At 48.6% G+C, this 101,507-nt stretch overlaps 1 protein-coding gene across 1 annotated transcript; it reads left to right on the top strand.

The window, feature by feature from the left end:
- Window positions 1-4,269: 4,269 nt before the first annotated feature.
- On the top strand, window positions 4,270-62,925 carry LOC144486889 (zinc finger SWIM domain-containing protein 5-like; the record flags this gene model as incomplete). Its single annotated transcript, XM_078204921.1, has 15 exons — window positions 4,270-4,626; window positions 12,867-13,015; window positions 14,469-14,619; window positions 24,073-24,261; window positions 29,591-29,749; window positions 32,270-32,338; window positions 32,877-33,023; window positions 34,778-34,915; window positions 37,967-38,227; window positions 42,010-42,145; window positions 45,123-45,280; window positions 47,172-47,234; window positions 55,287-55,450; window positions 57,688-57,769; window positions 59,170-62,925. Coding segments are annotated over 15 exons (3,086 nt in total), but the record flags the coding sequence as incomplete, so codon positions are not given.
- Window positions 62,926-101,507: the final 38,582 nt, after the last annotated feature.

Raw genomic sequence — 101,507 nt, 5'->3', positions numbered from 1 at the left:
GCCTACATTCGAATCGTAACAGCAGAAGTGCTTTGACTGCGTGCAAAGCACTTTAAGGCTGTCTTGTGATCAGGAATGATGCTATTTAAATGGCAGTTCCTCTGCTACGGGGGCTGCTCACAAATATTGACACTACACTGCTCGCCTTCTGAAAGATGGGGAAAGCCACCGCAGAGAGGCGCTCTCCTTGATGCATAATGTTCTTAAAGTAGACTGTGGCCAAATAGAAATCCGAACTTGTAACTCCAGGTTGGAAAGCCTTGAATGAGAAGGTTGAATTGTCAGCAGAGGGCAAATAGATTTTAGTAGGTTGCAAAGAAAACTTTGAAAAAAATTGCTATGGGTATTGTCGGGATTGAAGTTCCGCACTGCAATTGCCAGGTAGTTCTGTAAAATATTGAGGGGGGGGTGGAGAGCATAGGGATGTTTAGTTTAGTTTATTTATTACTGTCACAAGTTGGCTTACACTAACACTTGCAATGAAGTTACTGTGAAAATCACCCTCGTCGCCTCACTCCGGTGCCTGTTTGGGGAGCTTCATAGAATCCTACAGTGCAGAAGGAGGCCATTTGGCCCATCGAGTCTGCACCGACCACAACACCACCCAGACCCTATCCCCATAATCCCATGCATTTATCCTAGCTAGTTCCCCTGACACTGAGGGACAATTTTAGCATGGCCAATCCACTAACCCGCACATCTTTGAATTTGGGGGAGGAAACCGGAGCACCCGGTGGAAACCCACGCAGACGCTGGGAGAATGTGCAAACTCCCCACACAGTGACCCAAGCTGGGAATTGAACCTGGGTACATGGCGCTGTGAGGCAGCAGCACTAACCACTGTGCCACCTGCGATGTGGGTGTGAGATGACCAACTGCTGGAGTGAGCGCTGAAAGCAATTATAGCACTGCAGTTTAAGTAGCTGTGAATGCAGCATTTCCTCTTAATGGTATAAAATTAGCTGACTGCATCGGAGTAAAGCATGCACAGCAAAGCCTCCATTTATATGAAATTCTTTTGAGCAAAGTGTGGCTGATGGGAGCACAACAATTGTTGGAAAGGTGTTAACCATTGATGCATTGCATTAATTTAAATTTCCATAGTAATTAAGGCTCGTTATTGCAGACTACTGCGCAAAGTAACAGGAGTTTTGACCTCTTTCAGAATTTGATTGGAACAGCTGAGGCAGAGGAACATGTTTTTAAAAACTAATTTTTCCTCTGTAGAGGTGAATCAGGTGTCTACTTTGCTCATACCTAGGAATTAAGTGTTGTGTTATAGCGTAAAGCTTGTGTCACTTGTGCATAGGTTGCACATGTTTATCCGTAATCCAGTCCGCTGGCAACTGCCGAGGGGTTCGAACACTGCTTTTTTTTCTTTTGCCTCTTGGACAGAGTTGAGAGTTGATACAGCTGATAGATTGCTCCCCGGGGAGAGTGAAACCCCTCCCCGCCCTTCCCTTCCACTGCAGTCAGTGCAACTCAATAGACGTACAGCAAACTAAGGACCAGTGTCATCTGTCTGCCATCGATTCATTTATTAAAACTAATTAAGGAAAGATGAGCTTCCAGCAGAGCCTGGGGACGGGCCGGTTCCTCCTGGGGAATTAGGATGATGGAGGTGTGATGTGGTACCATGCACACCACAGCTGAGAGCATCAATTACCTTCTCAACAAGGGAGGCATTTGTGAAAATGGCTCTTTCCTCTCTCTCCCCCCCCCCCCCTCCCCCCCCTTCAATCCCCTTCTTCCTCGCTTCTCCTGGAGCAAGTTATTGGTGTGAAGTCATCTTGAGGGGGGTAGCAGGTCCACCTCGCCGCCATCGTTAATTCTTAAGGTCATTAGCAAAGTCTGCAGCCCGAGCTGGATTTGGCACTGCTTTCTCATGCCACCCACTCCCGCCATGACTGCAGAGAGTTGAACGCACCCGGTGATGTGTCCCCAACATTTCACTCCATTTGTAAGTCTTATAAATAGCTGCAAACCAGAGGATTTGTCTTTTGCATAGACTCCTTTTTATTTTGTTTAGACTGCTTTGCCTTCTAAAATAAGGTTATGATAAGGTTCTTGATAGATTTTATGAACCTTGGCATCAATCCAGAGGCTTTTCACTCGCCTGCATATGCCCAACTTGCGGAGGGGAATGAGTTGAGTGTTTGTGGTTGTGCTTTTTTCGACTGTGTATCTGAGAGTTGGTTCAGATTAAGTTGCAGCAAAGCCCCCTTTTTGCCATTTATATTTTAACTCCAGGCTGTGTTTCGTTTACACCGTCTGTTGTTTTTCTTTTTAACCCCAGCCTTTCCCCAGTGCCTGGTTCATTTGCAGCTTCCCGATGGTTGGTTTTAGCTCCAGAGTGCAGCAAAAGCCTGGCCGGGCCGCACGTCCCCTTGACTGGCTGGTGGGTTTTGCTGCTACTGAAGTATCGTAGTTATGACGTTTCTGCTTCATTCATGTAGTTGCCTGCCTTGTGCAAAACCGTTTGAACTGCTGGATTCACAACAGCTGTGTCAAAATCAGCCTGTCCACGTTCTCTTTTTAGTCTTCTATCTGGTGGGTAGGGCGTGGATTACTCAAGCATTTTATTTGGACCAGGATTACCCATAGAGTCCCTCCAGTTCAGAAAGAGGCCATCCAGCCCATCCAATCTTGACTCTCTGACAGAGCATCTTACCCCCGTCCCACTGATTTCCTGCTGCCCTGCTCTGTCCTATCCCTTTAATCCCACACATTTCACATGGCCAATCCACCTACCCTGCACATCTTTGGAGACTAAAAGGCAATTGAGCAGGCCCAATCCACCTCACTGACACCTTTGGAGACTAAAGGGCAATTTAGCACGGCCAATCCACCTAACCCGCACATCTTTGGACACGAAGGGGCATTTTAGCATAGCCAATCCACCTTTTCAGTACATCTTTGGACTGTGGGAGGAAACCAGAGCACCCGGAGGAAACCCACGCAGACACGGAGAGAACGTGCAAATTCCCCACACACAGCCACCCGAGACCGGAATTGAACCCGGGTGCCTGGAGCTGTGAGGCAGCAGTGCTAACCACTACCATTAGCGTAATCAGATTGGAGTATATTTGATTTTTGTTTTGATTTGATCAAAAATCTGATCATCTGGATTAGGGTCTCAACAGGTTTACCTGGCCCCAACCTCCCTTTTTTTCACGATGACATTATGATCCTTCCAGGTTTGTATTTGGCTGTTCTTTTGAACACTCTGTGACTTTATTTCCTCTGATTCCAGGAGATTGCATTTCAATCCCTGTCTCCTAACCTTGGGCGGTAGTTTGTAAACACTTTTTTATTTGTCCCAGCCTGTTGTAGGAATAAGAGTACTTGGTTTAGGAACACATACGGCGGGGACCATGCTCGGAGATGCTGGCCTCCCAAACTCAGAATCAAAATAGAATCATTATAAAAGTGTCAGGACTGTCCCCAAATTGTGGGCACTTTCTGTGCTCCGGAACTTACTCCAAATTCTTTTCTCTCCATGCCAGGAAAGAAGGGAGACTTTGTCTCATTGGGCTGGCCTCGAGCCAAGCCTAAACCTCATTGCATCTCTTGGTGCTTGGCAGGCTAGTTTACCACGGTGGGGGGGGGGGGGGGGGGGGTGGGGCCGGGGATGTGTCAGAATCTTGCCAAGCCCCTGTCCTTGTATCCTGTTTTTATGCGCACTTGTTCAGTGGGAGTTGTTGGTTTTCCTTGGTGTTTTCTCTCTCTCTCTCTCTCTCTTCCTCCTTCCCCAAAGCTGCCACAAAATGGGTGCTGCAACCAACTGCGGGGGTCCCAAATACTGCTGGAGCTGAGCGGGGTTTGAACCTGGAACCTGTAGCTCTGTATGGCTTGTTGCTGTTGACGGCTACTTTTAATTCGAGATAGTGTCGAGAATAGAATCCCCACAGTGCAGGAGGAGGCCATTCGGCCCATCGAGCCTGCTGCAATGACAATCCCACCCAGGCCCTATCCCCGGAACCTCACGTATTTACCCTGCCGATCCCCCTGCCACTAAGGGGCAATTTAGCCAATCCACCTAACCTGCATATCTCAAGTGTGGGAGGAAACCGGAGCACCCGGAGGAAACCCACACAGACACGGGGAGAACGTGCAGACTCTGCACAGACGGTCACCCGAGGCCAGAATTGAACCCGGCTCCCTGGCGCTGAGGCAGCAGTGCTAACCACTCGAAAAATGCTTAAAGAATCTTGAGCTTTCCAGTGGGAAAAGATTGATATTAATCTTTTCTTTTCCTTCTTTACACAGGATTTCATTTGAGTGGAACTGTGACTGAGTTGGCCAGCCAAGGTGAACCCGAGAAAACGTACAAAGTCGCCATCAGCTTTGACCGCTGCAAGATTACCTCTGTAACGTGCGGCTGCGGTAACAAGGACATCTTCTACTGTGGCCACGTGGTGGCTCTCTCTCTCTACCGGATCCGCAGGGCTCAGCAGGTGGAGTTGCGCCTCCCCATCTCTGAGACGCTGTCGCAGATGAACCGGGATCAGCTGCAGAAGTTTGTCCAGTACCTCATCACGGCCCACCACACAGAGGTGCTTCCGACTGCTCAGAAACTGGCCGACGAAATCCTGTCCTCGTGCTCGGAAATTAATCAAGTGCACGGTAAGAAGCAGGGCTGCGTACCCTCGTGGGTTTGTGCAGTCTCCCGCTGCACTCTGATTACTGCTGTTCCGCTGAAACCGCGTCGAGGCTTGCATTGTACGCTCGATCTTTGTAGCAATGCGAGCAGCTCCGAGCTGAGTTAAATTTCTTTTCTTTTTCCGCACACTTGCAGCATTCCATTTCAAAGTCTAATTGGATCGCCTTTCATTCAGCAGTTTCCTGTTCTTGATCACAGTTGTAGGCCAGAATATGTGTTTTGTTAACCCCCAATCCAAGTACTCATCAAGATGGAGATTTTGGTTCTGGCAGTGGGACCTAAATCATTTCATGAGGTTGCGTTAAGGTATGTAGGCCACTTGGCCCACCCAGTCCATTGCCAAGTAGAAATGAACCATTCCCTTCACTGAGTGTTCTCTCACACCTACTAACTATTTCTTCAGGGAGAAAGTTTACTTTCCAAGACTGTGACTTGGAGCTGAATAGGCCTGGAATTGTAGCGTTCGTGCATACAATTAACAGGAAGCTATTGGCTTGCTGAGGAAGGAACAGAAAGGTATGTTGATTGCGGGGGGTGGGGGGCTGAGCGATGCAGAAAGGTGGGTGGACATTTGTGTAAACCATAAATACCAGAATGGGCTGAATGGCCTGTTTCTGGACTGTCCCTTACACTAAGTTGATCTTTCTCTGCACCCTAGCTATGACTGTAACACTACATTCTGCGCTCTCTCCTTTCCTTCTCTTTGAACGGTATGCTTTGTCTGTATCGTGAGCAAGAAACAATACTTTTCACTGTATACTAATACATGTGATGCTAATAAGTCAAATGAAAGTGATATCTTGTCTTAATACACCTTTTAACACAATCTAAACTTTTGAAGAATGTTCTGAGTCATTATTGTGGGAATTATTAGGACAGTGGTCAGAGGCAAATTATAAGGAGCCTCACAAAGGAGATGGGGGAGGATTAGGGAGGGAGGAGGGGGGAGGTGCGCTGGGGGGGGGGGGGGGGGGGGTGGAAGGGGTGAAGCCATGAGGAACTTGGGAACCAGGATGAGAATATTAAAATTAGAGTTTTTGCTGGACCAGGAACCAGTTTGTCAGTAGGCACAGGTTGGTTGGTGACTGGCACTCAGTATGGTGAGCTAGGATATGGACAGCATATTTTGGAAGTAGGGCCAACGGGAGATCATTGGAACAATCCATCTTGGGAGTTAAAGGCACAGATGTTTGAAAACAGCCGTTGAGCTGAGCCAGGGACTAAGTTGATGTTGCTGAGGTCATCGGATGAACGTCTTGCGCTCAAATGCAACATTTAAGGTTGAGTTGTGTCATTCAACTCTATGGTTGACAGGGAGAGGGGTGGGTTTGGCAGTGAGGATTAGAATTTGTGATGGGCGGCACAGTGGTTAGCACTACTGCCTCACAGCGCCAGGGACCCGGGTTCGATTCCTGGCTTGGGTCACTCTGTGCGGAATTTGCACCTATGTCTGTGTGAGTTTCCTCTGGGTGCTCCAGTATCCTCCCACAGTGTGAAAGACGTGCTGGTTAGATGCATTGGCTGTACTGAATTCTCCCTCAGTGTACCCGAACAGGCGTCAGAGTGTGGCAACTAGGGGATTTTCACAGTAACTTCATTGCAGTATTAATGTAAGCCTACTTGTGACACTAATAAATAAACTTTAAACAATAGCTTTGGTCCTAGTGTTTGATAGAGTACCATGTATGTGTTTTTTTTATTCATTTGTGGGACATGGGCGTCACTGGCTGGCCAGCATTTATTGCCCATCCCTACTTGCCCTTTAAATGGAGTGTCTTGCTCGGCCATTTCAGAGGACTGTTGAGAGTCCGCCACATTGCTCTGACTCTGGAGTCGTATGTTGGCCAGGCCAGGTAAGGACGGCAGATTTCCCCTCCCTGAATAGTGAACCAGTTGACTTTCTCTGACGATCGTGAATGTTTTCACGGTCATCAGTAGATTCTTAATTCCAGATTATTTTTCATTGAATTCAATTTCCACCATCTGCCGCGGCGGGGTTCGAACCTGGGTCCCCAGAACAAGAGCTGAATTTCTGGATTAATAGTCTAGCGATAATAGCACTAGGCCATCGCCTAGTGAAATTGGATTTGTTACATTTCCAAAAGCATTAGAAAAGTCAGCAAGAACCTCAGATGAATGTCGTCGTTGTGTAGGTAAGTGTGCCTGCTGCTTTTGAGCAGTCGCATTTGGCAGAGATGAATAACCACTTGTTTGGTTTGTGGTATTGGTTAAGGGAGGTATGTTGATCAGGAGACTGGGAAAACCTCCTGCTCCTTTGAGTTTCCTCATGGGAATTTTAGCACCCACAAAGTATGCAGCTCTGTGCAGGAGGATTGCACCTTGAACCCAGCACTTCCTTTTAGGCAGACAGTGGCACAGTGGTTAGCACTACTGCCTCACAGCACCAGGGACCCGGGTTCGATTCCTGGCTTGGGTCATTGTCTGTGTGGAGTTTGCATGTTCTCTCCGTATCTGCATGGGTTTCCTCCCACAGTCTGAAAGACATGCTGGTTAGGTGCCTTGACCCGAACAGGCACTGGACTGTGGCAACTAGGGGAATTTTACAGTAACTTCATTGCAGTGTTAATGTAAGCCTTATTTGTGACTAATAAAGTTTAACTTCTACATTAATTTTTATTATGGTGATTAATGTAACATTAGTTAGTTAATTGTAAGTTTGTCCACTACACTAATGTTCACTAATGTCCTTTAGGGAAGGAAATCTGCTGTCCTTACCCAGTCTGGCCTACATGTGACTCCAGAGCCACAGCAATGTGGTTGACTCTCAACTGCCTTCCAAGGGCAACTATGGATTGGCAATAAATGCTGGCCCAGCCAGTGACGCCCATATCTCACGAATGAATAAAAAAACCCACTATTTTAGGGGATTTTGACAACTTCATTGCAGTGTTATTGTAAGCCTACTTGTGACCATAATAAGGGAGGGCAATGGCCTAGTGGTATTATCGCTAGACTATAAATCCAGAAACTCAGCTAATGTTCTGGGGACCTGGGTTCGAATCCCGCCACGGCAGATGGTGGAATTTGAATTCAATAAAAAATATCTGGAATTAAGAATCTACTGATGACCATGAAACCATCGTCAGAAAAACCCATCTGGTTCAGTAATGGAGGAAATCTGCTGTACTTACCCGGTCTGGCCTACGTGTGACTTCAGAGCCACAGCAATGTGGTTGACTCTCAATAGCCCTCCAAGGAAAACTTGGGATGGGCAATAAATGCTGGCCCAGCCAGCGACGCCCATGTCCCAGGAATGAATAACTAAAAAAAATAAACTTAATCCTTGGAGCAGAAGTTTAATCGTAGCAAACCACTTCCCCATACATTTCCTGCTTGGAAAGTGGTCCAGTCATCCGTCATCTGATGCTTATTGCATGCGGCAGTGAATTTGCACCAAGAGGAAAGGCATTTAAAAATCCTTGTCAAATTTGTAATACCTTGCGTTTGTTGCATGGTAAATTGAAATCATATGGGGCAGTCTCCTGGCAAAGTTGTTTGATCTCTAATGATCAGAGCATACTGCTCAGAATGGCAAAGTCGCCCTTGGGGCAGGTTCTGGGCGATAACGTGCCTGGCTGATAAATTCCATGCCACAGCCAGCTGAAAGGATGGGCATTGTCGAGCCTGTTCAGTAGACCCCTCTAGCACAGTCTAGCAAGGCCTTTGCAATTCAGTGTATCCTTCTGCCAAGGTGAAGGGGCGGGGGCTGTACTTGCGGCATCTTATTTTTTCCCAAATGGGACTGGCTGGTGATTTCATTCCCTGTAATTGCACAGGACAATAATTGCCATTTCAAGATGTGCCTCACAAACCATAAAAAGACCTTTCATATTTTTGTTGTCTGTACCCATTCTGCTATTGGCTCTGATGGGTGTTGGAAGTGCTAAAATGTTGCTCTGAATTAAATCGACAAAGCAGATGGTGAGTACGGGGTAGTTTTGTCTTGTTTTTGTGCAGGGGAATATGAGGTCGGATGATTCCATAAAATGTTTTGGCAATGTTTCTCCTTCTCACATTGTTTTCTTTTTGCCATCTGTTTTGAAGCTGATTCAAACAGAACCCTAGCAGGCAGCTTAGTTGTTAAAGTAATGTGATGTCTGACATGTATTCCACCCAAGCTGAGGAATGTGTTCGCACTCGGTTGTAAATAACAGCACACGCGCGTCACTGATATCCCCCTTCACTGACTGACTTCCTCACATGTGAGTCTGTGCAGTGAGTGGGCGGCACGGTGGTTAGCACTGCTGTCTCACGGCGCCAGGGACCCGGGTTCGATTCCCAGCTTCGGTCACTGTCTGTGCGGAGTTTGCACCTTCTCTCTCTCTCGTGGGTTTCCTCCCGGGTGCTCCGGTTTCCTCCCACAGTCCGAAGATGTGCCAATTTAGGCACATTGACCCGAACAGGTGCGAGGCGCGTTTCGCAGTGACTTCATTGTAGTGTTAATGTAAGCTTTTCTTGTGACACTAATAAATAAACTTTCAAGAGTGTCAGTAGACTTTGTTTGCCCAGAGGTGGCCATTATTAAAACCTGATTCATGTGTGGCGTTCACTTAAGCACACTCTCAGAGCAATAATAAGTGGATGGTAATGGGACATCTGAGAAGGTGATAGTGAGCCACCTGGAATTGCCGCCGTCCTTGCAAATGTCTGTTGCTGCTTGATTGGGTGTTTCAAAAATTTGACCCAGCGGCAGCGAAGAAACAGTGATTCATATTTCCAAGTCCGGGGTGCTCGTGTGTTTTGAGTAACCTCCACATGGTGGTGGTCCCGTGTGCCTGCTGCCCCCCTCCCTCTACTCTGTACTAGAGGGATTTACTGAACAGACTTGACAATGACTATTCCTTCAGCTGGTTGAGAGGCAGAGAATTTATGAGCAAAGTCTTGTTACTGCCCCAAGGACCATGTCGCCATTCTGAAGTAGTGGCGGTGGTTGCCGGTTTGCTGTCAGAGGAGCCCTTGCTGAGTGGCTGTGATGCGTCTTGTAGACGGTGGGAGTCTTGTGTTTTAAGGTGGTGGATGGGCTGCTTTTGTCCTGGATGGTATCAAGCTTTGACTGTTGATGAATCTGCAGTCATCCGAGCGAGTGGAGAGAATTCCGTCACACTCCTGACTTGGGGAGTCAGGTGGTGAGTTACTTCAGGTCCAAGGAACTCTGCAATGAGTATTTGTCTGGCTGATCCAGTGAATTATCTGGTCAGTGGTGAGCGTGAGGATGATGGTGATGGAGTGGTGATGATCCCCATCTTGGATCTATTGCACTTCCCTCAACCCCTGCCTGATTTCAGTGCATCATTCCAATTATCCTAGTTTATTGAAGGAGAGGTGGTGCATATATGTAGCTGTTTAGGCTCTGTTAGTTTTTAACTTAGTGCAGGAAAAGGGATTCAAGTTTGCTTTTTTTTAAAAGCATGGGTGCATTCTTTGGATATGAACTGAAGCCAGCCTTTATTCTAATTTTAAAGAAGCTGCGAAAGATGTTTCGACTCATTGCTAAGACTCCGAGAACCCCACACGACGCTGCAGACATGAGGCAGATTGCTAATCATTGTTAAAACTTTCTGAATATTTAATAAACAAATCAGCTTTTCCACTGTGTAACCTTCTAAGCAAATTCTTAGGGTTAGCAAGGTTAGGTATTTTGTTGTATGAATAGGCTTACATTAACACTGCAATGAAGTTACGATGAAACTCCCCTAGTCGCCACACTCCAGCACCTGTTCGGGTACACCGAGGGAGAATTTAGCACGGCCAACGTACCTAACCAGCACGTCTTTCGGACTGTGGAAGGAAACCGGAGCACCCGGAGGAAACCCACTCGGACACAGGGAGAACGTGCAGACTCCGCGCAGACAGTGACCCGGGACCCCAGCGCTGAGGCAGCAGTGCTAACCACCGTGCCGCCCATGTGAACAACGATGGAGCAGCCAGACAGGGATTTTCCGGCTGCACTTGCCCTGAAACCAAAAAACCCCACCTGAGATCAATGGACTGTTGCATGGTCCACTCCGATTCTTGTGGCGGACGGGAAAGTGACTCCCTCCCGGGGGCAGAAATCACCCGCCTGATCCGCCAGCCACAGGCTCCACTCTCAATGGCCTTAATTCATTCGTGTCCCAGGTGTGCTCCCTTTCATGGCCCTGGCTCTGGCTTTGGATATGAAGCCCACATTTAGCCACTTTATAACAGAGTTGGCGCTGAAAGAGGCTATTCACTTGAGGGTCGGAGACTCCAATAAAACAATGCTATATTGCATTGCTGTAATTGCTCAAAGCAGGTCTCTGATCTTTTTATAAGCGGTGTGTCTGGCAGTGCAGCCATCACGTTCAGCTCAGCTTTTGTACTGCAGCACCTCCTGAATTTGTACTGGTGGAAGGTGTTCAACTCTTCCTATTCCAGTTCCCTGAATTTGCCTAGTTCCTGCCTTTTTGTTCCAAGTCCGGCCTCGGGTCACTGTTTGTGTGGAGTTTGCACGTGTTCTCCGTGTCTGTGTGGAGATTCCTCCAGGTGCTCCGGTTTCCTCCCACACTTCAAAGATGGGGTTAGGTGAGTTCATAGATCATAGAACAGTACAGGCTCTTCGGCCCACGATGTTGTGCCGAACCTTTTCCGAAACCAAGATCAAGCTATCCCACTCCCTATCATTCTAGTGTGCTCCATGTGCCTATCCAATAACCGCTTGAAAGTTCCTAAAGTGTCCGACTCCACTATCACAGCAGGCAGTCCATTCCACACCCCAACCACTCTCTGAGTAAAGAACCTACCTCAGACATCCCTCCTATATCTTCCACCACGAACCTTATAGTTATGCCCCCTAGTAACAGCTACATCCACCCGAGGAAATAGTCTCTGAACATCCACTCTATCTATCCCCCTCCTCATCTTATAAACCTCTATTAAGTCGCCTCTCATCCTCCTCCACTGTAAAGAGAAATGCCCCAGCTCCCTCAACCTTTCCTCACAAGACCTACCCTCCAAACCAGGCAGCATCCTGGTAAATCTCCTCTGCACTCTTTCCAGTGCTTCCACATCCTCCTTGTAGTGAGGTGACCAGAACTGCACACAATATTCCAAATGTGGTCTCGCCCAGGTCCTGTACAGTTGCAGCATAACCCCACGGCTCTTAAACTCCAACCCCCTGTTAATAAAAGCTAACACACTATAGGCTGCCTTCACGGCTCTAGCCACTTGAGTGGCAACCTGCAGAGATCTGTGGATATGAACCCCAAGATCTCTGTTCCTCCACATTCCTCAGAACCCTACCTTTGACCCTGTAATCTGCATTCAAATTTGTCTGACCAAAATGAATCACCTCGCACTTATCAGGGTTAAACTCCATCTGCCATTTTTCAGCCCAGCTTTGCATCCTATCTATGTCTCTTTGCAGCCTACAACAGCCCTCCACCTCATCCACTACTCCACCAATCTTGGTGTCATCTGAAAATTTACTGACCCACCCTTCAGCCCCCTCCTCCAAGTCATTTATAAAAATCACAAATAGCAGAGGACCCAGCACTGATCCTTGTGGTACACCGCTGGTAACTGGTCTCCAGTCTGAAAATTTTCCATCCACTACCATCCTCTGTCTTCTATGAGATAGCCAGTTGGCCATGCTAAATTGTCCCTTTGTGTCCATAAATGTGCAGGTTAGGTGGATTGGCCGTGGTAAAATTTTATTAATCAGTCCCAAATAAGGCTTGCATTAACACTGCAATGAGGCTGCTGTGAAAATCCCCTAGTCGCCACACTCCACCGCCTGTTCGGGTCAATGCACCCAATCAGCATGTCTTTCGATTGTGGGAGGAAATCAGAGCAGCCGGAGGAAACCCCCACACACACGGGGAGAACGTGCAAACTCCACAGTGACCCAAGCTGGGTCCCTGGTGCTGTGAGGCAGCAGTGTCGCCCACATGTGTGGGGCTTTGGGGAGAGGGCCTGACCGATGCTCCTGTCAGTTGGTGCAAACTCAGTGGGCCAAATGGCCGCCTCCTGCATTGTGGTAATTGTATGAATAACACCATTTTGGTTTAAAGGCTTGAAGTCAGCAATTTGTGTAGTGCAGCTTTCAAAGTCTCATCTGCCTTCTGTTCTCGCGCACCGTGAGGTTCCACCCTGCGCCAGTGTTTAATTGTTCCTGCAGAGGCCGGGTTGCACTTGCTAAAATTCTTTCCACGTTGCATTGCAGGTGCCCCTGACCCCACAGCAGGTGCAAGCATCGATGACGAGAACTGCTGGCATCTGGATGAAGAGCAGGTACAGGAACAGGTGAAAGTGCTACTGTCGATCAGTGGATACTATGGAGCTAGCAAGCAACTGCACTCCATGTTTGCTAAGGTAAGCACCCACAGTTAGCTTCACAGATCCTATAATTGCAGAGAGTTGGGATCTGTTGCCGCTGGGACACACAATGTCCCTTACTGCCCGCCTTCCCTCAAGTGTTTCTGAAAACTATTATCATGGTACGCGTCTATCTCCTTGCTGGATTAACTCTGCTGAAAACGTCCAGGGTGGGACTTTCCGGCCGCGTCGGGCTTTTCATTTGACCTGAAAGGACAACTTCCTGTTTAGTGGTATTATCCACAAAGAGGGCACACCTTGCTACGCCGCCACTGCACTGAGGTATCTTGTCTAGATTCATGCTCTGGTTTCCCTCGCGTCCCAGGCCCCAAGGCAAAAATCCCACCCGAGGCCACCGGACCTTTGCATGGACCGCGTTCCGCCCACTGCAATTCCTGCAGCGGGCGGGACGGTAAAATTGCACCCCTAATGCTTGTCGTGTGATAATCACCCCTCGTCATTGCTAATCTGTCCCCTCACTTGGGCAGATTTTCTCCTGACTGTTTTTCAATGGTTAGGGTGGAGGGGACATTGAAATGGGTAGCAATGGGCATATCTTGTGTATGTATACAACGTTCTCCGGGATATAAATGACCACAAGTAGATTCATAGATGCAGAAGGAGTCTGCACTGACCACAATCCTACCCAGGCCCTGTAACCCCATGCATTTACCCTAGCTAGCCCCCTTGACACTAAGGGGCAATTTGGCATGGCCAACCCACCTAACCTGTAACATCTTTGGGACTCTGGGAGGAAACCAGAGCACCTGGAGGAAACCCACGCAGACACGGGGGAGAACGTGCAGACTCCACACAGACATTGACCCAAGCCGGGAATCAAACCTGGGTCCCTGGCACTGAGAGGCAGCAGTGCTAACCACTGTGCTGCCCACTGTGCCACCCTCAAAGCAAGGTTTGTGCTTGCTGATCCCACTTCAAGGCTCACGTTTTGATTGCATGCATTTGTTGTTTTTCAATAAAAGAACACCACATTCTCTAGAGGGTGACTCGTGCTCTGGTACCGTTCCACATGCAGACTATCCCTCCAGCAGCTTCAGCGTGACAGTTTTATATCACTGACAATAGACAGTGAATGGTCCCATCCTCGCTGATTATCCACATGTGCACGCGCTCCATTAGGAATTGCCGGGAGCAGGACTCGCCGAAACTCCTCCTAGCCCTCGTTGCTGAGGCTAATTGCAATGGCCTCCACGCGGTTGATGAGATCCGCTAATCGGAGATGCAGCCCGGGACCCTTCCCCCAGCTCCACCCTGCCCCACTTAAGGTGCTGCACGCATGTTTAATTCCATCCTGGTGGCGATCTATTATCTTCAGTACCAAACAGTTAATTGCTTCTGCTGCTTATTGTGGTGGAAGCTTTTTTTTTTTAAGTGGCGCACACGCTATTAAACTTACATAGTATCTGCAATTTCTTTCCTGGCATGACAGGTGCGGGAGATGCTCAGGATGCGGGACTCCAACGGGGCTCGTATGTTGACCCTAATGACTGAGCAGTTTATGGAAGACCCACGGCTCTCACTATGGAGACAACAGGGGACCGGGATGACTGATAAATGCCGGGAGCTGTGGGATGAGTTAGGTAACGGCTGCCTAGTTATGCCTCGCATTAAACCTTTTTGGTTATTAAACCCGAGTTGGTCTCTCTCTCTCTCTCCTGGCTTCATTTATCTTCTGCCCTGCTTCAATTTTGTTTTGCAGCTGCATTTTCTTTTGTACGGGGCGGGGAAATATCTGTGGCTGAGTGAAATCTACTGGACTGACAGGAGCAGGACTGGGATTATTTTGAGTTCATTATGTTCATATAGCTTTTAACTTTGGGCATTCATGAAGCAAAGTTTTTCTTTTCATAAATTTGCTGCTCTTCCAATATTTTTTTGGCTTGCTCTGTGCAGCATTTTGGCAGGGACATGCACTATAAACCCACAAATGAAAACACCAAATGCTGGGAATCCACAAGGCAGTCCAGCAGTGGCTGAGAGAAACTAAGTCAATGGGGGAAATCTTAATGTGCAGCAAGCACATGAAGCGGTTGGGGGGGGGGTTTAAATAGGAAAAGATTGAGTGTGTCAGGATGTTGGCTACAGTGCTGCCGACTTCCACCGAGGCTGGACAATAGTCGGGCAGCCAGCTTGCTGCTCGGGGGTGGTGGGTTGGCAGTTTCAATGTTAATGAGGCTGGGAGCCTTGGATTTGGCCTGCCTTGCAGGTCTCTGCTGCAGCCAGCTGGGTTTCCTCCGCCCCTGGGCTAGGACAACTTTTGGGGGAGTGGGAGATGAATGCTTGTGTGCTACACCTTGTGGGGTCAGGTGCAGCAGTGATACTTGTTCCTGTGCCCTGAGCACCCCCCAGTTCAGACTGCACCTGTCACAAGGGATCAGGCCCGCCTGCTGGAAGGTACGCTCCACCCGACTGGAAGCCAAATCTGTCAGCCAGGGTGATGTCCAGTTAAGGAATCTCGTTCAGGGCCAAAGGATGCACACAGCGTGGCTTCCTGTTGTATATTTGCAAGTGGAGGAGAAAAGTCAGGAAATATAAATCAGTGGATTTTTGTTTTTATTTGCAGGCTGATATTAAATTTATTACATATTAATATAAATTATATTTAGGGTGGCACAGTGGTTAGCACTGCTGCCTCACAGCGCCAGGGACCCAGGTTCAATTCCAACCCAGGGTGACTGTCTGTGTGGAGTTTGCACATTCTCCCCATGTCTGTGTGGGTTTCCCCTGGGTGCTCCGGTTTCCTCCCACAGTCCAAAGATGTGCAGGTTCGGTTTGGCCATGCTAAATTGACTCTAGGTTCGGGGGGATTAGCGGGGCAAATAAAAGAGGGGTTACATGGATAGGGTGCAATCAGTGCAGACTCAATGGGCCGGATGGCCCCCTCCTGTACTGTAGGTATTCTATGGTGACCTTCCATTGCCCAAAGTGTTTCCTGGCCAGCGAACGACTACTGAGGTATACTCACTGTAGTTTCGAGCACCAAGAGAACATCCCCTTTCTCTGAAAGTGCCGCAGGCTTTCCATTTGACCTGAAAAAACGGCCTCATGTTCGTGGTATTATCCACAAAGAGGGCACATCTTGCAATGCCACCACTGCACTGAAGTGTCTTGCCTAGATTTATACTCTGGTCTCGCAGTGGGCTTTCGCCCTCAACTATCTCTCTCTCATATATACTGTATCTCCTACATCTGTTTGGGATGATCCCAGGCATCTTGTATTACATATCCATCCACCCACCTTCCTGAGAGTGGAGTCAGACACTTTAGGAACATTTAAGCGGTTATTGGACAGGCACATGGAGCACACCAGGATGATAGGGAGTGGGATAGCTTGATCTTGGTTTCGGATAAAGCTCGGCACAACATCGTGGGCCGAAGGGCCTGTTCTGTGCTGTACTGTTCTATGTTCTATAGTTAAAGGCAAGGTCTGGTTTATTAATGCTGTGCCACTGAACGTACACTAATGGGAATGCAAAACAGTTTTCTTTTTTGTAAAGAAAGGGCATCCCTCGTTCATGCAGCTCTATATTTATCATAAGAAATAGGAGCAGGAGTAGACCATTCACCCCTTAGAACCTGCTCCACCATTCGAGAAAAATCATGACTGATCTTCACTCCACTTCCTGCCTGTCCTTCATATCCCTTACTCCTTTGTTGGTTTTTTAAAAATCTGCTCAATACTCCCCAGTTGCCTGTGGGAAGCTTGACACCATCCAGGACAGAGCAGCCCCGCTTGATTGGCATCACATCCACAAACATCCACTCCCTTCACCACCGACGCTCAGTAGCAGCAGTGTGTACTATCTACAAGATGCACTGCAGCAAGTCACCAAAGATCCTTAGGCAGCACCTTCCAAACCCACGACCACTTCCATCTAGAAGGGCAGCAGAAACCTGGGAACACCACCACCTGCAAGTTCCCCTCCAAACCACTCACCTTCCTGACTTGGAAATACATCAGCTGTTCCTCCACAGTCAAAATCCTGGAATTCCCTTCCTAACGACATTGTGGGTCGACCCACAGCAGCGATTCAAGAAGGCGGTTCACTTACCACTTTCTCAAGGGCAACTAGGGATGGGCAATAAATGCTGGCCTAGCCAGCGACGCCCATGTCCTACGAATGAATAAAAAAAACAGTCTTGAATGTATTCAATGGTCCAGGTTCCACTGCTGCTTGTGGAAGAGCATTCCAAAAGCTAATGACACTTTGAGAGAAGAAATTCCTCATCCTTAAATGGGAGAGCCTTTATTTTTAAATTGTGCCTCCAAGAAATAATAATCATCTCCCCTGTCAAGCCCCCTCCGAATTTTTGGTTTCAATAAGATCACACTCATTCTTCGAAACTCCAGTAGGTATGGACCCAATCTTTTCTCAAGGCAGCCTCTTCATCCAGGGAATCAGCCTGGTGAGCGTTCTCTGAACTGCTTCCAATGCAGAAGTACCCTTCCTTTAAAAATAGTTTATTCACTAGTGTCACAAGCCGGCTTACATTAACACTGCGATGCAGCTACTGTGAAAATCCCCCTAGTCGCCACATTCCGGCGCCTGTTCGGGTACACGGAGGGAGAATTTAGCACGGCCAATGCACCTATTTCACAGTAACTTCATTGCAGTGTTAATGTAAGCCTTACTTGTGACTAATAAATTAGCTTTAACCAGCACATCTTTTGGACTGTGGGAGGAAACACACGGGGAGAACGTGCAGACTCTGCACAGACAGTGACCCAAGCCGGGAATCGAACTGGCATCCCTGGCGCAGCAGTGCTTGCCACTGTGTCAGCACCAAACGACAGCGCCCAACGTGGGGCTCGAACCCATGCCCCTGAGATGGAGTCTTGTGCTCTACCGACAGACCTTTAGGAACCAGGAGTTATTGATGGGCATGATTGGGTTAAGTAGTGTTACTCTTTTTCATGTGTTGAGGGCAATTGCTGGAAGTTTGGAATAAAATTTGGTACCCAGAGTAGAACCATGAGCTGTTGAGGTGGAGTCTCTCTTTAAGGTGATTGATTGCATAAGGTAGAGGAATGTTAAGATGTGTATGGACTGTGAACCATAGTTGAAGCTAAACACACTGGTACAGACTTGATAAGCCAAATGGCCCAATTGCTATAAGATTCTTGGCCCAGTATTAGCATGGAGCATTAGGTTTGTTTAAGTTTATTAATGTAGGCTTGCATTAACACTGCAATGAAGTTGCTGTGAAAATCCCACAGTCCTCACACTCGGGCGCCTGTTCGGTTACACCTGAGGGAGAATTTAGCATGGCCAATCCGCCTAACCAGCATGTCTTTCGGACTGTGGAAGGAAACCAACGCAGACACTGGGAGAACGTGCAGACTCTGCACAGAGTCACCCAAGCCAGGAATCAAACCCTGGGTCCCTGGCACTGTGAGGCAGCAGTGCTAACCACTGTGCCAAGCTCCTGCACTGCACCTACAACGTGGCTTAATTTCAACCTTGGAAACCTTACAAAGTCGAGAAATAAAGTTGCTCAATTCTTTGGGGCAGCCAATGGGGTCGACCTCTTGGGTGAGAATGCTGGCAAAGTTGTAAATAAGTATACAGATGACCATCTTTGGGTGAATAATGTTCTTGTTGCCAGCCTTGCATTCAAACTGTGAAAGCTAATCTTTGTAGTTAGCTGGTTTCCAGCCTGCAAAGACCGACTGTATACAGAGAAACATAGAAACTAGGAGTAGGCCCTTTGAACCTGCTCCACCATTCATTTTGATCATGTTTAATCATCAAATTCAACATCCTGACTTCCCCCACCAACCCCAATATCCCTTTAGCCCCAAGAGTTGTATCTAATTCCTTCTTGAAATCACAGCGCTTTGGCCTCTTAAAGCTAGCTCCTCGCTTCAATGCCTGTTTTGTAAATCCAAACCCTCTAAAATTTAGTTTGCCAAGAAACCTTTTATAAAAGTCCAATCACCGTGGAGTTTACACATTAAAAAACAGGCACCTGACAGAAGGAACTGATTTACAGTTTAACTCTGTATATGTAATCAAAGCTGCAAAGGGATCGCAACAGTCGCACGCACATGGGACACCTGTGAAATGGACTAGTCCCTTTCTAGTTTTGATCGGAACTGTGTTCCGTTCACTGATGTTTAGAGTTTCATACTGAGACCATCGCAACAGTCATTAAAGTGGGAAATCAGGAGGAAACGTGGTTCTGTTGAAGTTCTTTCTTTTGAAGTAGTAGTGATTTAACCTGTGCAATGCCTGTTGGTACATTGGAGGCTTTAACACTGGAATCATACAGATTTACGATGAACACGATTGTTCCAGTTGCCCCAAAGATCTAAAGCAGTGAGGCCCTGGCTGTCGAGCCAAATGAAACCCCTCGGATATTTGGATGAATCCCTAGAAACGAGAGCCTGGTACTCCAACTGTCCTCAATCCGCCGAAGTTTGAGGTTGGAAAGCCCAGGTTCCTACTGCTGATGACTGACTGACTCTGCTGATTCCCTGTTGGAGGTGCACTTCAACAGAAGCCAGTTGAAAAATTGATCCAGCTCAACCTCCAAACCCTATTGTAAGCACTGAGGGTTTTGGTGGGGGGGGGGGGGGGGGGGGGATGGAGTTAAGTCCAAAGATGTGCGGGTTAGGTGGATTGGCCATGTTAAGTTGCCCCTTAGTGTCCAAAGATATGTGTACATTAGGGGAATTAGCAGGGTAAATACGTGGGTTTGGGTGGGGTGCTCTCGGAGTTGGTCCAGACTTGATGGGCCGAATGGCTTCCTTCTGTACTGTAGGGATTCCATGAATAGGTGTTTCCAAAGCCATTTGTCAATATTTTTTATTTCAATTTGTAAATAGTTGCGCTGTAAACCAACGAAAAACATTCCATCAAACTTTAGTTCAACATTCTATTTCTCTCCTTTTTCTATTGAAGCCAAGTTTGTCCTGTTTGACCCATGATGTTTTTGAGTGCCTCTTGGTACGCTGGTATTGAGGGAGGTTGTGGGTGGGAGTAAGCATCAGGCACGAGGAGATGCATCCCTACCATTCTGACCTGCATTTACAACTTTACTCCCCTCCCACGCCCGGTATGAAAAATGCCTGGCTCCTGCTTGCCAGCTCTTCCCCGACAGCAGAGGAGATTGGGAAACGGGGCTCGGTTTTCCTGCCTGGCTATGGCTTAATTACTTTTAATTCCCCCCTCATGCTTGCTATCCAAAGTGTTGTTTTCAAACTGCAGCCAGTTTGAATTCCTTTTAACCTGGGGCGCTGCTTTACATGCCAGTGATTTTTCTCCTATCCACAGTCTGTCTCTAGCTGATGTTTCAGAATAAAGTAATCTTTTCCATGATGGTCGCTGCTGCTGACAAAGAACAAGGAAAATTACAGCACAGGAACAGGCCCTTCAGCCCTCCAAGCCTGCACCGACCATGCTGCCTGACTGAACTAAAACCCCCTACCCAACCATATCCCTCTATTCCCATCCTATTCATGTATTTGTCAAGACACCCTTAAAACTCACTATCATATCTGCTTCCACTACCTCCCCCGGCAGCGAGTTCCAGGCACCCACCACCCTCTGTGTAAAAAAAAAACTTGCCTCGTACATCTCCTTTAAACCTTGCCCCTCGCACCATAAACCTATGCCCCCTAGTAATTGACTCTTCCACCCTGGGAAAGTGCTTCTGACTATCCAAAAGCAAATCCGTTTTTTAAAAATAAAATGACTCCTTCGTGCTGACTCTCCTATAACTTAATCTGCTTTCTGTGTGCCTCACTCAGTGCCATGCCACGTGCTTCCCGCATACAGGCATGTTACAACCAACAATAAAATGCCGAGTTGTATGAAAAAGATCACTCCAGTGTCGCCACTGTTATAATGTAGAAAAATCACCAGCCAATTTCTGCTCAACCAGTGAAAAAAGAAAATGCTGGAAAATCTCAACAGGTCTGACAGCATCTGCGGAGAGAAAACAGAGCAAATGTTTCTTGTTTCGGACAGCATGGTGGCACAGTGGTTAGCACTGCTGTCTCTCCGCGCCAGGGACCTGGGTTCAATTCCGGCCTCGGGTCACTGTCTGTGCGGAGTCTGCACTTTATCCCCGTGTCTGCGTGGGTTTCCATCGGGTGCCCTGGTTTCCTCCCACAGTCCAAAGGTGTGCGGGTTAGGCGGATTGGCCGTGCTAAGTTGCCCCTTAGGGTCAGGGACACTAGCTAAGGTAAATGCCTGGGGCAATGGGGATAGGGCCTGGGTGGGATTGTGGTCGGTGCAGACTCGATGGGCCGAATGGCAGCCTCCTGCACAGTAGGATTTTATGATTGTATGATTTCCTCCCACAGTCCAAAGATGTGCGGGTTAGGTGGATTGGCCGTGCTAAATTGACCCGAGTGTCAGGGGGATTAGCAGGGTAAATGTGTGGGGTCACGGGAATAGGGCCTGGGTGGGATTGTGGTTGGTACAGACTTGATGGACCGAATGGCCTCCTCCTGTACTGTAGGGATTCTATGATTCTAGTATTTGGAAGATTCTTTGTCAGGGATGACTCATCGTCAGAGTTGAAGACACTTGGAAATAGGATGAGATTTGTACTGTTGCGGGGGCAGGGCAGGGGGCCAACGGTTGGTGGAGACGGAGAGGGGGCGGGGGTGGAGATGGACAAAAAGACAAAGGGAATATAAATAGTGATCTAGCTGAGAGTGGCACATTGAGATTCAGCATCTCCAGTGTTATTACCTTCTGCTCAGCCAGCTCTGACAAACAGCAATGAGATTGTCAATTTATTTTGTGGTTGATTTGAGGGATAGATTTTGGCCAGGCAACTGGGCAGAATCCTTGTTTGAAATATCAGTACAATTGGATCTTTTACATCCACCCGAGAGCAAGGATGGGCCTTGTTTTTGGCTTAAAGCTTCTTAAAGACGGCACCTCCAGCAGTGCAGCACTCCTTCAGTTCTGAACTGGAGAGTCAACCTAGGTTGTGTTGAGGTTGGACTACAGAATAGTTTCACGCCGCTTCAGTTTACACACAAGACATCTGTAAAAGAATGAAGCTGAGGCAGCTGTTCAGTGGGCTTCATAGAATCTCTGCAGTGCAGAAGGAGGCCATTCGGCCCATTGAGTCTGCACCGACTCTCCAGAGTATCTTACGCAGACCCTCTTTCCGCCGCCCTATCCCCGCAACCCCACATTTGCCATGGCTAATCATCTAACTACAGATCTTTTTATTTAAAGTTTTTATTTATTAGGTGTCGCAAGTAGGCTTGCATTAACACTGCAATGAAGTTACTGTTACTGAAAATCCCCTAGTCGCCACACTCCAGCCCCTGTTCGGGTACGGTGAAGGAGAATTTGGCACCTAACCAGTACGTTTTTCGGATTGTAGGAGTAAACCGGAGCACCCGGAGGAAACCCATGCAGACACTGGGAGAACGAGCGGACTCTGCATAGACAGTCACCCGAGGCCAGAATTGAACCTGGGTCCCTGGCACCATGAGGCAGCAGTGCTAACCACTCTTATCACTGAGCTTAGTGTAACTACATCTGAAACTTAATTTGAGTCGATTTCTCAAGATTGTACATTTTATGAAGCCACTGTACAATTAAGAGTACGTTCACATATTTTATGATGGTTGTTAATTATGGGCGGCGCAGTGGCAGAGTGGTTAGCACTGCTGCCTCACCACGCCAGGGACCCGGCTTCGATTCCCGCCTGGGTCACTGCCTGTGCGGAGTTTACACATTCTCTGCGTGGGTTTCCTCCGGGTGCTCTGGGTTTCCTCCCACAGTCCGAAAGACTTGCTGGTTAGGGTGCATTGGCTGTGCTAAATTCTCCCTCAGTGTACCCGAACAGGCGCCGGAGTGTGGGCGACTAGGGGAATTTCACAGTAACTTCATTGCAGTGTTAACGTAGGCCTACTTGTGACACTAATAAATAAAAATAAATAAGTTGAGAATTACATTCCCAAGTCTAGCTGTATGAAATCCCAGCCTGCTTGCAGGAGGAAAATATTCTCGTATCCATCTTGCGTTGGAATCGGTACAGGGACTGAGGTTGTTTTGTTTGGCTTTGGGGCTCAGTTGAGGTTGAGTGATAATTGTTGGAACTCAACCCCCCTTTACCACTGAATGGGTTGCTGTGCTGAAGGCTTGTGCGGGAATCCAAGAAATAGCCTGATTAATTCCCCTCCTGAAAGGGGGAATCTGGGCAGGAGCACAGACTGAAACAGTAAACATTTGAAATGAAAGCAGAAAATGCTGGAACCGCGAAGCAGGTCAGTCGGCGTCTTTGGCGGAGAGAGAGAGAGAGAGAGAGAGAGAGAGCAAGAAACCAAGTTCGTGTTTCACATTGGTAACCTGGCGTCAAAAATTGGAAGGCGAAATCTAACTTTGACTCGTACCGACGGTCTGAATCGAGACAGATGCAAATTTAGCTTAAAATTAAACACACTCTCTGGGCTCTGGCTGCTTTCGTAGTCAGTTCTCAAACCCGACTTTGGTCTCTAAAGGAAGCGCTGGTGACTCAGTTCACCGTGGCACAACTGATATATCTGGCTGAAGCAATCCTCGAATTGCCCCGGCTGCGTGTCATTGAAGAATCCTGCTAAATGAGTGTCACTGACGAGTGAGGCTGGGGAGAAAACTCTTGACGAAATGCACGAGTCATGCAGCAAGTATTAGCCGTGTTCGCAAAGGCGTTTGCACTGACGGAATGGCAGATTGAGCTGGGTTTTTTTTTTTAACATTACCCTTTCAAAATGCGCATCATGCGAAAGTGTATTTGTGGTTCACGTTGCCAGCCCAGTTGTTGCTTTGAATTTTTTTTTTGATGTCATAAACAGCTGAGGAAACCAGCTGGCTAAGTTTTCATAAGGAAGCCACAGACTCCCCTGAGGCCCTGCACTGTGTTCCCACCCTATTGTTTATACAGCAGCAGCAGCAGCAAAGTGGCTCAGGTTAATTTTAGTCACGTTTTTTTTTTCTTCCCCCAAATTTTAATCACCGGTTTCTCCCTCTCTTCCCCCCCCCCCCCGCCCCCCCCCCCCCCCCCCCCTCCCACCTCAGGTGCTCTCTGGGTGTGTGTGGTGTTGAACCCTCATTGCAAGCAGGAGGAGAAAGCTGGCTGGCTCGAGCTACTCCGCAAGTGGAACAACATGGATGTCTGCCCACAAGAAGATGGTAACTATGGCAATCATGTCAACGAAACCCCGAGTATCACTGCTGGCTTGCAACACAACTCAAATCGAAACCCAGGTATTTAATATGTTGTTTGGTTGGAACTTTCCAAAAGCAACACAAGCGCTGTAACAAATATTTGTCAGAGTTTCCTATCCACCTTGTATACGTCTTGTAGCAATGTTAGGTGGAAAGAAAACTCTGCCTGTCCCCCCTTACAGGGTGTTGTGAAGAGTTGTGATGTGTACCTGTCTCCCAAGTCATCTCATTACGTCCGTGTTACAGTTTTGCATGCCAAGTTTCTCTGTCTGCCTTCACCCCAATGATCATTCTTGGTGTTACAGGACCTATTATAGTATCATAGCCTCCTACAGTGCAGGAGGCCATTCAGCCCATCGAGTCTGCACCGACCGCAAACCCACCCAGGCCCCATCTCCACAACCCCATGTGTCCACCCTACCTAGTCCTCCTGACACTAAGGGGCAATTTAGCATGGCCAATCCGCCTAACCCCAACATCTTTGGGAGGAAACCACAGCACCCGGAGGAAACCCACGCAGACACGGGGAGAACGTGCAAACTCCACACAGACAGTGACCCAAGCCGGGAATCAAACCCGGGTCCTTGGCGCTGTGAGACAGCAGTGCTAATCACTGTGCCGCCCTATTAAAGAACACTTGCCTCTTCAGTTGCGTAGTCTCATGTTTTCCACGCAAGAGTTGATAATTTGACTAGCTTAGGGTTTTAAGAAAAAAGGGCAGCATGGACAAGTTGGGCCGAAGGGCCTGTTTCCATGTTGTAAACCTCTATGACTCCCAAGAACCAGAAACCCTTCACTCCATTCTATCCTGTCCCCTCACCCCAAAGCCTGGCACACCAAGCAGCATTTGTGGCATATTTTAAATTAAATACTGATTGGGCTCCCACAGTGTGCTTGAGATGAGCCAATAAAGCGGTTTTTTGAGGTGGTTGCAAGAAGTGTCTCTGTATCAAGCAGCTTGGTGTTTTCTCTGTGGTCAACAGGCTTAGTGTCACCTTTTTGGAGAGTCAAGACGAACCCACTAAATTGGAACTTCCATTATGCACCCCCTCTTTTTTTCCCCCCTCCCCCCACACATGCTAAGTTGACCTCATTATTAGCGAAGGTGGTTTCTTCCCGGGTATTTGGTTGTCCATAAAGCTAATGGAACACAGGGGCACATTCGTAGTCAGTAAAATTCTAAGTTCACACATGCAAAGTCAAATGGTGTGGCTACTTAAGTATGACGTGCAGTTTTGGACTGACTAGCTATATCTGCATTGTAGGGAGATTACAGCAGTCTCCTGGAATGATTCTAGACCTTGAGCAGTTCCATCTCTGAAGAAAGTCTCAATTGACAACTTCACAGTGGTTAACACTGCTGCTTCACAGCTCCAGGGACCTGGGTTCGATTCCCGGCTTGGGTCAACTGTCTGTGCGGAGTCTGCACATTCTCCTCATGTCTGTGTGGGTTTCCTCCGGGTGCTCCGGTTTCCTCCCACAGTCCAAAGATGTGCGGGTTAGGTTGATTGGCCGTGCTAAAAAAATTGCCCTTGGTGTCCTGAGATGCGTAGGTTAGAGGGATCAGTGGATAAATATGTAGGGATATGGGGGTAGGGCCTGGGTGGGATTGTGGTCGGTGCAGACTCGATGGGCTGAATGGCCTCTTTCTGTACTGTAGGGATTCTATGACAACTTCTAGTAACTGTTGAAAAGACTCTATGTCACTGGACGTTAGATGACAGCTACTCAGTTGCTGGTCTTCAGCACCATAGAAACATAGCAGATAGGAGCAGGAGGAGGCCATTTGGCCCTTCGACCTGCTCCGCCATTTGGCCCTTCGACCTGCTCCGCCATTCATCACCATCATGGCTGATCGTCCAACTCCATAGCCTAATCCTGCTTTCTCCCCATGACCTTTGATCCCATTCGCCCCAAGTGTTATATCTTCTAGCTGTCTCTTGAATACATTCAATGTTTTGGCCTCAACTACTTCCTATAGTGATGAATTCCACGGGTTCACCACTCTTTGGGTGAAGAAATGTCTCCTCACCTCCGTCCTAAATGGTCTACCCCGAATCCTCATCGACAGTGCTATAGAGTAGCATTTAACTCAGCAATAACCTGCTCGCTGATGTTTGGGTTCTGCCTGGGCCACTCGGCTTCTGATCTCATTTACAGCCTTGATCCTAGCATGGATAAAAGAGCTGCACTCGGGTGAGAGTGAGTGACCCTGACATCAAGGCAGCGTTTGGCAGTGTGGCATCAAGGAGCCCTAGCAAAAATGGGAATCGGGGGGGCGGGGGGGGGGGTGCAGCAAGACCTGAACAGTGTTCAGACTTGGGCTGATGTATGTTGTGAATGTCACTTGCTACTTAACACCACGGCAATGCCCATCTCCAAGAGAATCGAACCATGTTCGCATGACATTCAATGTCAGTTCCATCTCTGAACTCCCCACTATCAACATCGTGAGTGTTACCATCGACCAGAAGCTAAACTGGAACAGTCATGTAAATATTGTAGCTACAGTGGTTGAAAATTCTGTTGCAAATAAATCACCTCTGTCTCCCCCAAGCCTGTCCGCAAGGTACATGTCACAGGTGTGAGGAAATGCATTCCACTTGCCTGGGTGAGTGTAGCTCCAACTATCCTCGAAACTATGGGCAGCATGGCACAGTGGTTAGCACTGCTGCCTCACAGCGCCAGTTCGATTCCCGGCTTGGGTCACTGTCTGTATGAAAGTTTGCACATTCTCCCCGTGTCTGCGTGGGTTTCCTCCGGGTGCTCCGGTTTCCTCCCACAGTCCCAAAGATGTGCGGGTTAGGTTGGTTGGCAATGCTAAAATTGACCCTAGTGTCAGGGGTATTAGCAGGGTTAATATAGAGGCGTTACGGGAATGGGGCCTGCGTGGGATTGTTGTCAGTGCAGACTCGATGGGCCGAATGGTCTCCTTCTGCACTGTCGGGTTTCTAAGTTCAATGCAGGACAAAGCACAAGCTTGATTGGCACCCTGTCCACAGGCCTTCAGTCCCTCACCAGTGGCAGCAGTGTGTACCGTCTACAAGATGCACTGCAGGAACTCGGCAAAGCTCCTTCAACAGCACCTTCCAAACTCACGACTACTTCCATCTAGAAGGACGAGAGCAGCAGATGCATGGGAACACCACCACCTGCAAGTTCCCCTCCAGGCCGCTCACCATCCTGACTTGGAAATATGTTGCCATTCCTTCACTGTCTCCGGGTCCAAAACTCCCTAACGTCAGTGTTCTTGCATCATGTGGATTGCAGCGGTTCAGGAAGGCAGCTCACCACCACCACCTTGAGGGCAATTAAGGATGGGCAATAAATGCTGGTCTAGCCAGCGGTGCCCACGTTGTGTAAGTGAATAAATAAGGTATAAATGGGGTTTAAGCAGAAAAATATGCTTCAGACACTGAGCGCAGTGCCAAATTCACAAGCCTTTCAAATTAATTTTCTCTGTAGAATAGTGCAGCTGTGAGAACAGGCTTCAAGGGAAAGTACATGAAATGGATCACAGAGCCATGTTGGTTAGCACTGCTGCTTCACAGCGCCAGGGACCCGGGTTTGATTCTCGGCTCCTGGGGGTCTAAAACTTCTATTAATTTTATTATTAGTGTCACGAATAAGCTTACATTAACACTGCAATGAAGTTACTGTGAAAATCCGCTAGTCGCCACACTTGGGCACCTGTTTGGGTACGCTGAGGGAGAGTTTAGCACGGCCAATGCTTGGGTCATTGTCTGTGCGCAGTCTGCACGTTCTCCCCGTGTCTGCGTGGGTTTCCTCCCACAGCCCGAAAGACAAGCTGGTTCGGTGGATTGGCCACACTAAATTGTCCCTCGGTGTAACCCGAACAGACGCCAGAGTGTGGCAACTAGGGGATTTTCACAGTAACTTCATTGCAGTGTTAATGTAAGCCGACATTAAATCAATAAATTAAACTAAAACGCACGCTTTTCAAAGGGAACAGGATGTGATGAGAAGTGGGTTTGAGGGTTATTAATTTTTAGAAAGTAGAGGGGGATCAACAGGTTCATTGCGGGAGTTGAGTGGTTTAAAAGTGTCAATTTAAGACTCCCTCTCTCCTTGCATTCTGAAGAGTTTGAGTTGAACGTTCGGCTTGTTTAGAATCTGGTCCAGTAAATTTTTCTGGTATTTTTTTGTTTTGGGAAGTTGAACTTCTGCGGCTGGGGATATTGTCACTGCACTTTACAGCGGGGGGGAAGAAACCCTCTAAAGTTTAGACCATGGTGTTTAAATATGATCTGTAGTTCAAAAAAAGTTTGCACTTTGCTCGCATTTGTTTATGGGTATAGTGTTTGGACTTCAAAGTAACTTGATGCAATGGCAGTAGATGGCTGAGATTGCTAATACAGTAAAAATGTAGTTAGTTCTGCTCTGTCGAAACTAACTTGATTGATATTGTGGAACAACTTGCAGTAAAGGTGGCTTTGTGACTTGACAGTGCTGCCACTGTTCAGGTTCGAAACCCTCCCAACCTCGATTGCAAGACAGACAGGTTTGGAGGGTGGGAAGTACAATGTGTTAAGGGCAGGTCTGTACAGGCCATCTCCCTGAGGACTGCCTGTTGGAGAGCTCTGCTCACAGCAGACCGGGGCTTTAGCACCTACTGGATGCCAGCTCCAAAGGCCACAGTTAGCCTCCTGCATTAGGAAAGAGTGAACACATTGGAGAGTGGAAGACTAGTTTAAAGGGCAGGATAAGCTACAGTTGCATTTGCGTGTTGGCTCCTACCAAATAGCATGTGCTAAATTTGTGTTCAGAATCCCTGCAGTGCAGAAGGAGGCCATTCAGCCCTCATCGGATCTGCACTGACTCTCCCAAGAGCGCATCCCACCCAGGTCCTATCCCCGTTACCCCATGTATTTACCCTACGAATCCCCCGACATTTAGCATTGCCAATCCACCTAACCTGCATATCTTTGGACTGAAAGGAAAACCGGAGCAGCTGGAGGAAACCCATGCAGACACGGGGAGAACGTGCAAACTCCACACAGCCACCCAAGGCTGGAATTGAACCCAGGTCCCTGGCGCTGTGAGGCAGCAGTGCTAACCACGATGCCGCTAATCTTGTGTGTTCCATTTTGGAGCACCATAGGCCGGCGGGGGGGTGCTCCTTCGGAGGGCCAGCACAAACATGTCGGACCAAATGGCCTGAGCCATTCTAAGAATATCTGATTAAAATCCCAGTGTTTGAATTTGCATGACTAAAAATTTGGAACGGCTGGCCTTCAAAACCTATTGTGTTGTCTACGGAGTTGATTTGTGTGTGTGCGTACTGTTGTACATGGAGTGGTTGTGAGAAATTGCAGAGCTTGTGAAACATTTTTTTCAACTCCAGCAGGATCCCGGAGAACCGTTTTTGTCCGTGCAATAGAAGCCTGCGGCCTGGACTGGAAAGACTGTCATCTTCGAAAGATTATCAGTAGTGACAGCTACACAAACCAATGGAGAGATGGGGACCGGTCACTGTTTGACTCGCAGGGGCGGCCCCTGTGGCTTGGTAGGTAGAAGATCATTGCAATATACAAGTGTAAACTTCCCTTCATCTCCTTCATTTGACTGTCAAATACTACTTTGAAACATAGAAAATAGGAGCAGGAGGAGGCCATTCGGCCCTTCGAGCCTGCTCCGCTATTCATCACCATCATGGCTGATCGTCCAACTCAATAGCCTAATCCTGCTTTCTCCCCATAACCTTTGGTCCCATTCGCCCCAAGTGCTATATCCAGCCGCCTCTTGAATACATTCAATGTTTTGGCATCAACTACTTCCTGTGGTAATGAATTCCACAGGCTCACCACTCTTTGGGTGAAGAAATGTCTCCTCACCTCCGTCCTAAATGGTCTACCCCGAATCCTCAGACTGTGACCCCTGGTTCTGGACTTTGAACTTCAGTGTCGGAGTTGTACCAAAAGGATAAGCAGCAACAACTGTTCTTTGTCAAGTTTCTAGGCTTACATTAACGTTGCAATGAAGTTGCTGTGAAAATCCCCTAGTCGCCACACTTCGGCGCCTGTTCGGGTAACACTGAGGGAGAATTTAGCACGGCCAATGCACCCTAACCAGCACGTCTTTTGGACTGTGGGAGGAAACCGGAGCACCTGGAGGAAACCCATGCAGACACGGGGAGAACATGCCGACTCCGCACAGACAGTCACCCAAGCCAGGAATCGAACCTGGATCCCTGGCTTCTGAGGCAGCAGTGCTAACCACTGTGCCACTGTGCGTTTATGTGGTATCTTCAAGTTAATATGACCTGAGACACTTCAGAGGAACATAAGGAAGCAATATTAAGCAGCAAGCCACGTAGAGATATTGGGGCAGATGTCTGAAAAACTTAATCCAAGCAGTAGGTTTTTGGCAATGACTTGAAAAGAGAATTGGGGAGGGAATTCCAGAGCTTGGGGCTGAGGCAATTGAGGGCACGGCCATCAATGGTGAAGTGATTTAAAATCAGGAATGTGCAGCAGGCCAGAATTTGCTGGGGAGGTTGGGGTGGCAGAGATGGAGTGAAATGAGAATTTTAAATTTGAGGCAAACTGTTGTAGGTCAGTGAGGGCAGGAGTAATGGCTGACTGGGACTTGATGCGTGTTGGAAGATGGGCAGCAGAGTTTTGGATCACCTCCTGGGGTTTGGAAAGTGGGAGATTGGAATAATCAGGTGCAAATATAACAAACGTATCCAAACCTGCACTTCACTCAGCAAATTATTTTAACACTGCGCAAATGGTGAGGGTTTATTTCGCCTTGCTAGAAAATATCAATAATCCAAACTTGTTGGTGGACCACTTTAAAGGAGATTAGTTTTTCTAGGATAATGTCTGTTCTAAACAAAAATAATTGAATATTGATGAAAGTTTGGGTGATGGTGTTCTTGGCAATTTGTATATCATGGGGTAGTTTTGAGACTTGCTTCCTTGATTGCTTTTTTTCCTCTTGTAACCAATTGATCCCTGCACAGCCATCTCCCTCTTCTTTCTCCCCCCCCCCCTCTCTTCCCCCCACCCCCCTCTCTTTCTCTTTCTTCCCCTTCTCTCTCCTCTCTTTCTCTTTCTTTCCCTCTCTCTCTCCTCTCCTCTCTTTCTCTTTCTTTCCTTCTCTCTCTCTCTCCTCTCTTTCTCTTTCTTTCCCTCTCTCTCTCCTCTCTTTCTCTTTCTTTCCTTCTCTCTCTCTCTCTCCTCTCTTTCTTTCTTTCCTTCTCTCTCTCCTCTCTTTCTCTTTCTTTCCCTCTGTCTCCCCCTCTCTCTCCTCTTTCTCTTTCTTCCCCTCTCTCTCTTTCTTTCTCTCCTCTCTCTCTCCTCCTTTTTTCTGTCCCTCCTCTCTCCCTCTCTTTCTGTCTTCCCTCCTTTTCTCTTTCTCTCTCTCTCCTCTCTTTCTCTCTCTCCCCTTCTCTCTCTCTCTCCTCTCTTTCTTCCCCCCTTTCTCTCTCTCTCTCTCTCTTTCTGTCTCCACCCCCCTCTCACACCCTGTCAAATATCTACCAGGCTGTCGCAATTGGTAGTTGACCCTCAAGCAAAATAAGACATCTGTGATTGCACACGGATCCCGAGAACTTGTTATTTATATAGATTGCCTTAGTGCACACTATCAGCAACTGAATCATGTTCGACCATTTATTTTTGTATCTGTGCTGAGGCAACACTGAGCAACTGCTACAAAAGTTAAATATCTGGTTTACAAAAACAAAATGATTGAATTTATGCGTATTGCAGTGGGTGTGTTTGAGTTGGTGCTACTCCCTGTGCCTGCACTGCCAGTTCCCCTGCTCACATACGCCACAATCCGTGCTGCCACTGCTCGGTTGCCAGCTATTGTGTAGCAGACTGGTGAAGATTGTCTGCCACCAAGGAGTGCCTGGCCATTGCAGCTCAGTGGGCCCACTGCTGAGCTGAATGTAGTGGGGGGGGGGGGGGGGGGGTGGTGTTGCCCAACCCACAAGGGAGTGAGCATTTCAGCACAGTCAGACACAACGATTGCCTTTTCTTCCTCCTCGAGAGATATTTCCATTTTGTTTACGCAGACATGTTGATAACAGAAGTTTTAGCTGTGGGAGACATTCCAGATCCCAGCCTGTGCTCTGCATCAGGAAGTAAGTGGCTGTGGGGGAACTTCAATTACTTGCTGAAACTTAACTCTTGCGTTTTTTTTGTGGAGCAGCTTGGGGCCAACATAGTGGTTGGCGCTGCTGCCTTTCAGCGCCAGGGACCCAGATTCGATTCCCGGCTTGGTTGACTGTCTGTGTGGAGTCTGCACGTTTTCCCCGTGTCTGCTCGGATTTCTTCCAGGTGCTCCGGTTTCCTCCCATAGTCCGAAAGACGTGCTGGTTAGGGTGCATTGGCCGTGCTAAATTCTCCCTCCGTGTACCTGAACAGGCACCGGAGTGTGGCGACTAGGGGATTTTCACAGTAACTTCATTGCAGTGTTAATGTAAACCTACTTGTGACACTAAGAACTAAACTTATTTTTCTTTCCCTTATTCCTTTAACCTTTCTTGTGTACAAATGTACTTTGAAATGCAAGTAGAAATTTGACTAGGTAGCCCACCATCTTCAGGTAGGTAACCTTTTGTTGAAATAATTGATTTTTATATCCACTGCTGATTAGTTTTTCCCCCCATTTTTTTATAGAGCATGTCCCAACAGCTTGCGCCAGAGTGGATGCACTACGATCACACGGGTACCCACGGGAAGCTCTTCGCTTAGCTATCGCAATCGTCAATACGCTCCGATTGCAGAAAAGGCGCCATTTGGAAATGTACAAGCAGCAAAAGAAGGGTAAGGGCCATAAGCTACTTGTTGGAGGGGGAGAGATGGACTGGGGGCTTTCTATCGTCTTAGACAGCTTGCTCCAACTTGGGTGGCACAGTGGTTAGCCTCACAGTGCCAGGGACCCGGGTTCGATTCCAGCCTTGGGTAACTGTCCCTGTGTGGAGTTTGCATGTTCTCCCCGTGTCTGCATGGGTTTGTTCCGGGTGCTCCGGTTTCAAAGAAAATTACAGCACAGCCCTCCAAGCCTGCACTGACCTTGCTGTCCGACTTAACTAAAACCCCCTACCCTTCCAGGGACCATATCCCTCTATTCCCATCCTATTCATGTACTTGTCAAGACACCCCTTAAAACTCACTCGTATCCTCTTCCACTACCTCCTCTGGTAACGAGTTCCAGGCACCCATCACCCTCTGTGTGTAAAAAAAAAATCTGCCTCGTACACCTCCTTTAAACCTTGTCCCTCAAACCTTTAACCTGTGTCCCCTAGTAATTGACTCTTCCACCCTGGGAAAAAGCTTCTGACTACCCACTCTGTCCATGCCCCTCATGATCTTGTAGACTTCTATCAGGTCGCCCCTCAATCTCCGTCGTTCCAGTGAGAACAAACCAAGTTTCTCCAACCGCTCCTCATGGCTAATGCCCTCCATACCAGGCGACATCCTGGTAAATCTTTTCAGTACCCTCTCCAAAGCCTCCACATCCTTCTGGTAGTGTGGCGACCAGAATTGAACACTATATTCCAAGTGCGGCCTAACTAAGGTTCTATAAAGCATCAACATGACTTGCCAATTTTTAAACTCAATACCCCAGCCGATGAAGGCAAGCATGCCGTTAGTCTTCTTGACTACCTTCTCCACCCGCATTGCCACTTTGTGACCTGTGTACCTGTACACCCAGATCCCTTTGTCTATCAATACTCTTAAGGGTCCTGCCATTTACTGTATATTTCCTATCTGTATTAGACCTTCCAAAATGCATTACCTCACATTTGTCCGGATTAAATGCTATCTGCCATCCCTCCGCCCAAGCCTCCAACTGATCCATATCCTGCTGTATCCTCTGATGATCGTCATCGCTATCTGCAAATCCACCAACTTTTGTCGTCCGCAAACTTACTAATCAAACCAGTTGCATTTTCCTCCAAATAAACAGCAACGGTCCTCCCTCAATCCAAAGATGTGTAGGTTAGGTGGATTGGCCATACTAAATTGCCCCTTTAGTGTCTCAAGGTGTGTAGGTTAAGGGGATTAATGGGGTAAATACGTGAGTAGGGCCTGGATCAGATGCTCTGTTGGAGAGGGTGTGCAGACTCGATGGGCCGAATGGCCTCCTTCTGCACTGTGGGGCTTCTAAGAAAGACCCATGAGCAGCTGAAAAATGGTCATAGATTTTGTTTTGGTTTTGATCTTGGCTGGCTCTTTTTAAACCAGCACTAACCTACAGAGTGGGAAAGGTTTCTAGCTTCCCACTTGGCATGTGTACCACCTTCTAATTCCCTTTAGGTTGATTTTGGGGGAGAGGGGGATGGGGCGAATTTCCTTGTTGTGCAGCAAAATGTACTTTGGGATGTCTGAGAGATGCAAGAAGATGCTTCATAAATAGAAGTTTTCTCTTTTTAAAAAGAAAATCCTCGGGTTAGTGTCCTATGAATAGGTTTGGTAATGTGGTATGCATTTAATAAACATCAGAGACTCTGTTCCTGAGGCTCCATGGCGGGGGAAGGTAAGGATATATTTCGGTGTCTTGTCTTGCTTTTCAGAGTTGTTACAAAAAGGGGCGACGACCATTTCGAATCAGGAAGGTTGGGTTGGCCATCCTCTGGATCCTGTTGGCTGCTTGTGCCGGACCCTGCTGGAAGCTTGTAAAATGGAGGACGAGAGCTCCGTTCTGTTCACTGGTAAATGCTCCAGCTTGTTTCTTCCTGGGGAATTTGATGAAAGGAAGTGGCTTCAGTTCTGCGCAGTTACCTGCTGATGGCCAGAGCAGCAGTTGCGACGGTTTGGCCCTGGCTGTGTTATAGGGAGGGGGAGCGCGGGGCCGGGTGGGGGGAAGCACTGTGCTATAGGGAGGAGAGCGCTGTCTTTGGCCCTGGCTGTATTGTAGGGGTGGGGAGGGGGGGAACAGTGCTGTGTTGTAGGGAGGCAGAGCGCTGTGTTGGGTCCTGGCTGTGTTGCAGGGAGGGGTGGGCGAGCACTGTGTTTGACCCTGGCTGTCTTATTTGAGGGGGGGGGGTGGTATGGAGTGCTGTGTTTGGCCCTGGCTGTGTTGTCGGTGGGTGGGGGAGGGGGGGGGGCGGTGGTGGTGATTGGTGGTGGGCACTCGTGCTGGAGGAAACCTGACTCGGCAGAGCTGTGCTGCAAACAGTTTTTGCATTGGATAAGGATGGTGCTGTGTCTCTCTCTGTGTGGTGACTTTTCACAGTCCTGCCAGCCAGCCAGCCAGCACTCGTCCTCCAGGGCACGAGAGCAAAATACTGCCAGAGCTGGACACACAAGATGCCGGAAATTCTCAGCAGGTCACGCAGCATCAGGACTCGATCCCTCTGAAGGGTCACCAGGCTGAAATACTAATTCTTGTTAATCCTCCAAGCTTGTGTGTGGAGGTTGCCCACCCAGCTGAGGTCCCAGGAGATGGGCTGGAGCTGATTAAATTTTACCCAGTTGGAGGGGGAGGGGGTGGTGGTGGTACCTAAAAATAAAAGCTGCTCTTGAAGTCGATAGTCTTCGCAGCTCCGAGCCGCATGTGGTGAAAGACCGACAGAATGAAATGTGGGTGTTAACGTATTAAGGATCAAAACAGAATATGACCTTTACCCAAGGCCTATTTTGCTGTCCGCTGTCAAGTGACATGAATCCAGTTGATTGTGCTGATTCACGCTGCCTGGGGTCTCTGGCTGAATGTTAAGGCACCCAAAGGCCAAGCTGAAGTGATGCTCAGCTGGTATGAAAATCCTAAACATTCAGCGACTGGTAACTGTCCAAGACGGCATCCACTGACTATTGGATCACTTTATTAGGGTAGTCACATGGTTGCTGCAGTATCGAGTATACCACATTTTACAATGATGGGGCCTGTGGGAATGATACGGTGTAATCCAATCCTGGTTACTCTTTTTTTTTTAGTAACCATTCCATTCACTGGAAAGGACTTTCGTTTGACGTGGTGACAAATTTCTGTTGCGCAGTTTAGTGGTGCTTGTAACAGGAACCTGTTTTGCGCTCCACCCCCCCCCTTCTAAAATGACCCCTTTTTCTTTAATTTGAGTTGAAACATGGCTGTGTGCCCCACATCCACAATATTCAGCAGTTCAGATGCACTTGTAACGGCAGCTGATTAGAATTTATTGTAAGAAGTTTAACAACACCAGGTTAAAGTCCAACAGGTTTATTTGGTAGCAAAAGCCACACAAGCTTTCGAAGCTTCTTACTGTGCCCACCCCAGTCCAACGCCGGCATCTCCACATCATGACTAGAATTTATTGGGCAGCAGGTGGTGCAGTGGGTGTAAGCAAATTATTGACTCCGAAATGGAACTGAGATGTCTTCCGAAATATTTTTTGTTGACAGCCCGGATAAGTCAACGTGACGTCGTTGATGCGTGCGCTCTGTGCAGGTGCCACAGTGTTTAGCACTGCTGCCTCACATCCATGATGTGGAGATGCCGGCGTTGGACTGGGGTGGGCACAGTAAGAAGTCTCTCAACACCAGGTTAAAGTCCAACAGGTTTATTTGGTATCACGAGCTTTCGGAGCGCTGCCCCTTCATCAGGTGAGTGACCTGATGAAGGAGCAGCTTCGAAAGATTGTGGTGCCAAATAAACCTGTTGGACTTCAATAAAACCAAATTACTGCGGATGCTGGAATCTGAAGCCAACAGAGAAAATGCTGGAAAATCTTAGCAGGTCTGGCAGCATCTGTAGGGAGAGAGCAGAGCTGACGTTTCTAGTCCAGACCTGCTGAGACTTTCCAGCATTTTCTCTGCCGGACTTTAACCTGGTGTTGAGACTTCTTAGTGTGCCTCACAGTGCCAGGGACCTGGGTTTGATTCCTGGCTTGAGGGACTGTCTGTCTGTGCGGATTCTGCGCGTTCTCCCCGTCTCTGCGTGGGTTTCCTCCCACAGTCCGAATGACATGCTGGTTAGGTGCATTGGCCATGCTAAATTCTCCCTCAGTGTACCCGAACAGGTGCCGGAGTGTGGCGACTAGGGGACTTTCACAGTCACTTTAATGCAGTGTTAATGCGAGCCTACTTGCGACACTAATAAATAAATTTCATAACGTTTCAGTCGGGAAAGCCCAACCTCCCCATGTGTGAACTCAGTTGATGCTCTTTAATACGGAGTGTTAAATCTTGAAACACATCTCGAGCAATGAATCACTCACTGGGTCACTGGTGACTGAGTGAGTTGGCGTGTCTGTGTTTTTTGTTTTGCCTCCATGGGATTCCACAGTTCTCACCATTGTTGGATTCCGTCCATTTTTCTGTCAAAACCACAAACCCTTAATCATCTTGACAGAAGGGTGGCACAGTGGTTAGCACTGCTGCCTCACAGTGCCAGGGAGCCAGGTTCAATTCCTGGCTTGGTTCACTGTCTGTGCGGAGTTTGCACGTCCTACCCGTGTCTGCGTGGGTTTCCCTCCGGGTGCTCCGGTTTCCTCCCACAGTCCGAAAGACATGCTGGTTAGGTGGATTGGCCGTGCTAAATTCTCCCTCGGTGTGCCCGAACAGGCGCCGGAGTGTGTGGCGACTAGGCGATTTTCACAGTAAACTTCATTGCAGTAATAATCCAAGTTTACCCGTGACAAAAAAAAAGTTATCCAGTGCTTGCTTTCCCTGTACACGTTTCTCCTCTGTTTGTCCCCACCCAACCGCATACCTTCTGATTTTTGATTTTCAAACATCCACCTGTATGTCGACCAGCTCATTTTGGACCTTTGGCTTGTTTTCAGATTCGATAAATGATATTCGGAAGCCGGTCTATCAGCACTTTCCAATACCTGGCAGCAGCAACACTGGCGAGTCTTACTATGCCCTTGCACTTGAGGTGGCCCTAATAGGACTAGGGCAACAGAGGCTAATGCCAGAAGGCCTCTATGCCCAGGACAAGGTGTGTCGGAATGAGGAACAGCTTATAGCAATGCTCTCGCAAATGGAATTTGATGAGCGACTGGTGCAAGTTTTGCGTAAGCAGGCACTCTTATTACTGGAAGGTAAAAATTTATTCTTTAAATTGCGTGAAATAAATGTTTTTGTTAATCGCTTGCTGTCAAGGGGCAGCACAGTGGTTAGCACTGATATCCCTGGCACTCTGAGACCAGAGTTGATTCTGACCTCAGGTGACCATCTCTGTGGAGTTTGCACATTCTCCCCGTGTCTACGTGGATTTCCTCCGGTTGCTATGGTTTCCTCCTACAGTCCCAAGATGTGCAGGTTAGGTGGATTGGCCATGCTAACTTGCCCCTTAGTGTCCCAAGATGTGTAAATTAGGGGGATTAGTGGGGTAAATATATGGGGTTACAGGGATAGGGCAGGAAAGAAGGCCTGAGTGAGATGCTCTGTTGTCAGAGTTGGTGCAGATGGGCCGAATGATCTCCTTCTGCACTGTAGGGTTTTTTTACTCTTTCATAGGACATGGGCATCACTGGCTGGCCAGCATTTATTGATGTGGAGATGCTGGTGTTGGACTGGGGTAAACACAGTAATAAGTCTCACAACACCAGGTTAAAGTCCAACAGGTTAAACCTGTTGGACTTTAACCTGATGTTGAGAGACTTCTTACAGCATTTATTGCCCATCCCTAGTTGCCCTTGGAGGGCAGTTGAGAGTCAACCACATTGTTGTGGCTCTGGAGTCACATGTAGGCCAGACCAGGTAAGGATGGGAGATTTCCTTCCCTAAAGGACATTAGTGAACCAGATGGGTTTTTCCCACAATTGACAATAGTTTCATGGTCATCATTAGATTCTTAATTCCAGATATTTTTTATTGAATTCAAATTCTGCCATTTACCGTGGCGGGATTCGAACCCGGGTCCCCAGAACATTAGCTGAGTTTTTGGATGAATAGTGTTAACGATAATACCACCAGGCCATTACCTCTGATTCACGCTCACTCTTCCTATGCCCTTCACTGAAAGTTTTGATTCCTTGCTAATCTAGTTTCCTGAAAGTTGCCCTTCACTCCCTTGCCTACTAGCCTGTTCTGCGTGAATGACGGCTGTGTAGTGTGAGCAGCCCGTTTGCTTGCCAGTGGATGTGGGACGAGAATCCTGTCCTGGTGCATCTCCCAGTGAAAGTCCGTGGAGTGATAATCAAGATTAAGTACACTGCCCCTTTTTCCTTAACCTGAGACGCAGAGACCACTGCTGCTACAGCAAACCCGGGCACACAATTCGAGGCAGGAACTCTTGTTCTGCTCTGCAAACGATAAGCTGGTCATTGCCTGAGACGGCATTCTTATTTGGTAAACCAATTGAACTAAAATAAACAAACTAAGGGACAAAGCAAGAAGGGCAGCCCTCAAAGGAGGGAACCGCCCGAAACTAAAAGCACTAAACCGTAATGTGTTTTAAGAGGTCGATAATATACCCCAGTTCCTGCGGTGCCCAGCAAGCACAGAAGATTGCCTGAGGCAGCCAAGCTAAAAATCGCAAGTGTTTTTTTTTGTTGTAATAATTGGTTTGTACAGTGTGTGCCCCCAATGGAAACCAGAGCACCTGGAAGAAACCCATGCAGACACGGGGAGAACGTGCAAACTCCACGCAGATAGTGACCCGAGGCCAGAATCAAACCCGGGTCCCTGGCACTGAGAGCCAGCAGTGCTAACCGCGGTGCTGCCCAGACTCTCAAGGGGCAACCAAGCTCTTCCAGTCCATTTGTGTGTGTCTGTAAGCATTCAGGATTGAGCTTGGCCTTTGTTGTGATTGGAATCCTCTTCTCTTGCCTTCGTTATAATGGCCAGAGTGGAGCCATGTTACCTTTACCTGGACCAGTTCTCCTGTGCTCATCAGGTGCACCAGTTGAAGCTCATGTTCCTCCTTCATCAAGTCGAATTTTTTTTTTTTTGCATTTCTTCAGCCGCTGCAGTGGAAATTTTTATCAGGAACCATTTCGTAGGAGGTGTTTGTTCTATTTTTTTTTAATTGAAATTCAGCCTTAACTGGAAATCTAACTCCGCCTTTTGAGAAGCTCCTCTGGTTTGCAGCAGTGGCTTGCTTTTTTTGCATGCTGCACTATAAAAGTGGAGATTTGGACCGCAGGAGTACATTGCCACCAGCCCGGAATGGAGGATTGCATTGTTCTGTGCAGTGCGGATCAGCGTTGCAGGAGAGAGAGAGATTGGCCTCAAAATTTCCATTGCGCAACAGAAAACCCACTGAAGAGTTAACCTTTACTTATTAACCACACTGACATTAGTGCAGTGCCGAGAGCGTGGTTATTTGGCACGATAAAGGTTAAACTGGAGCTTGAGAAAACACAAACATTCTGTTGCTCACTTTTTCTCTCTGTCTGTCTCTCTCTCACCCATTTCATGACTTGACCCAATTTATTTAGATTACTTGGGATTAACGTCAGTTTTGCTAGATGTAGATATAATCTTGCTTTGACCTCTACTCTTTTTTTTTTCCAGCATTTGTTTGTGTGCACTACAGTGTGCTCACTACATGCTGGTCTAACATTTGTAGAGCTTGCCTTAGTGACACACAAACCCAGTCAATACCGAAACCCAGAGGTTGTGCCTTTGCACTGCAGGTGTTGCAAGGCAAGTCAGCTACTGCCTTGGTTTCTGCTGTTTGGCCAAGAGAGGATAAAGAGCTCTTATTGCCAAATATTGCAGAATGACCCCCCCCCCCCCAAGGGAACCCTGTAAATGGGATAAATCCATTCCAAAGTTCTATCAAAACACTGGCGAGATTAGGGATAGTTGGCACCATGTTGCCTTTTCCTTATAAAGGCATCTGACCACAGCAGTCACTGGACACTGCCATTCATGGCCATCATTGAGCACAAAGACATTAGATGTTGACTCCTATTCCAACACCATTCCGTAAGCAGCCCTGTCGTCTTGGTCTAAATGGTCTGGTCTTTATGTACGAGCCCTTGTAATGGGAGGCGGTTAGGTGAGCATATCGGCCCTGTATTGCACTCCACTCCCTGGTCAGGAGTATTGAGGATTGGAAGCCTGGGCTTTGACTCATTAATCTCCCCTCCGCAGCCTAAGAACGCTGAGGCTGTTTTATGCCTCATTGTCACCCCTTGATCAAGCGCGCAGGGAGTGAATCTGAGCCCATGGGGTGGCACAGCGGTTAGCACTGCTACCTCACAGCGCTAGGGACCTGGGTTCAATTCCAGCCTCGAGTCACTGTCTGTGTGGAGTTTGCACGTTCCCCCCCGTGTCTGCATGGGTTTCCTCCGGGTGCTCCAGTTTCCACCCACAGTCCCAAGATGTGCGAGTTAGGTTGATTGACCATGATAAATTGACCCTAGTGTCAGGGGGATTAGCAGGGTGTAAATATGTGGGAATAGGGCCTCGGTGGGATTGTGATTGGGGCAGACTCAATTGGCCGAATAGCCTCCTTCTGCACTGTAGGGAATCTATGACTTGTCTGTCTGTGTGGATTTCCTCTGGGTGCTCCGATTTCCTCCCACACTCCAAAGATTTGCAAGTTGGGGGATTGGCCATGCTAAATTAAGTGCCCAAAGATGTGTAGGTCAGATGAATTAACCATGGTAAACATGTGGGGTTACGGGGATAGGGTGGGGGAAAGGTCCTGGGTAAGATACTCTTGTCAGAGAGTCAGTGTAGACTCGGTGGGCTGAATAGCCTCTTCTGCACTGTAGGGATTCTATGATGTGTGCTGTGGAGCACATTGTTGGGAAAGGGCATCGACCGGTATCATTGCTACGAATGTGAGGACCTGCCTATTCTCAGAATCATCCTCTTCGGGGGGAAAATTAACATTTAATCAAGGTGACTTTTTTTATTTCTTCAGGAGGTCCGTTCAGTGGCCTGGGCGAAGTAGTCCACCGGGAAAGTGTTCCCATGCACACTTTTGCGAGATACCTGTTCAAAGCTCTCCTGCTCCATGACCCTGACCTGGCCTACAAAGTGTCTTTAAGAGCAATGAGGTAAGTGAAATCCTTGAGGGGAAAACATTTTTTTTTTGTAAACTAATTGCGCACGAGGCGGCTGCTGTCCATTGCAAGGGAAGTACGCGGCTTTATTTCATTATCCAAAAGCAGGCGTCAGAAAAACAATGTAATGCTACTCAAGGGATCTCTGAAAATGACATTACCCCTGATTCATGCAAGGTACATGGTAGGCGGGAAGGATAGTGTGGGCTTTGCACATGAGTGCAATGACTATTTCTTACAAGTGGGGAAATTTGAACAGAATTCTTGCCTCAAAGCCTGTACCCACATTTTTAAAAATTAACTCTTGGGTGTGGACGTCACTGACTGGGTCAGTATTTATGGCCCATTTCTGAGGGCAGTTAAGAGTCAACCAGATTGTTGCAGAGTCACATGTAGGCCAGACCGGGTAAGGGTGGCAGATTTCCTTCCCGGGCAGATGCTGAATTCGATGGGTTTTACAGAAAGCAATCTTTCTGATTGGATCACAGCTTCTGCTCTACCCAAGTCTGCAAGGACCTACAAAAGGTCGTGAATGCAGCCCAATCCATCACGCCAACCAACCTCCCATCCATTGACTCTGTCTACACTTCCCGCTGCCTCGGCAAAGCAGCCAGCGTTATTAAGGACCCCACGCACCCCGGACATTCTCTCTTCCACCACCTTCCATCGGGAAAAAGATACAAAAGTCTGAGGTCACGTACCAACCGACTCAAGAACAGCTTCTTCCCTGCTGCCGTCAGACTTTTGAATGGACTTGCCTTGCATTAAGTTGATCTTTCTCTACACCCTAGCTATGACTGTAACACTACATTCTGCACTCTCTCCTTTCCTTCTCCTATGAACGGTATGTTTTGTCTGTATAGCGTGCAAGAAACAATACTTCTCACTGTATGCTAATACATAAATCAAGTTAAATTTTTTCGACAACGGTTTTGTGGTCATCATTAGACTTTTGATTCCAGACATGTATTGAATTCAAATATCACAATCTGCCCTGGCGGGATTCAAACCCCGGGTTTCTGGATTACTAGTCCAACGGCAATACCACTACACCACTCCGCCTCATGTAAGGCTGATTTGACTTATTATAATCGCATGGATTGGTATACAGTGAGAAGTATTGTTTCTTGCGCGCTATACAGACAAAGCATGCCATTCATAGAGAAGGAAAGGAGAGGGTGCAGAATGTAGTGTTACAGTCATAGCTAGGGTGTAGAGAAAGATCAACCTCATGTGAGGTAGGTCCGTTCAAAAGTCTGACGGTAGCAGGGAAGAAGCTGTTCTTGACTCGGTTGGTACGTGGCCTCAGACTTCTGTATCTTTTTTTCCTGACGGAAGAAGGTGGAAGAGAGAATGTCCGGGATGCGTGGGGTCCTTAATTTTGCTGGCTGCTTTGATTTTGATTTGATTTGTTGTTGTCACATGTATTGGGATACAGTGAAAAATATTGTTTCTTGCGCGCTATACGGGTAAAGCATACTGTCCATAGGAAACGAGAGAGTGCAGAATGCAGTGTGACAAGATGTTACGGATGTCTTTGCTAATGCTGATCAAGTTTTGGAGCTTGGTGCATTCAATTCCCCGCTGCAAGCGTGTGTTCTTAAAGAGCAGGAAACTGCAGCATGTATATTGGTCAGTGAGCCATTTCTGAGGCAAGAGACATCGCCGTGTCCCTCTCCTCCTGGGTGTTCTGACGCTTGCAGTTTTCACATGACATTTCGAAGACCGGCAAACGGTATGTTTAAGGGGTGGGAGGTCCTGTGTGATGCAGTTTGAACACCCGTCGCCTTAAATGAATGTGGGCTGGAAATTGGTACCTGTCGACAGGAGGAAAACTTGTCTAATGGGGCGTCACTCTTCTGTTGCTTATCTCTGCGTGGGTTCCCTTTCATGGCTGCCTGAGCAAATTCAGTAATTCTATGACTTAACAGCACTAACCACAGACCTAACTAATTAGCCCAAGAGGCTTCCCTCTTTAAACCACACGTTTTTTCCAGAGAGCTGCTGCAAGTATACTTTTCTTGCACTTAATCGGTGCTCTGGTCTGCGTCTGTCTTGTGTGAAAGCTTTCTGGGTTACATAGAATAATTTGGCCCAACCAGTCCATGTTCCACTGGAGATTCATCCCATCCTTTTGTCATTTAGCAACCCATATAACCCTCTTAAGCCATAGGAGCAGAGGTAGGCCATTTAGCCCATCCAGTCCGCTCCGCCATTCAATGAGAATGGCGGCACCATGGTTAGCACTGCTGCCTCTCGGCGCCAGGGACCTGGGTTCAACTCCTGGCTTGGGTCACTGTGGAGTTTGCACATTCTCTCCTCCGGGTGCTCTGGTTCCCTCCCACACTCCAAAGATGTGCGGGTTAGGTGGATTGGCCGTGCTAAATTGCCCCTTAGTATCAGGGGGGACTAACTGGGGTAAATGTATGGAGATGGGGCTAGGGTGGGATTGTGGTCGGTGCACACTCGTTGGGCCAAATGGCTTCCTTCTGATTCGATGGAGTTGAGCCTGGTCTTAGCACCGTTTCACTAGCTGCACTGCATGTATGTGACGGATGGTGAAGTAACTGATTTGGTACATTCTGAAAGGAGAAGTGAGTAGGGATCATCAGAACAGGAGTGTCATTCAACACCTAAAGCTTGTTCGATGGACCAAATGGCCTCCTGCACTAGGTTTCTATGATTCCAGTGTTTATATACTTCAACTTCTATTCATCTGCCTCTGATCTACCTCTTAATACCCGACGTAACACAAATATCAACCCTGGCGTTTGTTAAGCAAATTGGCCCCCATCTTCAAAGGTGTTGTGGGGAAGTGAGTTCCAGGCTTTTACTAGCCATTGTGTAGATGAGCTTATTTCCTATTGAGTCCATAGCAACCATTGTTTAAACATTGAACCTTGTGTCCAGAATGATTGCACACCCGCCCCCCCCCCCTCCAGCTTTGCTCACGATCATCTTCTGTTTCCAGGCTGCCAGTGCTGGAGTCTATGGCGCCAGCAGGCGATGGCTCTCATCCGCACCTTGTAGCATTAGTGGACCCCAGCCGCTACCCACGTTGGTTCATCCTCGGGCACCTTGAAACTCAGCAGTGTGAGCTGGCATCTACCATGTTAACGGCTGCAAAAGGTAAGACGGGGAACGCATCACCTCCAAAGCACAGTTAGATGTCACGTGTTTCCCGTCCCCGTGGGGGTTTCGTCATTTTGGTTTAGATGCTATTGTGAATTGGGGTTTGCTGGGAGCAAAATAAAGTTTAAGTTTTATTTATTGGTGTCGCAAGTCGGCTTCCATTAACGCTGCAATGAAGTTACTGTGAAAAGCCCCGCGTCGCCACACTCCGGCACCTGTTCGGGTACACTGAGGGGGGAGAATTTAGCACCTAACCAGCACGTCTTTCGGACCGGTGCACCTGGAGGAAACCCACGGGGAGAAGGTGCAGACTCTGCATAGATAGTCATCCAAACTGGGAATCGAACACTGTTCCCTGATGCTGTGAGGCAGCAGCGCTAACCACTCATACAGAACGTAAGCATTAATAAAGTCACGTTGACTTATCCGGGCTGTCAACAAGAAATATTTCGGAAGATAGCTCAATTCCATTTGGGAGTCAATAATTTGCTTACACCCACTGCACCACCTGCTGCCCAATAAATTCTAATCAGCTGCTGAGGGAGATTTTAGCACGGCCAATGAACCTAACCAGCACATCTAAAGTTAAAGTTTATTAATTGGTCACAAGTAAGGCTGACATTAACACCGCAATGAAGTGACTGAAATTCCCCTAGTCGCCACACTCCGGTGCCTGTTCGGGTCAATGCACCCTAACCAGCACGTCTTTCAGACTGTGGGAGGAAACCAGAGGAAACCCACGCAGACACGGGGAGAACATGCTGACTTCACACAGACAGCGACCCAAGCCGGGAATCGAACCTGGGTCACTGGCGCTGTGAGGCAGCAGTGCTAACCCACTGTGCCACCGTGCTGCTCGAAGACTGTGGGAGGAAACCCACGCAGACACAGTGGGCAATGTGCAGACTCCGCACAGACTGTGACCCAAACCGGGAATTGAACCCGGCTCCCTGGCACTGAGGTAGCTGTGCTAACCACTGTGCTGCCCATATAAACCACACTTCCATCTTTTTGTTTGTGGTATGATTAGAGGAGATGAGAGAAAACCGCAAGTGCAGGAAACAAAAATTGAGATGGTTGTAAGTTGTAGGTACAAGAGTCGGCACCCAAATTAGGCAAGTGCCTTTTGTCCAACCGATTTGATGTGGAGACAGGACCAATGGGAATGTGGAGTTGAGGCCATAATTGGATCAGCCATGATCGTATTGAATGGTGGAGCAGACTTGAAGGGCTGAATGGCCTACTCCTAATTCAATGGCCTCTCAACGCCAGGGACCCGGGTTCGATTCCCGGTTTGGGTCACTGTCTGTGTGGAATTTGCACATTCTCCCCGCGTCTGCGTGGGTTTCCTCCGGGTGCTCCGGTTTCCTCCCACAGTCCGGAAGACGTGCTGGTTAGGTGCTAAATTCTTTTCAGCGTACCTGAACAGGCGCCGGAGTGTGGCGACTCGGGGATTTTCACAGTAACTTCACTGCGGTGTTAACGTGAGCCTACTTGTAACATTAATAAATAAACTTTAAACTGACTGATCTGTGCGTTTCTGGCGGGCTTTTTTTTTGTCTTGAACAACAGACTCCCTTTTAAAGTCCAACTTTAAATGTGAAGTTTTCTTTTTACAAAACTCCTTCCAAAATAGTCTTTCTCGCTCTACAAATGAACCTCCCACAGCTAAATTCCTATGGAGGGAATCCTCCCTCAAAGTGGTGGTTGCATTCCTGAAAATCGCCATTCAGTGAAACATGGTTTCCCATGGGAGTCCATACTGAGTTGGGGTTCTTGAGGATAACATTTGCCCAGAAGAATCAATGTAAAAACTGAAACACTGTTCCACATAGTCTGAAACACTACAGGAAGTGACTTTAAAATTGCTGCCTTGCCTTGCTTTTAGGCTTCTTCCTCGGCAGAGGCCTCTGTAAGGCACCCAAGTTTACAACAGGTTCCTCAAACACAGGTACTGTGCAGCAAATAATTATTTTTAAAACAGTAGTTCCTCACTATCAGCATCAGAGAAATTTGAAAAACAAAGTTTACAGTGCTATATAAGAGTTTATTATTATAAGTAGGCTTACATTCATACCGTAATGAAATTACTGTGAAAATCACCCAGTCGCCCACACTCCGGCGCCTGTTCGGGTAACACTGAGGGAGAATTTAGCACGGCCAATGCACCCTAACCAGCACGTCTTTCGGACTGTGGGAGGAAACCGGAGGAAACCCACGCAGACATGGGGAGAACGTGCAGACTCCACACACAGTGACCCAAGCCGGGATTCAAACCCAGGTCCCTGGAGCTGTGAAGCAGCAGTGCTAACCACTGCCGCCCTAAGATGCAGTACAATGGAGAATTCTTACAAAAAAATATAAAGTCCACAAGAGTTCCTCAACTAGTAGAGGGTACAGTGAAACAAAAATGGCCTAAAAATAAACTTTAGTACACACACACGATACCTGAATAATAGGGTACAGTGAAACAAAAAAACACTTAAATTAAGTTTGGTACAAATATGGAGGGGTACCTGAATTGCAGCAAAAAAAAACGTTGTTCCTCAAGCGTACAGAAAGGACAAAATGGCACCTTTTACAGGCTAGGCACAACTCTCCGAATCATTGGGGCCTGGTCACTCCATAATGCATAATGTTGGGGATGTGATGGTATCATCACACATGCTTAAGATGTGGAATACTTTCTGGGCAGCACAGTGGTTAACACTGCTGCCTCACAGCGCCAGGGACTCTGGTTCAATTCCCAGTTCGGGTGACTGTCTGTGCGGAGTTTGCACATTCTCCCCGTGTCTGCGTGGGTTTCCTCCGGGTGCTCCGGTTTCCTCCCACAGTCCGAAAGACGTGCTGGTTAGGGTGCATTGGCCGTGCTAAATTGCCCCTTAGTGTCAGGGGGACTAGCTGGGGTAAATGCATGGGGTTGTGGGATTAGGACCTGGGTGGGTTTGTGGTCAGGGCAGAATTAAAGTTTGTTTATTAGTCACAAGTAAGGCTTACATTAACACTGCGATGAAGTCACTGTGAAATTCCCCCAGTCGCCACACTCCGGCGCCTGTTCGGGTTACACTGAGGGAGGATTTAGCACGGCCAATGCACCCTAACCAGCACGTCTTTCAGAATGTGGGAGGAAACCGGAGCACCCGGAGGAAACCCACGCAGACACGGGGAGAACGTTCACACTCCACACAGACAGTGACCCAAGCCGGGAATTGAACCCGGGTCCCTGGCGCTGAGACAGCAGTGCTAACCACTGTGCCACCATGCCGCCCCGTGTCGACTTGATGGGTCAAATGGCCCCATTCTGCACTGTAGGATTCTATGATTCTTTGATACTTTAAATGGAAGCCATGCAGAAAAATCTAAGGCCCTTTTGAAGCACGAACCACTTTAAACGGGGGCACTTAAAATGGGGATTTACTCTCGTCACCTATCTCCCCACGCATGTTGAGTGTGAGCCTGTAGTTCTTGCTGCCGGAACTGTTGGCTTCTATTTGCGATGGAACCATTTTGGACCCAGAAGTTTGTGGTTGGAACCAGCTGCTCATGATCGCCAAGTGTGGAGACCATGTTCATAGCGCCATCAACAGGCAACTGGCTGTTACTGCACAGATATCATTCAGGCATTATCTTTACGAACATCAGAACTAGGAGCAGGAGTAGGCCATCTGGCCCCTCGAGCCTGCTCTGCCATTCAATAAGATCATCGCTGATCTTTTCGTGGACTCAGCTCCACTTACCCACCCGCTCGCCATAACCCTTAATTTCTTTACTGTTCAAAAATGTGTCCTTGCCTTAAAAACATTCAATGAGGTAGCCTCAACTGCTTCACTGGACAGGGAATTCCACAGATTCACAACCCTTTGTGTGAAGAAGTTCCTCCTCAACTCAGTCCTAAATCTGCTCCCCCTTATTTTGAGGCTATGCTCCCGAGTTCTAGTTTCACCCGCCAGTGGAAACAGCCTCCCTGCTTCTATCTTATCTATTCCCTTCATAATCTTATATGTTTCTATAAGATCTCCCCTCATTCTTCTGAATTCCAATGAGTATCGTCCCAGTCTACTCAGCCTCTCCTCATAAGCCAACCCTCTCAACTCCGGAATCAACCCAGTGAATCTCCTCTGCACCCCCTCCAGTGCCAGTATATCCTTTCAAGTAAGCAGACCAAAACTGTACACAGTACTCCAGATGTGGCCTCACCAGCACCTTATACAGCTGCAACATAATCTCGCCGTTTTTAAACTCCATCCCTTTAGCAATGAAGGACAGAATTCCATTTGCCGCCTTAATTACCTGCTGCACCTGCAAACCAATTCCTTGAGATTCCTGCACAAGGACACCCAGGTCCCTCTGCACAGTGAATATAGGAAATGTGGAGGGTTTTTTGCACCTGGAATTAAACAGTTTACTTTTGAACTGTGCATTTCTAGGAACATTAACTAATATCTTCACTAAAAGTAAAGTTTGTTTGTTTATTAATTAATTAATTTATTAGTCACATGTAATGCTTCCATTAACACCGCAATGCGTGAAATTCCCCTACTTGCCACCTTCCGGCGCCTGTTTGGGTCAATGCATCTGACCAGCACGTCTTTTGGACTGTGGGAGGAAACCGGAGCACCCGGAGGAAACCCACACAGACACGGGGAGAATGTGCAGACTCCCCACAGAAAGTGACCCAAGCCGGGAATCGAACCCGGGTCCCTGGCGCTGTGAGGCAGCAGTGCTAGGCGCTGTGAGGCAGCAGTGCTAACCACTGTGCCACCATGCTGCCCTTGATAACAGGAGATGATAACATGGGCTGAAAGTAATACAAGGCCAACGGTTATCGGAATCTACCAGCTTTGAAGGGGATATGAATCCCGTCCCACACTCCCCACATTTCCTCGTGGTCCAGGCGTCCTGGTGTCTCTCCATGCTCAACTGAAGTGTCCACACACACACACACACACACACAACACATCTTTCCCTTCTCCAACTGGAAATCCTATGTTCAGGCTGTGTAACTGGTTAAAGCTCTTTCAACAGTCAGTGTTTTTTGACCAACTGGGCTGTATTTTTCTCAGGGTCATCTGTACAAAAGCCAAGGTAAGAAATTGAGCACAAGTTAAATTGACATTTTTTAATTCATTCGTGGGACATGGGCGTTGCTGGTTGGCCAACATTTATTGCCCATCCCTAGTTGCCCTTCTAGTGGCTCGCTGGGCCATTTAAGAGCGTAGTTGAAAGTCAACCACATTGCTGTGGCTCTGGAGTCACACGTAGGCCAGGCGAGGCAAAGGTGGCAGATTTTCTTTCCTAAAGGGCATTAGTGAACCAGATGGGTTTTTCCAACAATTGACAATGGTTCCATGGCCATCAGTAGATTCACAATTCCATACTTTTTTATTATTGAATTCCAATTGCACCATCTGCCGTGGTGGGATTCGAACCCGGGTCCCCAGAGCATTAGCTGAGTTTCTAGATTCATAGTCTAGCGATAATACCACTAGGCCATCGCCTCCCCGCAGTTATAACTTAGTTAATACTGATAAGAAATGGAAGTGCGCGGTGCTTAAGGAGGACACTTGAGGGTAACCTGGGTGGAGAAAAGAGCTGAATGAAGTACTGAATGAAGCTAGAGGAACAATTCCAAAAGAAGACAAACTTAGTTCCCCGGCCATGTTATCCGTGTCGATCTCAACAACGGCAGAAGGATGAATGGGAGAAGAGCAGGAGGCCAACACTGAAGGATGCAATTATATAAGGATAAAGACCGGATTAAGCAGAACTCCCAACAACTGGCCACCCACTGTTGCCATGATCGGCAAGTTTGGAAAGCCGTGGTCACCTACGCCACTTGGTGTGACACTTGGGACAGTGACGATTAGCAATAGCTGGCCTCGGAGGGGGCCCACAAGAGGTTCACAAGAATTATCCCAGGGATGAAGGGTTTGTCATCTGCGGACCAGTTGAGGAGTCTGGGTCTACACTTAATGGAGTTTGGTAGGATGAGGGGGATCTAATCGAAACCTTACAGAATACGAAGAGGCCTGGATAGAGTGGACATAGAGAGGATGTTTCCACTCATGGGGGAGGCTAGAACTCGATGGACACAACCTCAGAGTGAAGGGATCCTCCTTTTAAAATCAGAATGAGGAGGAATTTCTTCAGGCAGAGTGTGATGAATCTGTGGAACTCATTGCCACAGAAGGCTGTGGAGGCCAGGCTATTGAGTGTATTTAAGACAGATAGGTTCTTGATCAGTAAGGGGATCAAAGGTTACGGGGAGAAGGCAGGAAAATGGGGACGCGAATCATATCAGCCATGATTGAATGCCAGAGCAGACTTGATGGGCCGAATGGCCTAAATCTGCTCCTACGTCTCATGGTCTTATAGATTGCGCAATACAGGGCGGTGACCCTCGCCACTATGCAGTGGTTTGTGGACATTCATTTCAGTCTCTGGAGGTTCTGCAATCCCCTTGCTTGTGTTCCTGTTCCCAACATTTCTCAATCAAGCGTTGTACCATCAGACTCCTGTTCTTACTGGAGTTGCTTTCATAACACAAGTTGCTGAACCTCAGCATTTCCTGTGAAGTCAGCTTCTGAAAAAGTCAGCTGTGACATGTTCTGCTTCCACTTAGTTTCTGACCCTCTCATCATCATCTCTCTGGCAAGTCCGTGTAGAAATTCGGAAATGAGTTACATTTCTGATTTATTTATATTTTTAACACATTTACAATTTCCTGTTCTTGAGTTGTTTAGTTTTGCAGCATTGTTTGGTTTCTGCATAATCATCAGTTATGGCATTCCATATTCCAGATTAAATTTGTTTTTGGGGGAGGAGGGGGGAAACTAGCCCTTATCATTCTAGTGGAACAGCGGTTAGCGCTGCTGCCTCGCAGCCCCAGCGACACAGGCTCGATTCGCGGCTCGGGTCACTGTCTGTGTGGAGTTTGCACGTTCTCCTCTCGTCTGTGTGGGTTTTCTCCGGGTGCTCCGGTTTCCTCCCACAGTCCGAAAGACGTGCTGGTTAGGGTGCATTGACCCGAACAGGTGCTGGAGTGTGACGACGAGGGGAATTTCACAGTAACTTCATTGCAGTGTTAATGTAAGCCTTACTTGTGGCTAATAAACTTACTTTAGCTATCATCTCCTCACGGCTTGCAGTTTTTTTTATTCAAGAAGGCAGTTGGCAAGCTGTTCTGGGGCTGTTCCAATGTTCCCCTCCCTCCCCCAACCTTCCCAAACTATATCCCTTTGAGTTGCAACAGTTGGACTAACAGTTGACTTTTTCCTCCCTCTGTACAGATCAAAGGAGGGTGGCTATAAATTTGTGTCCCTTCAAATTCTTGTTAACGCACCTGGCATCTGATAATTCTGGAATATTAAAGTACAGATGGAGGCCATTCAGCTCATCCTACCATTCATCTCTTTCTAAAGCATTGTACGCACTGAATGCATAGTGGATTCTATTCCCACCACAGCTGCTAGTTGCAAATTCCTTTTAGCAATCCATTTTGTAATACACTTAACCTCTCCCTTTAATTATTTTAAGTTTTTAAAAACTTTTTTATTCAAATTATAAAATAAAGTGGCGATGTTTTTCCTGATGTACCTTGTGAGAATACAGTACTCGTTGTGAGGTGATGGTGCAGTGGTATTGTCACCTGGTTAGTAATTGAAGAGGGGTCAAAGGGGCTAAAATTCCAAAGATTGTGCAGGTTAGGTTGATTGGCCATGCTAAATTGTCAGGGGGGATTAGTAGGGTAAATGTGTGGGTTACGGGGATAGGGCCTGGGTGGGATTGTTGTCGGTGCAGACCCCATGGGTCGAATGGCCTCCTTCTGCACTGTAGGGATTGTGACACCCAGGTTTGAACACCACCAAGACAGATGACAAAATTTGAATTCCATAAAAAAAAACCTGGAATTAAAAGATGACCAAGAAGCCATTATCAATTGTCATTAAAACCTATCTGGTTCACTATTATTTATTTATTAGTGTCACAAGTAGGCTTACATTAACACTGCAATGAAGTTACTGTGAAAATCCCTCAGTCGCCACACTCCAGCACCTGTTCAGGTACACTGAGGGAGAATTTAGCATGGCCAATCCACCCTAACCAGAATGTCTTTCGGACCCGTGGGATGAAACCGGAGGAAACCCACGCAGATATGGGGAGAACCTAATAGAGGTGTATAAAATTATGAAAGGCATAGATAGGGTGAACGGTGGGAAGCTTTTTCCCAGATCGGTGGTGACGTTCACAAGGGGTCATAGGTTCAAGGTGAAGGGGGGTAGGTTTAACACGGATATCAGAAGGACGTATTTTTACACAGAGGGTGGTGGGGGCCTTGAATGCGCTGCCGGGCAAGGTGGTGGAGGCGGACACACTGGGAACGTTTAAGACTTATCTAGATAGCCACATGAACGGAGTGGGAATGGAGGGATACAAAAGAATGGTCTAGTTTGGACCAGGGAGCGGCGTGGGCTTGGAGGGCCGAAGGGCCTGTTCCTGTGCTGTTTTGTTCTTTGTTCTTTGTTCTTAACGTATAGATTCCACACTGACAATGACCCAATCCAGGTCCCTGGCACTGTGAGGCAGCAGTGCTAACCACCGTGCCGCGACTGTCCTTCAGGAAGGAAATCTGCTGTCCTTGCCTTTCTGGCCTACAATGACTCTAATGTGGTTGACTCTTAACTGCCATGGAATCTGCTTTGGCCGCATCTGTCATTTACTTGGGAGAGTGGCGTGTCTGACCACAGTTCGCCAGTGGGTTCATATGTACCACGTACCTAACCTGAATATTAAGAGAACTCGCTAAGGCTCCTTCAACAGCACCTTCCAAACCCACAATCAGCAGAAGGAGAAGGGCAGCAGATACCTGGGAACACCACCCACCTGGAGGTTCCTCTCCAACCACTCACCATCCTGGCTTGGAAATATATCACCACTCATTCACTGCCGCTGGATCAAAATCCTGGCACTCCCTTAACAGCGCTGCAGGTGTACCTACACCACATGGACTGCAGTGGTTCAAGAAGGCAGCTCACCACCACTTTCGCTCAGTTAGGGGTGAGCAATAAATGCTGCCTAGCCAGCAAAGCTCACATCCCTTGAATGAATCAGAGATCTGGTAAATTTGTTTTCTCTTTCCAAATTTGTATGTGTCTGCAAAAAATATAGCCCAGCTGAAAGAGTAAATATTTATATTCAGAGAGCAGTTAGAAACCATCAAAACCCTACAGTGCAGAAAGAGGCCATTCGGCCCATCGAGTCTGCACTGACAACAATCCCACCCAAGCCCTATCCCTGTATCCCTACACATTTACCTGCTAATCCCTCTAACCCCCATATTGACCCACTAATCCCTCTAATCTACGTATCCCGGGACACTAAGGGGCAATTTTAGCATGGCCAATCAAGCTAACCCGCACATCTTTGGACTGTGGGAGGAAACCAGAGCACCCGGAGGAAACCCACGCAGACACGGCGAGAATGTGCAAACTCCGCACAGACAGTGACCCCGAGCCGGGAATCGAACCCAGGTCCCTGGAGCTGTGAAGCAGCAGTGCTAACTACCGTGCCGCCAGAGTCAACCACATTGGCGTCACTGTAGGTCAGACCGGGTGAGGACAGCAGATTTCCTTCCCTAAAGGACTCTAGTGAACCAGATGGGCTTTCAATGACGATCAATAATTTGTTGTATTTGTGTTGAGATTGTTTTTGTCTGATGTAATCATTTTTCTTGCTTGTGTTGGTCAAACTCCTGTAAATTGGTTCAGTGACATACTTTCACCATTGTCTTTAAAAATCAGGATCTATCAAGCCAGTGTCTGGGATCTGACTTGTCTGGTAGTAACATCAGCTGGGATCGTAACCATATAGAAAATGCTACACACAAAATGTGAAGCTCAGTGCGATTAATCAGTCATAGGCTGCTGTTTTTTTATAAAAAGTGTTCTATTCTAAGTTCGCTCTCCTGGTTTGATCGCTTGATTAATATTCCCTCTTGTTTCAGGAGACCCAAAGTGGCTGCGAGTGGTGTTAGAATCCATTCAACAAAACATTCATTCTCCTTCGCTGATCTACAAACTAGCACAGGACGCTTGCAAAACCGCCACTCCGCCAAACTGTGCGCCCGACATTACACTCCTCAATGTGTCCCTGGAGCTGGGACTACAGGTTGGCTTCTTTTTAATGTTGTGCTGTGGTCTCTGCAATAGTTTGTGGGTCAATTTGTCGTCTTCATGTTATCCTCACTTAATTTCTGCCGTGGAATTGCATATGTAATGTAGAATTTAGGATTGGGGGGGGGGGGGGGGGGGGTGAAATATTCAACAGCAACGCCTTGCATTTATAAAGCACCGTTGCGACAACGTCATGTACTTCACAGGAGCATTAGTCCGAGCATATTTGGCACGAAGCCACATGAGGATATGTTAGGGCAAGTGACCAAAGGTTTGGTCGCAAAGCTAGTTTTAAGGAGCATCTTAAAGGAGAAGAAGTTTAAGGAGTGAATGCCATAGTTTGGATCCTAGGTAGATTAGAGATAAGGGTGAGACCATGGGATGATTTGGAAAATAAGGCTGAGAATCGATGGTGTTGCCAGACCTGGGGGATCCATGTAGGTCCGTGAGCATGGAATGATAAGTGAATAGGGCTTGGGCTATGGGTTGGAGAGTCTTGGATGAACCCAAGTTGGGTGGGAAGCCAGTCATAAAGGTATTAGAATAGTAGAGACTGGAGTTAACAAAATATGTTTGGACTGCATTTTGATTTGATTTATTATTGTCGCATGTATTAACATACAGTGGAAAGTATTGTTCTTGCGCGCTATACAGACAAAGTATACTGTTCATAGAGAAGGAAAGGAGAGTGTGCAGAATGTAGTGTTACAGTCCATAGCTAGGGTGTAGAGAAAGATCAACTTAATACGAGGTAGGTCCATTCAAAAGTCTGACAGCAGCAGGGAAGAAGCCGTTCTTGAGTCGGTTGGTACATGTTCTCAGAATTTTGTATCTTTTTCCCGACGGAAGAAGGTGGAAGAGAGAATGTCCGGGGTGCGTGGGGTCTTTAATTATGCTGGCTGCTTTTCCGAGGCAGTGGGAAGTGTAGACAGAGTGGGCAATGGATGGGAGGCTGATTTGAGTGATGGATTGGGCTACATTCACGACCCTTTGTAGTTTCTTGCGGTCTTGGGCCGAGCAGGAGCCATACCGAGCTGTGATACAACCAGAAAGGATGCTTTCTATGGTGCAAGTGTAAAATTTTGTGAGAATCATGGCGTGTGCTGTATTTTCACTGGCGTGGAAAGGTTTTTGCACCATTTAGAAAGCTATAAAAACATCCCTTCAAAATTAAATTGAGACTTTTGATGCAGGTCGTCAGGTCAATCTCCTGTAGCTGCCTGTGTTTGGTGATTACCTGCCCTTCTTCCACAGTTACCTTTGATTCTGTCGTCTTGATGAGAGAGAGAGAGAGTGTTAGAAACCGTGCTTGCAGTTTGGAGCCTGCACAATCCGAGTTGCTTTCCGGCATAGTTGACAATTTCCGAACTCCACACACGTCCAGTCCATCCTCAAACAGCCCCCATCCATGCCTCTGTCTACACTTCCCGCTGCCTCGGCAAAGCAGCCAGCATAATCAGCCAAACGCTGTGTTGGGCTGAATTGGAAGCCAATCAGGGAATAATGGTTGTGTGCGTTACGAACCTGCAGAGAGAGTGTGTGCGTGTGTCCCTTGAAGGTGGTGGTGAGCTGCCGCCTTGAATCGCTGCAGTCCTGTGCTGTGGGTTGACCCACAATGCCGTGAGGGAGGGAATTCCAGGACTTTGACTAGGAACTGCGACGGAACGGCCGATATATTTCCAAGTCAAGATGGTAGTGGCTTGGAGGGGAACTTGCAGGTGGTGGTGTTCCCATGTATCTGCTGCCCTTGTCCTTCTAGATGGAAGTGGTCATGGGTTTTGGAAGGTGCTGCTAAGGATCATTGGTGAATTGCTGCAGTGGTTGTGTTGCAGCTTGCCCGGGGAGTTGGTTGCACTGTACGTCGACTGGTTCATTCTGCAATTTGTGTGTCATGCTCCCTCATCGCTGGATTTTTATTATGGTGCATTGGTTGGGGTACGGTTTATGAAGTATAGCCTCTGTTTAGCCCGCACTGCTGAAAGTAGGTTCCCTGTGTGCGTGTGTTAGACTCCATCGTGCTGTGCTCTGTGACCAGGCTTTCTGGCCGTGGTGATAGCCCTCAGTGCAAAGTGGCAGCCTTTCAATGGGACGATGTTGTTCCATGACATTGAGTGAAGCCCCCTGCCCCTCCCCCCTCCCAATTGTGTTTGTAAGAGGTAGATTTTTACATTATCAACAGTGCAATAATCCATCCCTGTTGTAGTTGACTCTGAATATTCCTTCTCCCTGCAGGTGATGCGAATGACGCTGTCTACAATGAACTGGCGTCGCCGTGAGATGGTCCGTTGGCTCGTGAGCTGTGCTACAGAAGTTGGTAAGCAATAAAGTGTGTATTTTTTTCTTTATTCTAAGAAGTCTCACAACACCTGATTAAAGTCCAACAGGTTTATTTGGTATCACGAGCTTTCAGAGCAGCACTCCAAAAGCTTGTGATACCAAATAAACCTGTTGGACTTTAACCTGGTGTTGTGAGCCGCCTTACTGTGTCCACCCCAGTCCAATGCCGGCATCTCCACATTATTTATTTATTCTGGCATGGACTGCGGGCACTGCTGCAAGGCCAACATTTGTTGCCCGTCCCTATTTGCCCTTGGAACTGCGTGCTTGCGTTTCAGAGGACCGTTGAGAGTCAACCACAGGGTAAAAAGCATTAACGTGCTCTCTACCCTATCCTAGATGCAACAACTTCCTCGCTGGGGTACAGCTTCATAGTCGATGCTTGTTCTCCACTACAGAACTAAAATGGACAGGGTGGGTTTAGCTCAGTTGGTTGGACAGCTGGTTAGCAATGCCAACAGCGCGGGTTCAATTCCCGTACCAGCTGAGGTTATTCGTGAAGGTCCCGCCTTCTCAACCTTGCCCCTGCTTCAGGTGTGGTGACCCTCAGGTTAAATCACGACCATCATAGCCTGTGGTCATCTAGGACTAAGGTAACTTTACCTTTTATTTTTACTCAAATTGCCACTTGTGTGTCTTTATGGTCCTGCAGTTTTTTTCAAACCCGACAGTGCAGAAGGAGGCCATTGGGCCCATTGAGTCTGCACCGACTCTGACAGTGTCTTCTCCCCCCCCCCCCCACTCTACCCCGTAACCCCACACCTACACACCTTTGGATATTAAGGAGCAATTTAGCATGGCCAATCCACCTAACCCGCACATCTTTGGACTGTGGGAGGAAACCGGAGCACCCGAAGGAAACCCACGCAGAGACGGGGAGAATATGCAAATTCCACACAGACATCAGGGGCTGGAATTGAACCCGGGTCTCTGGCGTTGTGAGGCAGTCATGCTAACCACTGTGCCATCATGCTGTGCCCCAACGATCGACTTTGAAATGCAAGTTTTCATTCAGATTTTTCACCATCTTCCGTGGTGGGATTTGAACCCAGGACTCTAGAGTGTTACCCTGGGTCTCTGGATTGCCAGTCTGCAACAATACCACTGCGTCACCACCTCTATCGCACAAACTAAGCCCCAGCGCAGTTGATATCTGGTCTGTTATTTCAGTGCTATTTTGAGTGTAAAATTGACTGGCTTGGTGCCCACATCACAACAGTGGCTGGACTCCGGGAAGTACTTCAGTGGGTGTTCGGGGGTCGTGAATGGCACTGTGCAGATGCGAACACTTTATTTGTACAGCCTGCCGATTTATATCAGCAGAATTGTACTGTGCAGCGGTGCTTATTAAGGAATCTGTCTCTTTTATCTTTTCAGGTGTCTGTGCCTTGATGAATATAATGCAGAATTGGTATTCTCTCTTCACTCCAACCGAAGCGACTACAATCGTAGCAGCCACAGTAACCTCTCACGCCACCGTTTTGCGTTTGAGTCTGGACTATACCCAACGCGAGGAGCTGGACAGCTCAGCCCGGACACTTGCTCTCCAGTGTACAATGAAGGACCCTCAGAACTGCGCACTGTCAGCCCTGACCCTCTGCGAAAAGAACCACATAGCCTTTGAAACCGCGTACCAGATTGTCCTGGACTCTGCCTCCACGGGGATGAGCTACTCGCACTTATTCACCATCGCCCGGTACATGGAGCACCGGGGCTTCCCCATCCGGGCCTACAAGATGGCCAGCCTCGCCCTCTCCCACCTCAACGTCGCCTACAATCAGGACACTCACACGGCCATCAACGACGTGCTGTGGGCCTGCTCGCTGAGCCACTCGCTGGGCAAGAACGAGCTGGCCGCCATCGTGCCACTGGTCATCAAGAGCGTGCAGTGCGCCCCCGTGCTGTCGGACATCCTGCGGCGGTGGACCATGTCCGCCCCCGGCCTGGCCGGCGTTCCCGGCCGCCGGAATTCCGGCAAGCTCATGTCGACGGAGAAGGCGCCGCTGTGCCAGCTGCTCAACGCGACCATCGACGCGTACATCAGCACCACGCACTCCCGCCTGACCCACATCAGCCCCCGCCACTACGGCGAGTTCATCGAGTTCCTCAGCAAAGCTCGCGAGACCTTCCTGATGGCCCAGGATGGGCACATCCAGTTTACCCAGTTCATAGACAACCTCAAACAGACCTACAAGGGCAAGAAAAAGCTCATGATGCTGGTTCGGGAACGCTTTGGTTGAAATTCGGGATTCCGCCTGTCCCAAGTCTTCCTACGTTGCAGTGATGTCCTTTTTTTGTTTTGGAGGGGTGGGGTGGGGGTGCAAGCGAGGAAAGAGGCACAAACTTAACTAAAAGTCATTCCAGGCGCGCAGCAGCTGACTTCCAGGAGCTTGTTCCCCCTCCCCCTGGCGTTTGGTCCACTGAGGGTGGAGTTTAATGTACCCTCCTGTCCGGGGGGGGTGGAGTGGGTGCTGGAACCACCAGTGTTTAGGTGGGGGGGGGGGGGGGGGAGAAGGGGAGGGGGGGTCGGACTGGCACCCAACTGCTAAACTTGCAGCGGGTGGCTCACCCTAGCCGCGCGACTCCACTCATTTCGCAAAGCAGAGTATTAATTGTACGCTTTGTGGCGGTTACTCGTGAATGATTGTATGCCGCTGGAAGGTGGTGTTCCTTTTTTGTTTGCAGTACCTGCCTAGAAATGGCAGGTTGTGGTTTAATCCATACATTTTTTTTTGAGTGTATTCGGTTACCTAAAGCGGTTAAAGAATTCATAACGGAGTATTTCGAGCTACCTTTTAACCAGACGACCTAGGCTGGTAAGGTCCTGCGGGAATCTGGGGTGGGATGTCCATCGTGAGGATGCTACTTGAAGTGAGTTGTTGCCAGTGTCCTTTCGCCACTGCCCCCGCCCCCCCTTCGCCTGTAGCAGACTGGGAGTGTGCTTTGCAATGGCCAGTGCCAGGAAAAGGGGGCAGTTTCACACAGAGGGCGTTATTCAAAGGTTGTGGTGTGTCAGGACAGAGCACCTTTCATTCTCTCTCTCTGTCCCTCTTTCTCTTCTCGCTTTCTCTCTCTCTCTCTAGCGATGCTGACACAGTGCCAAAAATGATAGTGTTCCATTTCCCAAGCACAGCTTGGGAAGTCTTGGAATCTTTCGATTTCACTCACTCGATTAACCAGTATTTTTACATTTCAAACCTTCTCTTAAAATTCAACCCATTTAGGATTTTCCTTTTAGGTTTTTTGTTTCCCTCCTAAAATCGGTTTGAACATTTTTAACCAATGACCTGTAGTAAACCCTCCCTCCATGCCTTTTATTTTTGTAAGGTTACGATTGTGCATAGGTTCTCTGAATTGGGTCACCTTTAAGCAAAACCCTCCCCCCACCAACCCTCTCTGCTTTCTAACCACCATTTTCCCAAAAAAAGGGGGCCTTTTTTTTAAAAAGAAAAAAATGATTTGATTGTGCTTTTAAAACCCCCTAAAATGGGGGTGAAATGCCGTGGTGAGTCCCATTTACAAATTAGCAAAATGCTGACCACGAGAGGCAGGGTGGCACAGTGGGTTAGCACTGCTGCCTCACAGCGCCAGGCACCCAGGTTCGATTCCGGCCTCGGGTCGCTGTCTGTGTGGAGTTTGCACATTCTCCCCGTGACTGCGTGGGTTTCCTCCCGGGTGCTCCGGTTTCCTCCCACAGTCCAAAGATGCGGGGGGGGGGGGGGTTAGGTGGATTGGCCATGCTAAATTGTCCCTTAGTGCCAGGGGGGGGACTAGGTTAGGGTAAATGCTTGGGGGTAATGGGGATAGGATCTGGCTGGGATTATGGTCGGTGCAGACTTGATGGGCCAAATGGCCACCTCCTGCACTGTAGGATTCTATGAAGCCATTTTTTAAAATGGCAGGGCAGGATGAGAAAGTTGTAAATAAGGCTTTCAAAATCCTGGCTTCAGGAGGCCGAATGGTCTCATTCTGCGCCGTAGGATTCTGAGAGACATTTTATTGTGGAGCAGAGAGGTGCAAAACAAACAAGTATTTTGGTGTGTCCCCCCGTTCCTCCCCCACCCCCCCCCGGCATCCCATTTAAGATGGTTAAGGATTCTGGGTTTTTTTGCAGTAGGTCCATTACCCCCACCCCCCCGTGGCGCTGTTCCAAAAACGTCTTAAATTATGCTGCAGATTTTACTTTCTCACGGTGATCCCATCAACAGGAATGCCGCCTCTCTCCAAGAATTGTTTTAAAAAGCGTGTGTGATAGTGTTAGGACGCGTGTGCGAGGTACCTATTTTTTTTTGTTGATATCCCCATTCCCTGGGGTCCGAGGCAGCGTGTGCAGGAAATCGTAATTCCTGCCGTCATCTGGTATCTCTTCCCCCCCCCCCCCCCCCCAACCCCACCCCGAAACCCCACTTGACCCTGGGAGCCAGCTCTTAAATGCACAGGCATCAACCAAAAAAAACATTGATCCACCCCACCCCCCCCACCCTCACCACTACAGAGACCCCAGCAGATTAACATAGGTTATACCAAAACCTCTCTTTTTTCTTGATCTTGTACCTCTTTCTACAGCTGTGTGCGCACAGGGCGCGCACCCCCCCTCTTCTCTGCGTTTCATCTCTCTCTCTCTCTCTCTCTCTCTCTCTCTCTTTCTTTCTCTCTCTCTTTCTTTCTCTCTCTCTCTTTCTTTCTCTCGCCAACAAACTCCTGCCAAACTTGAATTTTAAAAAAGGAAGAGAAATAATAAGCCATTCTGATCAGGCGTGTGTCTTTTTTTTTAAAAGAAGTGTAAACCTGTGTGTGTGCAGTGACTGAGCTTAATCTCAGGGAAAGAAGGAGGAAACAATTTGTAAATAGTATTTTATTTGTCAAATTAATATGAAAGAAAGTTTAAAAGAACCTTTAATTTATGGACTATGTGTAATACAGTACTTGAATTTCTTTTTTGTGGGCAAAACAGTGTCATCCTTAAATTTTTTAATGTATTGCACAGCTGTAGGGACAAGCTTAACAGCTGCTGGTCAGTTTAATTGCTCCTGATTTTTTTTTTTGTACAGTGCATCCAACATTTTTTTTTGTTAAATATTTATTGAAGTTTGTACATGGTTTTTCCCTGTTGAGAAATAGACCTATTAAGACAATGAATTGCTGCTTGTGTAAGTTTTCTTTCCTGTAGGCTGGCGTGTTACGTTTGGCTCCAACCCACGTCGCCATGCCTGCATGCGTTTTCTCTTTCCCCCCCCCCAACCCCCAATCCACGTTTCTGTCTGCAGCTACGAGTAGCGATGGTGGAGGCTCTTAACTTTTCTTCACCTGCGCTAGAACCAGAGGGCACAACCTCAGGCCAAAGGGACGATCCTTTAAAACAGAGATGAGGAGGAATTTCTTCAGCCAGAGAGTGGTGAACCGGTGGAACTCTTTGCCGCAGAAGGCTGTGGAGGCCGGGTCATTGAGTGTCTTTAAGACAGGGATTGGTTCTTGATTAATGAGGGGTTCGGAGGTTATGGGGAAAAGGCAGGAGAATGGGGATGAGAAAAATATCAGCCATAATTGAATGGCAGAGCAGACTCGATGGGCCGAGTGGCCTAATTCTGCTCCTATGTCTTATGCGCACAGCTCACCAGGAGCATCTCCTGCTCTGAAAACCTGCCGCCGCTCTGAGCTGGAAGGATTTGTTACTCAAACCTATTTTGATCGCGTTAACAACACTCCTGCCTCGGCCATAGAATCCTGGGGTGGGACTCGAACCTGGAGCCTCTGGCTCAGAGGTCGGGACGCTAACCCCCTGAGCCACAAGACCACCTCCATTCTCCTGTGCAGCAATCCAAATTTTTTTATTTATCCATGGGACATGGGCGTCATTGGCTGGCCAGCATTTATTGCCCATCCCTAGTTGCCTGAGGGCAGTTGAGAGTCAACCACTTTGCTGTGGCTCTGGAGTCACATGTAGGCTAGACAAGGTAAGGATGGCGGTTTCCTTCCCTAAAGGACATTAGTGAACCAGAAGGGTTTTTCCGACAATGGTTTCATGGTCATCAGTAGATTAAACTATCATCCCGCTCTCTTCCCACACTCCCTCCCAAATCATGACATCCAACTGTTCAAACTGTATAATTTCACTCCAGTCAACAGTTTTCACATATATTGAAGGACGTTTTTTTTAAGCTAGCGTTCCAAGCCCCCCTCCTTCAGTCAACTAACACTAGGGATTAACCTTGCCTTGAACTATTTTCAGCACTTCATGGAGCCAGAAGCTCCGCCTTCGAGTCCCACCCCAGGACTAGATGGTCAAGGAAGGTCTGTTTCTAATGCGGCCAAACCGGTTCATTATCAGCTTGTAAATCCCCCCAGCACATGTCAGTGGCAGGCAGTAAAAGTGGGGGAGCTTTCCACTCTTGCATACATTTGAAAGAGGGAAATAAGTAGGCCATTCGGCCCCTCAAGTTTTCTCCACCATTCGATAAGGTTGTAGCCGATCTTGTTTGTTTTAAGTTCTACATTCCCATCGACCTCTGACCATAAGACGCAGGAGCAGAATTAGGCCACTCGGCCCATCGAGTCTGCTCCGCCATTCAATCATGGCTGATATTTTTCTCATCCCCATTCTCCTGCCTTTTCCCCATAACCCCTGATCCCCTCATTAATCAAGAACCTATCTATCTCTGTCTTAAAGACACTCAATGACCTGGCCTCCACAGCCTTCTGCGGCAAAGAGTTCCACAGATTCACCACTCCCTGGCTGAAGAAATTCCTCCTCATCTCAGTTTTAAAGGATCGTCCCTTTAGCCTGACGTTGTGCCCTCTGGTTCTAGTTTTTCCAACTAGTGGGAACAGCCTCTCCACATCCAGTCTATCTAGGCCTCAGAGTATGCTGTAAGTTTCAGTACGATCCCCTCCCCTCATCTTTCTAAACTCCAACGAGTACAGACCCAGAGTCCTCAACCGTTCCTCATACGTCAAGCTCTTCATTCCAGGGATCATTCTTGTGAACTCCTCTGGACCCTTTCCAAGGCCCAGCACATCCTTCCTCAGATATGCCTTAAAAACATTGTGATTCTGGCCTCCACTGCCTTCTGAGAGAGAATTCCAGTCACACTCAGTGGAAACAAGCCCAACATATCTAACCTTTCCTCATAAGATAAATCCACTCATTCTTGGTATCAATCAAGTGAGTCTCCTCTGAACTGTTGCCTCCAACTCACTTATACCCCTTCCTGTAATGAGATCAAAACTGCAACCCTGTATTCCAGATGTGGTCTTGCCAATGCCCTGTCCATTAATGTGAAACTCAAAATATGGGACATTATTCAAAATATAATCATAGAATCCCTACAGGGCAGAATGAGGCCATTCAGCTCATCAGGTCTGCAGTGACTGAGAGCATCCAACCCTATCCCCATAACCCCATGATTCACCCTGCTAATAATCCCCCATACCTACACATCTCGGGCAATTTACCATGGCCAATCCCCCTAACCTACACACCTTGGGAAGGGGCAATTTTAACATGGCCTATCCATCTAACCTGCACATCTTTTCGACTGTGGGAGGTAACCAGAGCACCTGGAGGAGACCCACGCAGACACAAGAAGAACGTGCAGACTCCACGCAGGCAGTGACCCAAGGCCGGAATCGAACCCGGGTCCCTGGCGCTGTGAGGCAGCAGTGCTCACCACTCTGCCTGTTTGACGTAGTGTTCTTGGCTGCTACCCTGTGGCAGCAAGTAAATGTTCAGTCTCTGTTCTGGTAATATAGTTTACGACCCATTCTGAATTGCCTTGATACAACCAAGTGGCTCACTCTGATCCCTTCAGAGGGCAGTTAAGGATCTACTACATGGATGTGGAACTGGAGTCGTGTGAGCCGCCCAGGTAAGGTTGACTAATTTATATGCACCAATAGCTTCACAGCTAATGCCCTAAACTGACAAACCTGCAGACTGCTCTGGTGGAATTTGAGATGCAGTAACAGGTAAGTCATGAGGTGTCATTACAATAGAGAGGGTGGTGAATGTAAGGTAGTGGTGGGTATCCTGTATGAGCTGAAATCAAAAACAGAAAACGCTTGTGGGGGGGGGGCGGGGTGGGGGTGGAAAAGACCAAGCGGTCCCTGTGTACAGAGAGCGAGGATCATAGAATCCCTACAGTGCAGATGGGGGCCATTCGGCCTTGTGTCTGCACCGACCCTCCAACATCATGGCCCACACCTGTCCAACCCTGTAACTGCATTTATCCCACTCATTCCCCTAAACTTGGGATACTATGGGGCAATTTTGCATCGCCAATCCATCTAACCTACACATCTTTGGACACTAAGGGGCAATTTAACATGGCCAATCCATCTAACCTACACATCTTTGTTCACTAAGGGGCAATTTAGCATGGCCAATCCACCCAGCCTGCGCATCTATGGACACTAAGGGACAAGTTACCATGGCCAAACCTCCTAACCTGCACATCTTTGGACACTAAGGGGCAATTTAGCATGGCCAATCCATCTAACCTACCCAGCTTTGGTCACTAAGGGGCAATTTAGCAAATCCACCTAACCTGTGCACCTGTGGACTGTGGGAGGAACCCGGAACACCCAGAGGAAACCCACACACAATGGGGAGAACATGCAAACTCCACACGCTGTCACATGAAGCTGGATTTGAACCCAGGTCCCTGGCACTGAGGCAGCAGTGCTAACCACTGTGCCACCCAGAGAAACAGTTAATGTTTCAGGCTGATGACCTTTCATCGGGACTGGGGAAAAGTCTGAGATGGAATGGGTTTTGAGCAGGAGGTGGGGTGAGACAAAGACTAAAGGAAAGCTTGTGATAGGGTGGAAGACGAGAGATGTGGAGCGACAGAAATTAGTCCTCCCAGGGCCAAAGCAGATGTGATCTGAACTTGACAGGAACTGGTGAAGCCTGCAATATTTCTGCTGTCATAACCCTTAGAAACCAGACCTTAAGTGTGGCTGACCAGGAAGCTCTCCCACTCTTACCGCCTGCCATCAGGGGCTATTGGAAGGATTTACAGGCTGATAATCGACCACATATGAACGCACCTTCTCTGGTCACCAAGTCCTGAAGTAGGTCTTGAACTAGGGACCCCCTGGCCCAGAGGTAGGGACGCTACCCACTGTACTGCAAGGCCTCCGCTGCCCTGTTACTGCAGGCTAAAGATTCACAGCAACTTGTATTCAATACAATCATCTTCTGAGGGAAGGCTATTACCTGAGTATTGGCTTAGTGGTGGTGCTCGTATCTTCTTCTTAGGGAGATGGGCTTGAGTACCTTGGTGTCAATAGTTTTCAGATTCTTTCTTTGATGGAAAGATTAACCCTATCTCCTTGCCTCATCTGAATGCCAGAATCTCTCCGGTTAATGTAGGTCAGTAGATGGTTGGTGTTTTTAGCCAGCATTTCTTCCTTAACTATTCACATCGTATCTGTTTGTTTTTTGTGGCATCTTGCTTTCTTTTTTATATAGACCACTGCAGAGCAAAGGGCTTGTAGCTGGGGAAACATAACTCTGTTTTAATAAAGATATGAATGTCCAAGGTGCTTCACGGAGGTGGCATCAGACAGAAATGGATTCCATGACGAAGGAAGCTTGGTCAGAGAGCTACATATGAATGAGGAGCAGGAAGTAGTCCATTCAGCCCCTCAAGCCTGCTCTGCCATTCAAATGAGGTTACAGCTGGTCTTTGCCATTTTCCTGCACTATGCCGTTTTGGTGTCCTTATCTGAGGAAGGATGTCCTTGCTATAGGAGTAGTACAGCAAAGGTACTGAAAGATGTGCTGGTTAGAAGCATTGACCCGAACAGGCGCCGGACTCTGGCGACTAGGGGAAATTCACAGTAACTTCATTGCAGTGTTAATGTAAGCCTTACTTGTGATAAATAAACTTTAAAACTTTTAAAAGGTTTACCAGGCTGATTCCTGGGATGGCAGCTCTGTCATATGAGGAGAGACTAAGTCGATTAGGATTATATTCATTGGAGGTTAGAAGAGTGAGAGGGGATCTCACAGAAACTTATAAAATTCTAACAGGGTTAGATAGAGTAGATTCAGAATGTTCCCAATGGTGGGGGGAGTCCAGAACTAGAGGTCATAGTTTGAGGATAAGGGGTAAACCTTTTAGAACTGAGATGAGGAGAAATTTCTTCACCCAGAGGGTGGTGAATGTGTGGAATTCACTGCCACAGAAAGTAGTTGAGGCCAAAACGTTGTGTGATTTCAAGAAGAAATTAGATATCGCTCTTGGGGATCAAGGGATATGGTGGGGGGAAGTGGGGGGATTGGGATATTGAATTCAATGATCAGCCATGATCAAGATGAATGGCGGCGCAGGCTCGAAGGGCCGAATGGCCTCCTGCTCCTAGTTTCTACGTTTTTATCTATCCCCTGATGTTTTTATTATGTAGGATTCTAATCGATATCAGTCCTGGATATACTAAATGACTGAGCCTCCACAGCACTCTTAGGGGTGGAGACCCCTCACTGTGAAGAAATTCCTCCTCATCTCAGCAACCTCAAATCTGCATCCTGCTGACCCCCGATAAGGTATTGCCCCCCCCCCCCCCCCAACCACACCTTGCTTACCAAGAATCTATCCACATCTGCCTTTAAAAACAATATTCAAGGACTGCTTCCACCACGTTTTCCAGAAGATAGTTCTGAAGACTTAAAACCCTCGCAAGAGAATTCTGCCTCAGCTTGGTTTTAAATGGATTGCCCCTAGTTCTAGATTGTTCCACACAAGGAAATATCCCCCTCCATTTCCGCCCCTATCAATACCCCTCAGAATCCATAGAATCCCTACAGTGTAGAAGGAGGCCGTTCAGCCCGTGGAGTCTGTACCAACCACAACCAACCCCTATTCCCATAACCCCTCACATTCATTTACCCTGATAATCCCCCTGACACTAGGGTCAATTTAGCACAGCCAATCCACCTAACCAGCATGGAGCGTGGGAGGAAACCAAAGGAAACCCACACAGACATGGGGAGAACATGCAGACTCCGCACAGACAGTGACCCAAGCCGGGAATTGAACCAGGGTCCCTAGCGCTGTGAGGCAGTAGTGCTGACCACTGTGCATGCCGCCTCAGGATCTGATATGTTTCAATCAAGTCATTTCGTAACTCTTCCAAACTCCCCAACAGATGCAAGCCTAGTCTCTCCAAACTCTCTGAGACAACACATTTCCCATATTAATCTGGTAAATCTGTTTCCAATCCTTTCTTAAGTAAAGAGATCAATACCGTACACAATACTCAAAATGTGGTCTCCCCAGTGCCCTGTACAACTGAAGCATAACCTCCCCTACACTTGTATGCAATTCCCCTCACAATGTGATAACAACCTACTAGCTTTCCTAATCACTTGCCACACCTGCACACTAGCCTTTTATGATTCATGCACGAGGACGCCCAGATCCCTCTGCACTTCAGAGCTCTGCAATCACTTGCCATTTAGATAATGCTGCGGTGAGCACGGAAGCCCAGGGCGCGGGCCTGGGTGGAGCCACTGCCGGTGCAGATCTTGGTGGTAGTAGCAAATATTCAAACGAGAACTTTGAAGGCCGAAGTGGAGAAGGATTCCATGTGAACAGCAGTTGAACATGGGTCAAAACGGACAATTTCACAATCTGCTTGATTTGCCAGATTTTTGCCCACTGGCTTAAGCTATCGACACATTTTTCTAGCCACTTCACAACTTACTTTCCAACCTATCTTTTGTGTCATCAGCAAATTTAGCAACCACGCTTTATCCAAGTTGTTTATAGAAATTAGAAATTGTTGGAGGAGGCTTGGAGGGCCGAAGGGCCTGTTCCTGTGCTGTACTTTGTTCTTCGTTGAGGTCTCAGCACCGATCCCTCGCTACATCTAGCCCACCTGAAAAAGACCCACTTGTGCCAACTCTCTGCTGCCTGTTTGTCAGCCAACCTGCCAATGTGTAGAGAGAATCTTGAGAGCGTGGGGAGGGGCAGAAGTGAGAGAAATTTGAGAATGAATTCCATAGTCGGAACAAAATGAACACCACTGGTGGGGCAAAGGAGATCCGGGGGGGGGGGGCAGGGGTGCAGGCGAGGCTGGAGTTGGGAGGATGAATGAGATGCATGATAGGGCTTGAGTGGTTATACTGTTGGAAAGGGATGAGGCCTTGGGAGGGTTCCAACAAAGATGGGTATTTTATATTCAAAGCTTTCAACGGATTGACGTATGAGGAGAGTTTACAGCCTGGAAACAGGCCCTTCAGCCCAACTTGTCCATGAGAGATCAAACCGTTTGGGCTTGCACTTGCTGGAGTTTAGAAGACGAGATGGGATCTGATCGAGGGATATAAAATTTTAAAAGGGATTGATAAAGTAAATGTAAACCAGATGTTTCCTCTTGTGGGGCAATCTAGAACAAGAGGTCACAGGTATAGGCCGAGAGGCGGTAGATTTAAAACTGAGATGAGGAGGAACTCCTTCTCGCAGAGGGTGGTGAACTTGTGGAACTCGCTGCCCCATAGCACGGGGGAGTCTGAATCATTGAATGGGTTCAAGAAGGAGATAGATATATTTCTAATAGAAAAGGGATAAGGGGATATGGGGAACAGGTGGGGAGGTGGATTTGAGACCAGGGAGAGATCAGCCATGATCTGATTGAATGGCGGAGCAGGCTCGAAGGGCTGAACTTGCCGACTTCTGCTCCTAATTCCCATATTCCTTGAGGGACTTGCAGTTGAAGTAGGAAGAGGAGGATTGTATTTATTAATTTATCAGATGTGGGTGTTACTGTTGGGCAGTGATCCTCTTGGAGGAGGCGATGGATGGGTGGCCAGGAGAGGATGTGAGCGACAGCATTTTCAGTGAGCTCAAGTTTACAGTGGGTGGGGAATGGGAGAACATTGTCATGGTTACAGCTTCAGGTGACCAAAATACGCAGAACCAATCATCCAATACTCTGCTGCCCCTCGCATTCCCTCATTGATTTGCAGTTCCCTAACAGAGTCGACCACAAATAATCCCCATTTTAGCTGTTGTGTAGAACTCGCTATCATGGGCATAGTTGAGGTGAATATCATGGTGGCACAGTGGTTAGCACTGCTGCCTCACAGCACCAGGGATCCGGGTTCAATCCCCGGCTCAGGTCACTATTTGTGCGGAATTTGCACGTTCTCCCCATGTCTGCATGGGTTTCCTCCGGGTGCTCTGGTTTCCTCCCACAGTGCTGATTAGGTGTATTGGCCGTGCTAAATTCTCCCTCAGTGTACCCGAACAGGAGTATGGCGACTAGGGGATTTTCACAGTAACTTCATTGCAGTATTAATCATAGCTTATCATAGAATTCTACAGTGCAGAAGGAGGCCATTCGGCCCACCGAGACCACCAACCACAATCCCACCTCGGCCCTATCCCCATAACCCCATGTATTTACCCTAGCTAGTCCCCCTGATACTAAGGGACAATTTAGCATGGCCAATCCACCTAACCAGCATATATTTCGGACTGTGGGAGGGAACCGGAGCACCCGGAGGAAACCCACGCAGACACGGGAAGGATGTGTAAACTCCACACACAGTGACCCAAGCCGGGAATCGAACCCAGGTCGCTGGCACTGTGAGGCAGCAGTGCTAACCACTGTGCTACTGTGCTGCCTAATGTAAGCCTACTTGTGACACATTAAAAAAAAAAGGGTGCCTTTAAGGGTGAAAGGAAGGATTTGTTGAGGAGCTAGAAGGGAACATTAAATACCACCATCGGTATGAAATGAAGAGTTTATCTGCTCTGCATTGTGTGTGCAATCTCCTCCAACTCTGTCCCCTCTGACATTCTCCAGCCGTATGATACTCCTGTACATCTCCCCTCCCCTTCAGCATCTGTCTGAGCCATACATTCTGCAGTTGCCTTGCCAACTCTCCCAAGCCCCCCCCCCAGTATATCAACTACCACCTTCCCCTCGGAACACCCTTTACCGAACACGTAATTGACTAAAACAGAAAATTGCTGGAGATACCCAGCAGGTCTGACAGCATCTGGGGGGAGAGAATAGAGCCAACGTTTCGAGTCTGGAAGACCCCCCCCCCTTCAGAGCGCTGACGAAGGATTCTCTCTCCACAGATGCTGTCAGACCTGCTGAGATTTTCCAGCATTTTCTGTTTTTGTTTCAGATTCCAGCACCTGAAGTAATTTGCTTTTGTGTAATCAACTGAGACTTTAGTCATTTCTCGTGGCCCCTCTGCCAAATCTAAATAGCCAACATAGAAAAACTACAGCACAAAACAGGCCCTTCGGCCCCACAAGTTATGCCGAACATATCCCTACCTTCTAGGCCTACCTATAACCCTCCATCCTATTAAGTCCCATGTACTCATCCAGGGGTCTCTTAAAAGACCCTATTGAGTTTGCCTCCACCACCACTGACGGCAACCGATTCCACTCGCCCACCACCCTCTGTGTGAAAGACTTCCCCCAAACATCTCCCCTGTACCTACCCCCCAGCACCTTAAACCTGTGTCCTCTCGTAGCAGCCATTTCCACCCTGGGAAGAAGCCTCTGAGAGTCCACCCATTCTATGCCTCTCAACATCTTATATACCTATATTAGGTCTCCTCTCATCCTACGTCTCTGCAAGGAGAAAAGACCGAGCTCCCTCAGCCTATCCTCATAAGGCATGCCACTCAATCCAGGCAACATCCTTGTAAATCTCCTCTGCACCCTTTCGATCTTTTCCACATCCTTCCTGTAATGAGGCGACCAGAACTGAGCACAGTACTCCAAGTGGGGTCTGACGAGGGTCTTATATAGCTGCATCATTATCCCCGGACTCCTAAACTCAATCCCTCGATTGATAAAGGCCAGCACACCATATGCCTTCTTAACCACCTCCTCCACCTGCGGGGCCAATTTTAGAGTCCTATGGACGTGGACCCCAAGGTCCTTCTGATCCTCTACCGTACTAAGAGTCTTTCCCTTTATATTGTACTCCTTCATCCCATTTGACCTACCAAAATGGACCACTACGCATTTATCTGGGTTGAAGTCCATCTGCCACTTCTCCGCCCAGTCTTGCATCCTATCTATGTCCCTCTGTAACTTCTGACATCCCTCCAGACTATCCACAACCCCACCAACCTTCATGTCATCGGCAAACTTACCAACCCATCCCTCCACTTCTTCATCCAGGTCATTTATGAAAATGACAAACAGCAAGGGTCCCAGAACAGATATCTCTCAGCAATCGGGGTACAGGGCTATGCGGATTTGTCGATGTTAGAGGAGGGTTGGCAGGTTAATCATCGAATCCCTACAGTCCAGAAGGAGGCCATTTGGCCCATCGAGTCTGCATCAATACTTTGACAGTGTGTGTCTTACACAGGTCCCCTCCCCTGACCTATCCCCATAACCTCTGTTCATTCATTATGGCTGCTCCAACTAACCTACAACTCTTTAGACACTGAGGGATGATTTAGCATGGCCAATCCACTTAACCTGCACATCTTTGGCCACTAAGGGACAATTTAGCACGGCCAATCCACTTAACCTGCACATCTTTGGCCACTAAGGGACAATTTAGCACAGCCAATCCAACTAACCGCCACATCTTTGGACTGCGGGAGGAAACCGGAGCACCCAGAGGAAACCCACGCAGACACGGGGAGAACGCGCAAACTCCACATAGACAGCGACCCGAGGTCGGAATTGAACCCGGGTCTCTGGCGCTGTGAGGCAGCATTGCTAACCATTGTGCCACCGTGCCACCCCAATCGTGTCCCCTGCAAATCAGAGTTTGAAAACGCAGCGAATGAGGGCAGCAGGTAATCCCAATGACCGTGAATGCAAGGTGCCACCAGAGGGCGATAGAATCAAGGCAGTAACTCTCTAAAGGGGAACTTTTCTGTTCACAACAGCTGGGTCGCGATCTCTCTTCCCACGTCCTGCTGTTGCTCATCTATCTTGCTTCCTGAAGTTAAATATTAAAACATTTTAAGAGGTGTTCCAAAGCCTTCTGCAGGTAATTCCAACCCATCATCTCATGAGGAAGGAGACAAATGGGCTTGGCTTTAGACTCATGAACTTCTATTTAGAACTGCATAGGGGTGAAGGTTGATTCAGTTCAATTGTCGCTTTTTAAATCATTAATCGTAGAATCCCGACAGTGCAGAAGGAGGCCATTCGTCCCATCGAGTCTGCACCGACCACAATCCCATCCAGGCCCTATCCCCATAACCCCATGTATTTACCCTAGCTAGTCCCCCTGACGCTAAGGGGCAATTTAGCACGACCAATCCACTCAGCCCGTGCATCTTTGGATTGTGGGAGGAAACCAGAGCACCCAGAGGAAACCCACACAGACACGGGGAGAATGTGCAGACTCCGCACGGACAGTTACCCAAGCTGGGAAGCGAACCCGGGTCCCTGGCGCTGTGAGGCAGCCATGCTAGCTAACCTGTTGTTACACCCCCCCCCCCTCCCCTCCCTCCCCTCCCCTCCCTCGTGTTAGAGAATCGGTCTAATCAGTTACTAATGTCTGGGATAGCTCACTCATTATCCAGCCACATGTGGCACAGTGGTTAGCACTACTGCTTCACAGTGCCAGGGACCCAGGTTCGATTCCCGGCTTGGGTCACTGTGCGGAGTCTTTGATTTGATTTATTATTGTCACTTGTATTGGGCTGCAGTGAAAAGTATTGTTTCTTGCGCGCTATCCAGACGAAGCATACCGTTCGTAGAGAAGGAAAGGAGAGGGTCACTGTCTGTGTGGAGTTTGCACATTCTCCCTGTGTCTGCGTGGGTTTCCTCCGGGTGCTCCGGTTTCCTCCCACACTCCAAAGATGTGCGGGTTAGGTTGCTTGGCCATGCTAAAAATTGGCCCTTAGTGTCCTGAGATGCATAGGTTAGAGGGATTAGTGGGTAAATATGTCGGGATATGGGGGTAGGGCCTGGGTGGGATTGTGGTCCGTGCAGACTCGATGGGCTGAATGGCCTCTCTCTGTACTATAGGGTTTCTCTATATAAATTTATTTTAAAATTTAGGGTGCAGAATGTAGTATTAGTCATAGCTAGGGTGTAGAGAAAGATCAACTTAGTGCGAGGTAGGTCCATTCAAAAGTCTGATGGCAACAGGGAAGAAGCTGTTCTTGAGTCAGTTGGTAAGTGACCTCAGACTTTCGTATCTTTTCCCGACAGAAGAAGGTGGAAGAGAGAATGTTCGGGGTGCGTGGGGTCCGTAATTATGCTAGCTGCTTTCCCGAGGCAGCGGGAAGTGTAGACAGAGTCAATGGATGGGAGGCTGGTTTGCGTGATGGATTGGGCTACATTCACGACCTTTTGTAGTCCCTTGCGGTCTTGGGCAGAGCAGGAGCCAGACCAAGCTGTGATACAACCAGAAAGAATGCTTTCTATGGTGCATCTGTAAAGGTTGGTGAGAGTCGTAGCTGACATGCCAAATTTCCTTAGTCCTCTGAGAAAGTAGAGGCGTTGGTGGGGCTTTCTTAATATAGTGTCGGCATGGGGAGACTAGGATAGGTTGTTGGTGATCTGGACACCTAAAAACTGTCTGCACGTTCTCCCCGTGTCTGCGTGGGTTTACTCCGGGTGCTCCGGTTTCCTTCCACAGTCTGAAAGACGTGCTGGTTAGGGTGCATTGGCCGTGCTAAATTCTCCCTCCGTGTACCCAAACAGGAATGTGGCGATTTAGGGTATTTTCACAGTAACCTCATTGCAGTGTTAATGTGTTACTTGTGACACTTAAACTTTTAACTTTAGGAATTAGGAACAGAAGTCGGCAAGTTCAGCCCTTCGAGCCTGCTCCGCCATTCAATCAGATCATGGCCGATCTCTCCCTGCTCTCAAATCCACCTCCCCACCTGTTCCCCATATCCCTTTATCCTGTTTTCTATTAGAAATATATCTATCTCCTTCTTGAACCCGTCCAATGATTCAGACTCCACCGCGCTATGGGGCAGCGAGTTCCACAAATTCACCACCCTCTGCGAGACGTAGTTCCTCCTCATCTCAGTTTTAAATCTACCGCCTCTCAACCTATACCCTGTGAGTGTGGGGATCACACAACTTTTGTGAATTCAAAGAGCAGCCGAGACTACACGAGCTCCCTCCCTCCCTCCCTCCCTTCAGAGAGGTGGGGAATCCCCAGCGGTGTGAGGGAATGCTGGCTGGAGACCAGATCCTGTCTGCACCACCCATGTAGCTCCATCGAAAACCTAGTGTCTCCCTGGGCTGTCTGTAACACAGGGTAAACATCACTGCCGTGACAGAATCCCTCGAGCGAAGGCGCAGAGGATTGCAATTAGAGAGAAGTTGTTTCTGAACGAAACAACATCTTTAAATTTAGTTCCTTTGATCACAGAGGGGGTGAGAGAGAGGGCTGCAGCTGTCTAAGCAGATTATCAGCAGCAAATAAAGTAATTTCACAAAAAACAAGTAAAGGCAGTGGGGGGATTCCAGTCCCTGATTGATCCTGTCCCAACCCCCTCCCCGACTTTCCCCCGGGCAATAAAATCACAAAGAAAAATTGTTGTTTTTCAAAAGAAAAACTGCTGGTATCTATTGAAATAATACCAAGCTGCCCGTACCTCTGGGACGGCAAGGTGGTCCTGATATGGAGATGCCGGCGTTGGACTGGGGTAAACACAGTAAGAAGTTTAACAACACCAGGTTAAAGTCCAACAGGTTTATTTGGTAGCAAATACCATTAGCTATCGGAGCGCTGCTCCTTCGTCAGATGGAGTGGATATCTCCACTCCATCTGCCGAAGGAGCAGCGCTCCGAAAGCTAATGGTATTTGCTACCAAATAAACCTGTTGGACTTTAACCTGGTGCTGTTAAAACTCTTACAGCAAGGTGGCACAGTGGTTAGCACTGCTGCCTCACAGTGCCAGAAACCCGGGTTCAATTCTGGCCTCGGTCACTGTCTTTGCATTCTCCCCGTGTCTGCGTGGGTTTCCTCCGGGTGCTCCGGTTTCCTCCCACACTCCAAAGACGTGCTGGTTAGGGTGCATTGGCCGTGCTAAATTGCCCCCTTAGTGTCCAAAGATGTGCAGATTAGATGGATTGGCCATTGTGAATGCATGGGATTACTGGGATAGGGAAGAGGGTGGGCCTGTGAAAGATGGTCTTTCCGAGAGTCGGTGCAGAATCGATGGGCCGAATGCCCTCCTTGTGCACTGTCAGGGTTCTATGAACTGAGAGTGAGGGACGTTGAAGCTCCAATGAATGTTTGCCTAGTCAGTTCCTGGATTGGGAGCAGAGCCGAGTGTGATTGTCCTCTGCATTCTGCATCTTCCCCCCCCACCCCCCCCGCCCCCCCCCACCTCATTCTCTGTTTCCTCCCCCTCACCCACGACTCCCACCCACACTCCATCCGGTACAGCACGGTCCCTGAATCCTGGTCCCAGCTGAAGCTGGCCAACTCCAGCTCAGCCTGGTATTCGGAGCTGAAACTCATCCAGTCCTTTTGGCAGCTCACTTTCCCCCTCAGGCGTCCCGTAATCCCCCCCTTCCCACCGCCCCCCCCTTTTATTTACACTGCAAATCTCAATATTACATTTCTTTTGAAACATAATCTGTTTTGACATCTTAACTGTAGCGTGACAGAAAATCCCTGGCATTCCCTCGAGAATGTGCCAAGGCCTCCGCATTTTGGCTAAGTATTTTCCAGTTGACCAGGTGTCTACTTTTGGAGTTGATTGGTCTTCCGTTTGTGAGACCTGGGCCGCCAGCACTGCCGCCCCCTCGCTGCTGTGAGAGGTAGTTGCCGATGTACTCCTTGGCGCTCTCGTGGTAACGTTTCACTCTCTGATGCAAGGAGGGCGTGGTCCCTACACGTCTGGGCAACTGCTCTGCACCCCACAACTCGCCACGCACCGTGTTTTCTTTTGACTCATTCGTGGGCCATGGGCGTCGCTGGCCGGCCAGCATTTATTACCCATCGATAGTTTCCCTTGGAGGTTTTTTTCAAGTAACTGAAAAAGGGAGTGCAGTCCATAAACGCAAACTCCGCAAAGTCGCAACAAGGGCAAGTTTCCGGGCAGGCCGTGAGCCGGTGCAGTTTGCGGTTGTATTGAACTGCTGCACACACTAGGCTACACCCCAGGTCCCCGATGTATTGAGGGAGGAGCCTTCTGTCGAGGGACCTCCGCCACCAGATGGCAACAAGGCACACCAAGGCGTGTCTGGGCAACGGCGTTAGTGAACCAGATGGGTTTTTGCAACAATGGTTTTATGGTAGATTCTTAATTCCCAATGGACATGGTCATCAGTAGATTCTTAATTCCCGATATATTTTTTATTGAATTCAAATTCCACCATCGGCCGTGGCGGGATTCGAACCCGGGTCCCCAGGACATTAGCTGAGTTTCTGGATTAATAGTCTAGTGATAAAACCACAAGGCCATTGCTTCCCCTTATGGTCAAACATTGACTACTGGAGCTTGTAGGAGGCTGAACTAGGGCAGTTGATCCGAGTTGTCTTGCCAATGGTGGTGATCCTCAGAGAGAGGTTGACTGCCAGATTTTGGGAAAATTTTCCAGAGTGTCTCCGACAACATGTATAGCTTTTTTCCTTATTCTTTCTTGGGTCACTGGGAAGGTCAGCATTTATTGCCCATCCCTACTTGCCCTTGAACTGAATGGCCTGTGAGGCCATTTCAACGGGCAGTGAAGAGTCAACTGTAGTATAAGGGTCTGGCACATAGGATTCCTACAGTACAGAAGGAGGCCATTCGGCCCACCGAGCCTGCACCAACAACAATCCCACCCAGGCCCTATCCGCGTAACCCCACATATTTACCCTGCTAACCCCCCCAAAATTAGGGGCAATTTATCCTGGCCAATCAACCTCACCCACACATCTTTGGACTGTGGAAGGAAACCGGAGCACCTGGTGACACGGGGAGAATGTGCAAACTCCACACAGATAGTGACCCAGGCTGGGAATCGAACCCCGGTCCCTGGCGCTGTGAAGCAGCAGTGCTAACCACTGTGCTACCTAAGAGCTGTCTCCCTGCTTGCTGATATGCACATATCTCGAAGAAGAATAGAATCATCTTAGTAGCCCTACAGTGCAGAAGGAGGCTATTCAGCCCTTTGAGAATGTGCCGACACTCCAAAGAGCATCTAACCCAGGTCTGATCTCTGTAACCCCATATATTTACCTTGCTAATCCCTCTAACCTGCATATTTTGGGACACTAAGGGGCAGTTTAGCATGGTCCGTCCTCCTAAACATATAGTGTTAATATAGGACTGCATACAGTACCACCCACAAGTGGTGTAAGAGAGCACATGACCCACACCCAGGGTTAGTCTAGTGTTGGACAGACAAGTCACGGCGGCACAGTGGTTAGCACTGCTGCCTCCCAGCGCCAGGGAGCGGGTTCGATTCCCAGCCCTGGGTGACTGTGTGGAGTTTGCACGTTCTCCCCGTGTCTGGGTGGGTTTCCTCCGGATGCTCCAGTTTCCTCCCACAATCCAAAGATATGTAGGTTAGATGGATTGGCCACGCTAAATTGCCCCTTAATGTCCCAAACTGTGCAGGTTAGAAGGATTAGCAGGGTAAATATGTGGGGGTATGGAGATGGGGCCTGGGTTAGATGCTCTTTGGAGGGTCGATGGAGGCTCAATGGGCTGAATGGCCTCCTTCTGCACTGTAGGGCTCCTAAGATGATTCTATTCTTCTTTGAGACGTGTATATCAGCAAGCGCGGAGACAGCTCTTAGTCTGAACCCATTACTGTCTATTTGTGAATAGTTCTACTGTGAAGACTTAGTCTTCTTCGGACAAAGGCTTCTTCGAGCGTACTGAACTGTACCCTGCAAAATCAACCACATTGGTGAGGGTCTGGAGTCACAGGTAGGCCAGGCCAGGTCAGAATGGCAGATTTCCTTCCCTCGGGCATTAATATAGACTCATGTCAGAGGAGTTGGGTATATGAGGAAGTAAGGAATAAAAGGTAAGGTTGATAGGCTGAGATGAAGTGGGGAGGGGAAAGAATGGCCTAAAAACCAGTATTTGGCTGGTTGGGCCGAATGGCTGGTTTCTATGGCGTACATTCTATAAAATTTCCTCTGAGTGACTGGGTGGGTTCATGAAATAATATCTACCCGGACACTCTAGAATCATCTGTGGGCAATGTCACTACATCATTCTGGCCAGTTTTACTATTCAAAAGCGCAGACTAAGGATCACCTTAGAAACTCTGACCTCAGTACGTAACAAACAGGGGAGTTTCCTCTAAGAATTTGGGGAAATTATTCCCTGTCTTCCCCAACTATGTTGAGGCCCATGATGGGTGGCACAGTGGTTAGCACTGCTGCCTCACAGCGCCACGGACCCGGGTTCGATTCCCGCCTTGGGTGCTGGTTAGGTAAAATTAAAGTTTGTTTATTTAGTCGCAAGTAAGGCTTACATTAACACTGCAATGAAGTTGCTGTGAAATTCCCCTCATCGCCACACTCCAGCGCCTGTTTAGGCCAATGCACCCTAAACAGCACGTCTTTTCAGAATGTGGGAGGAAACCGGAGCACCCGGAGGAAACCCACGCAGGCACGGGGAGAATGTGCAAACTCCACACAGACAGTGACCTAAGCCGGGGATCGAACCCAGGTCCCTGGTGCTCTGAAGCAGCAGTGCTGACCACTGTGCCACCATGCTGTCCCGGTGCATCCGCCATACTAAATTCTCCCTCTGTGTACCCGAACAAGTGCCGGAGTGTGGCGACTGGGGGATTTTCACAGTAACTTCATTGCAGTGTTAATGTAAGCCTTACTTGTGACATTAATAAATAAACTTCGAAAACTTATACAATACACCTGAGACTTGGGCTGATCCATCTACAAGTTGCACTCCCTCAGTGACTGTTTCCTTCCGAAGGCCGCTACAACAATGACCCACATTCTCAAAAAACAAACCATCAAAAGAATTTGAACTTCAAGTGGGCTTCCTGTCTTGGTGAGATGTGACGTTGTATCGAGGTTCAATTCTGTGTCAGAAGTCGGCACATCCGGATGGAACAGCTGTGGTTGGTTTCTGATTCAATGGAATCATTCTCCAAGTATTTTTATTACTCCCACGCGCTTCCCCCCCCCCCCCCCTCCCCTCCCCTCCCTCCCCAACCCCACTATTTGTCTTGAACTGGTGCCACCCACCATGACTTACACAAATCATAGGATCCCTGCAGTGCCAGTAGGAGGCCATTCAGCCCATTGAGTGTGCACCGACTCTCCGACAGAGCACCTTACCCAGGACCCTATCCCCTTCTTTGGAACACCCCAACAATCCACCTAACCTACACATCTTTGGACACTAAGGGGCAATTTAGCATGGCCAATCCACCTAACCCGCACATCTTTGGACACTAAGGGGCATTTTAGCATAGCCAATCCACCTAACCTACACATCTTTGGCCATACTAAATTGTCCCTTAGTGTCCAATCTCCCTAACCTACACACCTTTGGACACGAAGGGGCAATTTAGCACAGCCAATCCACCTAACCTACACATCTTTGGACACTAAGAGGCAATTTAGCATGGCCAATCCACCTAACCTACACATCTTTGGACACGAAGAGGCAATTTAGCATGGCCAATCCACCTAACCTACACATCTTTGGACACTAAGGGGCCATTTAGTATGGCCAATTCCCCCAACAAGATTTTCAGGTTAGGTGGATTGGCCATGCTGAATTGGCCCTTGATGTCACAAAATGTGGAGGTTAGAGGGGATTAGCAGGGTAAATGCATGGGGTTGCAGGGGTGGGATGTTCTGTATCAATGGATCGCTGCTGAACATCCTTCAAAGCAAATTGCCTGGCTAATGTTCAATTAGAAGTTTAACAACACCAGGTTAAAGTCCAACAGGTTTATTTGGTAGCAAAAGCCACACAAGCTTTTGGAGCCCCAAGCCCCTTCTTCAGGTGAGTGGGAATTCTGTTCACAAACAGAGCATATAAAGACACAAACTCAATTTACATGAATAATAGTTGGAATGCGAGTCTTTACAGCTAATCAAGTCTTTAAGATACAAACAATATTGTCTCCAGACAGGACCCTGTCTGGAGACAATACACATCTCTTTAACCTGTCTTAATGCTCTCTCCACTCACATTGTTTGTATCTTAAAGACTTGATTAGCTGTAAGTATTCGCATTCCAACCATTATTCTGTAAATTGAGTCTGTGTCTTTATATGCCCTGTTTGTGAACAGAATTCCCACTCACCTGAAGAAGGGGCTTGGGGCTCCGAAAGCTTGTGTGGCTTTTGCTACCAAATAAACCTGTTGGACTTCATAGAAATCATAGAAACCCTACAGTGCAGAAGGAGGCCATTCGGCCCATCGAGTCTGCACCGACCACAATCCCACCCAGGCCCTACCCCCACATATTTACCCACTAATCCCTCTAACCTACGCATCCCAGGACTCTAAGGGGCAATTTTTAACCTGGCCAATCAACCTAACCCGCACATCTTTGGACTGTGGGAGGAAACCGGAGCACCCGGAGAAAACCCACGCAGACACGAGGAGAATGTGCAAACTCCACACAGACAGTGACCCGAGCCGGGAATCGAACCTGGGACCCTGGAGCTGTGAAGCAGGACTTTAACCTGGTGTTGTTAAACTTCTTACTGTGTTTACCCCAGTCCAACGCCGGCATCTCCACATCATGTTCAGTTAACCAAGGGTTGAGGGGGGAGGGGGAGGGGGAAGGGGGGGGAGCAAGGAGCAGGGTGTTGAGCAAGGAGCTGACCCCGAGAGCTCAGATTGTGCCACACTCTGCCCCTGTCACTGGAGCCTCACCCTCTCGCTCATTCTCAGATGCATCCTGTCTCCTTTTGAGCGTGTTTTTGTCCTTTTTTTTTCTCTTTGCAAAGCCACTTCCCCATCCGAAACCTCAGCTGCTCGGGGCTTGAGGGCATGGCTGTCGCAATGTTTTAATTGCTTCAGCTATTGGCTGGGGTTGGTCTTTAATGTTAATGCCTCAGCATCCTGTAGAGTGGCTGAAACTATATATTGTGCAATGATCAGTGCTATTGTGGGCACTGGTATGAATACAGCTGGAACATGGGGCTATTTTACCCCAACTGTGACAATATAGGATGATCTCCCCCTCCCCCCCGCACTCTCTGATGGGGGGAAGATGGTGGTGTAGGGGTGGCACAGTGGTTAACACTGCTGCCTCACAGCGCCAGGGACCTGGGTTCGATTCCCAGCTTGGGTCACTGTCTGTGCGGAGTCTGCACGTTCTCCCCGTGTCTGCGTGGGTTTCCTCCGGGTGCAGTAGATGTGCTGGTTAGGGTGCATTGGCCGTGCTAAATTTTCCCTCGGTGTACCTGAACAGGTGCCGGAGTGTGGCCACTGGGGGATTTTCACAGTAACTTCATTGCAGTGTTAATGTAAGCCTTACTTGTGTCACCAATAAATAAACTTAACACTAATAATAATGTCACTGATCTAATAATCTGGAGGCCCAGGTCAACATACTGAGAACATCTGTATAAATCCTACCAGCTCATCGAATTTCAATTCAATTAATTGGTCTAAATCCACAGCAAATATGGTTGATGCGTCGTCTTAATTCATTCCTGGGACGTGGGCATCGCTGGCTGGGCCAGAATTTATTGCCCATCCTTAGTTGCCTGAGGGCAGTTGAGAGTCAACCACATTGCTGTGGCTCTGGAGTCACATGTAGGCCAGACCGGGTAAGCACGGCAGATTTCCTTCCCTAAAGGACATTAGTGAACCAGATGAGTTTTTCCGACAATCATTTCGTGGTCATCATTAGACTTGTGATTTGTAATTTTTATTAAATTTAAACTTTATTTGCCGTGGTGGGATTTGAACCCAGGTCCCCAGAGCATCACCCTGGGTCTCTGGATTACTAATCCAGAGGCGGCACGGTAGCACAGTGGTTAGCACTGCAGCTTCACAGCTCCAGGGACCTGGGTTCGAAGCCCGGCTCGGGTCGCTGTCTGTGTGGAGTTTGCACATTCTCCCCGTGTCTGCGTGGGTTTCCTCCGGGTGCTCCGGTTTCCTCCCACAGTCCAAAGATGTGCGGGCTAGGTTGATTGGCCATGCTAAATTGCCCCTTAGTGTCCCAGGATGCATAGGTTAGAGGGGTTAGTGGGTAAATATGTGGGGATATGTGGATGGGGCCTGGGTGGGATTGTGGTTGGTGCAGACTCGATGGGCCGAATGGCCTCTTTCTGCACTGTAGGATTCTATGATAATACCATTACGCCACTGACTCCCCTAGGGCCAGAGGCCATAATCTCAGAGTAAGGGTGTCACCCATTTCAGACAGAGATGACGGAGGAATTTCTTCTCCCAGAGGGGAGTGAATCTGTGGAATTCTTTCCCGCAGAGGGCTGTCGAGGCTGGGGCGTTAAGTATGTTCAAGGCTGAGACAGACAGATTTTTAATCAGTAAGGAAATCGAGGGTTATGGGGATAAGGCGGGAACGTGGAGTTGTGGATTATCACATCAGATCAGTCGTGATCTCGTTGAATGGCGGAGCAGACTCGATGGGCCGAATGGCCTCTTTCTGCTTCTACTTATGGTCTCATCTCAATGACTTTGCAGAGAGAAATTGTAGAGCGGACAGTGCAGTGAAGGGTTGGGGTTTTTATTGACGGGACAGGGCAGTGACGGGGGTTGATACGGCAGGGGAGTGACGGCACAGAAACCACAACAAGGTGATTCTCTGGGGACGGGTTAACGATCAGAATGGAACCCGGTGGCCTCTCTGTACATCTCGCCCTCGGTGCCTGTGCGAGGGCACTACGCCCAATGCAAAGTGACCACCTCGGAGAAGCGACAAAGTCGGGGAGCCAGGAGGAACGGCTCACAGAATCCGTGGATGTTTGATGATATCCTCCTCCCCAGTGGCACAGTGGTTAGCACTGCTGCCTCACAGCGCTGGGGACCCGGATTTGAGCCCCGTCACTGTCTACACCTTCTCCCCGTGTCTGCGTGGGTTTCCTCCCACAGTCTGAAAGACGTGCTGGTTAGGGTGCATTGGCCGTGCTAAATTCTCCCTCAGTGTTACCCGAACAGGAGTGTGGCAACTAGGGGATTTTCACAGTAACTTCATTGCAGTGTTAATGTAAGCCTACTTGTGACACTAATAAATAAGCAAATTTTAAAGCCTCCCCCCCCCCCCACCTCTCCAATTGGTGGGATTGAAAGAAGGGACATGGACACAATAAACAGCTGTTTCTTTCGCTTTCCTGGTCATGAGACATTCCTCTAACCGAGTGGAGATTCCCTCAACACACCTCTCAAAGCTGAGACAAGAGCCTGCCTTTCCCAAATCATGATGTGGAGATGCCAGCGTTGGACTGGGGTAAACACAGTAAGAAGTCTAACAACACCAGGTCAAAGTCCATCAGGTTTGCCCCTTCCATGAAGGGGCAGTGCTCCGAAAGCTAGTGGCATTTGCTACCAAATAAACCTGTTGGACTTTTGACCTGGTGTTCGTAGACTTCTTACTGTGTTTTCCCAAATCAGCCAGCAGGTGGCAGTGGCGTGCCTGTGAACCACTCAGAGAATCGGGGAAGGAATGAGCCTGTGTCACACACCTTACCCCTGCCCCCCTCCTCCCCTCCACCCCACCCCTGCCCTGCCCTGCTCTGCCCTATAGCTCTATCTCCAATAGCCTTGTCTGTACGTTTCGCTGTCCCTTCCTCAGAAGGCTTCAAGGTGCTTCACGATCTCACTTTGGTTTAAGCAGGCAGGCAGAGCAGTCACTCCGTTGGACACACAGTGAGGCTGGTCCTCAGGGAAGTGAGGGCGATCAGAAAATACCGTTTCGCCCTCTTGGTGCTCATTCCTCGGGTAATCCGGCGCAGAGGTCAGCACCGCTGCCTCACAGGGACCCGGGTTCGATTCCCGGCCTCGGGTCACTGTCTGTGCCGAGTCTGCATGTTCTCCCCCGTGTCTGCGTGGGTTTCCTCCGGGTGCTCCGGTTTCCTCCCACAGTCTGAAAGATGTGCGGGTAAGGTGGATTGGCCGTGCTAAATTGCCCCTTAGTGTCCAAAGATCATAGAATCCTACAGTGCAGAAGGAGGCCATTTGGCCCATCGAGTCTGCACGGACCACAATCCCACCCAGGCCCTATCCCCGTAACCCCATGCATTTACCCTAGCCAGTCTCCCTGACATTAAGGGGCAATTTAGCACGGCCAATCCACCTAACCCGCACATCTTTGGGCTGTGGGAGGAAACCGGAGCACCCCCACGCAGACACGGGGAGAATGTGCAAACTCCACACAGACAGTGACCTGAGGCTGGAATCGAACCAGTGTCCTGGCGCTGTGAGACAGCAGTGTTAACCACTGTGCCACCGTGCCTCCCACACTCCCTTATTGTCCCTTAGTGTCTAAAGATGTGCAGGTTGGGTGGATTAGCCATGCTAAATTGCCGCTTGGTGTCCGAAGATATGTAGGTTAGGTGGATTGGCCATGTTAAATTGTCCCTTTGTATCCAAAGATATGTAGGTTAGGTGGATTGGCCATGCTAAATTGCCCTTTGGTGTCCAAAGATGTTTATGTTAGAGGGATTAGCCATGCTAAATTGCCCCTTGGTGTCCAAAAATGTGTATGTTAGAGGGATTAGCGGGGTAAATACGTGGGATTATGTTATGGACGTGGGTAAAATGATCTGTCAGAGGACTGGTGCAGACCCGATGGGCCGAATAGCCTCCCTTGTGTTGAGGGGATTCTGTGATCATCCAATCTCTGATTCATGCACCCAACTGCGTTCCAATCCTCGCTGGCCTTTACCCTTTAACACTCCCAGTTTCAATAAAGGCATCCTCGTAACAATTTACAAATGAAGCCCCGAGTATGAGGGCTAGCAGGAGATATGACAAACAGATTAAATAACATTTGGAACGCTCCCAGAGAGGCGGCAGCGAGCAATTATCCTGGTGAGTCAGGTCTCGGGAATTTGAGTGTGTTGAGGTGTGCTGTAACTCAATTTGACAAGCATGTCAGATAGAGTCTTCTCAACAAGTTACTCATCAGGTCGATGCACGGGTAGATAGGACACAGCTCCAACATCTGCCTTGCTCAGCCTGTAACTTGCAGGGTTTTGACAAAACTCCAGACTTCCAGCACTGGACTTTATCAAATTTCCTGTCTCCATCATTAACAGCCAACACAGGGCCACAGAGGGGGAGGCATTTCCTGTCCACTGTTTAGTTGGCCTGTCCGTACGTGGAGCTAAGGAATCCCTCTACTGCAGAAGGAGGCCCATTGATCCTGCACCCACAACAATCACACCCAGGCCCTACCTACACAGTGGGAAGTGTCTGGAATACCCTGCCAGGGGTGGTGGTGGAGGCAGATGCGATAGGGGTGTTTAAGGGGCTTTGAGATAAGCACATGAATATGCAATGAATAGCATAGGATATGGACCAAGGGCAGGCGTCATGTTCGGCACAACATTGTGGGCCGAAGGGCCTGTTCCCGTGCTGTACTGTTCTATGTTCTAATCCCCCTGACATTGAGGGGCAATTTAGCACGGCCACTCCACCTGACCCACACATCTTTGGACACTAAGGGGCAATTTTGCATGGCCAATCCGCGTAAACTGCACATCTTTGGAGACTAAGGGGCAATTTAGCATGGCCAATCCACCTAACCTGCACATCTTTCGACACTCTCATCACCTCTGAACCTCCTGCCCCTTATCTTAAACCTGCGCCCCCTGGTTATTGATTTATAGAACATAGAACAGTACAGCACAGAACAGGCCCTTCGGCCCACGATGTTGTGCCGACCTTCATCTGAAACCAAGATCAAGCTATCCCACTCCCTATCATCCTGGTGTGCTCCATGTGCCTATCCAATAACCGCTTAAATGTTTCTAAAGTGTCTGACTCCACTATCACTGCAGGCAGTCCATTCCACACCCCAACCACTCTCTGCGTAAAGAACCTACCTCTGATATCCGTCCTGTATCTCCCACCACGAACCCTATAGTTATGCCCCCTTGTAATAGCTCCATCCACCCGAGGAAATAGTCTTTGAACGTTCACTCTATCTATCCCCTTCATCATTTTATACACCTCTATTAAGTCTCCCCTCAGCCTCCTCCGCTCCAGAGAGAACAGCCCTAGCTCCCTCAACCTTTCCTCATATGACCTACCCTCCAAACCAGGCAGCATCCTGGTAAATCTCCTCTGCACTCTTTCCAGCGCTTCCACATCCTTCTTATAGTGAGGTGACCAGAACTGCACACAATATTCCAAATGTGGTCTCACCAAGGTCCTGTACAGTTGCAGCATAACCCCACGGCTCTTAAACTCCAACCCCCTGTTAATAAAAGCTAACACACTATAGGCCTTCTTCACAGCTCTATCCACTTGACTGGCAACCTTTAGAGATCTGTGGATATGGACCCCAAGATCTCTCTGTTCCTCCACAGTCTTCAGAACCCTACCTTTGACCCTGTAATCCACATTTAAATTTGTCCTACCAAAATGAATCACCTCACATTTATCAGGGTTAAACTCCATTTGCCATTTTTCAGCCCAGCTTTGCATCCTATCTATGTCTCTTTGCAGCCTACAACAGCCCTCCACCTCATCCACTACTCCACCAATCTTGGTGTCATCAGCAAATTTACTGATCCACCCTTCAGCCCCCTCCTCTAAGTCATTAATAAAAATCACAAAGAGCAGAGGACCAAGCACTGATCCCTGCGGCACACCGCTAGCAACCTGCCTCCAATCCGAAAATTTTCCATCGACCACCACCCTCTGTCTTCGGTCAGACAGCCAGTTACCTATCCAATCGGCCAACTTTCCCTCTATCCCACACCTCCTCACTTTCATCATAAGCCGACCATGGGGGACCTTATCAAACGCCTTACTAAAATCCATGTATATGACATCAACTGCCCTACCTTCATCAACACACTTAGTTACCTCCTCAAAAAATTCTATCAAATTTGTGAGGCACGACTTGCCCTTCACGAATCCGTGCTGACTATCTCGGATTAATCCGCATCTTTCTAAATGGTCGTAAATCCCATCCCTAAGGACCCTTTCCATCAATTTACCAACCACCGAAGTAAGACTAACCGGTCTATAATTACCAGGGTCATTTCTATTCCCTTTCTTAAACAGAGGAACAACATTCGCCATTCTCCAGTCCTCTGGCACCACCCCTGTGGACAGCGAGGACCCAAAGATCAACGCCAAAGGCTCTGCAATCTCATCCCTTGCCTCCCACAGAATCCTAGGATACATTTCATCAGGCCCAGGGGACTTATCGACCTTCAGTTTATTCAAAACTGCCAAGACATCCTCCCTCCGAACATCTATTTCCTCCAGCCTATTAGCCTGTAACACCTTCTCTTCCTCAAAAACATGGCCCCTCTCCTTGGTGAACACTGAAGAAAAGTATTCATTCATCACCTCGCCTATCTCTACTGACTCCATACACAAGTTCCCACTACTGTCCTTGACCGGCCCTAACCTCACCCTGGTCATTCTTTTATTCCTCACATAAGAGTAAAAAGCCTTGGGGTTTTCCTTGATCCGACCCGCCAAGGACTTCTCATGTCCCCTCCTAGCTCTCCTAAGCCCCTTTTTCAGCTCATTCCTTGCTAACTTGTAACCCTTATCTGACGAAGGAGCAGTGCCCCGAAAGCTAGTGGCTTTTGCTACCAAATAAACCTGTTGGACTTTAACCTGGTGTTGTGAGACTTCTTACTGTATTGACTCCTCCACCAAGGGGAAAAAAGCTTGCGTTCTTATTTCTTATCCAGAAGGTTATGGGTTCCATCCTCACTTAGGGAAGAAAAACAAAGGCTTGCATTTGTGTAGCACCTTTCATGATTGCCAGACTCAACAGATCGAATGGCCGCCTTCTGCTCTGTAGGGATTCTATGATATGCCTGCAGGTGCCTGGCAGCCAATGAAATGTAGTCACTATGTATTGCTGAAAAAAGACGTAATGTCAAAGTTTGTCCTCTTGTACTCATCAGGACAGTCACAGAAATACCAAGGTTCTGATGAGTGCAAGGCCAAAAGCTTCGATAAGATGTATTTTTCCAGTGACACTCCAGTTCTGTACCACCAAACAACTATTTGTAGTCACGGTTGTGGCAAACCCAGCAGCCAATTTGACAGCAAGCTCCCACAATGTGATAATGATCAGATAATCTGTTTTACTGATACAAGGCAGCACAGTGATTAGCATAGCTGCCTCATAGCACCAGGGACCCGGGTTCAATTCTGGCCTTGGGTGAATGTCTGGAGTTTGTACATTCCCCCTGTGTCTGCGTGGGTTTCCTCCGGGTGCTCCGGTTTCCTCCCACACTCCAACGATGAGCAGGTTGGATGGATTGGCTGTGCTAAATTGACCCTTAGTGTGGGACATGGGTGTCACTGGCTAGACCAGCATTTATTGCCCATCCCTCATTCCCCCTTGGGAAGATGGTGGTGAGCTGCCTTCTTGAATTGCTGCTGTGGTTTGACCCACAATGCCGTTAGGATGTGTAGGTTAGGTGGGTTGGCCATGCTAAATTGTCCCTTAGTGTCCAAAGATGAGCAGGTTAGGTTGATTGGCTATGCTAAATTGCCCCTTAGTGTCCCAATATGTGCAGATTAGGTGGATTGGCCATGCTAAATTGTCCCTTAGTGTCCAAAGATGGGCAGGTTAGGTGGATTGGCCATGCTAAATTGTCCCTTGGTTTCCAAAGATGTGCAGTTTAGGGACAATTTAGCATAGCCAATCCACCTAACCTACACATCTTTGGACACCAAGGGACAATTTAGCATGGCCAATCCACCTAACCTGCACATATTGGGACACTAAGGGGCAATTTAGCATAGCCAATCCACCTAACCTGCACATCCTGGAACACTAAGGGACACTTTAGCATGGCCAATCCACCTAACCTGCACATATTGGAACACTAAGGGACACTTTAGCATAGCCAATCCACCTAACCTACACATCTTTGGACACCAAGGGACAATTTAGCATGGCCAATCCACCTAACCTGCACATATTGGGACACTAAGGGACACTTTAGCATAGCCAATCAACCTTAGCGTCCAAAGATGTGCAGGTTCGGTGGATTAGCCATGCTAAATTGCTCCTTAGTGTCAGGGGGACTAATAGGGTAAATACATGGGGTTGTGGGGATAGGGCCTGATTGTTATCGGTTTAATAGCAGCTCGACTTTCGAGACTAGACTGATTTTTCTGAAGTGGCCCGGACGCCCGGTGTCATTTTCCATTGTGACACAGTTTGATTTGGAACATCAGCCACTGAGGGGATGAATGATTGGACTCAGCCAGACACTGAAAGGCACATACTATCACTGGCCCAGTGTCCAAATCGCTGGGTGTACTGGAGAGGGACAGGATGCTAAGTGGTCAGGTTGGTACGGGTGCGCTCTGCAGCCTTGTGTCAACGTACACGATGACTGCATCGTTCGAAGGACGGAATCAACAGCAGAGAAACGATGCTAAATCATGCTGTGTAATGCCAAAAATAAAACTACTGACTTCCTAGAATCTGGCTGGAAACTACCTCCCCGACCTTTACTGGAATCAAATGATCACATTAACCGCACTCATTCAATTGAATAACAGAAAGGAAATGACTTAATTCCTCGCCTAGTAGCCGTTGCTTGCTTTAGTCCTCTTCTTCCTCACCTGGTTTGTTGTGTCTATTTATTCCTCTCTCGGTGGTTTGGACGTTCCGGTGGATCTGTGGCCCCCTTTCCGCCTTCGCAAAGCGGAGGGAGGGAACAGGCATTGAAAACAGACTCTGAGTGGGATCGTCCGGCTACGCTTGCCCCCAAACCGGAAGACCCCACCCTGAGGTCATAGAAATCATAGAAATCATAGAAACCCTACAGTGCAGAAGGAGGCCATTCGGCCCATCGAGTCTGCACCGACCACAATCCCACCCAGGCCCTACCCCCACATATTTACCCACTAATCCCTCTAACCTACACATCTCAGGACTCTAAGGGGCAATTTTTAACCTGGCCAATCAACCTAACCCGCACATCTTTGGACTTTTCACCAGACCTTTCCACGATCCACCCCTCCCACTCTGACTCACGTTGCAAGCGGAATGGGGAAAAATTCTGCCCCCCACCCCCCTGCCAGGGTCACCAAGACTCTCTTACCTCCTTCCACTCCCCCCCGCCCCCCTCCCCACCATTCTCTGCCCGAGGGCAGCTCTGACCCCTGACCTCCATCACATGTGGGGCAAGGAGGTGGATTCCAAGTGTACCCCGGCCAGATCAGGGATCAAACCCCATGCGGTTGGCACCAATCTGACCCACAGTGGCCATCCAGTCACCAGGCCCACCCACCCCCAAGGAGTCCAAGTTGCAACAACATTCAAGAAGCTCGACACCATCCAGGACAAAGCAGCCCCCCGTTTGATTGGCGACCCATCCACAAACATTCACTCCCTCCATCACCGACGCTCAGTAGCAGCAGCGTGCACCATCTACACGACGCACTGCTTCAACTCACCAAGGCGCCTCAGACCAAAGCACCTTCCAAACCCACGACCACTTCCATCTAGAAGGACAAGGGCAGCAGATACACGGGGAACACCACCACCTGCAAGTTCCCCTCCAAGCCACTCACCATCCTGACTTGGAAATATATCGCCGTTCCTTCTTGTATTCTTGTAGGAGCAGAGAATGATAGAATCCCGACAGCACAGCAGGAGGCCATTCGGCCCTTCGAGCCTACACCAACAACAATCAGGCACTATCCCCATAACCCCATGTATTTACCCTGCTAGTACCCCTGACACTAAGGAGCAATTTAGCATAGCTAATCCACCTAACCTGCACATCTTTGGATAATAAGGGGCAATTTAGCACGGCCAATCTACCTAACCTACACATATTTGGACAATAAGGGGCAATTTAGCACGGCCAATCCACCTAACCTGCACATCTTTGGACACTCAGGGGCAATTTAGCATGGCCAATCTACCTAACCTGCACATCTTTGGACACTCAGGGGCAATTTAGCATGGCCAATCCACCTAACCTGCACATCTTTGGACACTCAGGGGCAATTTAGCATGGCCAATCCACCTAACCTGCACATCTTTGGATAATAAGGGGCAATTTAGCATGGCCAATCCACCTAACCTGCACATCTTTGGACACTCAGGGACAATTTAGCATGGCCAATCCACCTCATCTACACATTTTCGGACTGTGGGAGGAAACCGGAGCACACGGTGGAAACCCACGCAGACACGGGGAGAACGTGCAGACTCCGCACAGACAGACAGTGACCCAAGCCGGGAATCGAACCCGGGTCCCTGGCGTTGTGAGGCAGCAGTGCTAACCCACTGTGCCACTGTGCCGCCCCATCTAGATCTCTAAGATCTCCTCCAAAGACATGGGCCAAGCACTCCAATGATCCCACCAAATTACACCCGAACCAAGTAGCCAATGATCTCACCAAACTGGACGATACAGGGCGGGGTTTTATGACCTCACCCGGGAGAGATTGAAAAATCCCACCCGAGGCCAATGGAGATTTCCGTTGTGCGAGCCTCACCTGCCCCAAAAGGTGGCAAGATTCTGGTCACAATATCCATCATTCCCACCAAGAGACACAAATAGGAAACAAATACCCCAGACAATGACTCCAGACCCCACAGCAATGTGGTTGACTCTTAACTGCCCTCTGAAATGGACTGGAAAGCCACTCAGTTCAAAGGGGTAATTAGAGGTGGGTAACGACACCCAGGTCCCAATGCAAGAATGATTCTGCATTGATTTGACACTGCACAACCTCACGCTGTTGAGACCATAAGACATAGGAGCAGAATTAGGCCACTCGGCCCATCGAGTCTGCTCCGCCATTCCATCATGGCTGATTTTTCTTCTCATCCCCATTGCCCTGCCTTTTCCCCACAACCCCTGATCCCCTTATTAATCACGAACCTATCGATCTCTGTCTTAAAGGCACTCAATGACCCGGCCTCCACAGCCTTCCGCGGCAAAGAGCTCCACAGATTCACCACTCTCTGGCTGAAGAAATTCCTCCTCATCTCTGTTTTAAAGGATCGTCCCTTTGGCCTGAGGTTGTGCCCTGGCCCGTTGTGCTCCCGCCACTCAATGCAGAATCATGTGTGAAGGTGAGCTGGGGGTGCGGGACTAAATTGCAGCACCCTTTCAAAGAGCCAGTACAGAACTCATTGGGCCAAATTGCCCGCTTCAGCACTGTACAAATCTATGATTCTAGCTCGTCCCTTAGAAGGCAGACTGTTAAATTAGCCAGTTTAATGTATACGGTACGAACAATGCACAGGATGAAGAATGCATGCAAAACCATCACCTCCCCCTTAACAAACTCACTCTGTTGGTTCTGGGCACCTTAGTTGAGCGTAGAAGACCTGGGTTTTCTCCACGACATGCTGAAACAGGACTTTCTCTTCTTCCAACTGCCTTACACAATAACCATGCTTCATCCGCTGTGTGACAACCAACAATCATTCATCACTGTTGGAGCGTTCAGCCATCGTTTCTCAACCGCCTGTTGGAACAGTTTTGTGGAAAGCTGCCAACGTTCAAATGTTAAGCCGTGCATTTGCTGCCACATCATTCGAGAGAGGGTGAACACCAGTTCCCCCATCAAAGCCAACCTCCAAGCCAACTGGGCAACCCCCCAGAGCTCCACCAAAGACATAAGCATGCATACAGCCACCCCAGGCCGGGAATCGAACCCGGGTCCCTGACACTGTGAGGCAGCCGTGCTAACCACTGTGCCACCGTGCCGCCCCATGTAGATCCCTAAGAGCTCCACCAAAGACATGAGCCAAGCACTCCAATGATCCCATCAAACTACACCCGAGCCAAGTGGTCAATAATCTCACCAAACTGGACGCGCTGTTCCCCCAAATACTCAACAAATACTCCAGGCAATGGGCGAAAATGCCCCACTGGGGCATAAATTTGTGGATAGCACAGGGACCCGGGTTCGATTCCCGGCTCGGGTCACTGTCTGTGTGGAGTCTGCATGTTCTCCCCATGTCTGCATGGGTTTCCTCGGGTGCTCCGGTTTCCTCCCACAGTCCGAAAGACATGCTGGTTAGGGTGCATTGGCTGTGCTGAATTCTCCCTCTGTGTACCCGAACAGGCGCCGGAGTGTGGCGGCGACCAGGGGATTTTCACAATGACTTCATTGCAGTGTTAATGTAAGCCTACTTGTGCCACTAATAAATGAATGGGACTGCGGTGGTTCAAGATGGCGGTTCACCCCAGCACCTTCTCGGAGGGCAGTTAGGGACGGGTGCTGAACTTCCCAGCCATGCCCACGTTCCGGAAATGGACCCTAGGCTGGTCCACTCCCCACCCAGCGCCATTGTTAAAGTTGGTCAAAGCATTCAGTAACTGGGCCCTTGAATCAGCCGCCCTTGGGTGGCATTGTGGCACAGTGGTCAGCACTGCTGCCTCACAGCTCCAGAGAGCTGGGTTCGATTCCCGGCTCGGGTGACAGTGCAGAGTCTGCACGTTCTCCCCATGTCTGCGTGGGTTTCCTCCGGGTGCTCGAGTTTCCTCCCATAGTCCAAAGATTTGCAGTTAAGAACATAAGAACATGAGAACTAGGAGCAGGAGTAGGCCATCTGGCCCCTCGAGCCTGCTCCGCCATTCAGTAAGGTCATGGCTGATCTTTTCGTGGACTCAGCTCCACTTACCCGCCCACTCACCATAACCCTTAATTCCTTTACTGTTCAAAAATTTATCTATCCTTGCCTTAAAAACATTCAATGAGGTAGCCTCAACTGCTTCACTGGGCAGGGAATCCCACAGATTCACAACCCTTTGTGCGAAGAAGTTCCTCCTCAACTCAGTCCTAAATCTGCTTCCCCTTGTTTTGAGGCCATGCCCCCTAGTTCTAGTTTCACCCGCCAGTGGAAACAACTTCCCTGCTTCTATCTTATCTATTCCCTTCATAATCTTATATGTTTCTATAAGATCTCCCCTCATTCTTCTGAATTCCAATGAGTATAGCCCCAGCCTACACAGTCTCTCCTCATAAGCCAACCCTCTCAACTCCAGAATCAACCTGGTGAATCTCCTCTGCACCCCTTCCAGTGCCAGTATATCCTTTCTCATGTAAGGAGACCAAAACTGTACACAGTACTCCAAGTGTGGCCTCACCAGCACCTTATACAGCTGCAACATAACCTCGCTGTATTTAAACTCCATCCCTCTAGCAATGAAGGACAAAATTCCATTTGCCTTCTTAATTACCAGCTTAGAGGTGCCTTGGCCATGCTAAGTTGCCCCTCAGTGTCCCGGGGTGTGTAGGTTAGAGGGATTAGCAGGGTAAGTATCTGGGGTTACGGGGATAGGGCCTGGGTGGGATTGTTGTCGGTGCAGACTCGATGGGCCGAATGGCCTCCTTCTGCGCTATGTGGTTCCTATGATTCTAAGCAATGATCTCCATTGCACAAGGGGCTGTCCAAGTTAGGGAAATAGCCTTGCTCGTTGGGGAAGTAAGAGGGGAAGTCCCCAAAGTACTTTTTGCACTTTTCAGTGGAGGTACACCGGATGCTGTAGTCACACAAATGTCTCTAACGCACGCAAGATGTGTTGAGTATAAGTGACTGATGAATGTACCACATCGCTCAGACTGAAAGCGTCTTGTCTGCCACTTTTGTCGGGCGTGACTATTTTATTGCCTCTTTATTTGGTCGCGTGTGAGGCAGGCCTCATATTCCCCCACAACGCATGTGACTGGCGTCGGAGACCTGTTATCTTGCAACCGTTTTGCAAGCACCCGCACTCTCTTGGAGTTGTGATAATAATACCTTCCATATACACCCTGACCGAAACCGGTGGATGGGTGGATCTCCCCTCGTGCCCCCTGGCCCTGCAGGCTGAGAATGAACTGGAAATTTGCACGCATTAGCAGCAAGGAGGAGGCCACTCAGCTCCTCGAGCCTGCTCCGCCATTCAATGAGATCACGGCTGATCTGTTTGTGAGAATCGAGTAAGGAGTCTAACAACACCAGGTTAAAGTCCAACAGGTTTATTTGGTAGCAAACGCCACTAGCTTCCGGAGCGCTGCCCCTTCGTCAGATGGAGTGGAAATCTGCTCTCAAAACCAAATAAACCTGTTGGACTTTAACCTGGTGTTGTTAGACTCCTTACTGTGTTTACCCCAGTCCAACGCCGGCATCTCCACATTGAGAGAATCTATCCAGAGCTGCCTCAGCGACTTTCAGAGACTCGCTGACTTTTGAAAAGAGTTCCAGAAACTCCCCAACCTCTGAGAGAAAAAACATTCCGGAGAATCCTGACAGTACAGAGGGAGACCATTCAGCCCATTGGGTCTGCACTGACTCACTGGCAGATTTTCGTACCCAGGCCCCGACCCCGCCCTAACCCTGTAACCCACACATTTAGCATAGCCAATCCACCTAACCTGCACATCTTTGGACACTAAGGGGCAATTTAGCATGGCCAATCCACCTAACCTGCACATCTTTGGACACTAAGGGACAATTTAGCATGGCCAATCCACCTAACCTGCACATCTTTGCACACTAAGGGACAATTTAGCATGGCCAATCCACCTGACCTGCACATCTTTGGACACTAAGGGACAATTTAGCATGGCCAATCCACCTAACTTGCACATCTTTAGACACTAAGAGGCAATTTAGCATGGCCAATCCACCTAACCTGCACATCTTTGGACACTAAGGGGCAATTTAGCATGGCCAATCCACCTAGCCTGCACATCTTTGGACACTAAGGGGCAATTTAGCATGGTCAATCTACCTAACCTGCACATCTTTGGACACTAAGGGACAATTTAGCATGGCCAATCCACCTAACCTGCACATCTTTGCACACTAAGGGACAATTTAGCATGGCCAATCCACCTGACCTGCACATCTTTGGACACTAAGGGACAATTTAGCATGGCCAATCCACCTAACTTGCACATCTTTAGACACTAAGAGGCAATTTAGCATGGCCAATCCACCTAACCTGCACATCTTTGGACACTAAGGGGCAATTTAGCATGGCCAATCCACCTAGCCTGCACATCTTTGGACACTAAGGGGCAATTTAGCATGGTCAATCTACCTAACCTGCACATCTTTGGACACTAATGGGCAATTTAGCATGGCCAATCCACCTAACCTGCACATCTTTGGATAATAAGGGACAATTTAGCATGGCCAATCCACCTAACCTGCACATCTTTGGACACTAAGGGGCAATTTAGCATGGTCAATCTACCTAACCTGCACATCTTTGGACACTAATGGGCAATTTAGCATGGCCAATCCACTTAACCTACACATCTTTGGACTGTGGGAGGAAACCGGAGCATCCGAAGGAAACCCACACAGACACAGGGAGAACGTACAGACTCTGCACAGACAGTGACCTAAGCCCGGAATTGAACCTGGGTCCCTGGCGCTCGGAGGCAGCAGTGCTAACCACTGTGCCATTGTGCCGCCCATCTCCTCATTTCTGTCTTCAATGAGTGACCCCTTATTTTTAAACTCCTGATCCTCTGCCGCATTCCACACTGGCAAGAGCTCCCCACTCCCAGGATTCGTCCATGTTTCAAAGTTGACCTTACCCCAGCCTGAGATCCAAAGTCTGGAGTCACCAACCCAAAGTTGGACATGTCTCTGGAGGTTTCAATAGACAATCTTACTTCCAACCCTAACCGCATTCCTTTACCGACTCCAGTTCTCATTTTATATGATCAAATAACCACAGAGAGCGAAGAAAGATGGTTGACTGCTCCCCCTCCCCCCCACCCCTCCCCCTCCCCCCCCACCCCTCCCCCTCCCCCCCCCACCCCTCCCCCTCCGCCCCCACCCCCGTGATTTATTTCATTCTGATGTGTTTCACGATAGATGACCTTCGACTCCTGGAGACTCCAAGGGCAATGGTTGGAGGGTTGGCATTCCTACTCAAACCCTGCAGGAGACGTTAGACGGGAGAAACCCTGGCACAAGAATGATAACAGTGGTACCCCTTATTTAAGTTATGAAGAGAGGTTGGATAGGCTTGGGTTGATTTCTCTGGAGCAGAAAAGACTGAAGGGGCGACCTGTTTGAGGTGTTCAGAATTATGAGGAGCATGGACAGGGTGGATAGGGAGCAGCTGTTCCCCTTAGTTGAAGGGTCAGTTACCAGGGGACACAATTTAAAAGTGAGGGGTGGGAGGTTTTGGGGGGATTTGAGACCAGTGCTCCAGTTTCCTCCCACAGTCCAAAGATGTGTAGGTTAGGTGGATTGGCCATGCTAAATTGCCCCTTAGTGTCCAAAGATGTATAGGTTAGGTGGATTGGCCATGCTAAATTGTCCCTTAGTGTCCAAAGATGTGCAGGTTAGGTGGATTGGCCATGCTAAATTGCCCCTTAGTGTCCAAAGATGTGCGGGTTAGGTGGATTGGCCATGCTAAATTGTCCCTTAGTGTCCAAAGATGTGCGGGTTAGGTGGATTGGCCATGCTAAATTGCCCCTTAGTGTCCAAAGATGTATAGGTTAGGTGGATTGGCCATGCTAAATTGTCCCTTAGTGTCCAAAGATGTATAGGTTAGGTGGATTGGCCATGCTAAATTGTCCCTTAGTGTCCAAAGATGTATAGGTTAGGTGGATTGGCCATGCTAAATTGTCCCTTAGAGTCCAAAGATGTATAGGTTAGGTGGATTGGCCATGCTAAATTGTCCCTTAGTGTCCAAAGATGTGCAGATTAGGTAAATTGGCCATGGTACCCAGAGGGTGGTGAGGGTCTGGAATGCGCTGCCTGGGAGGGTGGTGGAGGTGGGATGCCTCACATCATTTAGAAAGTACCTGGATGAGTACTTGGCAGGCCATAACATTCAAGGTTACGGGCCAAGTGCTGGCAAGTGGGATTAAGTGAGCGCCTTTCATGCGTCGGTGCAGACTCGTTGGGCCGAAGGGCCTCTTCTGCACTGTAGGATTCTGTGATACCCCACACAGAAAGAGGCCACTCGGCCCTTCCTGCCTGGGTCAGCCCATGGAAGAGTCGGCTTGTTCTCTGGTTCTGGGGGGCGGTTTGGGGGAGACCCGGTGGTTGCGAGGTTGTTACCTGCCGTTGTTGGCTCAGCCCAAACCTCGTCAAATACATTGTTAAAAATGTGTTGGATAAACTTCAACCCTTGTGACTCCCTCGTGACTCCTGCAATTTGCAGCAATTTGTTTTTCAAATTCCTCGCGTCTGCCCTGGGGACTGTGGATTTGAGGCTTGTTTGTAGTCCGTAATGGAGAGAAAGGCTTTTTTCCCCTTGCTTTTCTAAGCTCTTCCCCTCCTGACTCTGCTCCCTGCCCCTCCTCTCAAGAGAAGTAGCAGCAAGAGCAGGCCATTCAGCCTCCTCCTGCATTCGATCGCTACTCTGATGGAGTCTTAATTCTACCTTCCCGTCTGTTCCCCTCTCTCTCCCTCCGCGTCCCCCCCCCCACCGCCCCGTAACTCTTAGCTCCCTAGTCAATCAGAAATCTGCCTAACTGAGCCTCGATTCGATGTCTCGCCTCCACCGTTCTCTGGGGTCCATAATTCCACAGGCTAATGCCCCTCTGAGAGAGGAAATCCCCCACCCCTCCGCTTTCCCCCGCTATCTCCGTCTTAAATGGGAGATCCTTAATTCCAGATTCCCACCCCAACATCCCCTCAGGGCGGTACAGTGGTTAGCACTGCCGCCTCACAGCGCCAGGGACCCGGGTTCGATTCCCGGCCTCGGGTGACTGTCCGTGTGGAGTTTGCACGTTCTCCCCGTGTCTGCATGGGTTTCCTCTCCGGTTTCCACCCACAGTCCAAAGATGTGCATGTTAGGTGGATTGGCCATGCTAAATTGTCCCTTCGTGTCCAAAGATGTGCAGGCTAGGTGGATTGGCCATGCTAAATTGCCCCTTAGTGTCCAAAGATGTGCAGGTTAGGTGGATTGGCCATGCTAAATTGCCCCTTAGTGTCCAAAGATGTGCAGGTTAGGTGGATTGGCCATGCTAAATTGTCCCTTAGTGTCCAAAGATGTGCAGGCTAAGTGGATAGGCCATGGTAAATTTTCAATGAATCATAGATTCATAGAATCCCTACAGCGCCATTTGGCCCATCAATTCCACACTGATTCTCTGACAGAGCATCCCTCCCCGACGCTATCCCTGCAACCCAGTGTATTTACCCTGCTGATCCCTTTGACACTAAGTGGCAATTTAGCATGGCCAATCCACCTAACCTGCACATCTTTGGACACTAAGGGGCAATTCAGCACGGCCAATCCACCTAACCCGCACATCTTTGGAGCGTGGGAGGAAACCGGAGCACCCGGAGGAAACCCATGCAGACGCAGGGAGAACATGCAAACTCCACACAGACAGTCACCCAAGGCCGGAATCGAATCCAGGTCCCTGGCGTTGTGAGGCAGCAGTGCTAACCACTGTGCCACTGTGCTGCCCCACAAATTACCCCTTAGTGTCAGGGGGATTAGCAGGGTAAATATGTGGGGTTATGGGGATAGGGCCTGGGTGGGATTGCTGTTGGTGCAGGCTCAATGGGCTGAATGGCCTCCTTCTGCACTGTGGGGATTCTATGATGCTATCTACTCTGTTAAGCTCCCTCGGGATCTTGGATTTCAACAAGGTCACCTCTATAGGCCCAAGCTCCTCAAACTTTCCTCATTAGTATCGACACTTGAGGGTTTAATCTGGGTCCC

The sequence above is a fragment of the Mustelus asterias genome, unplaced genomic scaffold, assembly GCF_964213995.1.
Source record: "Mustelus asterias unplaced genomic scaffold, sMusAst1.hap1.1 HAP1_SCAFFOLD_505, whole genome shotgun sequence".
In the NCBI taxonomy this organism is placed as follows: domain Eukaryota; kingdom Metazoa; phylum Chordata; class Chondrichthyes; order Carcharhiniformes; family Triakidae; genus Mustelus; species Mustelus asterias.
This window is presented reverse-complemented; position numbering and strand designations above follow the sequence as displayed.